Below are 144,179 nucleotides of genomic sequence, written 5' to 3' on the forward strand. Positions count from 1 at the left end.
TTGTTGACCGGCATGAAACTGACAGAGGAGCAAGGTTATATAGAGACTCCCACATCCTGATGGGAACAGGTGAACAGAGAGGATGATGCACACAAGTTCAATTCCACCAGTGGCCACCGGGGGAGCCCAGAATCCAATTTCACAACAGACCTCCCTGCATCTTTTTCTATTCATAATGTTTTTCATCGGTCATTATTGCGCAGGTATGAGGTACCGGTTGTGCCTTCCCTTGAGCCTCCTGCTCCGGTGTTGGTTGAGGGCGAGTTGGAGTACGTTGTGGAAAAAATCTTGGACTCCCGTGTTTCCAGACGGAAACTCCAGTATCTGGTCAAATGGAAGGGATACGGTCAGGAGGATAATTCTTGGGTGACTGCCTCTGATGTTCATGCCTCCGATTTGGTCCGTGCCTTTCATAGGGCTCATCCTGATCGCCCTGGTGGTTCTGGTGAGGGTTCGGTGCCCCCTCCTTGAGGGGGGGGTACTGTTGTGAAATTGGATTTTGGGCTCCCCCGGTGGTCACTGGTGGAATTGAACTGGTGTGCATCATCCTCTCTGTTCACCTGTTTCCATCAGGATGTGGGAGTCGCTATTTAGCCTTGCTCCTCTGTCACTTCCATGCCGGTCAACATTGTAATCAGAAGCCTTTCTGTGCATGTTCCTGCTGCTAGACAACTCCCAGCTAAGTTGGACTTTAGTCCTTGTTTGTTTTTGCATTTTGTTCCAGTTCACAGCTGTAGTTTCGTTTCTGTGTCTGGAAAGCTCTTGTGATCTGAAATTGCCACTCTGATGTTATGAGTTAATACTAGAGTCTTAAAGTAATTTCAGGATGGGTTTTGATAGGGTTTTCAGCTGACCATGAAAGTGCCCTTTCTGTCTTCCTGCTATCTAGTAAGCGGACCTCAATTTTGCTAAACCTATTTTCATACTACGTTTGTCATTTCATCTAAAATCACCGCCAATATTTGTGGGGGCCTCTGTCTGCCTTTCGGGGAAATTTCTCTAGAGGTGAGCCAGGACTATATTTTCCTCTGCCAGGATTAGTTAGTCCTCCGGCCGGCGCTGGGCGTCTAGGGATAAAACGCAGGCTACGCTACCCGGCTACTGTTAGTTGTGCGGCAGGTTTAGTTCATGGTCAGTTTAGTTTCCATCCTTCCAAGAGCTAGTTCTTATGTTTGCTGGGCTATGTTCTCTTGCCATTGAGAACCATAACAGCCTTGCTGCTCAGTTATTCTAGTGCCGGCCATCAATGTAACCAGAGCCTTTCTGTTGCATGTTCCTGCTTCTAGACTACTATCAGCTAAGTTGGACTCTTAGTCCTAAGTTTGTTTTGCATTTTTGTTCCAGTTCACAGTTATGTTATTTTTCTGTAGCTGGAAGCTCTTGTGGGCCGAAATTGCCACTCCGGTGTCATGAGTTGACACATGAGTCTTAAAGTAATTTCGGGATGGTATTTTAATAGGGTTTTCAGCTGACCGTGAAGTTCCCTATTGTATCTTCTTGCTATCTAGTAAGCGGACCTCGCTTTGCTGAACCTACCTTCATACTGCGTATGTCTTTTCCTCTGAACTCACCATCAATATATGTGGGGGGCTTCTGTCTCCTTTTTGGGGGGATTTCCCTAGAGGTAAGCCAGGTCTGTCTTTTCCTCTATTAGGGTTAGTTAGTCCTCCGGCTGGCGCTGGGCGTCTAGGGATAAAACGTAGGTACGTCACCCGGCCACTGTTAGTTGTGTGATAGGTTTAGCCCATGGTCAGCTCGAGATTCCATCACCCAAGAGCTGTTCTGTTGTTTATGTTCTCTGACTTTCCCTTGCCATTGGGAACCATGACAGTATGGCCGGCCAAGGGTTAAAACCGTTGGCAGAAGAAAGGAGAGAAAAAGAAGTCTGCAGATTTTTTTTTTTTTTTCCTCTGAGCTTGCTTTTTAGTTTACTCAGTTGCATTTCTGCTCTAATTGCAGCCTTTGTCTCTCTCTCTCCTTCTAATCCTTGAATGGCTCTGATCTCACCTGATTAATATGGATCCTCAGAGTTTGGTTACAGGTTTGAATAATCTTGCTACGAAGGTTCAAAATTTACAGGATTTTGTTATTCATGCTCCTATATCTGAACCTAGAATTCCTATACCAGAATTTTTCTCCGGGGATAGATCTCGTTTCCTGAATTTCAAAAATAATTGTAAATTATTTCTTTCCCTGAGATCTTGCTCCGCTGGAGATCCCGCACAGCAGGTTAAGATAGTAATTTCCTTGCTGCGGGTTGACCCTCAAAACTGGGCATTTGCATTGGCACCCGGGGATCCTGCGTTGCTCAATGTGGATGCGTTTTTTCTGGCTTTGGGGTTGCTTTATGAGGAACCTAACTTAGAGATTCAGGCTGAAAAAGCCTTGATGGCCCTATCTCAAGGGCAAGATGAAGCTGAAATATACTGCCAAAAATTTCGTAAATGGTCTGTGCTTACTCAGTGGAATGAGTGCGCCCTGGCGGCGAATTTCAGAGGGGGTCTCTCTGATGCCATTAAAGATGTTATGGTGGGGTTCCCTGCACCTACAGGTCTGAATGAGTCCATGACAATGGCTATTCAGATTGATCGGCGTTTGCGGGAGCGCAAACCTGTGCACCATTTGGCGGTGTCTTCTGAGAAGGCTCAGAAAATATGCAATGTGATAGAATTCTGTCCAGAAGCGAACGGCAGAATTTTAGGCGAAAAAATGGGTTGTGCTTCTATTGTGGTGATTCAACTCATGTTATATCAGCATGCTCTAAACGTACAAAAAAGGTTGATAAGTCTATTTCAATTGGCACTTTACAGTCTAAGTTTATTCTGTCTGTGACCTTGATTTGTTCATTATCGTCAATTACCGCGGATGCCTATGTCGACTCTGGCGCCGCTTTGAGTCTAATGGATTGGTCCTTTGCCAGGCGCTGTGGGTTTGATCTAGAGCCTCTGGAAGTTCCTATACCTCTGAAGGGTATTGACTCTACACCATTGGCTAGTAATAAACCACAATACTGGACACAAGTGACTATGCGTTTGAATCCAGACCATCAGGAGATGATTCGCTTCCTTGTGTTGTACAATCTACATGACGTTTTGGTGCTCGGATTACCATGGTTACAATCTCATAACCCAGTCCTTGACTGGAAAGCAATGTCTGTGTTAAGCTGGGGATGTCAGGGGGCTCATGGGGACGTACCTTTGGTTTCCATTTCGTCATCTATTCCCTCTGAGATTCCGGAATTTTTATCTGATTATCGTGATGTTTTTGAGGAGCCTAAGCTTGGTTCACTACCTCCTCACAGAGATTGCGATTGTGCCATAGATCTGATTCCGGGCAGTAAATTTCCAAAGGGTCGTTTATTTAATCTATCTGTACCTGAACATGCTGCTATGCGAGAATATATTAAGGAGTCCCTGGAAAAGGGACATATTCGTCCTTCTTCATCTCCCTTAGGAGCCGGTTTTTTCTTTGTATCTAAAAAAGATGGCTCTTTGAGGCCGTGTATTGATTATCAACTCTTGAATAAAATTACAGTCAAATATCAGTATCCTCTGCCACTGCTTACTGATTTGTTTGCGCGAATAAAAGGGGCTAAGTGGTTCTCTAAGATTGATCTCCGTGGGGCGTATAATTTGGTGCGAATTAAGCAGGGGGATGAGCAGAAAACCGCATTTAATACGCCCGAGGGCCATTTTGAGTATTTAGTAATGCCTTTTGGTCTTTCAAATGCCCCTTCAGTCTTTCAGTCCTTTATGCATGACATGTTCCGTGAATATTTGGATAAATTTATGATCGTGTATCTGGATGATATTTAGATTTTTTCGGATGACTGGGATTCTCATGTCCAACAGGTCAGGAGGGTTTTTCAGGTTTTGCGGGCTAATTCCTTGTGTGTGAAGGGTTCTAAGTGTATTTTTGGGGTTCAAAAGATTTCTTTTTTGGGGTACATTTTTTTCCCCCTCTTCCATTGAGATGGATCCTGTCAAGGTTCGGGCTATTTGTGATTGGACGCAACCTTCTTCTCTTAAGAGCCTTCAGAAATTTTTGGGCTTTGCTAATTTTTATCGTCGATTTATAACTGGTTTTTCTGATGTTGCTAAACCTTTGACTGATTTGACCAAAAAGGGTGCTGATGTTGCTGATTGGTCCTCTGCTGCTGTGGAGGCCTTTCGGGAGCTTAAGCGCCGCTTTTCTTCCGCCCCTGTGTTGCGTCAGCCTGATGTTACTCTTCCTTTTCAGGTTGAGGTCGATGCTTCCGAGATCGGAGCTGGGGTGGTCTAGTCGCAGAAAAGTTCCGACTGCTCCGTGATGAGACCTTGTGCGTTCTTTTCTCAAAAATTTTCGCCCGCCGAGCGAAATTATGATATTGGTAATCGGGAGCTTTTGGCTATGAAGTGGGCTTTTGAGGAGTGGCGTCATTGGCTTGAGGGGGCCAGACATCAGGTGGTGGTATTGACCGATCACAAGAATTTGATTTATCTTGAGTCTGCCAGGCGCTTGAATCCTAGACAGGCGCGCTGGTCGTTGTTTTTCTCTCGGTTTAATTTTATGGTCTCATACTTACCGGGTTCTAAAAATGTGAAGGCGGATGCCCTTTCTAGGAGTTTTGAGCCTGATTCCCCTGGTGATTCTGAACCTACAGGTATCCTTAAGGATGGGGTGATATTATCTGCTGTTTCCCCAGACCTGCGACGGGCTTTGCAGGAGTTTCAGGCGGATAGACCTGATCGTTGCCCGCCTGGTAGACTGTTTGTTCCTGATCATTGGACCAGTAGAGTCATCTCGGAGGTTCATTCTTCTGTGTTGGCAGGTCATCCCGGGATCTTTGGTACCAGGGATTTGGTGGCTAGGTCCTTCTGGTGGCCTGCCCTGTCTCGAGATGTACGAGTTTTTGTGCAGTCTTGTGATGTTTGTGCTCGGGCCAAACCTTGTTGTTCTCGGGCTAGCGGATTGTTGTTATCTTTGCCTATTCCGAAGAGGCCTTGGACTCACATCTCTATGGATTTTATTTCTGATCTCCCTGTTTCTCAGAAAATGTCTGTCATCTGGGTGGTGTGTGACCGTTTTTCAAAGATGGTTCATTTGGTGCCCTTGCCTAAGTTGCCTTCCTCATCCGAGTTGGTTCCTCTGTTTTTTCAAAATGTGGTTCGCTTGCATGGTATTCCGGAGAATATCGTTTCTGACAGGGGGACCCAGTTCGTGTCTAGATTTTGGCGGGCGTTCTGTGCTAGGATGGGCATTGATTTGTCTTTTTCGTCTGCGTTCCATCCTCAGACTAATGGCCAGACTGAGCGAACTAATCAGACCTTGGAGACTTATTTGAGGTGTTTTGTGTCTGCAGATCAGGATGACTGGGTTGCCTTTTTGCCGTTGGCGGAGTTTGCCCTCAATAATCGGGCTAGTTCTGCCACTTTGGTTTCTCCTTTTTTTTGCAATTCGGGGTTTCATCCTCGTTTTTCTTCCGGTCAGGTGGAGTCTTCGGATTGTCCTGGAGTGGATACTGTGGTGGATAGGTTGCATCGGATTTGGGGACAGGTGGTGGACAATTTGGAGTTGTCCCAGGAAAAGACTCGGCATTTTGCTAACCGCCGTCGTCGTGTTGGTCCTCGTCTTCGTGTTGGGGACTTGGTGTGGTTGTCTTCTCGTTTTGTCCCTATGAGGGTTTCTTCTCCTAAGTTTAAGCCTCGGTTCATCGGCCCGTATAAGATTTTGGAGATTCTTAGCCCCGTGTCCTTTCGATTGGACCTCCCAGCATCTTTTTCTATCCATAATGTCTTCCATCGGTCATTATTGCGCAGGTATGAGGTACCGGTTGTGCCTTCCGTTGAGCCTCCCGCTCCGGTGTTGGTTGAGGGTGAATTGGAGTACGTTGTGGAGAAGATCTTGGACTCCCGTGTTTCCAGACGGAAACTTCAGTATCTGGTCAAGTGGAAGGGCTACGGTCAGGAGGATAATTCTTGGGTGACAGCCTCTGATGTTCATGCCTCTGATTTGGTCCGTGCCTTTCATAGGGCTCATCCTGATCGCCCTGGTGGTTCTTGTGAGGGTTCGGTGCCCCCTCCTTGAGGGGGGGGTACTGTTGTGAATTTGGTTTTTCGGCTCCCCCGGTGGTCACTGGTGGTACTGGACTTGTGTGCTTCACTTTCTCTGTTCACCTGTTTCCATCAGGATATGGGAGTATCCTATTTAGCCTTGCTGCTCAGTTATTCTAGTGCCGGCCATCAATGTAACCAGAGCCTTTCTGTTGCATGTTCCTGCTTCTAGACTACTATCAGCTAAGTTGGACTCTTAGTCCTAAGTTTGTTTTGCATTTTTGTTCCAGTTCACAGTTATGTTATTTTTCTGTAGCTGGAAGCTCTTGTGGGCCGAAATTGCCACTCCGGTGTCATGAGTTGACACATGAGTCTTAAAGTAATTTTGGGATGGTATTTTAATAGGGTTTTCAGCTGACCGTGAAGTTCCCTATTGTATCTTCTTGCTATCTAGTAAGCGGACCTCGCTTTGCTGAACCTACCTTCATACTACGTATGTCTTTTCCTCTGAACTTACCGTCAATATATGTGGGGGGCTTCTGTCTCCTTTTTGGGGGGATTTCCCTAGAGGTAAGCCAGGTCTGTCTTTTCCTCTATTAGGGTTAGTTAGTCCTCCGGCTGGCGCTGGGCGTCTAGGGATAAAACGTAGGTACGTCACCCGGCCACTGTTAGTTGTGTGATAGGTTTAGCTCATGGTCAGCTCGAGATTCCATCACCCAAGAGCTGTTCTGTTGTTTATGTTCTCTGACTTTCCTTTGCCATTGGGAACCATGACAGTGTGGTTTGTGATCCCATTACTATATCTATGTAGCTCCCTCTAGTCCCTTTCCCCTTTACCACCACAATGCTTCAGTCATGTAAACTTCTGTGATATTGTAATGAGCTGGCCGGCTCTGACTGTTCTGTGATCATTGACATAGAATCTGTGACAGACACTGCCCCCGTGTGGCCAGAAGTTATACCTATGCCGAATGTGATTACAGAGAAACAAACTGTATTGGCAAAACTCCCCCCTGCTGTGTCATGTGACCAGGAAGGAGAGAGAGAAGAAGAAAAAGCCCGGGAAGTCTGTCTGTGCAGAGAGAGATCAGTGTGTGATCTGGCGTCCTCCCATATATGCGACATAGGAGATTGCCTGGATGCTTCCCCTCCCTTGAAAGCTGACTTCCAGATTGTTCCCAGCTCCCACACTGCAGAGCACTCAGCGGTGACATCTCCACAGATCCTGAACCCACGAACTGTAAGCGGGTCCTCTGTTGAGAGGCCGAACATTCCACCCCTACCTGCCGTACCCCAAGGACTACAGTTTGGACCTGAGAGACGGAATTTTGTTTAATCCCTGTTGTTTTCTCTTCGGCTGGAGCGTCCCCCTGCAGTGACAGGCCTGCGACGTGGGAAGATAACCTTCTGGAGCAAAGAGACTGGTAACGTGTGGATAGGGAAAGTGAGGGACAGTTTGTATTACACGTTATTTCTGTGGATAGGCATATTTTGTGTTTATTATTGTGTTCCGCTGTGTTAAGGAAAAATGTATAATAGTAAAGATATGTTTGTTAAAATGGAATCTGGGTGTGGAAGTTTTGCTGAGCCAGATCATGGATATACATGGGCGAACTTGCCCTCGGTCACTTCATCTGGCGTAGTCGGCAGGATCTGTGCCCAGCAGGATTCCCACCCAGGCCCAGTATACAGTCAGAAACCGCCGCCGGTGTCCATTGTAAACCAGGTCAGGAAATTTGGCGGGCAAAACTACCCCGTACCAGAGTGGGCGGAACAAGTGCGGATACTGGGAGAAATGTATAATATTGACCCTAAGACCTTGGCAGAAATGGCGGAACTGACGCTAGAGGGGGAGGCATGGACGACAGTCAGACTGGAGACGGTCAGGGGGCAGCGTGTGTTGGAGGATTTGGTGCAGGTGCTGGAAAAGACCCATGGACCTACTACGTACCAGGGAACACTGCGATACATGTTCTTTAGACGGACACAGCTTGAATGGGAGGACATTCCCCAATATGCAAATGCCCTTCAGGTACTCCTTGAACAAGTCTGTGCAAGAGGGGAACAACTGGCTACTATAGCTCCTCGTGACCTGGTACTGAGAGACCAATTCGTTATAGGGCTGAGAGACCAGTATCTTAACCGTACGCTACAGGACTTGATTCGGATGACGCCGACTCTCACCTTCGCTGAAGTTAAGCAGGAAGCCATAGAACGTTCTAGGGGACCCGTCATGGATGTGGGGACTCAAAGCGCTGCGTGCAGATCCATATTAAACAGTAAACAGCCCAACAGTGACACCGAGGAGCTGAAACAGATGGTAGCAGATTTACAGCAACAGGTGTCACAGTTAACACTAGAACGACAGAGAGACCAGCGGATATGACCTAGCCGTCCCGCGGGACCGTGTTGGTCATGTGGTGACCCTCGCCACAGGGCGAATCGTTGTCCTCAACGAACAAACAGTTACCACGACGAACAGAATATCGGCTACATCCACAAGCAGAGCCACCACGCCAGGTCTCACCACAATGGCCGCCGTTAAACTAGACACCCCTGCAGCTGAGGTTCGAGCAGCAGGGGGGGACAGAGAACGGGGTGTAGAAAAACAGAACCAGCAACGGAGTACTCTTGCCTCGAGTAGTCCTATACTTGAAGTTATTCTGGAGGGAGTTGCGGTGCAAGGATTGATGGACACTGGGTCGCAAGTGACCACGATCTCTGAACAGTTTTATGAAAAGTACCTCAAACCAAGAACTGCTTGTGATCCAGATACTACCATTAAGATAATTGCGGCTAATAACCTACCTATTCCAGTAACCGGAGTCACCTGGATGGATACGAAGGCCTGCGGACAAGACCTAGGGAAACGAGGAATCGTCATTGTCAAGGAAGGCTTCGGCTCCGAGACCCCAGTGATAATCGGAATGAATATCTTGAAAGACCTGGACCTTATGCTGTTGACAAAAAAAAGGCCCAAGTACTGGCAGAAAGTTACCAAACATAAACCGACTCGTCTGGCGTTCCAGCGCGTAATCCGGACCGTTGGACTTCAACAGATGGCAAAGGAACAACTACCCCTAGCAGCCATTAAAGTGCCCCGCTGTACCCGGATTACTTTGCCCGCTGAAAAAGAGACAGTCATTTCCCTGCCTCTTAACACCAACCGACAACTTGAAGGAGTTGAAGTGTTAATCGAACCGAGGGCTCCAAGTGGGGGTAAGCTAAACCCACTAGTCGCCCGCACCCTAGCCGTCGTGAGGAACGGAAGAGTCACTGTCAGGCTAAACAACACCGCAGACGTAGGTGTAGCTCTCGAGGCTGGCACGCAACTTGCCAGAGTATATGCTCTATCCACAGAAGTGAACCCCATGGGACCCTTACAATTCACCCCGTCTACAGAAGATGGCCGGATGGTAACTGTCTCAGCCATAAATGCTCAAGCAGATGATGAAGACATTGGGCGAAAGCTACTGGAAAAAGTGCAACTGGACCCGTCCCAGTACACCAAACAGGAAGTGTCTCAAATGGAGAAACTACTGCGAGAACACCAAGACTCCTTTGCAAAGCATGACACTGACTTCGGGTACACCACCAGTATCCAACACGAGATTCCCACGGGCGATACTGCCCCTATTCGCGAGAGGTACCGACAAATACCACCTCAACAATACCAGGAGGTGAAAAGCCTCTTAGAATCTATGCTACACGCCGGAGTGGTGCGGGAGAGCCAGAGCCCATGGGCTGCACCCGTGGTGATAGTCAAAAAGAAAGATGGATCCCTGAGATTTTGCGTAGACTACCGTCGGTTGAACGCTTGCACGATCCGGGACTCCTATCCACTCCCCCGGATCGAAGAGTCACTGACCGCCCTGAAAAAGGCCAAATATTTTTCGTCTCTAGACTTGGCCAGTGGATATTGGCAGGTCCCCATGAGTGAGAAGGACAGAGAAAAGACCGCCTTCATCCTTCCCATGGGCCTGTACGAGTTTGACCGGATGCCATTCGGCTTGAGTAACGCACCAGGGACCTTTCAGAGACTGATGGAACGCTGTCTGGGAGATTTCAACTTCGAATTCACGCTGATATACCTTGATGACATCGTGGTATACTCCGCCACCTTTGAGGATCACCTTAACAAGCTTGGCAAAGTGTTCCAGCGCTTGAGGAAACATGGCTTGAAGTTGAAGCCCAGCAAGTGCCGTCTATTCCAGCAGGAGATCGATTACCTGGGACACCGGATCTCAGCCGAAGGTGTCTAACCCTCTCCAGAGAAGATAGCAGCTGTCCGAGAGTGGCCACAACCAACTACCATCAAAGAAGTCCAGGCTTTCCTGGGGCTAGCGGGCTATTACCGCCGATTTGTCAAGGACTTTGCCCGGCTTGCGGAACCACTGCATGAGACCCTCCGAGGGACCGCGAACAGTCCCAGAGGACGACGCATCAGCTGGGGGCCCGACCAAGAAAAATCCTTCCGGGCACGTCAAGCTGCTCTGACATCACCCCCTATTCTGGCATTTGCAGACTACAACTTGCCGTTCCAGTTATACACCGACGCCAGCCTTCAAGGTCTCGGGGCGGTCCTCTCCCAAGTCCAAGATAACAAGGAACGCGTAATAGCCTATGCCAGTAGATCCCTCCGTGATACCGAAAAGAACCCCGTCAACTACAGCTCTTTCCGCCTGGAACTCCTGACCCTGACCTGGGCTATGACAGAGAAGTTTGCTGGCTACCTGACAGGGGCGGAGGTGCTGGTCGTGACAGACAACAATCCTCTTGCCCACCTAGAAAATGCCAAACTAGGGGCAATGGAACAGCGCTGGATGGCAAGGCTCTCTAGATTCCAATACAAAATTAAATACAGAGCAGGGACGGAGAATCAGAATGCTGACAGCCTTTCCAGAGTGACATCATCCCTGCCAGTGGGGGACCGGGATGAAGAGTTGGAGGGAGATGAACTGCCCGACTTTGCCCGGCTAGCTAAACAAATAGAAGATAGCCGCCAGTATGCTGTAGGCGGGATCGAAGCCGTAGTGGGGTCCCCCCTGTCCCAACAAGAATGGGCCAAGCTTCAAGATCGAGACCCTGAACATGTCTTACTGAAACAGTATGTGAAGACACAAGAGAAACCACCCTCCGAAGTAAGAGCCCGACTATCAACCAACTCTGCCCTACTTGCCCAATGGGATCGGCTGATCGTGAAGGATGGAGTCTTGCAGGGCCCTTTTATCCCATATGCTGGAAGAATGTTTGCAGATTGTCGTCCCGGTGCAGCTAGCCCATGAGATGGTGGCTGAAGCCCACAGAAGGAACGGCCACTTCGGCATAGACAAGACCCTCCGGTGGATCCAGCAATTCATTTTTTGCCCAGGACTCCGTAAGGTGGTTGAAAACGTCTGCCTAAGCTGTCGTACATGTGAACTCCACAAGTCTACTGAGCAGCGTGCACCCGTCCAGACCATTAGCACATCCAGGCCCCTCGAGTTGTTGATGGTGGACTATCTGTTGATCGGAACGGCTAATAGTGGCTACCAGTACTGTCTGGTGATGGTGGACCACTTCACGAAATTCGCCGTCACTGTTGCTACCAAAGATCAGACTGCCGAATCAGCTGCACAGGCCATCTGTCAACACTTCGTTCGGGTCTACGGGTGTCCGGAGCGGCTGCACTCGGATCAGGGGGCGTGTTTCGAAGGGCGAGTCATTGAAGAACTTCAGCAGATGTATGGAATCAAGAAGTCCAGGACCACCCCGTATCATCCACAAGGGAATGGCGCGTGTGAACGTTTCAACCGGACTCTTACAACTGATCCGAACCTTAGCAGAAGACAAAAAGCCCGACTGGCCTCGATTCCTCCCAGAACTGCTGTGGGCCTATAACAATCAAGTCCATTCTGTCACCGGATACACGCCTTACACCCTCCTTTTTGGCCGCCCAGGCAAAGGCATCCATGAGCTACACCTGTCTAACCCTGATGAAGACACCTGTGGTACCTATCCTTCCTGGCTACAGGCACACCGTCAAAGGATGGAAACTGTCTACCGGCTGGTGGAACAGCAGATCCAGGACCAGGTCCACGCTGATCCACTTCCAGTACAAGAAGACCTACTGAGTGTGGGTCAACTGGTCCTAGTTCGTATAAAGAAACCACAAGGAAAACTCCGGCCCAAGTGGGAGACCGAAGTCTATCGAATAATTGGACACCCGTACCCTGGGTACCCTGGTGGCCCCGTCTACCAAGTACAAGGCGAAGACAGTGGCAGCCTCCGCACCCTGCACCGTAACATGTTGCGCCCCTGTCGTTCTCAGCCTGACTCCCCTCCTATAATGCCTAGAGAGACGGATGTCACTAATACTGTGGGAGACACCGATACCGGGGATGTAGAAGTGGAAAACATCCCTACCCCAGCTCGCCTGACTGACACGTCTGCACCCCTTACCTCCTTGACTGACTTACCGACTGGGGCGGAGAGTGGAGTGACTGATTGGGGAGAGAGACTAGCACCCGTTAGGCGGACAGCGAGGACCACCGCAGGAGTGCCCCCGGGACAGTCCTACAGAGACCAATATGTGTGGCCCTTTTCACAGCCGGGTCCTACAACCTCCACAGCCATCGCCGCCATGGAGTCAGTTGTTGACAGGGACTGCCAACCTTCAAGTGGGGGGGCGTGTAATGAGCTGGCCGGCTCTGACTGTTCTGTGATCATTGACATAGAATCTGTGACAGACACTGCCCCCGTGTGGCCAGAAGTTATACCTATGCCGAATGTGATTACAGAGAAACAAACTGTATTGGCAAAACTCCCCCCTGCTGTGTCATGTGACCAGGAAGGAGAGAGAGAAGAAGAAAAAGCCCGGGAAGTCTGTCTGTGCAGAGAGAGATCAGTGTGTGATCTGGCGTCCTCCCATATATGCGACATAGGAGATTGCCTGGATGATTCCCCTCCCTTGAAAGCTGACTTCCAGATTGTTCCCAGCTCCCACACTGCAGAGCACTCAGCGGTGACATCTCCACAGATCCTGAACCCACGAACTGTAAGCGGGTCCTCTGTTGAGAGGCCGAACATTCCACCCCTACCTGCCGTACCCCAAGGACTACAGTTTGGACCTGAGAGACGGAATTTTGTTTAATCCCTGTTGTTTTCTCTTCGGCTGGAGCGTCCCCCTGCAGTGACAGGCCTGCGACGTGGGAAGATAACCTTCTGGAGCAAAGAGACTGGTAACGTGTGGATAGGGAAAGTGAGGGACAGTTTGTATTACACGTTATTTCTGTGGATAGGCATATTTTGTGTTTATTATTGTGTTCCGCTGTGTTAAGGAAAAATGTATAATAGTAAAGATATGTTTGTTAAAATGGAATCTGGGTGTGGAAGTTTTGCTGAGCCAGATCATGGATATACATGGGCGAACTTGCCCTCGGTCACTTCATCATCACAACTATCCTTCTGTTAGGTAAACTGCTGTGACATCACAACAATGCTTGTGTCAGGTAAGGCTACGTTCACATTTGCGTTGTGCGCCGCAGCGTCGGCGCCGCAGCGCACAACGCAAACAAAAACGCGGCAAAACGCACGCTAAAACGCTGCGTTTTGCGCCGCATGCGTCGTTTTTGGCCGCAAGTTGGACGCAAAAAAAATGCAACTTGATGCGTTTCTTGCGTCCAACGCTTGCGGCCATGCGGCGCTAAACGCAGCACAACGCATGTCCATGCGCCCCCATGTTAAATATAGGGGCGCATGACGCATGCGGCGCCGCTGCGGCGCCCGACGCTGCGGCGCTGACCGCAAATGTGAACGTAGCCTAAGTAAGCTTACCTGACATCACATCTACAGTATACAGTATCACGTATAGAGTACACACTTCTACACAATTTTTTCTTTTTTGTCTGTTTAAGCATAGTTGTGGTGTCACAGCAGCTTACCTGAGAGAAGTATAATTGTGATGTCACAGAAGTTTACATGACAGAAGCATAATTGGGGTATCACAGCAACTTATCTGACAGAAGCGTTGTTGTGATGTCACAGTATTATTCCTGAAAGAATTGTGATGTCACAGAAGCTTACGTGACAGAATTATGATATCACAGCAGCTTACTTGACAAAAGCAAAATTGTGATGTCACAGTAGTTTACCTGACAGAACTATGATGTCACAGAAGCTTTCCTGACAGAAGTATAGTTGTGATGTTATAGGGGCTTACCTGGCAGAAGTATATAGTTGGGGAGTCACAGCAACTTATCTGACAGAAGCGTTGTGATGTCACAGTATTTTTCCTGATACAATTGTGATGTCACAGAAGCTTACCTGACAGAAGCATAGTTGTGATGTTGTAGGGGCTTACCTGACAGAAGTATAGTTGTGATGTCACAGTAGTTACTTGACAGAATTATGATGTTACAAAAGAACATAATTATAGTTTGAACAAAACCTTTTGCAATGTCATAGAACTTTTACTGACGAAAACACTTTTGTGATGTCACATCTACCTACTAGATTATACTGTATCTCACAGATACTTACTTTGAGTTCTTGCTAAACAACAGTAGCCCCTTAATTATCAATTGCTAATTTGAAAATAGTTGGATTCTTTCCAGAAAATGTTGCAACTACTAACTCTACCAATCCAACTTTAAGTTGTGTAACAGTGGGTCCACTTTGTCTTAAGAGCCCCTAATGGTACGTATGGTTTGTCCGCCCTTGGCTGTTTAAATGACTTCGGATAAATATACGGGTTTATTTAAAATAAATGTTTTGTTTTTGTTATTTTTAAAACTAATAAATGATTTAGCCTTTTATTAGGCGACCACCAGCTCTGTACAACCACAGCTCTTTTGATGAAAAGTTTCTTTGTTTTGCAAAACTAGTGAATATTTTAGGCTACTGTTCAGTTCTGTAAAATTAATAGCAACGGTAGTGCATCTGGGTTGGCGCAGTGTGACAGACAGGCAGTGACCCAGGAAAAGATCAAAATCAAAGTCTCTTTTTAATGGTCAGTGTACTCACAAACAGAACAAAGTAAATAGGATCCTCCAGGGAGTAGCCGGGAAATAGGATAGTCCGTAACTGGGAACGGTTACCATGGGCGACTGCACCGCCGTGTACCCGAGGGGTTCCAGGCCTTTTGGCTTCTCTTGGCCTAGTGGCTCTGCTTGCCTGTGTTACATCACACAGGTGGAGCTCTGAAGAGCCTTCTGCTCTGCATACATGCAAAAATCAAACTGAGACACTCAACCCTCTACTGCAGGAGCTTTTACCAAAGAACCTGTGGCCATTGGCAACATGGAAAACTCAGGCTGGTGGAGGAAACGGACCACCCATCTACCTTCCTGTAGTCCATTTAAAAAATAAAAGACCATGACTAGTTTTCCTAAATCTGGCTTGGACACATAGCTTGCACAAGACCAATACTCACTTTTATTTATAATGTGTGCAAACTGTAAAGCGCTGTGGAATATGTTAGCGCTATATAAAAATAAAGATTATTATTATTGTTTTGCTTTGCAATCACAGCTATGCCTGTGACTGCAATGCACTCCTGCGGCCTCAATATGCTTCTTTGTGCATCCTGGAGGACACATAGAGACCCTCGCATATGACTCCGGTCACTGCCTCACACAACGTTATGTAGTTTTTTAATGCAATCTTCCATACATACAGTACAGAAACTGCTCCATTGTCTCTTGGATACATGCCACAATTATTTTTTTGTGGTTCTTTTATTTTAATAGAAATCCAAGTAAGGCTGGTTTCACACTTGCGTTTTGATCTGCAGTGTTTTCACCGAAAAAAACGCATGCGTTATTTTTCCCTATGTTTAACATTAAAAACGCATGTGTTTTTTTGTACGCGTTTTGCCACGTTTAACGACGCATGCGTTTTTTTGCTGCATGCGTTCTTTTGCAGAAATGCAACATGTAGTAATTTTCAGAGGCTTTTTTTGCCGCAAAAAAACGCATGCATTCATTTGCGTTTGATTTGCGTCAAAAAATACATTGATGTCTATGGAAACGCATGCGTTTTTGCGTACATGCGTTTGCTTGCGTTTTAAACGCATGCGTTTTTATAGCAAAAAAAAAATACACCCTGATAAGCCACCCCCCACCATCAGGGTAATAAAGGGATCCTAACCCTAACCCTAACCCTAGGGATCCAAACCCTAACCCTAACCTTAACCTTGCCCTAACCCTAACCCTAACAATATGACAGTGAATACTCTCCGAGTTTATATTTTTAGTACTCTATAGCAATACCGTATATCTTGGGGTGTCCACATTGAACACAGCTTTTTATTAGAAGAATGTCCTGGTCTCCAGGTCAACATAATAGCCAATCCCTATGGATCCCTAGGATCCCTAGGGTTAGGGGTAGGGTTTGGATCCCTAGGGTTAGGGTTAGGGGTAGGGTTAGGGTTTGGATCCCTAGGGTTAGGGTTAGGGGTAGGGTTAGGGTTTGGATCCCTATGGTTAGGGTTTGGATCCCTTTATCACCTTGATGGTGGGGGGTGGCTTATCAGTGACCTGGTGACCAGGACATTCTTCTAATAAAAAGCTACCCCAAACCCTAACCCTAGGGATCCAAACCCTAACCCTACCTCTAACACTAACCCTAACCCTACCCCTTAACCTAACCCTAGGGATCCTAACCCTAACCCTATCCCTAACACTAGCTAATTCTATTAATAGTGGGTTTTCTAGGTGATTTTGATGATTGGCAGCTGTCACACACTTCTCATCATGCGTTTCAAAAACGCAAACGCAGGAAAAAATGCATGTAAATGCGTCAAAACGCCGCGTTTTTTTACTGCATGCAAAAACGCATGCGTCTAAAAAACGCAGCGTTTGCACACGTTTACATGCGTTTTTTCACCACATGCGTTTTTTTTACAAACGCTGCAGATCAAAATGCAAGTGTGAAACCAGCCTAACAAATAAATCAACAAATAATATAAAGAATTTCTAGTTTTATTTGTCTTTAAAATAGATAATAGGGGGATTTATCATTCTTTATCACATTCTGGGGTCAGAAAGTTGGATAATTTGCCACTGGGGTATTTGTACCAAAACATTTATTCTTTTGCACCCAACTTGGCTCTTTCCTAAACTGCCTGCCAGGAAACTGGCATAAACTACCTGAAATCTGCCCCAGCTCATAATTTGTGTGGAATTTATTTTCTGGTACACAGAAAGCCCAAAGATGCACTAAACTGGAATACACCTCTTAATAAATTTGGTGCACCTTAGAGCAAGACTGAAGTATTTATTCTATGCCAGTCCCGAGATCTCGGGAGACGAGATCTGAATCTGAGCATGCGCCGCCCCCAGCGGCCATTTTCCCGGAGGCCACCGCATCGCAGCAATGGAGCTGCCGGGGCCTCCGGGCTTTGAGGAAATGCCGGAGGAGCCCCGACTGACTCTGCACGAAGATACGCCGCCCAACAACACAGAGCCCCGACGCTGCACGAAGAGGAGCCGCCGCCCCACAGCACAGCACCCACACGGCACAAAGAGGAGCAGCCACCGCCGCTCCCCAGCACCCCACGCTGCAGCTACAATGAGGTAATGGGGGATACTCCACTCACACTTTCCTGTGAGACGCCCCCTCTTCATCATCAGGGCCACTCCCCCCCAAAAGGCACATTAGTCACCGGCCCTATAAAACGACATACGGCGTATAAGAAGACTCCCGACTTTTAAGAAGATTTTATATTTTAACTGGAAAAGTTGGGGGGTCGTCTAATACGCCCAGTCGTCTTATACGCCAGAAAATACGGTATATTTTTTGATACTTGATGCCCATAGTGTGAATGTTGCTGACAGCCATGTATGTATCTATGGTCATTTCAACTGTCCTTTAAAGAGTGCAGAATTACCTTGAATTCTTATTTTGTTTGTGAGCACAGACGTCATCAGCCCCTGGCAGGAGTAAATATTGATTAGCACAATGTATATTTAAAGAGAAAGAAGGCAAACACATTGTTATTTTAATTAGAAACGCTTTTTCATTGTCAACATAGATAAGAGCGATGGCACGGTATTTAACAGCACTAATATAATTGGCGCATGTTTAATACTAAATGATATTATGTCTGAACACACAGCTGTAATCTATTTAAAATGAAAGTGCGAAGAACAAATAATAGTCCAAAAGTAAGATTAACAATCAGCAGTTTACATCTTTTATCTGTTTAGGAAATAATACCGCTTTGCTCTTAGGCTTGGTTCCCAAGGCTACATTATAGCTCAGTGAGACAGACAAATATTTACTACTAAAATCAGACACATACCATATATCACATATATCTTTTCCAAGAAATCGTTTTTTTCTGCCTTTGAATAGTATGGGGCAGCACAGTGGCTCAGTGGTTAGCACTGCAGCCTTGCAGCACTGGGGCCATGGGTTCATATCCAGCCAAGGTCAATATCCGCAAGTATGTTCTCCCTGTGTTTGTGTGAGGTTCCCCAGTTTCTTCCTCACAATCTAGATTGTCATTAGGGAATCTAGATTGTGAGCCACAATGGGGACAGTGTCTATAATATATATATAAAGCATTGTGGAGTTAATGGCGCTATACTAGTGAGTAAAATAAATAATGTATGTGTTGGGGACGAGTTCCCACCTCTGCACAGGGAGAATCTGGAGCCATCTCCGCTGCGGTCTCCCATTCTTCTCCTGCCGCAGTGCAGCCTGCTCAGCGGAGATGTCGGTCCTAGCGTCTTGCTCAGCCTGATTCTGTGCAAAGGGTTACTGCTGCCTTTTCATGTTCTGCCATTGTAGCCAGTACAGGTCAGCGGTGAGCAGACGTCTTTGGGACTAAGTCCTGCTTTTCCCCTTCTGAGCATGCCCATGGTAAGATCTCTCATTGGAGATCAAGGGTCACATGCTCAGGTACTGCAGCAACTCCCATTGGTCCTCTAGGAAGGTCCTGAACCTGCTCAAGTTCTGTGGCAGCCTCCCATTGGTCCTTCTGGGAAGGTCCTGAAGTTGCTGCAGCTATAAAAGGTTCGCATGACCACAAGGCCATGTGCTAGTATTAATCTTGTTATGTGCTTTGCGCCAGTGTGGTCATGTATGCATGTGTTCAGGGCCCCAGCTGAAATAAGCCCCAAGAATACCGGCACCTACGGTGAGGAGTTTGCATGAGTTCAGGGCCCTGGCTGAAATAAGCCCCTAGAATACCGGTATCTCCAGTAAGGAGTTGGTTGTGTGCTTTCCTGACTGCATGATCACAGACTGCTATCTGCTCAGCAGTTACCTGCGTACTCCTGTGAGCTGAAGAGGACACAGTGTATATATCAGCGACTCTGTGAGGTAACAGAGTTCGCTTATACCACCATATAGTGCCATTTGCTAGCAGCAGGTTCCTCCTGCACGGTGGACCCCAGGCTGCGAACGCACCAATAACTTCATCTGTTTACTCAGTGCATTCCGCTAGCCCTAACAGAATGTGATCCTGGAAATAGTACTAAATATATCTAGAAGTATAACTTGAAGCTCCTGTGCCTGTGTAGCTCAACTGCCAGCTCCTGTGCTACAAGTATGCTCCCTGCTCGGCAATAAGCACCGCTGATGGCTGTGCAAGAATTATTATAATGAGGGCAATCTGGGCATGGGTCCCCTCAGAGCCTTAGCCCAGATTGCCCTAATTAAGATTCCACCCTGAATAAAACATTCCACAATTTTTAAAATATTTATTTTGCATGAAAATTTTGTAATCTTCCATATAGCTCTATATAAGCCCCAAGGATCAAATCACAAAATTTTTGTAGAGTTCCAGTGTAATAAGGTGTCCCTTTACTACTTTTTTATGATATGATCCTGTTTTCGGTGAGAAAAGGTAACAGAAACCTGTGTAGTGAAACAGGGACGTGATGCAAACATTTCTGGCCTGACAGACTAAATTTAAATCTGTATTTTTATTTGTAGTATTTTTGATAGTTTCAGTGATTTCTATTTTATAATCACCCTATCCTTACAAAAGAAAAAAATATTACCTAAATGGTCAATTAATTTTAGCTTTTCTTTTTTTTTAATAAAAAGTCAGTCCCCATTACGCTGACACTGAAAACCTACCTAAGGACATCTGGACCCCCATCATCAGCGTATCTCTTCCGTTCTGTACACTTCCAGGTGTTGGATCTCCAGTGATCTGATGTTGATGTCTTTCCATAAGGGCGCAGTCAGGTGACCTGAGATCGGAACATAGGGCACAGACTGGCTCTCCCGACCCAAACGTGACAGCTTTAAGCTTGTCAGGAGAGCCGCCGGCCAGTCTGTGCACTGCTCTCCGATCTCCTTCTGATTTGTACGGCTGTCTGACTGCACCCAAAGGATAGGTATTCAAAAGACATGAGCAAATAAATTTGCAGCTTCAGCGTCCACATTAGTACTTTGTGGCCTCCGACAGGAGCCTTGAAAACTACCTCCTACCTTCTGGAAACCCTTCTGGTTTGTAGGCCCATGGTGTCATCATCCTTGTGCTCCAATGAATACATGACGGCACTCTGGGCCTACTAAACAGAAGAGGAGCTGGTGATGCTGGCAGCTAGGAGGCAGTTCACAAGGCTCCCATGATTACTGGCGAGGTTGTGCAAAACAATTCACTTACCGTATCTCTAATATTCAATATAAAAGTCATGGAAAAACCCTTTAACTTTTTCGCCCTTTATTGCTATGTATAATATTTTATGGAAAGAGTAATTATACAATTTTGTCCCTGTAGACCTTGAGTATTCAATGAATGCAACTATTAGATACCCATAGGTTAGTATACATTTTAGTTTACAGTAGTAGTGTTTCTGAATATTATTTAATATAATGCTATTTACTGTATTTTGCAGACTATAAGACTCACTGACCATGAGACGCACCCCAAATTTTAGGGTGGAAAATAAGAAAAACCTTTCTATAAATAAAATGGTGGTGGTCGTATAGTCCATTTTAATGGTAGCTTTCCTGGTGAAGAAGGATGGTGGCAGTGAAGCTGCTTCACAGGAGGCAGGGTCTCGGCTTTAAGAGGGCAGTGGCGGCAGGAGTGGGGCGATGCTGATTTCTGGGCTGGGAAGAGGGGGTGTGGCCATGGCCCCTGGGCTTTGGGAAAATGGCTGCCAGAGGCAGCGCATGTGCAATTTCTCGTTTCCCGAGATCTCAATCTGCGCTTGCGCTGCCTCTGGTGGACATTTTCTCAAAGCCCATGACAGGGAAATCAATGGTTAAAGGGAATTCCGCTCCTCATCGTCAACATTCATCCAGGGCCCGCAGCATCGCTCCATTCATGCCACTAGCCTCCTGAAGCAGCGAACTTGCCTCCTGTAACCCCTGCTATACCACAGCTGCCCCCCGGAAGATATCCCAATGCAGAATTCAATTCAGCCCCTAATTTTACAAATTCATTGGCTATGTTGTGCTAAATTAACTTTCTGCCCCATGATATCTTTCTTGTGTCTTAGGTTAAGAATAGGTACATCTGTTCCTTATTTATGGCATTCATTTACATTTTGGCATATTCAACTGGATGACAAAATGCACATGTCCGCGGTATATAGCGTGATACTTTACTTTTTTTTACTATTCATACAACACTTTTTGATATAGTGAACCCCAAAGCTATGAAAGAGGCCTGATTCTGATTAGACATTTATTATGAGCGACACAAGAGATGTAACCAATATCATCCCTAGTGACAGCACTATCAAATTTTGTCAAATGCGTGCATGACTTTTTTCCATATTTCTGTTTTTAATGGCACTTTCATGTTTTCCCAGCTGCTGCAAAAAAATAAAGTATGGTACTTTTGGAGGGCAGCATGGTCTCATGAAGACATAAATGAGGCAAAACAACTTTAATAGTAGCTTTGTGCTCAGTATAATGCAGAAAAAATATAAATAATTATGTGCAAATTGTCCTATTATCAGCGAGCTACAGATGCACATAGGTTGTTTCTTAAATGAGGGGTTAGGTTGGGAGAGGGGGGTGTTAAAAATGGAATAACTGTGAAGCTACTGTTCATGATGGTCATGCTTAATATAAGATGCATTCCTAAAGCCATAAATGAAAGACAGGGAAAGGATTGTACTCTATTGTGCATGAAAACAGCCCTCGTTAAATGATTTTATTCCTTGCACTCACACATACTATTATACCTTAGGGGCTTAAGATGAAAGTAAGAAAATATGTCAAGCTGAAAAGGCACTGCTTACCACATGAATGATTCCAAGTGTAGGGTACATAACCGCAAAAACAAAACATACACAAAATTTGGGAAAGGAGTAAGACAGGTGTAGTTAAATCTTGTGTTCTTAAATTGGAGCTAAAATATAGAACTGAATACAAACTACCTTGTGCTATTTAAAGGGAACCTGATACATATAACACGGTGCAAACATGCAGCATGATAGTAAGCAGCAGTTGAGTAGAATAATATATGATTTCTTGGGAAAAGGTTTATGATAAATAAATTATAATAAATTAGTTATTTAAATACATGTTTTTTGCTTTGCTAAGGAGTAGAGTAGGTGGTCCTATTCTATAATTAATAGCCTTCTGGTATGACTGGGGTTAACTAGATAGTTGTTAATCACTAAATGAGACCTCCCACTGGACTCTTAAGCATAAAAAGAATAGGGGTTTCAATGACTAAACTACAAGTTATATTGAATCCAAATTTTTTAATTCTGACCTGTGTCATTTTATATGGTAATAACTCTAAAACGCTTCAACAAATCCCAGTGATTTTGAGATTATTTTTTCGTTACGCATTATAATTTATGATAACGGTACATTTAGGTCGATATGTTTTGCGTTTATTTACAAAAAAATATCATTAATTTGAGAAAAACGTTAAAAAATTAGCCATTTTCAAATTTTGAATGATTATCTCATCCAGATAGTGATACCACAAAAAAAATTAATAGATAACCTTTCTCTCATGTCCGCTTTAAGTCAGCACTAGTGTTGAGCATTCCGATACCGCAAGTATCGGGTATCGGCCGATACTTGCGGTATCGGAATTCTGATACCGAGTTCCGATATTTTTGTGGTATCGGAAATCGGAATCGGAAGTTCCCAGTGTATGGTTCCCAGGGTCTGGAGGAGAGGAAACTCTCCTTCAGGTCCTGGGATCCATATTCATGTAAAAAATAAAGAATTAAAATAAAAAATATGGATATACTCACCCGTCCGGCGGCCCCTGGACCTTACCGATTGTAACCGGCAGCCTCCGTTCCTAAGAATGAGGAGTTTAGGACCCTCGATGACGTGGCGGCTTGTGATTGGTCGCGTGAGCGGTCACATGAGCGGCACGCGACCAATTACAAGCCGCGACGTCATCGAGGGTCCTAAACTCCTCATTCTTAGGAACGGAGGCTGCCGGTTACAATCGGTAAGGTCCAGGGGCCGCCAGACGGGTGAGTATATCCATATTTTTTATTTTAATTCTTTATTTTTTACATGAATATGGATCCCAGGGCCTGAAGGAGAGTTTCCTCTCCTTCAGACCCTGGGAACCATCCAGGATAGCTTCCGATACTTGTGTCCCATTGACTTGTATTGGTATCGGGTATCGGTATCGGCGATATCCGATATTTTTCCGGGTATCGGCCGGTACTATCCGATACCGATACTTTCAAGTATCGGAAGGTATCGCTCAACACTAGTCAGCACCATTGTAAAATGTTCTTTTATTTTGTTTGCATTTCAGGAGGTTTAAAAATGTAGCAGCAATTTTTCATTTTTTCATCGAAATTTGCCAAATTACTTTTAGGGACCTATCCATGTTTGAAGTGACTTTGGGGGTCCTATATATTGGGAAATCCCCAAAAGTGATACCATTTTAAAAACAGCACCCCGACATACTGAAAACTTCTGTCAGGTAGTTTATTAACCCTTCAGGTGCTGTTCAGGAATGAATGCAAAGTGACATCACAGGAATGAAAAATTAAATTTTTAGCACCTAAATGTCGCTAACTTCTGAACAGGTCACTATAGCTGGCAGACTTAAGGCCACTATTTGACCGTGAATTGCCATGGCAAACATCAGGACCACGCAATTCAGGATCTCAGGGTGTCGATGGGGATAAAGAGGGAGAAGCCACACTCTGTTAACCATTTATATGATGTAGTCACTATTGACAGCAGCATCTAAGGGGTTAAGCATAGATTGAACGGGTGCAGTAATGCAATTCAATTTTCATGTTTCATGTTTGCAGGTTTTGGTGCTGCAGTGTGCTGCCTTATTTATTTGACTGTATATTAGTTGGTGACTCTAGGTTCAGCACCTGTTCACACTTAGACTGTGTTTGGATGTGACGGTCAGTTTTTTGAAATTTGTATATATTAGCCTTCTGACTGAGCACTCCGCCTTTTAGCCACAGGTGTTTTTAATCCCAGCAGGACCACTACCCCTCCACAGCGAGAGAGATTTAGTCAGAGAGGACTCACATTAGGTTTCCATTCAGATGAAGACTTTATTCTCAGAGAGGAAAGGCATTGCTAGGCCCTTGTATACGAGAAATGCCATATCGTGGCTACAAGGTACACATAAATTGGCCAATTTATGCGCTAAACTTTCTAAATTTTTCATATTTCTCGTGCAGTAATGCAATGCAATTTTCATGTTTCATGTTTGCAGGTTTTGATACCTTTTCTTTCAGTCCTAGGGGTGGTGACTTTATCTTTTCAGTCACGGATCATTCAGTGTACTTTTGAAATTAGGCATGCCCACAGCATTGCATTTGATTGCCGTGACTGGCCCGAAGTCACAGCCGCCACGTATCAAATCCCGCTCGTGTGCACTGCCCATCCAGTCCCTGAGAATGCGCACTGACTCTGGGTGTACAGCCCCAACTGCATGTCAGATGACGCATGCGCCAGAGTGCAGAGTGGACTCAGAGCGGCTCCGGCGCATGGCCTTTTATTTAGGGGTATAATGCTATGGGGGGCTTGATATAAATACACGTCACAATTTTCATATTTTTAACATATTTAGAAAATCATGGATCATTTTCTTTACACTTCACAACTACTTGCTACTTTGTATCAATATATACCATATAATCCCAATAATATGTAGTACATTTAATCTTGTGGATGTAACATAAACATTTTTGAAAAAGTTCATGGGGTATGAATACTTTTAAAGGCACTGTATGTGAAATTGGTATTTTATACCCTTTACATGTGGAAAAATAGAACAATAGATCTTAAAATTGTCATAATTAATGCAAATTCCGCATGAAAAACATGGATTAGCTCTGTTGATTTTAAATGAGGATAACCTTCATGAGGTGTGGCTAGCTTATGTCTGGGCTTTGACTGGAAAGCATTAGAATGGGAAGATTGGAGATCAGTAAGGTAAGTATAGCTTTCTATTTTAACTCATTCTGAGCTGTTTTCATGAATGGTTTTCTTGGATACCATCTTGTGATCGCTGATTCATAAGGAATAATGTATATGGAGTATCCTAATTAATAGTAAGCTCAGCTGCCGAATTGTCTAGCTGACTAAATAATGAATAAGTCCATGCACCTACAGTGCAATTTCAATTACCAATTGTTTTGTTACTAAAGCACTAGCCCTTTATATTAGTAATTGGATACTATCCATTGCATTATGCCCTCACTGGTACTATGTGTTCTTACTAGTTTGTTCTCTTCCGTTGTTAAATCAGAATTAGTGATAGTGATCTCTATTTTCCTTTGGCAATTTGTGTGACCCATTTTACAAGCTACACCTCTTAATGAATTCACCTAAGGGTACAGTGATCATATTGACACAACAGGTGTGTCACAGAATTGTACATCATTGAGTGGAGAACAAAAATATAATCATATTTTTACCACAAATAGTTTGTTTTAGCCCCAGATTTTACATTTTCCCATGGGGAAATGGGTTAAAATGGCACTAAAATTTGTCACACAATTTCTGCTGAATGCAGCAATACCCCATATGTGACTGTACAGTGCCGCTTAGCCTCACGGTCAGACTTGGGAGGGACGGAGCGCTATTTGACTGTTGGAAAACAAATGATCATAGAATAGTTTGCAGACTCCATATACAGAGCCCTTAAGTGCCAGAAGAGCAGAATCCCCTCTAAAGTAACCCCACTTAGAGCTTATACCAATCTGGGAATTTATCTATAGGTGTAGTGACCATTTTGACTCTATGGGTGTTTTTTTGCAGACACAAGCAGCAGTGGATGTTGCCAAGTAAAAATTGCAAATCTGCCCTTGTAGTGCCCATACATTGTAGTGCCTATACCTTATGCCCAGCTTGTGATCCTGGAGACATGCAATTGTAAATTAAGTGGGCTCTCATAGCTACAGAAATGCCAAACATGTAGATGCTAAAGGTGGTTTAGGCATACTGTGACGCTCAGAAAAGAGGGACATTTTGACTTGAGTGTGTAGAATTCTCTGGATTTCTTTTGTGGTTTGAGGAGCCATAGCTCTTTTACAGATCCTTTGTTCTATCAGTAACATGGAAGCCCTCTATATTTCCATTGATAGATGACGGACCTGAGTGAGGCTTTTATTGGGAATATTTTACATAACATTTCGGATCACATTTATCCTGCGCTCTACGCTGAGCACTTACATCGAGGTTTCCATATAAATCTCAGAATGACATGATTCAGATGCAACCACTGATGGCCTCTGTTCAGCAGTCTTTATCTTCAGAGGTGGACAGATAGTCTCTGTTCAGCAGTCTTTCTTTTCAGAGGTGGAAAAAATTGTGGCTATCTGCGTTTTTATGCACGCTTAAAAAGAAAGACACCCTTGAATCATAGGCCAGACTGCTTTCGCAGTGCCTGCATCTGCCTCATTGTAGGGAATCTTCTATCAGGGGTTCTGTTTGAATTACATATTTTTTAAATTTATATGGAATCCCCGGTGTAAGTGTAAGGTGCAGAGGGCCATAATAATGAGCGAGTTACTGCTGTGTTCCCATGCCATGGCACCCCACAAATGAACAATGTCCTGATTGTCTTGTGCTATGCGTGTGGTGCGTAACACTCACGTTTTGGTCGCAAGCCTCTGCTATCTTCAGATCTTCAACTACATGAACTGCCACACACACATTAGGGGACATCAAATTTGTTTTATAATAAATACGTTTACTTATTTGTCCACTTTCATCATAGTGAAACATGTAGTATTGAGCAAAAACTTTTTCCATAGCACAGCATGTTCTGATGTCTGCTGTTCGCTCGCCCTGACCTATTCCTTTCCTCTCTGACATCTCTGACCCCTGGGATTCTCAGTCCAGCTCTGCAGCTTTCATGAGTCCCATCTAAGCTCCCCGTATGTGATTCCCCATCCAACTCCCTCACCTAGGAAGATAATGAGGCACAGTGCTCAGTGCCTCAGTTGGACCACAGGCCCTCAGACCTCCAACTACTGCTCTCTCTCGATCTAATCTCTTACTCTCCCTCCACTAACCAGGAAGTGTTCCTCTTGTTAACTGACCCTGCCCCTCCCACACTAGAGCTTTTCCTGAACACATGAACTGTTTATATCCTAAACCTGTCTACTTCCTGAACCTATTGTGCCCACCACTGCACTATACCCAATCATATCTCATAGCTATATCTTAATCTATGTCCTATGTACTAATCGTCTCCTTTCCCCATAACTAATACATTTATCAGAATTGAGTCATCCACATATTATAGCAATACATTAACAGTGCAACTTGGTGCTTATAAGGTTCTATGAACTATAAAGAAGTTTTTCATATACACAGGTTATAATTGTTTTTTTAATCAAGGGAGAAGCACCTGACTGTCCTGGTCACCCTCTTACATATGCACTCAGCGTAGAGCGCAGGATAAATGTGAGCCAAGCCTTACTTGCGATCTTTGAGAGGCAGAATGAACAAATCAATAGCAGGTCAAAAATTGCTTTTATTTGTTTATGCCATTCACTGTGCAGTATAAGTGATTTGGCTACTTTATTCTTCAGGTCAATGCAATTTCAGGGATACCGCATTTTTTTATGTTTGTCTATTGTCACATACTAAAAAACACTTTTTTGTAAAAGAAAGTTTTTGCTTTGGGAAATTTTGAGAGCTGTGAATTTCTATCTATATTTCTGCTGGCATAGAGGGTCGAGTTGCGTCTTTTATTGGTACCATTCTTGGATACATAACATTTTTTGATCGCTTTCTATTTCAATTTTTGGGAAGCAGAATGAACAAAAAACAGTTATTGAAGGTTTTTCTTTCTTTTCTTATGCCGTTCATCACATGGTTAAAGCGATAACTTTTTTAAAAAAACTTTTTTATTTAGTCCATCTTTAGAAATTTAACTTTTATTACTCTGAACACTGGTATAATGCATTGCAATGCAGTATACCTGTCCATGTTACGCTGACAGGATGCCTTTTAGGTCATGGCCTAAACAGGCCACCACATGATCAGGTTACCATGGCAACGATCAGCAGCCCGTGAAGATGTTGCAGCCTGCTAAATGCTGCAGTCGCTGTTGATCACAGGATGTAGGGGATGTGAGGACTTCTGGCTGTGACAGTTGGGGTTTGGCTATCAGTTAAGCTGGCACTGCTCCTGTGTCCTCATGATCACCATAACATAAATTTATAACAAATAGATCAATGGCTGCACTCAACTGTACTAAAGCAAGGAAATGTGCGATACATGAAATGTGAATAGCTTAACCCCTTTCTGACCTCGGACGGGATAGTACGTCCGAGGTCAGAAGCCCCGCTTTGATGTGGGCTCCGGCGGTGAGCCCACATCAAAGCCGGGACATGTCAGCTGTTTTGAACAGCTGACATGTGCCCGTAATAGGCGTGGGCAGAATCGCAATCTGCCCGCGCCTATTAACTAGTTAAATGCCGCTGTCAAACGCAGACAGCGGCATTTAGCTACCGCTTCCGGTCGGGCAGCCGGAAATTAGCGCATCGCCGACCCCCGTCAAATGATCGGAGGTCGGCGATGCTTCAGAATAGTAACCATAGAGGTCCTTGAGACCTCTATGGTTACTGATCCCCAGCAGCTGTTAGCGCCACCCTGTGGTCAGCGCTCACAGCACACCTGCATTTTCCCATCCCCATGACGGCACCTAACATGAGAGATGGTCCCAGCCCCCAGGAACGGGAAACCTGCATAGGAGATAAAAAATGGGGGCGGCACCTCTCTCCTCAGTTTTGGTTTCCTGTTCCTGCGGGGAACCTGCACATCATCGCAGAGGGATCTCTCTCTGAGTGCCGGTCCAGAGACCGAGGCCAGCGGCAGGAGCAGCTGGCGGCGTGTATGGCCGCATCTCTCACCTGCGGTGGGGTGAGGTGCTGCATTGGTGGTGTCCTTTCCGCTGAGGGCTCCCCGGTGTCCGCTCCTGGCCGGAGGCTGGGCCAGGGCAGAGGCGTGCACCATCACTAGGCTGGCGCCGGGGTGAATGGGAGTACTTCCAGGTTCAACCGGAAGTAGCGTCACACGCCGAGGAGAGCAGTGTGCTGACACTCCTGGAGGGAGGAAGTTCAGGGACGCTCACACTGCTCCCTCCCCTGTGCTATATTAAGTGGCAAGGCATGAGCAGCAGTGCCAATAGCCTCTCCAACATGGCGGACCCGACTGCGGAATCGCCGGTATCAGTGGACGTTCCACAGGCCCCCGTGGTACTAAAGGTTCGTTGGGGTGAGTGCCTTTGTAAGGCAAAATGACATGTCAATAACACAGTATCTCTGTATTATATTGTGCAGGGGAGAAAAGTTATGGCCAAGCAGAAAAACAAAGTCTGCGCACTCTGTGATAAAGCTCTCCCTAAAGCTTATGACAAACGGATCTGTCGCTTATGTATACAACAGACTGTGGCCGAGGAGTCTTCATCATTACTTGAAAATATAAAAGCCATCGTTAGGGATGAAGTAAAAATCAGTGAAGGAGCAAATGAAACAGCATGGGTTACATAGCTCCGAAAATACACCTCCTAAAACTGCCCAAACCTCTGATATGGAATCAGAAGGCGAACCACCTGATGATGACTCCGATTTAGACTCTTCAGATGAAGAGTATGGTCAGCCATATGTACTATCTGAGGATGTGGGGAAACTACTTAAACTAGTTAGAGCAACATTGGGGGTTGAAACACCAAAAGAACATAGAACAACCCAAGATTCTATGTTTAGCAACTTAGAAGGGAGAAAACGCAGAGTTTTTCCCTTTCACGAAAATGTATTAAACTTAATTAAAAAAGAGTGGAAAAAAACAGATAAAAAAATGTCAGTTCCTCAGGCCCTTAAGCGCAAATATCCATTTGAGGATGAAATCTATGAAAAGTGGGAAAAAGCTCCTAAATTGTACTCGGCAATTGCAAGGACTTCCAAGGGCATTGCGCTTCCCTTTGAAGACATGGGGGCTCTTAGAGACCCTCTCGATAAAAAGGCGGACGCCTTCTTAAAATCGGCATGGGAAGCATTGACGTGGGCGTTTAAGCCGGGAGTGACCGCCACTTGTACAGCTCGGGCCATGATAAAGTGGTTAGAGGAATTGAGTGAGCAAATAAGGGACAAATGTCCAAGGGAGAGACTCTTAGAGGTAATACCCTCACTTCAAAATGCGGCAGGATTCCTGGCAGATGCCGCCATTGACATTGCGATTTTCTGCCCGTGCATGTGCCCTCTCCAACTCTGTTAGAAGGGCATTATGGCTAAAAAATTGGTCGGCGGACTTTCAGTCTAAAGTCAAATTGTGTGCAGTCCCTTGTGAGGGCCAATATCTGTTTGGGAAGGCATTAGATGAGATTCTAGAGAAGGCTGCGGATAAGAAAAAACACTTCCCACCTCCCCCCTTCTCAAGACGGCGGTGGAATGATAACCGGCGTTCCTTTCGGGGTGCAGGGAAAACAGGACATGGTAGGTCAGGAGATAAGTCTACACGTGGGAAGCCCTGGGGTGAGAGGAGAGAAAGGGGATATCTCTTTAATAAGCCTCCTGAGAAAACAGACCCCAAACAGCAATGACGCCGATATCCGGGTGGGAGGGAGGCTTCGATATTTTGCCCACCAATGGGAAAAACTACAAACATCACAGTGGGTAATATCCCTTTTGACCGAAGGTCTGAGTCTAAACTTCACCTCCCTCCTTCCTCATCGGGTAAAAATTACCCATGTCGCAAAAAGAAATCAGGCAACATTGGAAAGGGAAGTCCATCTCCTCAGGAAAAAACGAGTTCTCGTAGAAGTACCAACACAAGAAATTGGGAAAGGGTTTTACAGTACCCTATTCCTCACTCCAAAGCCGGATGGTTCACTAAGAACAATTTTCAATCTAAAATCCCTAAATCAATATATCAAAGAAGAAAAATTCAAAATGGAGATGTTAAAAACTACAACAAAACTGCTATATCCAGGCTGTTACATGGCAGTAATAGACCTCACAGATGCCTATTATCATGTTCCCATTTGTGTGGAGCATCAGCAATTCTTAAGGCTAGGAATCCTACAAACTCAACGGAAGTAATGCCTTAGTAGAAAATTAAAATGTCATTTTATTACATATATACGTACAATACAAAGATAAAAAAGAGGGGAACAACACAAAATAGCCGCCAAACACAGTGTATTGCACTCCAAAGTGATATAAAGTGTCCAAGTTCAATGCTTATTTAGCCCTTTCCAACAGTATTTTGCTCCAAAGCTGGGTATATCAATAATAAATATTGCACATTAATAAAGAATAATAAATAGAGATATAATATATATATATAATGCACCCAGACCAAGGAAAACAAAGCACAAAGCGGCCCCACAATCAAATAAAACAAGAATACTGCACAAATAATCTAGTAAACATAAAATTGTGTAACCATATAATCAATAATTCTCAATGGAAATATATACCACAAAAATTTTGAACTCAATAATGTAAAGATGTTCAGCAAATAAGCAATAAAGTGCCAAGTGACAAGGAAAAAGTTTCCATATATAAGAAATTTGATTTTAAACAGGTGCCCATAATAATTAAAATATATAAAGGCAATAAGAAAGTGCCATGTGACAAAAGTATACCAAACAGCTAATGTTAATGGTTAATGCATAAGTGCATTGTGCTGTCATAAGTCTGAAGTGGAGAGAGGCTAGAAATAGAGGCAATACATAACCTGTGTTAGCGGCTCAGAACCCGACGCGTGTTTCGCGTGTAGCTTCTTCGTTGGGGAAAGTAGTACTAGATACTACTTTCCCCAACGAAGAAGCTACACGCGAAACGCGTGGCTATTGTGGCATGGCTATTGCACTTTCTTACTCATCTGCGGGGCAATGCCCTCCACTAGGGGTGACAGCACACTCCACAAGAGCTATCGCCACATCCTGGGCGGAGAGGGCAAACGCGTCGATAGAACAAATTTGTAATGCGGCAGTATGGTCTTCACCCTCTACCTTTTTTCGCCACTATAGGTTAAACTTGGGGCTTTCAAGTCTTGCCTTTGGGAGGAAAGTCTTATCGGCTGTTGTCCCACCCTAGGAGTCTTCTTCTATTTTCTCCTCTCATGTTAGGTGCTGTCATGGGGATGGGAAAAAATGATAATTACTTACCGGTAATTTGATTTTCCAGATCCATGATGGCACCGTATTAATTCCCGCCCTATCTTGGTGATGGTTGAGTGTGACACAAAAAAAAAAAAAAAAAAATTTATAAAAAAAAAAAAATGTGTATATATGTATATATAAGATAAGCATATACAGATGATAAAAGTTGATGGGGAAATATAACTACACCTTGTAGCAGTCATGGAGATATTACATTAAACATGAACTAATGAAGCGGTTACCTTACATACTCTGTCAACAAACTGAGGAGAGAGGTGCCGCCCCCATCTTTTATCTCCTGTGCAGGTTTCCTGTTCCTGAGGGCTGGGATCATCTCTCATGTTAGGTGCCGTCATGGATCTGGAAAATCAAATTACCGGTAAGTAATTATCATTTTTCTGCTACATAGCAGCAAACATCAGATTGCTGCTATGTAGCAGAGCTGATCATGTTGTGCCAGCTTCTAGCCTCCCATGGAGGCATTGAAGCATGCAAAAAGTAAAAAAAAAAGTAAAAAAAAAGTGAAAAAAATACAAAAGTTTAAATCACCCCCCTTTCGCCCCATTCAAAATAAATCAATAAAAAAAAATCATACCTACACATATTTGGCATCGCCGTGTTTAGAATCGCCCGATCTATCAATAAAAAAAGATTAACCTGATCGCTAAGTGGCGTAGAGAGAAAAAATTTCGAAACGCCAGAATTACGTTTTTTGGTCGCCGTGACATTGCATTAAAATGCAATAACGGGCGATCAAAAGAACGTATCTGCACCAAAATGGAATCATTAAAAACACCAGCTCAGCACGCAAAAAATAAGCCCTCAAATGACCCCAGATCATGAAAAATGGAGACGCTACGAGTATCGGAAAAAGGCACAATATTTTTTTTTTTTTAGCAAAGTTTGGAATTTTTTTTCACCACTTAGATAAAAAATAACCTAGTCATGTTAGGTGTTTATGAACTCGTACTGACCTGGAGAATCATAATGGCAGGTCAGTTTTAGCATGTAGTGAACCTAGCAAAAAAGCCAAACAAAAAACAAGTGTGGGACTGCACTTTTTTTGCAATTTCACTGCACTTGGAATTTTTTTTCCTGTTTTCTAGTACACGACATGGTAAAACCAATTATGTCGTTCAAAAGTACAACTCGTTCCGCAAAAAATAAGCCCTCACATGGCCAAATTGACAGAAAAATAAAAAAGTTATGGCTCTGGGAAGGAGGGGAGTGAAAAACGAACACGGAAAAACGGAAAATCCCAAGGTCATGAAGGGGTTAATGGCTTGTGAAATCTATGAAAATACACATGAGATGCTTAGCACAAGATTTGGCCAAAAATTGTGAGCCCATCCACCAAACGTCAAGGTAATCTCAGATCGGATGGGTACCTGACCTGGCTGCCTAGTGTGAACGCTTACCTATGGCTAATAAAATGATAAAGCCTGCATTTATAGGAAGGTCAGAACCAACTGTGTTTGGATGTATTTAAAATCACAGCATGGTGAATGGCGGGGCTTTAAAGTAAAAAAAAATAGTACATAGTAGATATAGGTAAACTGACTGAGCGCTGAGAGGAGGCATCGCGGGAGCTGGGTGAGTATTTCTTCTGCAAGCGGGTGGGCGCACGGGGGGTGGGAGGCTGGAGGTGACCCCAAACTTTATTTTTAACAACAAAAAAAAATAAATTGATTTTTCATCTCTTCTCTCCTGCGAGCACTGCAGGGTACAAGAGATGAATGCCTCCTTCAGCACCACACACTGGGGACAGCGCTTACTGTAGCGCTGTCTCTCCTGCACAGTCCGTGTGGTCCTCAGGCGGCACACGGGCGGCACACTAATGTGCCACATGAGCACACAGACACGGATAACTCTGGTACCGATTTCTCCGGTACCAGAATTATCTGGACGTGTGAGACTGGCCTTATCATGTGAAATTTCAGCTGCTGCCCCCCCCCCAGTTTTTAAAAGTGTAAAATATCAAACCTTTTTAAATTATTTTTCATGTTTTACTTCACTAAAAACAAATGATGATATGTATTTGTTTTATTAAAACAGTAATACTTTTCATTTTTTTCAATTGTTGATTTTTTTATGGCACCTTCCCTTTAACTTTTTATAAGTAATTCTATATGTAAAATGGTAATTGAAGGTTTATAATTTCTTTAACAATGGTTGTTGCAACTAAATGTAAACAGTCCAGGCTGAGAGTTGGCAGAAAATTGCAAATGTAATACATATAAAATATTATCCTTTTACTATAAGAATAGCAGAGGAGTAGAATGTAAAAAAATAATAACACTTTCTCAATTCAGGCATATGAATTTTCTGTTAATAAATCTTGCTGGGATCCAATTTCCTGGCATTTGCTCTCTGGACAAGAGGCTGGGGGAGTAGCTTGACATTCTCATCCAGTCTCTTGTCAAGAGAGTCCCTGGTTTATTGAAGGACTCTTGTGATGTGTTGGAGATCATTCAGACCTTGTCTTCTAGCATGTCTTGGATAGGACGTGATGTTGTATCTCTATATATGTCCATTCCACACCGCGTTGCCCTTTCAGCTCTTGAATTCCGTCTCAAAAAATATAGTAGCTTCCCTATTGATTTTCAGGGTAATGAGGTTGTTTCTTTGCTTATCAGTAAAGTGAAACATCGCACTGCACACAGATATCACCTGAGTGCAGTGCGATTCCCGCCGACATCAGCAGCAGAGGAGATGGAGAAATTACTTTCTTCGTCCCCTCTGCAGCTGTGCTCCGATCCAGTCATGCGAGATGATCATAGCACTGACACTCGGATCACGTTCCCAGCAGAGCAGGAACCAAGGGTCATTACATATCACATTCGATGCTATACGCCAGTGTGTCTCCAACCAAACTGGTGATTTTGTCCATTAACTAATCATCAATGTGTTAACCATTCGTGTGTCTGTTTAGCAGATGAAGTAGGCAGCAACTGTGAAGACCGCATCTGAACGCTATTACCAATTTTTAAGCCATAGGAGAATTCCCACCCTGTGAGCACCGTGTTTTGACCACTGACCTTTGTTATTAGGTTACTACCGATGCGTTGACCATTTGCTTCTTTGTTTAGTGAATAATTAAGCAGCAACTGTGAAGACGGGATCTGAATGCTATTTAATCATGTGAGCTACGATAAATCATGACTAAGAGTGTCTACCATTCGAAACGCGTAGATCTATGATGTCTGTGTTGATTGTTTCTTCTATGGATTTTATCCACACCTGGATGTTTGTATTTTATCTTTTTTCACTTGAATGGCAATTTGCTCTATTTAGAGGACATCTGAGTTCGTGAAGCTGGATCATTTTCATTTTGTTCACAACGCCTTGGCCAAGACGTTTCCCTGCTCCGAACCTGATGGAAATTGAATGAGGGTGAGCTGGACTTATTCTTTCATATTACTGTTCCATTTTCCAAGCCAGTAAAACAGGTACACTGACATGTCTGCACGTGATGGACAGTAGGATACAGACTCTTATGGCGACATTCCATTATTGAGTCTGAAATATATTCAGAAATATTACCTTTAACTCTACAAATACTCTCTTCAAATCAATCTACTGGTATTATGTTGTAAGCTGTATAATATATGCTATCAGTACCTTCCCGAACTAAACATCCTTATTCTTACAGCACATTGTCTTCTAATTAGGGAGGAATGAAGTGGGCTCTTTCTGTTCATGAAAGAATGTGCAATGGAGAACTGCTGCATAGAATATAAATGCTTTTCTATCATAAAAAAATAAGAAAAGATTCCCGCAGTGCTTTATCTAAGCAAGAAAGTCTTCAGGCACTGTGTTTACACACTGGCTCATTCCCTAATCTCTCTGATGTGGCTGTGATTTTCTATTGTATGGCTCTAGTTACATGATTGAGATACTCTCAATAACTGCTGTAACCGTATATATTTATTTCATTTTGTATTCATAGTTGGATTTATTAATTTGTTGTGCTGTGTAGATTGAAATCACAATAAAAAGTGACAGCTCCCCCCAAAAAACAGAAGCATAGAAAAGCATAGAATATCAATACAATCCTTTAGTCGTTACAGTAGTATTTTTACTGGCTAAAATGATGAGACAGTCCTAATGACTTAAGGGGACTCTGTCAGCACAGAATCATTATTCAGACCACGTACAGGAGCTTGGTGCATCTTGGTAGGGCCAATCATTTACATTCACCTTCCCACCTGCTTGTTTTCCCTCTATCCCCACCCTCCTCTTCTTTGATTGACAGCTTTGGCTTCATAGGACCAGAGAAGGGCAGAGATAGATGGAAACCAAGCATGTGGGAAGGTGGAGTTGAAAGTTTGGTCACGACATGGTGCACCTGTAAGCAGGTGGCGGGGACCCTCATGTGCCTTCTCGCTTCGGTACGCTGTTCACATGTGTCACGTGCGGCAACTTGTTGTTTTCCTAATGTAATGTGTGGTTTACTAAGGTTATTATACTGTAATGTGATGCACTTGTTATGTATTGTGTGCAAGCTGAGGGACAGTATAGGACTGTAGGGGAATTAGAATAGAGGGGGACATCATAGAGATTGGATAGAATAGATAAAAGTGTTAGCTAGATACAGGCAGCATCCAGGGGTTAATGTTATGACCCCAATGGCGAGGGTCTCAGAGGAACGTGGAAGTCTGCAGAATACAAAAATCCAGCTCATAGGGCAGTGGTAACTGGGTTGACCATATATCTACTCCTAACGCCAACACTAGAAGTAGCCGGGGATCATTCCTACGTTGATTCTAGATGACACGCGCCAGCCGGAGAATCTAGCTACCCCTAGTAGAGGAAAACAAAGACCTTTCTTGCCTCCAGAGAAGGGGACCCCAAAGCTGGATAGAAGCCCCCCACAAATAATGACGGTGAGGTAAGAGGAAATGACAAACACAGAAATGAACCAGGTTTAGCACAGAGAGGCCCGCTTACTGATAGCAGAATAAAGAAAGGTAACTTATATGGTCAACAAAAACCCTATCAAAATCCACACTGGAAATTCAAGAACCCCCGAACCGTCTAACGGTCCGGGGGGAGAACACCAGCCCCCCTAGAGCTTCCAGCAACGGTCAGGATATAGATTAGGAACAAGCTGGACAAAAATACAAAACCAAAACAAATAGCAAAAAGCAAAAGGCAGACTTAGCTGATATAACTGGAACCAGGATCAGTAGACAAGAGCACAGCAGACTAGCTCTGATAACTACGTTGCCAGGCATTGAACTGAAGGTCCAGGGAGCTTATATAGCAACACCCCTAACTAACGACCCAGGTGCGGATAAAAGGAATGACAGAAAAACCAGAGTCAAAAAACTAGTAACCACTAGAGGGAGCAAAAAGCAAATTCACAACAGTACCCCCCCCTTAGTGAGGGGTCACCGAACCCTCACCACGACCACCAGGGCGATCAGGATGAGCGGCATGAAAGGCACGAACTAAATCGGCCGCATGAACATCAGAGGCGACCACCCAGGAATTATCCTCCTGACCATAGCCCTTCCACTTGACCAGGTACTGAAGCCTCCGCCTGGAGAGGCGAGAATCCAAGATCTTCTCCACCACGTACTCCAACTCGCCCTCAACCAACACCGGAGCAGGAGGCTCAGCAGAAGGAACTACAGGCACAATGTACCGCCGCAACAAGGACCTATGAAATACATTGTGAATAGCAAACGACACAGGAAGATCCAGACGAAAAGATACAGGATTAAGGATTTCCAATATCTTGTAAGGCCCAATAAAACGAGGTTTAAATTTGGGAGAGGAGACCTTCATAGGAACAAAGCGGGAAGAAAGCCATACCAAATCCCCAACGCGTAGTCGGGGACCCACACCGCGACGGCGGTTGGCAAAGCACTGAGCCTTCTCCTGTGACAACTTCAAGTTGTCCACCACATGATTCCAGATCTGCTGCAACCTATCCACCACAGAATCCACCCCAGGACAGTCAGAAGGCTCCACATGACCCGAAGAAAAGCGAGGATGGAAACCAGAGTTGCAGAAAAAAGGCGAAACCAAGGTGGCGGAACTAGCCCGATTATTAAGGGCAAACTCAGCCAATGGCAAGAATGTCACCCAATCGTCCTGATCAGCAGAGACAAAACACCTCAAATAAGCCTCCAAAGTCTGATTGGTTCGCTCCGTCTGTCCATTAGTCTGAGGATGGAAAGCAGACGAAAACGACAAATCAATGCCCATCCTACTACAAAAGGATCGCCAGAACCTGGAAACGAACTGGGATCCTCTGTCTGACACAATATTCTCAGGGATGCCGTGCAAACGAACCACGTTCTGGAAAAACACAGGAACCAGATCGGAAGAGGAAGGCAGCTTAGGCAAAGGAACCAAATGGACCATCTTGGAGAAGCGATCACATATCACCCAGATAACGGACATGCCCTGAGATAGCGGAAGATCAGAAATGAAATCCATGGAGATATGTGTCCAAGGTCTCTTCGGGACAGGCAAGGGCAAGAGCAAACCGCTGGCACGAGAACAGCAAGGCTTAGCTCGAGCACAAGTCCCACAGGACTGCACAAATGACCGCACATCCCTTGACAAGGAAGGCCACCAAAAGGACCTGGCCACCAGATCTCTGGTGCCAAAAATTCCCGGGTGACCTGCCAACACCGAGGAATGAACCTCGGAAATGACTCTGCTGGTCCACTTATCCGGGACAAACAGTCTGTCTGGTGGACAAGACTCAGGCCTATCAGCCTGAAATCTCTGCAACACACGTCGCAGATCCGGAGAAATAGCTGACAAGATAACTCCATCTTTAAGAATACCAACAGGATCAGTGACTCCAGGAGCATCAGGCACAAAGCTCCTGGAAAGAGCATCGGCCTTCACATTCTTTGAACCTGGTAAATACGAGACAACAAAATCAAAGCGGGAGAAAAACAATGACCAGCGGGCCTGTCTCGGATTAAGGCGTTTAGCAGACTCGAGATACATCAGATTTTTGTGATCAGTCAAGACCACCACACGATGCTTAGCACCCTCGAGCCAATGACGCCACTCCTCAAATGCCCATTTCATGGCCAACAACTCCCGATTGCCCACATCATAATTTCGCTCGGCAGGCGAAAACTTCCTAGAGAAAAAGGCACAAGGTTTCATAACAGAGCAACCAGGGCCTCTCTGCGACAAAACGGCCCCTGCCCCAATTTCCGAAGCATCCACCTCAACCTGAAAGGGAAGTGAGACGTCAGGCTGGCACAAAACAGGCGCCGAAGTAAACCGGCGTTTCAACTCCTGGAAAGCCTCCACGGCAGCAGGAGCCCAGTTAGCTACATCGGAGCCCTTCTTGGTCATATCCGTCAAAGGTTTCACAATGCTAGAAAAATTAGCGATAAAACGACGGTAGAAGTTAGCGAAGCCCAAGAACTTCTGAAGACTCTTAACTGACGAGGGCTGAGTCCAATCAAGAATAGCTCGGACCTTGACTGGGTCCATCTCCACAGCAGAAGGGGAAAAAATGAACCCCAAAAAGGGAACCTTCTGTACACCAAAGAGACACTTTGAGCCCTTGACAAACAAAGAATTTTCACGCAAAATTTTAAAGACCAACCTGACCTGCTCCACATGCGAATCCCAATTATCAGAAAAAACCAAAATATCATCCAGATAAACAATCAAAAATTTATCCAGATACTTCCGGAAAATGTCATGCATAAAGGACTGAAAAACTGAAGGCGCATTGGAGAGCCCAAAAGGCATCACTAAGTACTCAAAATGACCTTCGGGCGTATTGAATGCGGTTTTCCATTCATCACCTTGCTTAATGCGCACAAGGTTGTACGCACCACGAAGGTCTATCTTGGTGAACCACTTGGCACCCTTAATCCGGGCAAACAAGTCAGACAACAGCGGCAAAGGATACTGAAATTTGACAGTGATCTTATTCAAAAGCCGATAATCAATACAAGGTCTCAAAGATCCGTCCTTTTTTGCCACAAAAAAGAATCCCGCACCAAGAGGGGAAGAAGACGGACGAATATGTCCCTTCTCCAGAGACTCCTTGATATATGAACGCATAGCGGTATGTTCAGGTACCGACAGATTAAACAGTCTTCCCTTAGGAAACTTACTGCCCGGGATCAAATCTATAGCACAGTCACAGTCCCTATGAGGAGGCAGTGCACTGGACTCAGACTCACTGAAGACATCCTGATAATCAGACAAATACTCCGGAACTTCCGAAGGCGTAGAAGAAGCAATAGACACAGGCAGGGAATCCCCATGAATACCACGACAGCCCCAACTTGAGACTGACATAGCCTTCCAGTCCAGGACTGGATTATGGGTCTGTAACCATGGCAGCCCTAAAACAACCAAATCATGCATTTTATGTAAAACCAGGAAACGTATCACCTCGCGGTGTTCAGGAGTCATGCACATGGTAACCTGTGTCCAATACTGCGGTTTATTTGCTGCCAATGGTGTAGCATCAATACCCCTAAGAGGAATAGGATTTTCTAATGGTTCAAGAGTAAAACCACAGCGCTTAGCAAATGAGAAATCCATGAGACTCAGGGCAGCACCTGAATCTACAAACGCCATGACAGGATAAGATGACAGTGAGCAAATCAAAGTTACAGACAGAATAAATTTAGGTTGCAAATTACCAACGGTGACAGGACTAACAACCTTAGCTATACGTTTAGAGCATGCTGAGATAACATGTGTAGAATCACCACAGTAGTAGCACAAGCCATTCTGGCGTCTATGAATTTTCCGCTCATTTCTAGTCAGGATTCTATCACATTGCATTAAATCAGGTGTCTGTTCAGACAACACCATGAGGGAATTTGCGGTTTTGCGCTCCCGCAACCGCCGGTCAATTTGAATAGCCAGTGCCATAGTATCATTCAGACCTGTGGGAATGGGAAAACCCACCATAACATTCTTAATGGCTTCAGAAAGGCCATTTCTAAAATTAGCGGCCAGTGCACACTCGTTCCAATGTGTCAGCACGGACCATTTCCGAAATTTTTGGCAATACACTTCAGCCTCGTCCTGCCCCTGAGACATAGCCAGCAAGGCCTTTTCTGCCTGAATCTCAAGATTGGGTTCCTCATAAAGTAAACTGAGCGCCAGAAAAAACGCATCAAGATCAGCCAATGCCGGATCTCCTGGCGCCAGCGAAAAAGCCCAATCCTGAGGGTCGCCCCGTAAGAACGAAATAACAATTTTTACTTGCTGAGCAGAATCTCCAGATGAACAGGGTCTCAGGGACAAAAACAATTTACAATTATTCACGAAATTCCTAAACTTAAACCTGTCTCCGGAAAACAGTTCAGGAATCGGTATTTTAGGTTCTGACCTAGGATTTCTGATAACATAGTCTTGTATGCCCTGCACACGAGTAGCCAGCTGGTCCACACTTGTAATCAAGGTCTGGACATTCATGTCTGCAGCAAGCATAGCCACTCTGAGGTAAAGGGGAAGAAGAAAAAAAAAAAAAAAAAAAAACCTCAGAATCTTCTTTCTTATAATCCCTCTTCTGCAATGCATTAAACATTTAATACTGGCCTGGCAAACTGTTATGACCCCAATGGCGAGGGTCTCAGAACGTGGAAGTCTGCAGAATACAAAAATCCAGCTCATAGGGCAGTGGTAACTGGGTTGACCATATATCTACTCCTAACGCCAACACTAGAAGTAGCCGGGGATCATTCCTACGTTGATTCTAGATGACACGCGCCAGCCGGAGAATCTAGCTACCCCTAGTAGAGGAAAACAAAGACCTTTCTTGCCTCCAGAGAAGGGGACCCCAAAGCTGGATAGAAGCCCCCCACAAATAATGACGGTGAGGTAAGAGGAAATGACAAACACAGAAATGAACCAGGTTTAGCACAGAGAGGCCCGCTTACTGATAGCAGAATAAAGAAAGGTAACTTATATGGTCAACAAAAACCCTATCAAAATCCACACTGGAAATTCAAGAACCCCCGAACCGTCTAACGGTCCGGGGGGAGAACACCAGCCCCCCTAGAGCTTCCAGCAACGGTCAGGATATAGATTAGGAACAAGCTGGACAAAAATACAAAACCAAAACAAATAGCAAAAAGCAAAAGGCAGACTTAGCTGATATAACTGGAACCAGGATCAGTAGACAAGAGCACAGCAGACTAGCTCTGATAACTACGTTGCCAGGCATTGAACTGAAGGTCCAGGGAGCTTATATAGCAACACCCCTAACTAACGACCCAGGTGCGGATAAAAGGAATGACAGAAAAACCAGAGTCAAAAAACTAGTAACCACTAGAGGGAGCAAAAAGCAAATTCACAACAGGTTAAGCAGATGGGACGAGTTGCAGAGCAGCACAGAGCAGGGAGGTATAGTACAGGCACTTCCTGATTAGAGGTAGAAGCCTGGGCAGCTCTGCCCAGGGCAAGATATGAGATGTGAGGAACAGTGTAGCAGACAGTTTACAGGCCATGGGGATAAAGCTGCTATGGCAGTAAGGGGCTCCAGGCTGGAGAATAGTGCAGTTGGGCACCAGCTCAAAAGGACCATCCCCAAGAAGGATTCTAGGACCGGGGTGGGAGCAGCTGAGATGGCATTCCCAGCACCTTTCCCTAATGGGACTGGACGAGGGGCTGACAGGGAGCTGGTGACACTGAAGATACTGATGGGACTTGGACTGTCCAGAGATATGGCAAGGATTGCCAGGAAAAGGGAGACACAGCTGATAGAGAGGATAGGAGCTGCCTGGATTGCAGGGAAAGATAATTTATTTCTGTGTTTGAACTGTGTTACCTGTGAGATGAATATGCTGTTGTTTAGTAAAGTTCAACTGTTGTAAAAGATCCCATCTATGAAGTGATTTGCGGAGCTCATGAATATGGAGTCGACATGACAGCAGTTGAGAAGTCTCTGACAATAACCGTGAGTGTGTTGCTGCATATGCAGCACAAAGGACTTTACATTTCATCTGTGAGGCGCCAGGGTGGGGGAACAGAACAGCCAGTTGCCACAACTACCACCCTGGCTGCCTTACACACTCAGCGCCTGTATTTGGTCTGAACAGTCATTTTTTTGCTGACAGTGTCCCTTTTTAAGAAACTATTAGCACAGAATGACTATTCAGACCAAATACAGGTGCTCATTACTTCACGGCAGCCAATCATTTCAATTCACTTTCTCACATGCTTGGTTTCCATACATCTCCACCCTTCTCTGGTCCAATGAAGCCAGAGCTGTCAATCAAAGAAGAGGCGGGTGTAGATCGAGGGCATACAAGCAGATGTGAAGGTGTATATAAATGAAGCACCGAGTGCCTGCACTTGGTTTGAAAAGTCATTCTGTGCTGACAGAGTCCCTTTAAGTCCAAAGTGACCTTTCACAGAAAATGGGCTGGCTTGTATAACCCAACTTGCAGTGTTAAGCAACTACTGTCAGCTACTTGTTTTCTGATTGTTGGTAGTTTAAAAGACTGTTTAGACAAACAGACCACATTTCCTATGCAAACAGAACAATAAGTAATTGTTTTGTATACATAGGCTGCCATTATTGTTTGCAACACATGACCTAGATATATATGAAGATGTGCTGCGAAGATTGATGATTTTTAAGCTTGCTTAAAAATCATTTCACCTGATGAATGAGCATTTTGCTCATTCATTGGGTGATCAGCAACCTCTTAACACCACTTAATTATTGTAAAATGTGTGTTCCTAGGACGGATTGTTCACAGTGATCAGTATGTGTAAATCCAGCTTTAGAGAATTGAATACAAACCCCGAAAAGTGTCGTATTTGCATGAATTTTTAGGAAAAGGAATTAGCTTACGTTAAAAAAATTTGAAGAGGATCATCATCTTCTATGTTAAATTTTCCTTTGGTAGCAGATAGAGATGAGCGGATCGATTCGCAGGACTCTGTTCCATCCTCAAGATCATTGTACTTAGCTACCAGAAAGAATGCCTGCGAATCTCTTACCTTCCAGCATGACTTTAGATTAGCTGGAACTGGTGCCACGTAGTCTGTGAGTCATATAGCACAAATGACATTGAGGCAGGACTGACAGATCAAATGCCATGCCAGAACATACGCTTCACCGGTCTCCTGCCTAGAGGTCAGGTACCACCGATCTGGATGCTGGACTGAAGTCCTGCGAATCGATCTTCTGTTTTCTAGTAGCAGACACACACAAAAGCAGAGAACCTCTCATCTAACTCTCTCCTTGACAACCTCCAATCTGGCTTCCACCCCCACCACTCCACCGAAACTGCCCTGACAAAAATTACTAATGACCTAGTCACAGCCAAAGCTAACAGACAGTTCTCCATCCTCCTCCTTCTTGACCTGTCCTCTGCTTTCGACACAGTCGATCACTGCCTACTGCTACAGATTCTTTCTTCCCTTGGCATCAAAGACCTCGCCCTGTCCTGGATTGCCTCATACCTATCCAACCGCACATTTAGCGTTTCCCACTCCCACACTACCTCCTCTTCCCGCCCTCTCTCTGTTGGAGTCCCTCAAGGCTCTGTCCTAGGACCCCTACTTTTTTCCATCTATACCCTTGGCCTAGGACAACTCATAAAGTCACATGGCTTCCAGTACCACCTGTATGCAGATGACACTCAGATCTACCTCTCTGGCCCAGATGTCACCTCCCTGCTGTCCAGAATCCCGAAGTGTCTGTCAGCCATATCCTCCTTCTTCACCTCTCGCTTCCTAAAACTCAATGTAGACAAAACCAAATTCATCATCTTTCCCCCACCTCACGTATCCCCCCTACCCAATCTATCTATTATGGTGAACGGCATCACGCTCTCTCCCGCTCCTGAAATCCGCTGCCTCGGAGTAACTCTTGACTCTGCCCTGTCCTTCAAACCTCACGTCCAAGCTCTTGCCACCTCCTGTCGCCTCCAACTCAAAAATATTGCCAGAATCTGTTCCTTCCTCAGTCCACAATCTACCAAAACTCTTGTGAATGCTCTCATCATCTCCCGCCTCGATTACTGCAACACCCTCCTCTGTGGCCTCCCCGCTAACTCTCTTGCACCACTCCAGTCTGTCATCAACTCTGCTGCCCGCCTAATCCACCTCTCTCCTCGCTACTCCCCTGCTTCTCCCCTCTGCAAATCACTCCACTGGCTCCCAATCCCCCAACGAATCCAGTTCAAACTACTAACACTGATCTACAAAGCCATCCACAACCTGTCCCCTCCCTATAACTCTGAACTAATCTCTCAATATCTTCCCTCACGTAATCTTCGTTCGTCCCAAGATCTCCTACTCTCCTTCAAACTTATTCGTTCCTCACACAACCGCCTCCAAGATTTCTCTCGAATATCCCCCATCCTCTGGAATTCCATGCCTCAACACGCCCGATTATCCACCACCCTCAGATCCTTCAGACGGAACCTGAAAACCCATCTCTTCAGGAAAGCCTACAGCCTACAATAACCGAGCCGCCGCCTCACCACCGCCAGAGCCGCCGCCGCCTCACCCCTACCTTCTGTCTCTTCCCCACTAGAATGTAAGTCCGCAAGGACAGGGTCCTCTCCCCTCTGTACCAGTGTGTCACTGTAAACCTGTTTACTGTAAATGATATCTATAACTCTGTGTGTAACCCCTTTCTCATGTACAGCACCATGGAATTAATGGTGCTATATAAATAAATAATAATAATAATATTAATAACCCAAATACTTGATTTTCTCTGACATATTTTTTTTCTATTCAGGTTTTTATTTTGTTTTAATCATATACTAAGCATTGGTCATATAGCTCCTACCTAAACAAATCTATTCAGACTGCTCTACACAAACTTGCAGCATTATACTTATATCGATTATCAAATACAAGTATTCAAGATGGTGCAAATGGATTTGCAGGACCTGATGCAACAGCCAAGTCAGAAACCTGCAACCATTGGAAAAGAGCACTGAGAACTGCCTCCTGGCATCTGCAGCATGTCTTGAGTTTCCCACCGTGCATGTAGTCACAAATACAACGTGCAACAACTATGATGCCAGCTACTCAAAGGAGGAACCAGGGATGCAGTCAGGTAAGAGTCAGTCCTCAGGGATCTCATCAGATATCCACAGATTAGTGACTCAGCTACTGAACTGGGTATTGCAAATTGATGCACACCATCTCTAACCAGTCCAGGACCCATTGAGCCTGTAGGCATTTTAGCAGGCTATTTTAAATTGTTTCTTTCCATTCGAAAGCACATATATGATTTAATCTAGTGCATCCTTTTAGGACAATCTTAAAAAGTTATGTGAGTGGCTATTGTCATTTTTATGAAGATGGATACTGCATATAAGTGCTACATAACTTTTTGTTTTAAACAGTAGAAGCTCCAAAGCTTAGACACCCAATATAAACTGCATCCTGACTGATGGAAAAAAATATGATTTTTTTTATATGGAATGTGTGTATATATATTTATTACAGACATACACATGACCAAATTATTGGTGGCCCATAATGGTCACTAAAATAACTTGAAGCTGCCAAAAATAATGACGAAAATCAGTCATTGCTTTGTGTTTCAATAATTTTTATTACATTTTTAAATATTAACAGAAATATAATAAGAAGGGAAAAGGGAAGCAGGAAAGTCATTGCTTTTGAACTGCGGTTCAACAGAAACATTTTAAAAAGCAAACTAATAAAAATAGCGTGGACAAAATGATGGTACCCTGAGAACATTTTTTTTAAATAATTTGGCCATAGTGACATGTTAATTTAACAAGTGTCCTGAAATTTGAATCATAGTTGTCTACAAACTTGTAATGAGTCAGTTTGCCTATTTAAACAGTGAAATGTAGTCACTGTGCTGTTTGGTATAATAATGTGTGTGCTGAACTTGGACCAAAGAAAGCTAAAGAGTTGTCTAAGGCAATTAGAGAGCAAATTATAGACACACATGTATTAGATCATCTTCAAACAGCTTGATGTTCCTGTTGCTACAGTTGCACATATTATTCAGAGTTCTTTGGGACAGTAGCCAACCTCACTGGACATGGTCGCAAGATGAAAATTGATGACAAATTGAAGAGATTGATAATGTGAATGGTAACCAAATAGCCCAGAATAATTTCCAAAGAGATTAGAGGTGACCTCCAAGGTCAAAGTACATCAGTGTAAGATCGCACCATCTGTCACTGTCTTGGATAAAGTGAACTTCATGGAAGATGACCAAAGAGGAAACCAGTGTTGAAAGCAAATCCTAGAAAAAAAACTGAAATTTGCTAAAATGCATACTGGTAAGCAACAAAACTTCTGGGAGAATGCCCTTTGGACAGATGAGACAAAACTCAAGCTTTTTGACAAGTCACATCAGTTTCATGTTCACAGACGGAAAAATTAAGTATAGAAAGAACATTGTAGCTACTGTGAAACGTGAAGGGGGCTCGGTTATGTTTTGGGTCTGCTGTACCGCATCTGGCACTGGGAGTCAGCAGTTCTATGAGCCGGCTGTCAAGCTGACAGCTGGCACAGAGAAACTGCAGCGCTCCAGCTCTCAGTATTAAATAGTACTCGCGGGGTAGTTACTATGTGTGCGAGGAGGGGGTAATTACTGTGTGTGTGGAGGTGTTCATTGCGTGTGAGGAGCTTATTTACTGTGTGTGGTAGTCACTGTGTGAGAGGGGTATTCACTGTGTGTGTGTGGGGTACTTACTGTGTGAGGAGATTTACTGTGATGGGGTTTTTAGTGTAATGAGGCTGGGGGTTGGGTGAGATTTCATGTAATGGGGTATGATTTGAAGAGACAAATTTGGGTAGCAAGGAAGTGACAGGTGCAGACACTACTGTATATGGGGAGAGCGAGCAATTTGATGACAATATGAGGAGGAAGATATGAGATGGAGCATGTATGGTGGAAGGGTGCAGACAAAGTATGGCGAGAAGTGAGAGGAAAATGTATGAGGACACAGTATGGGGGTGATGGGATAGGTGCAGACACAGTATGGGGAGTCGGAGGGATGTGTGAGGAGGCAGTATGGAAAATGGCAGGGTATTTGTATGAGGAAGGAGGGGAAAACATGCGAGGAGACAGTACGGGGGAAAAATGCTTCAGTGGGCATAGAATAGAGACTGAATAGTGTGGGGGCGTACCATGGTGCAACAGTGAAGGGGAACAGCCAGGAGGTGACAGTATAGCAAGGAGGGAGGGGTGTGATGAGGGTGCACAATTTACAGACTGAGCCCTATAGGGGGCTGAGTGTGAGAGAAAAGTGTGAAGAGGGGGCCCAGTATGGAAAGGAGGGAGCAGTGTGGAGAGCATGTACCATAAGAAAGACAGCATGGGGTCATATTTTGCGCAGGGAATGTAGTGAAGGGCAATTATTTATACCGGGGCTCAGCGTATATAAATATTTATATTTGAGAGCATTAAGGGCGTCGTGTGGGGATGTGCTGCACAAGACCGGAGAAGATGGAAGTCTGCAGAGACAACTGTGGATGAGAGAACTCATGGAGTCTGGACAAGATTTAGAAGAAAAGAAAGAGAATGACTCCAGAGACAACGTCATCTATAAGGTCCCTGGATGTACACGTTTTTTCGTGATACTAATTCTCATGTTTTTATTTATGCTAGGAGCATTAAAGGGGTTATCCAAGTTTGTGATGAGTCTGCAGTTATTCTATGTGACTGCAGACTTCTGAATTATCGCAGTGCACACTGCATGCTGTCAGGATTCTCTGGTGCGGCCGATTTTCAAACGTGGTCATGTGCTGACTAGATATGCGTGGCCTCACTCAATGAAAATGAAGTGAGCGAGGCCGGGCACGACTGGTCAGTATATGGCCAGAATTATCCAAATCACTTACTTGTGCAAGGGAGAATCCTAAAAGTGTGCAGTGCATGCACTGTGAGAATTCAGAAGCCTGCAGCCATAGTGACTGCAGATTTTCATCTCAAACCTGGATGCACCCTTTAATTATAAAATGAAGCCCTGCAGCCAATCCTAACAGCGTGTAATATCCTCACTGTCAGGATTCAGCTCTGCTTGCTGGTTCGAGCAGTCATCACATAGCCGCTTCACTCGTATGCGCTTTTCATATTTACGCTGTTACGTGACAGTGTTGGACTATTCTGAAAGTGGCTTCTTTGAGCCCTGATCTACATCCTGTTGAATATCTGTGGAAGGAGCTAAACCTGCCTTCTGGATAAGGCGCCTTCATGCCTGAGACAGCGGGATCACTTTGTATCATGATGAGTGGCCAAAATATCTGTGCACAGGTGAAGAAAAGCCTCATTAAGAGTTATAGAAATCATTAGTTTCATTAGGTATCTCAAAGGGTTGAACAAAAAAATATTAAGTTATGTACCATCATTTTTTACCCAGGCCATTTTAGGTTTTTTTGTTTGTTTTGTAATTTTTATGTTGAATAAAAATTCCAATGCAATGTCCGATTTTTATTACTTGTCGGCTTTGAAAGTTGACCATTGTGGGCTTTACTTATTTTATCAGAAGGGTAATAACAATCTTGTACACATCTTTATCAATAGTGTAGCTACCAGGGTGGAAGAGGGGGCAGTCGCATCAGGCCCCACAAACTGAGGGGGCCTACCTGTAGCTACATTACTGTAACTGTATCAGCGTGCACAGCACGCCGATAGTTACATTCTGCGGCAGAGCAGGGAGAATCAATCTCCCCTGCCACTGCCGTCATCGCAAGTGCAACTGTGTTGGCTAGATGCCAATACAGCTGACTGGATTGATGAGAGAGGGAGCATTACACTCCCTCTCCCATCATTCCTCCTCTCAATATCTGATATCACTGATGCAGACACTTACAGGGGTTGCAATGACATCACTACTAGGCACCCGCTGTCTGGAGATGTGCTGGTGTTCTGAGCAGCAGATGAACGAGGAGGAAGAGAGGTGAATATTGTATTTATTATTTCTATGGGGGTGCCTGCACTATATTATAGAGTCTGCCTATGGGGGTGCATTATACTATAGAGTCTGCCCATGAAGGGGTGCATTATACTATAGAGTATGCATATGGGGGTGCATTATACTATAGAGCCTGCCTATGGGGAGTTCAGTATACTATAGAGTCTGAGTATGGGGGGTGCAATATACACTGCTCAAAAAAATAAATGGAACACAAACAACAGAATATAACTCCAAGTAAATAAAACATCTGTGAAATCAAACTGTCCAGTTAGGAGGCAACACTGTTTGACAATCAATTTCACATGCTGTTGTGCAAATGGAATAGACAACAGATGGAAATTATTGGCAATTATCAAGACACACTCAATAAAGGAGTAGTTCTGCAGGTGGGGACCACAGACCACATCTCAGTACCAATGCTTTCTGGCTGATGTATCGGTCACTTTTGAATGTTGGTTGTGCTTTCACACTCGTGGTAGCATGAGACGGACTCTACAACCCACACAAGTGGCTCAGGTAGCGCAGCTCATCCAGGATGGCACATCAATGCAAGTTGTGGCAAGAAGGTTTGCTTTGTCTGTCAGCATAGTGTCCAGAGGCTGGAGGAGCTACCAGGAGACAAGCCAGTACCACCAGGAGACATGAAGGGGGCCGTAGGAGGGCAACAACTCAGCAGCAGGACCGCCTGCTCAGCTTTTGTGCAAGAAGGAACAGGAGGAGCACTGCCAGAACCCTGCAAAATGACCTCCAGCAGAACACAAATGTGCATGTGCCTGCACAAATGGTTAGAAACCGACTCCATGAGGATGGTCTGAGTGCCCGACGTCCACAGATGGGGGTTTGTGCTCACAGCCCAACACCTCGCAGGAAGCTTGGCATTTGCCACAGAACACCAGGATTGGCAAATTCGCCACTGGCACCCTGTGCTCTTCACAGATAAAAGCAGGTTCACACTGAGCAGATGTGACAGACATGACAGAGTCTGGAGACACCGTAGAGAGTGATCTGCTGCCTGTAACATCCTTCAGCATGACCGGTTTGGCAATTGGTCAGTAATGGTGTGGGGTGGCATTTCTTTGGAGGGCTGCACAACCCTCCATATGCTCACCAGAGGTAGCCTGACTCCCATTAGGTGCCGAGATGAGATCCTCAGACCCCTTGTGAGACCATATGCTGTTGCAGTTGGCCCTGGGTTCCTCCTAATGCAGGACAATGCCAGACCTCATGTGGCTGGAGAGTGTCAGCAGTTCTTGCAAGATGAAGGCATTGAAGCTATGGACTGGCCCGCCCGTTCCCCAGACCTGAATCTGATTGAACACATCTGGGACATCATGTCTCGCACTATCCACCATCGTCATGTTGCACCACAGACTGTCCAGGAGTTGTCGGATGCTTTAATCCAGGTCTGGGAGGAGATCTATCAGTAGACTATCCGCCGCCTCATCAGGAGCATGCCCAGGCTTTGCAGGGAGGTCATACAGGCACGTGGAGGCCACACACACCACTGAGCATCATTTCCTTGTCTTGAGGCATTTTCACTGAAGTTGGATCAGCCTGTAACTTCATTTTCCACTTTGATTTTGAGCATCATTCCAACTCCAGACCTCTGTGGGATATTAGTTGTAATTTACATTGATAATTTTTAGGTTTTATTGTTCTCAACACATTCCACTATGTAATGAATAAAGATTTACCACTGGAATATTTCATTCAGTGATATCTAGGATGTGGAATTTAAGTGTTCCCTTTATTTTTTTGAGCAGTGTACAATATAGAGTCTCCCTGATGAAGCAACGAGTGAAACGTACATTGGAGTGTGAGGTGGCAGGATCATTATACTAAACATGAGCACTGGTTAGTATGTATTGCGTTTCTTTTGAAATTTAAAGGTGGAGGAGGCTCTTAGAGTTATTATGCCATTACTTTGTAACTACTGGCAACATAGCATTATGTGGTTTCTGAAAATATAATGGTGTAGTAGTCTTGTAAAAGACATATGCTACTTATGCAAATTATTGGTAAAGGGTTATATGTTTGTCCCCTCCCCTTCCAGTTATTTATTAAATTTTCTAAGTGACCAGTGCTGTGGAATTATACAAAATATTGAGACTTGTTGTACAAAAAAATCATATATATATTGACCTGCCCCTTTTGTTTTTATATTTTTCTTTTTTTGTGTATTGTTCCTGTTTGGTGTTTAAATAAAAAGATTTATTGATTTTTAATACATAATTTGAGTGAGTAAAAAATTCTAGTAGTTTCTTTTTTCTTTTGTACAATATAGAGTCTGCCTATGGGGAATGTATAATACAATATAGAGTCTGCCTATGAGGAGTGCAGTATACTGTAGACTCTCCTTATGGAGAGTGCATTATGCAATATAGAGTCTGCCTATGGAGGACTTCATTATACTGTAGATTCTGCCTATAGGGAGTGCATTATGCAATACAGAGTCTTCCTATGGGGAATGCATTATACTGTAGAGGCCTATGAGGAGTTCATTATACTGTATGGAGGCCTATGTAGAGTGCATTATTCTATATGGAGGCTATCTAGGGGGCATCATACAGTGTAGAGATTACAGTGAGGGGGCCATCACACAGTGTTAGTAGCCCTCAAACTGTTTAATGGCTCCAAGAGGTCAGTATACTGTGTGGGTGATACTATACAGTGAGGGGGCGTTATACTGTGTATAGAGGAGCTGTATGGTGGGAGACTTAGAACATTATGAAATATAAATTGGGCATTTATTGTTATAGGGGAACTCTGGTTATGGTTACTGTAAAAGGGGCACACAGGGCATTATAACTTTCTAGGTTTCTAGGGGGCATAATGTGGGCACTATTTTCTAGGGCACTTGCTTATGACTTTAGAATATTCTAGAGGTGTGTTTTACCACCTTGATGCACAATTTTCTATAGAGCAGGTGCAGTAATAGGAACACATATGGCAGCAGTGGCTCAGTATTGTGGTATCAGCAGGATAAGGAGTTTGTGCTGTTGGGAATAGATGGTGATGGGGCTGGAAATAGGAGATGTGAAATGTGTCTTTGTTGTAATCACTGCAGCCGAGTCATAGCTGGAGAAGTTGTCATGTCGGTCTGGGCCAGACGGAAAAGACGGGAAAAGTGAACGATTCCATGAGAAAGAATGTCATCGGTAAGTCATCATCCATAACTGTGCTGTAATCTCTTATATGTTCTGCAGGACTGATATTTACCATGGACCATATGGGGGTAATATCCATGTTGGTCTTTGTACAGAGCTTATTTTCAGCAACAGTGCTGTCATTTACTGAGGTTCTCGTACATCCACTATTAGCTTCCGTCACCGAGTTGTAATCAAGGTTACCTGCTTAGGGGCCCACTCAGAAGTTTCGCCCCCCTGAAGCCAAAACCCTAGCTACGCCTCTGCGAATAATATGTATTACTATTATGGCTACTGGGTATATGTAAAGTGGTGGTGTTGCCATTTGACACCCTTTTAAACTTTTTGCAAACAAATTGAAAATGTGAAATTATTTTCAGGATCAGATCTATTTGAACAAAAAGGCACCAATGTGAGAAAACCTTTATTTATTAAAAATATGTTTACTATTTAAAGGCATTTACAAAAGGTAATATTTCAGCAACATTTACAATCCTCAAACTTAACTGTAACATTAAAAATAAAATAAACAAGATACGACAAACAATTATATTGCAGAATACATTACAATGACCACAAGTTTTAGATTATTGTCTAAGACGATAAAAGGCGCTATATGCTTTGGCATGTCAGACACCTGAATGCTTAGGTCTATGTCTAATGGAAGTTTATCTCCATCTTCTGTACTACATCACCGCTTTTTTCACATGCTGATGTGAAGACATAGATAGCACTGAAAATTGGAAGATGTTTGTGCGTCTCATTCTCCATTCAGAACGGAAAAGTATTGGAAGCAAATAAGGCAAATAACTACTTTGTTACACAACGCAATTTTATTTTTTTTTGTCAAGGGTCCATGCTCAGGTCTTTGTTTACAGGGCCATAAAATGGAAGTGTAAGAACTTGCCATACAGGGCACACTGTCCACGACCAGAAGGAGCCTTCTCATAAATTCTACAGGACTGTATGGAAAAAAAACCTTGTGAGCATGTGTATGAAATTGAAGGTACGCAAGGTAAAATAAGGGATCATAGACCACGGACGGCTTATAGACCCATACAACATATACTCCTACATTCAGATGTATAATACATGTGAGTGTATATGAGGCCTCAGTTTAAATGGATACCCCACTGTGTATAGCTATCTGGAGAATAGCGTTGATTCTTAAAACGGTTCTGTAATCACTATGGCATTAGAAAAACTGTGAAATCAATTGTAAGTCACTTAGATTTGGCTTTGAAATGATTGATTTTGTAGCTGGAAACCAAATGATGTATTTAACATTTTATACAAAAAAAAGTAAAGTGCACATTTCCACTCATTTTGTGTATAAAGGTATCACTTTGCTATAAATACATTAAATATAACAGAAATACCATATTACAAATGGCTATGCCTTTTGGTTTGGTAACTTCAAAAATGTAAAAAAATTGATGGTGTTAACCCCTTCATGACCCAGCCTATTTTGGCCTTAATGACCTTGCCGTTTTTTGCAATTCTGACCAGTGTCCCTTTATGAGGTAATAACTCAGGAACGCTTCAACGGATCCTAGCGATTCTGAGATTGTTTTTTCGTGACATATTGGGCTTCATGGTAGTGGTAAATTTAGGTCGATAATTTCTGCGTTTATTTGTGAAAAAAATGGAAATTTGGCGAAAATTTTGAAAATTTTGCAATTTTCACATTTTGAATTTTTATTCTGTTAAACCAGAGAGTTATGTGACACAAAGTAGTTAATAAATAACATTTCCCACATGTCTACTTTACATCAGCACAATTTTGGAAACAACATTTTTTTTTGCTAGGAAGTTATAAGGGTTAAAATTTGACCAGTGATTTCTCATTTTTACAACAAAATTTACAAAACCATTTTTTTTAGGGACCACCTCACATTTGAAGTCAATTTGAGGGTTCTATATGGCTGAAAATACCCAAAAGTGACACCATTCTAAAAACTGCACCCCTCAAGGTGCTCAAAACCACATTCAGGAAGTTTATTAACCCTTCAGGTGTTTCACAGCAGCAGAAGCAACATGGAAGGAAAAAATGAACATTTAACTTTTTAGTCACAAAAATGATCTTTTAGCAACAATTTTTTTGAAGGGTAAAAGGAGAAACTGGACCACAAAAGTTGTTGTCCAATTTGTCCTGAGTACGCTGATACCTCATATGTGGGGGTAAACCACTGTTTGGATGCACGGCAGAACTCGGAAGGGAAGGAGCGCCATTTGACTTTTTGAATGAAAAATTGGCTCCAATCTTTAGCGGACACCATGTCGCGTTTGGAGAGCCCCCGTGTGCCTAAACATTGGAGCTCCCCCACAAGTGACCCCATTTTGGAAACTAGACCCCCCAAGGAACTTATCTAGATGCATAGTGAGCACTTTAAACCCTCAGGTGCTTCACAAATTGATCCGTAAAAATGAAAAAGTACTTTTTTTTCACAAAAAAATTCTTTTAGCCTCAATTTTTTAATTTTCACATGGGCGACAGGATAAAATGGATCCTAAAATTTGTTGGGCAATTTCTCCTGAGTACGCCGATACCTCATATGTGGGGGTAAACCACTGTTTGGGCGCATGGCAAGGCTCGGAAGGGAAGGCGCGCCATTTGACTTTTTGAATGGAAAATTTGCTTCAATCGTTAGCGGACACCATGTCGCGTTTGGAGAGCCCCCGTGTGCCTAAACATTGGAGCTCCCCCACAAGTGACCCCATTTTGGAAACTAGACCCCCCAAGGAACTTATCTAGATGCATAGTGAGCACTTTAAACCAACAAGTGCTTCACAGAAGTTTATAACGCAGAGCCGTGAAAATAAATTATTTTTCTTTCCTCAAAAATGATTTTTAGCCCTGAATTTTTTATTTTCCCAAGGGTAACAGGGGAAATTTGACCCCAAAAGTTGTTGTCCAGTTTCTCCTGAGTATGCTGATACCCCATATGTGGGGGTAAACCACTGTTTGGGCACATGCCGGGGCTTGGAAGTGAAGTAGTGATGTTTTGAAATGCAGACTTTGATGGAATGCTCTGCGGGCGTCACGTTGCGTTTGCAGAGCCCCTGATGTGCCTAAACAGTAGAAACCCCACACAAGTGACCCCATTTTGGAAACTAAACCCCCAAGGGAACTAATCTAGATGTGTGGTGAGCACTTAGAACCCCTAAGTGCTTCACAGAAGTTTATAACGCAGAGCCGTGAAAATAAAAAATCATTTTTCTTCCCTCAAAAATGATTTTTTTAGCCCGCAATTTTTTATTTTCCCAAGGGTTACAGGAGAAATTGGACCCCAAAAGTTGTTGATCAGTTTCTCCTGAGTACGCTGGTACCCCATATGTGGGGGTAAACCACTGTTTGGGCACACGTCGGGGCTCGGAAGGGAGAGAGCACCATTTTACTTTTTCAACGCAAGATTGGCTGGAATCAATAGTGGCGCCGTGTCGCGTTTGGAGACCCCCAGATCGGGGTCTCCAGCCATGGCAGATGCTATTGCAGCATCGGCCATGGCTGGATTGTAATATTTCACCATTTTCATAGGTGAAATATTACAAATCGCTCTGATTTGATGGTCGTGCTCTGTGGACCCTAACCGGTGTACCCTGCCTGGTGTCTCTCACGGGTAAGCGCTGCCTTTTCAGCCTCTCAATTTTATGCCACATGGCATGTGTTTTACCGCTATAGCGATATAGGTGTTCGCAGCAGCTGCCTGTATGTAGCATAGTCATGCATAAATAAGCTTACTGGCATGTGCACACCGGGGGTGTATCCACTTCTCTTTTAAAAACATCCTTGTATAAATTATATACTTATGTGTGCTTTGTGTGTTTTTTTGTATTTTGCTACTAAGCGTGTTAATTACACACCTACTAATAAAGCCTTTTCTAATTAAAAATATCTGTATGCTCCTATTTTTCTCCTTTTATTATTGACTGTTATGGAGTTGGTTTCTTCTTCCGGTGGGGGGTTTTCTTGCACTATTTAGTGCCTGCAGTCTCTCCCCCCCTCCGTATGTATCTAATATGCCGCCTGATTTTGTTATTAAAATCGCTCTGATTGGCAGTTTCACTTTCAACAGCCAATCAGAGCGATCGTAGCCACGGGGGGGTGAAGCCACCCCCCCTGGGCTGAAGTACCACTCCCTCTGTCTCTGCAGATCGGGTGAAGTGGGAGTTAACCCTTTCACCCGATCTGCAGGGACGCGATCATTCTGTGACACAGCATATGCGTCACAGGTCAGATTGGCACCGACTTTCATGACGCATACGCTGTGTCACAGGTCGGGAAGGGGTTAATGTGCATTGTACGGTAACAGAGTATATTACCAAAAAGTTAAAATATTCCCCATTGGAGGACTGATACTCATCAGTATGACATACACTGTATGGCCATATAAAATAAACAGTCAATATATATCCATACACACAGTAAAGTAGTTTCTAGACCAAACTAGTCTTCATGTGATGGAAAAGTCCGGCCACACTGCCAAGAGTAGCTAATCTTCAGGCAGTAATTTCTTGCTCTGCAGCAACAGACCAGCTTTGAGCAGGGTTTCTTCATTTAACAACCAAATGTAGAAAACATTTTTTTATAAATAATTCCACTAGTTAGTGACTTGAGAATTTACTAGAGCATGATAGGCGCCTTGTTTGGCCAACAGCTGTGGATGAGTTCCTTGTTCAATCACCCGTCCGTTCTGAATTACCGCTATAATATCAGCATTTTGTACTGTGGTGAGCCTGTGAGCAATCACTACACATGTCCTTCCTTGTCTGGCATCATCCAAAGCTTTCTGGACAATCTGCAAAAATTAAAAGAAGATTAGATTTTTTTCTAACTGCTGTTTTGCCAAAATAACATAAAAATTAGCCTAGGAGATCCAACTAGACAACTGATCAAACATCTGATCTATATAGATGACGTGTCATGGCTGTAGAAGGCATAAGTCAAACCTGATGGTCTGAAATGTCCTACTGGTTGTCTGGTTGGGTTCTTATTAAGCTGAACAAAATTGTCAAATTTTATCAGATCTCCTCAGAGCTGGAATCATCCAACAATTATCTAATCAGATCATGCAGAATACTGGTAATGGCCACTTTCACTAGTCAATAATACACACACATCAGTATTTTGAAGCCAAAACCAAGAGTGTTGTCAATCTTTTTATTGTATTTTAGCTTTGTGGTTCAATTCATTATTTTGTTCATTATTTTGAAACATTTAAATATCAATTACTCAAGTGTGTAACGCAAAGGGTAGTTTATAGGCTTTAGCCAAAAATGTTACAGGACCCTGGTCGAAAGCATCAGACCAAAGCACCAAGAACCTTCTACTAAATGCAGCATGCCAAGCATTATGTTGCAAGCATGTCGCATGCATGATGTTGCAGGGTTTACTAAACAGAAGAGGCATCAGGGTTGTCAATGGTGGTAGTCACTGGCCAACGGACCTGATCACTGAAAACCTCCTACTAACATTGCCATGGACCAGTGTTCTGCAACTTTTTGCTCAACTCTAATAGCTTCATGTAATAAAGAGAAAGAAATGTATTTATCACTAGAAATTTTAAAAAGAGGGAAATGTTGACGTTTGAATAGTACAGTGTGCAGCACTAGTATGGTCATTAAAAAAAAATACAGAACCTTAGATTCCATCACAAGTGGCCTTTGGTTTCATTGTACGCCGGATCATGCAATACATAAAGCCCTCTTATGTATGGAAGTCATAGTGTTTGTAGGAAGCGTATAGCCATGCAGGTTAGCCAAAATATCAAGTGAGCTCTATTTGTTTTATCATAAATTAATCTCAGTCTTTGGAAATTTCATTTGAATGCATTATGAGTACGCCAATGAACAAATGTCATCAGCAAGTGACAAGGCACAAAATATTGATGCTGGATATAAAGTGCTGCCATCAATCCATTATACATAACCAAATTAGAACAATTTATGTTTACGTCAGTCAGGTAATTGTGACAAGTAAGCAGAGAGCAGAAATTTACCTTTTCACTTTCTGTGTCAAGCGCAGATGTTGCTTCATCCAGTAGTAAAACTTTAGGTTTTCTAATTAATGCCCGAGCAATGGCAATTCTCTGTTTTTGTCCTCCGGAAAGCTGAGCTCCTTTATCGCCCACCCGCGTCATATATTTCTAAGAGAATGTGATATTAATGACACAATTATTACGTTTACAATTTAGATTACGATCTTCGATTTATATAGTTTGCACTGTAGGCACCGTGCTGCGGCTCTACAGTAGCCTTGTATTAAAGAATGGATTTTTTTTTTTTCATTTCTGTAACTCATCAATTTAATAAACTGCCACTTTGCAATTTACGCTACAAAAAACTGAGTATTTATGTATTTTATGTAAAAGAAAAATCTTATTGTTTATGGCATGTTGCCCGTCACCAGTCACCACTGCCATCCAGCAGAGGTTTCTGAACATGCAGTGTTCTTTCCAATACACTTTGCAATCACTGCTCTGAAGCTGGCCAGGTCAATGGAGCATACTTAGTGCCTGATCCCAGCCAGCTTCAGTGCCATTGTTCTTTGTCACCGCATCATACAGTTCAGGCCAGCGATGAACAATACCGCTGGTCCAAGCTCTCATTTAAGTAGGAGCGCACTGTATCCCAGCATCCAGGAATCTGAGAGGCTGGGGAGTGGTGCATGCATAAAAAAGTCATGGGACAAATGTTTAAGAGGGAATAATTTACAGCAATGTATAGCCACGTGTCCAGATATAAATACACATGGCCAAACACAAAGGCACTAACGAATAAATCAGTGTGTGCAAGTGCCATATTAACAGCACTATTAACATCATTTTAACAGCAATAAGCAAAGGCAAATTGCATCGGGCCACATGCCTAAGAGTAAGAGTTAACAAAATGGATATTGCAAGGGGCATAAAGATTACGGTTGCAGAGGGTGCGAGCGGGTCGGTGGAGAGCCATCAATGCCACCTGGATGTGTGTCCTCGGTTGCATATTTAGATGAAATGTATTGCGGTGCAGAGACCCACAGAATCCCCTTCTACGCAATACATGCTGCTGGCCAGAGACTGGCAGAAGAGGGCTGCTTGCCAATGATGTCATGCACTGCTCATACTTGCATGCCGAAGTCAGCCACCGGCTTCTGAGCCAGCTATAGTAGAGGACTCCATGCAGCATGAGAGCAAAGGAAGGGGAGTAGAATTGCATGTTTTTTTGTTTTGTTTTTTAATGAGATGGAGAAGAAAGGTAGGGCCCAGAATTATACCAAAATGGGGGACAATATACCAGGAACTGGCAGACCATAGGAGAAAATGTTATAGCATGTGGCTCAGGATGGAGGAGATTACTACAAGAAGGAGCTGGGACGGGGACATCACCACATGGAGGGTAAGAAGTGACCAAGTATGTCTTTATAGGATCTAGAACAATACAGGGGTTCATACATCAGACCAACATGCAGGTGAGGGCCCAAGTCCAAATTTCGCACTGGGGCCTATTGGACTCCAGTTACGCCACTGAGAATTGTTCACTCCCTTGTCAAACATCTGATATTAGACCTTGCAACGTCAGATATTTTATACATTTCATGTTACTTCAAGAAATATTTACAGCTTTTGGTTTTAAGATCCCATTGGTTGACCAACAATTTTTTTGCACTTATGCACTTACATCAGGGAGGTTGTCTATGAACGTGTGAATATTTGCAGCTTTTGCAGCTTCAACAATTTCTTCATGAGTCACTTGTCTGTTAAGATCTCCATACTGAATGTTTTCTTCTATGCTGCAGTCAAACAACATGGGCTCCTGAGATACAATTCCCATTTGAGACCTCAACCATTTCAGATTCAGCTTCTTTGTGTCTTTTCCATCTGCAAACTGTAATTGGAGGATCGGAATGAGTAATAAAATAATAAGCTAGTCGTTATACATGGTTCAAATGTAAAGTTTACTATGACATAATGTACATAATATGCAGATGTTGTCATGTTACTTCACAAAGGGTTATTTGTACTGCCATATAGTACAGACCATGCAGTATGAATATTAATATCCCTGTTCAGACAAGGATAGAACTGTAACTGTATTTTGGATGGCCACTAGAGATGAGCATATTAGGAAAAATTTGAATTTGCTGGTTTACAATCACATTTCCTGAGAAAATCCATACAGAGTCTTTATGGACCAAGAGCATAAGACACATAGCATGTAAAGGATAAAAATTCTTATACCCCACTCTCCAGCCCCTCCACTCCTCAATGCATCTTCAGATTGTTGCCACTCATTCTGAAGTTTCCTGGCCCTCTCCCGCTGGGTCAAGACTTACAGCTTTGAAGAGACCTGTCAGGCTTCTGTGCACTTGCATGGATTTAAGCATTTTTTTTCCACAGCATGTGCACTGCGGATTTTGTTTTCCATACTTTTACATAGTACTGTACCACGGACGGAAAACTGCTGCGAATCCGCAGCATCAAATTCGCCTCGGATCTGCAGCCAAATCCGGAACGTGTGCACATACCCTTGCATGGTCTACAAGTCTCCTTACACTTACACGAACTAGGCACTTTCCACAAACATTATCCCTTAGACATCGTCAGAGGCTTCTCACCAAGCCAATTCAGACCTCCTCCTTTAAACTGATGAGGGGCAAATGTCCAGAAACACGTGTCAGCAAATCGAGTTTTTAATTTGGCTTCTTATCCCAAGTCATGTGATAAGGCTCCTTAAAAGGTTTATACCGACATTTCAGATTGCTACATCCATTCAACTAGAGTCAATGTCTTCTTCCTCTCTGAATAGGCCATTTCCATATTTAAATATGCAGAGCAGCACTGCATGGTCTATGAAGCTCTGTACATTGACTTGGCACTCTCCAAAAAGAAGAAATGTTACCTCTTAAACCCCTTATTAATATCCCTTCAATTCAACTTTGCTAATTCCAAATAAAATCCTGGGGATGGCAGAACCACAAATACCTCCAACACCTCTCGAAATGTAATAGAGGGCACCATATACCGTAAGTCTTAATCCATAATGGAACCGTGGCTCCCGCTTTGGTAAACTGAGCTTGCTCATGCATTACATAGCTGGCCATTCATTTATAATACTACATTCCCCTGCAGCTAGCAACAAAAACGGAGTTATAGGATATTGTTTTACTACATCACATCTTCTCTGGCAGAAATTACCTGCATAGCACCTAAATGATGTATGCTAGTATCCAGGAGCAGGGCTCGTTCTTACCAACTGCATTAGATTGATGCCAACGTAATAAAAGCATAAACCATTGTAAATACGCTAAGTAGATTAACAAAGCAATAAATACAGAAAGGGGACTATATAAACTGAATGAGCCAATAAGAATTTTATAGAGCATATTACAATTTACTGATAAATACAAATGTCTGATTAATGCGCAAATCCACACAACTAGCAAAGGGAGATTAGACTAATTTTGTAAATTTTCAGAGCCCATTTTAAAGTGTGATGAGACTGTTCAAGCAGTAATAAAAAAAAAAACATGTCGAAATTGCATTTTTCCTATCACTGTAATTAGGGATTTGCACATTAACCACCTATCAGTAAATTAGGCATCAGCATGTTAAATAGTGTCGTTTATGGGACAAGCTTATGGTACCTTGTAATCAGAATGTAAAGGTTTGCAGATTTAGCATCTATGCAGCGTGGCTGCCATTTACACCTGAGCTCTCGACTCATTCAGGTATGCAGAGATTATGACTAGAAGATCCACAATTTAGATTTTAGGACACAAATTGAATCCTATTAGAAAGGAGCCTGCTAAATACAATACTGAATACAAACTATATATAGTAGGATTTGCATATGAAAATGAATCAATTGTGGATTTAGTCCTTGATTTTTTGCAATGGTGGAGGGGACTAGTGTGTGTGTAGGGGGCGTGGGACTCGGTATCTTGCTCAATGTAATTACAGGGTAATTATAAAGTGGGTTTGCTTGGCCAAAATATAGCTACATACTTATTAAAAGCATATTTCAGACTTTTTCTGACTTCAGAACATTGTGTGGGCGAGAAACACATCAGACACTGAAAATAACATGCAGTTAAAATAAAAATGCCTGCAGGGCGCTCCTAAAGCAATACTAAAATGGCAGCTGTCCCAGAGGAAGCAATATCTGAGCACTAGATATGTTGGCGGTAATAAAAAGTAACGATAACGAGACACTTAAGAGACTTTTACATATCTTACCACTGTGCCTGTCACTGGATCATAAAACCTCTCCAATAACTGAACAGAGGTACTTTTTCCACACCCACTGCTGCCAACAAGGGCGAGCGTTTGCCCTTTGGAAACTTTTATATTAAGTCCCTGAAGAACTTGCACTTTTGGTCTTGTTGGATATACAAATTTGATATCTTGGAATTCAAGGTTTCCTTCAAATCCATTCTGCAACAAAAGAGAATAAATATTGTTAACAACATGGAAACAATTTGTATAAATGAAAGAATAGATATATTTAAAGGGAACTCATCAGATTCATGCTGCCTGAACAACCAGTCGGGCAGGTCCATTGTCGGATTCTGCCTGCCCTGATCCAGTTGACCGATGGGTCTCTCCCTCTGTGTGCACAGAAGAAATCTGTCAAAGGGATTGGGGCCAAAAGAAGCCACCAGGACATGCCTCAGACCAGTCAGGCTAGACTGAAAAGCCAGCCAGTGATAAAAACTGTGCTGCGTTTCAGTAAGCATGATTTAGAGTAAAACATACCTGGCTACAATCATGCAGTCAATGTCCGATTCATGTTGCCAGGATGATGTCTGAGACAGATATTGATTCCCCATCCTCAGGATAGTCATCAATATCAAATCTGTGAACATCAGACACCCAACACCCTCATTATTAGGGCTCATTCACATGTTAGAATTTTCCATGTATGATAAAAATAGACTGATTATGATCAGAGATTCATCCATTTTTCCTCTCCACCTTCTTCACTCTGACAGTCTGTGAAAATCAGACAACACTCAGACATTGACTCGCATAGCCAATTTTGATCTGACCTGTGAATCAAAATTAGACCTGTCTCCACATAGCCTATGGGGCCTTTCGCATGGCCATCAGTGGTACAAGTGCTATTCATGAAAAAGATAGCACTCGGACTTGAAAATTAGATGTCTGAATTGGTATACCACAGCTCTGGCCACTGTATAAAGGCCAAACTCAGGAACTGCAACTTAACCCTCATTGAGGTGAGAAATATAACCAATAATGTAACATAGGCATAAATTGTCCATATTTACAATGAAAAAAAATCCTAAAACTAACCCTCAACTGGTAGAAAAATTAGTCATTACCAAAAATATAATAGGACTAAAGGCCCCGTCTCACACAGCGACGCTGCAGCGATACAGACAACGATGCTGATCGCTGCAGCGTCGCTGTGTGGTCGCTGTGTGGTCGCTGGGGAGCTGTCACACAGACAGCTCTCTCCAGCGACCAACGATCAGGGGAACGACTTCGACATCGTTGAAACTGTCTTCAACGATGCCGAAGTCCCCCTGCAGCACCCGGGTAACCAGGGTAAACATCGGGTTACTAAGCGCAGGGCCGCGCTTAGTAACCCGATGTTTACCCTGGTTACCAAAAAAAACAAACAGTACATACTCACCATCTGTTGCCCGTCAGGTCCCTTGCCGTCCGCTTCCCACTCTGACTGTGTGCCGCCGTACAGTGAGAGCAGAGCGCAGCGGTGACGTCACTGCTGTGATCTGCTCTCACTTTACGGCGGCTCAGTCAGAGCAGGAAGCAGACGCCAAGGGACCTGACGGGCAACAGATGGTGAGTATGTACTGTTTTTTTTTTTTTACATTTACGCTGGTAACCAGGGTAAACATCGGGTTACTAAGCGCGGCCCTGCGCTTAGTAACCCGATGTTTACCCTGGTTACCAGTGAAGACATCGCTGGATCGGTGTCACACACACCGATTCAGCGATGTCAGCGGGACCTCAACGACCAAAAAAAGGTCCAGGCCATTCCGACACGACCAGCGATCTCGCAGCAGGGGCCTGATCGCTGGTACGTGTCACACATAGCGAGATCGCTACTGAGGTCTCTGTTGCGTCACAAAACTTGTGACTCAGCAGTGATCTCGCTAGCGACCTCGCTATGTGTGACGGGGCCTTTAGGGTATGTGTCCACGGGCCATATTACATCCGGAAGAGCTGCAGATTGAACACTGCGTAGAGCCGCAGCGTTCAATCCGCAGAGTCCAGATGTTACAGTATAGTGGAGATTCCGGACATGCGGCGCGTCTTTTTAGAACGCAGCATGTCCGTTTACCTTGCGGTGACATTGCGCCGCCGCAAGGAAAAACACAGGGCCCTATGTGTGGGGTGCGATGATTCCGGATGTGTGCAATGAACACATCCGGAATCATCGTGTCTACAGAAGGGGGTGGCGCTTCGGGCAGAGCGAGTTTTCCGCTCCATCCAAAGCGCCGGCCATCCTGAACGTGGACACATACCCTTAATGTACTCCATTGGCCACAGCAAACATAGTAAATTGGTGTCATCACACCGTAGTAAATTTTTACCATTTACTGTAGCTGTGGACACTCAAAATCAATAACTAGGTCCACTGATGAGTAGATTGCAGATCTGTAGATTACGGCAGTGGCCACTAAGCGGTGTGAGGGAGCAGCGGCGTTCTGCTCCGTTCATCACTTTTATCCAGCTTTTGCCAGCACTGCAGACAGCTGTTTGGAGGGGTGCCAGGTATCATTTAAAAGAACATGTATTATTAGCTAAAATTATTTTTGTAGTTGAGTTTTATTACAAAGTTTTCAGCATTTGGCTTTTACAGGCTATGTGTTTCCCTGCACAATGCTGGCTGCAGAATGAGTTAACTAGTTAAGAGTTAGTTCTGATGGAGAGTTTTAGCTCTTTCATCTGTCTTTTTGTGCGCTCCTTTCAGCAAATTTATGTCAACGTCAATAGTTAATCTCAACTATTACATTTTAAAAAAATCCACACGATTGTATCCTCTTTACTAATAATCTTACCGGTTTTTCACCATCTTCACAATAACTATCAATTGCTGGTTTCCTTTCCAGGAGTTGCATGATGCGCTGGCCTGATACCCTTGCTTTTCCAAAGTCAGGAGCAAGAGATGTGGACTGTCCAACATTCATAGCGGCAAAAATAATTGCAGAGAATACACTGAAAAAAAATACAATATAAAAATAAGCTCTCTAATGCAAAAATGATGGTTACCAAGTAATTATCCTGTAAGAGAAAGGCAGTGAGTTCTTCACTAGTACAGCAAGATAAAGCATGCGAGTCTAGACTGTAAACACCCCGTCAGTGGTTGTGTATTCAGATAGTAAGTGACTTCTGAGCTAATACTGCATTGTGCTCAATTCACTGCGAAGACTGCAACAAAATAAACCAATTAAGCTGAATTAGGCAGAAGTACCCTGCAGAATATGAAGATGAATAGCATTAATGGAGCGTCCTTCTATTAGATCAAATGAGATTAAATGTTCAAACAGATGCAAACCGTATCGTAAATTCTGTGGGGTCCTGCCTCTATATGTCTATGTATTGGTGTAAGTATGTATCTAATGTATATATACTACACTTAAGAGTCACATCTATAGCAACACTGTCAGGAGAATATATTGCTCATTTTAAAAAGGTTTTATAAAATAGATGACAAAATAAAATACTTTTCCCCCAGAAAAGTGCCACTTAATTCCATGGACCGTGTCTACTAAAGCTCAGCACCTTATGAAAATTAGTATCTGCTGGAATACCAGACACAACCTATAGTCCGTGACACTGTTTCTTCGGGGAGTGATAAAAGAAAATGGATCCTTATTGTTAATCTGTATAATGCGGTTTTAAAAATACAAATTTGCCTGCTCTCTGCTAATCGAACTTCTCTGAAAAATCAAAATACAGGGAGAAGTTATTCTCCCTGTATTTAATGTCCTTCATTGTACTCTAGGGTTTCCCCAAACCTCAGTGCATAGTAAATGTAAGGTATAAAAATACTTATAATCACATCCTCACTGCTCACCTTTCCAGCTATTCTCTGCACAGTGTCCAGTTGTCTGCACCTCTATCATTTCTCCAGTCTTGTACTCACTCTAGGCAAGGACTTGTATTTGCAAGTAGGCCCCGGAGCAGGCACAATGCTTTCTGGGGCCTGCTCTCAGGCAAAAACCAAGGCCTAGAGTGAACACCTTGCTCGAAATGTGGCACATTGGAGGACCAGACGGCGGGCAGGTGTAGCCGGAAAGAAGAGTATTGTTTTTGTCCCCCCTCTCTTTCTTATTTTTATCCTTTTTCTGGCCCACTACTATTCAGTAAGATGGTAGCCACTAGCCACACCTGGCTGCCATTTTGCTGAACCTGCTCGAAGAGAAGTAGAAAAAAGAACAATAATACTGGTAATAATAAATATCTGTACTCTCCAAAATGCAGACCTGAGTAGAATTAAATTCCACTTCAATAAAAGTGTGCATCTATACCACACACCTGCTGAGATGCATGCACAGAATATGGTACAATATGGTACATAGCATTGGTGCTTGCATTTCAGCAGGTGTGTGAGGTTGTAATGACATCGACACGAATTTGGAAGTAAGTGACGCCGCACAACGTCTTGAGCAGTTTCAAGTAGTTTTTTTTTTACTTTTTTTTTCTCTCTGCATCACAGAGAAATATTAGAAAAGAGTTCTTTTATCCACTGAAGAGCTGTACTTACATGAACACATTTTCAAATTGTGTGTAGCAGTGTGCAATCAGCCAGGCTCCAAAACGAAACACAGCGGCATTCACAAAGTAGTTTATTGACTGGGAAACTGCATAAGTGACGCCATAAAGAGGAGCTTTAGCCAATGAGTCCCTAATGAAAAATGCCAAGGGGAAAACTTGTTAGTGGTCAGATCTGCAGATCTGATGTTATCTGATTATTATATGTTGTATCCCATATAATCAGGTTCCATTCATAGGCACATACACATTCAACAGTGCATAGACGCTGGAGGATGAAATCCAGCCACTTCAGTCATTCTTAACATAATGCGCATTGGAAATAAGTGCTACAGCAAAGTATTGAAAATACTGGAACTTGCATATATACAGTATTTTGCCAAATTAGATGTAAAAAATACATAATAAAGGGAAGGATTCAAGGAGTTACATACACTCACCGGCCACTTTATTAGGTACACCTGTCCAACTTCTTGTTAACACTTAATTTCTAATCAGCCAATCACATGGCGGCAACTCAGTGCATTTAGGCATGTAGACATGGTCAAGACAATCTCCTGCAGTTCAAACCGAGCATCAGTATGGGGAAGAAAGGTGATTTGAGTGCCTTTGAACGTGGCATGGTTGTTGGTGCCAGAAGGGCTGGTCTGAGTATTTCAGAAACTGCTGATCTACTGGGATTTTCACGCACAACCATCTCTAGGGTTTACAGAGAATGGTCCGAAAAAGAAAAAAAATCCAGTGAGCGGCAGTTCTGTGGGCGGAAATGCCTTGTTGATGCCAGAGGTCAGAGGAGAATGGGCAGACTGGTTCGAGCTGATAGAAAGGCAACAGTGACTCAAATCGCCACCCGTTACAACCAAGGTAGGCCTAAGAGCATCTCTGAACGCACAGTGCGTCGAACTTTGAGGCAGATGGGCTACAGCAGCAGAAGACCACACCGGGTACCACTCCTTTCAGCTAAGAACAGGAAACTGAGGCTACAATTTGTACAAGCTCATCGAAATTGGACAGTAGAAGATTGGAAAAACGTTGCTTGGTCTGATGAGTCTCGATTTCTGCTGCGACATTCGGATGGTAGGGTCAGAATTTGGCGTAAACAACATGAAAGCATGGATCCATCCTGCCTTGTATGGAGCATCTTTGGGATGTGCAGCCGACAAATCTGCGGCAACTGTGTGATGCCATCATGTCAATATGGACCAAAATCTCTGAGGAATGCTTCCAGCACCTTGTTGAATCTATGCCACGAAGAATTGAGGCAGTTCTGAAGGCAAAAGGGGGTCCAACCCGTTACTAGCATGGTGTACCTAATAAAGTGGCCGGTGAGTGTATATCACAAGCATATCCTTGGTGCATGGATTAACAAATATTATGATCTTGGTAACCAACAGATCTAGAAAAGATGGAGTAGAATCCTCTAGGAGGAGGAGTCCTTCCAAAGAGGAGTCTAATATATGGAGAAGGGTTAATTCGCCTGAGAAAAAGAGAAGTCTTCTAAAGTAGTCTTGGAAGTTTTAGTGTATTTGAAGCAATGATCGGTACATCATGGCAGATTAATTCTGTAACGTACCTGTAAGGACCGCTTAAACTTTCATTATAGAGATCATAAAATGCCTGTTCTCTTGTCAGGGAAACAACAGTTCTTATATTTTCAACTGCCTCAGTGGAAATCTGTAAGAAACATGGAATCATGTTTACATATGAATGTTGTTATCATAAAGAAAGTATGATTTTTCCTTTATCATTGCCATGTAGCTCCAATTCTGTCCAGACAGACATGCAACTGCTGCAACCAATCGTATGTCTGAATGGCTAGAACTTGGTGTTCATTAACTGATGGGAGACCTGGGCAGAATTGGAAGAGGAGCGATGGGAAAATGGTAAGGTCAGTACTTGTGATGAGCGAACAGCTTCAGATAACTCCTTATCTGAATAGCTATAGCTCTTATCGAATAGCTGCATTGGGAACCCGGATACCTGGATCGCTTTTGATAATCAGCTTTTCGGCGCTTCATGTGTCGCGGCTGTGTGACCGTCACAATACATGCATGGAGAGCCGGTGTTGTGACCGTCACACAGCCGCGACACATGCAGCTGATGCCATGTATGGTGCCAGGAAAAATAAAGCCTGCTTAAGACCACTGGTACCTGCTTAGGAGGGCACCAGTGGACTTGATGGGTAAGCAGGCTTTATTTTTCATGGCTACACACATTACTCATGTACAGGTTATACTGTATACTCCATTTACTTGCATTGTCCACTAGCTTGATGCTGCCTATATTCACTCTGTAGTGATCTTTTCTGTCCTGCCCCCTCAAGTCATACTTTGACCTCTATTCCCTTCTTTGCCTACATTCATGTCTCCTCCACAGTTCTCTAGTTGTCATTATGTACTTTTTGCTTGACATGGTGTTAATGTGATGAGTCACTTAATAAAGTTTACCTGATCTGTATTACCCTTTGGTGGATCCATGATTACTCCGTTTTGCTTCTAGCTTACCATATTATTGGGAGTATTCCACTATAGTAATTATATCTTTGTTATATTTTTGGGAGAGCTGTACTTTAATATGCTCTCGGCCTCAATAAATATATTGTGTTTTTTATTATTGTTTCATTCATGTGGGTGTAGAGGTCCATTTCTGATGTGAAACCAATACACTAAATGATGTGTGATAGTTGGGACCCTTTTACAGATTCTGCATTGGCGCCCAGGGAATTTGAGAAAATCCTCTACCAATTTGTATTTCCATGCGCAATAATAACGTAGAGTGAATACAAGTAGAGTATTTAAGGAGTTTATGCACAACTATGCCTCCATTACATCCGGGCTTAGTAAGCACTTTTTACAGCTGGGGCTTCTACCTAATTACTATCGACAGTTCATATATAATGCATTTTAGAAGAAATGGTATAAGTTTGCTTCAGACAGATCTTCTATTGTATAAACATTTATTTCTGAAGAAAAGTCTGTAAGAATGAAACAGAATGTTTTACCCAGAGGACATAGTGAGTGACCACACTGTTTAATGAATGCTTGTACCTTTTTGGAGAACGGCAATTACTTATTGTTATGATTATGGATTATCCAATCCATCATTTCTGACAACAGAATTGCTGCAAATTGGATCAGCAGGTTTAGATCTTATGGGAGTGAAAATATCTGGTGTGCGGAGAATATTTAGTAAGTATCAGATGTAATTGGACTGTTGTATAAAAGGTACACTGAGAATGATCTTAAAGGGAATCTATCAGCAGGAATTCACACTCCAAGTTATTTATATGCGCGTGTAGCTTTTTTAATGACAAGTCCAGCAGTACCTTTACATGACCAGTCCATTCCCCCGTCACTGAGAAATTAGCATTTGAATTGATAGGCAAATAGCTATGGTAAATCCGAAGCCTCCATCACTCCAGCACTATTACCCGCCCAGCATAGCCTCCTCCAGCTTGACTTCAATGAAAGAGTGGTCAGTCAAGCAGGAAGGAGGCAGCAGAGCTGGACCTGGAAAAGAGCTGGAGTGGCAGAGGCTTCAGAAATATCTATTCAGCCTCATTTGCATATCAATTGAAACGCTGATTTCAGTCATGGAAGAACAGACTGGCATTGTAAAGGTATTGCTGGACTTGTATTTGAGAAAATTACATGAGCACATAAATCATTTGAGGTTGAAATCCAGCTGACAGATTCCCTTATAAAAAAAAAAAGCTTGCAAGCTGTTTTTGCCCATCTTCAGTTCCAAGTACCATTTCCTTAACATCCTTTTTTGTTACTTTTTCCCTCCATTCACAAAATCCTATCAGCATGACATTAAGGGTATGTTAAACAGAAAAATAGGTGTTCTTAATTATGCTATTTTAATAATCGCATACAGGCTGCCGATTATACTCAATAATAATATAAATATGTAGCAAGCAAAACCTGAGGGCAAGTAGTGAGGTCCACTTGACAATTCATCAATTTCTGGCCTCAGCGGTCTTGTGCAGACTACCTTGGTGTGACCACTGAAGCCAGTGTATTTTGTTAGTGGACATGAGTTGGAGACAGAACATCACCACTACAGCCCTACAAATAGATGGTGGAGGGTCCAGATCAGCCCATCAGTCTCCCGCAGTAGTAACTCTTCTCAGCTATTGAAGGAGGCTGTTGGAAAGGTCTGGTCACTGCTCCTCCACCAGAAGCCATTGTATGGACCGAAATGATGGTCAGTGTGTGAGGAAAGCTGCACTAACAAGAGAAAATGGCTGACCCGTTTAAGCTGTAAAGAGCATACATATCTTAGAAGAAATGTTTAAAAATAATTTTTCAGAAGATGTCTATTACACAACACTCTCCCTATTTAAGGCATTTCTCATAAGCTAATTCTTTACTATATTGACCAGTCTGCGCAGGTGGAACCTGAATTCAATTATAACTTTTGTTTGATATGTGAGCTGACATTTTTACTAGCCATTTACTGGGACTGTGCAGTATTTAGATGCAGAACTTCTCTTCCACATCAACCAATAAGCAGTAAAATTTTATGTTGGCTTAGAAATGTGAGCACATGTGCAATTATGGTATTGATTTCTCAGGTTGAGCTCATGTTGATAGCAGACTTCACTCTATCATTGCCAAACATCCTGTTCCTTTAAATAATTAATTAGACTGTCTTTTGGAGATTCATATTGAGATACTGATCTATTTAATTTCAACCCTTTCCTTTATATTTAACAGATATAATAAAGAGAAAATGTGTTCCAAAATGAAGCAATTTCCCATGCGTCACATGCTGCCGGTTTACAAATTCGTCAAATGTTTCCCAATTTCCCTAATGAAATGTAGCCTTTTGTCCTGAAAGCATATTTTATGACCCTCATAAATTGCCATCTTAAACTCTCCAGGTGTTTGATTATTTAATTAATCTCAAAATCTTTTGCACACAAGATAGAAAATGAGTTGAAGTGGCCAAATCTATCACATTTTGACAATTAAACAGACTTACTCTTCCAGCTTCTTCTAAAGCCTTTTGATCCTTTGATGCATGGCCAGCCATTGATTTCATTCTAATAAAATTTGCACCAATCAAAAAGGGAATACAAGCCAAAATAAGCAGCGTTAGCTGCCAGCCGTGAACAAATGCAATTATGATTGCTGCCAGTAAAGTGCACACCGTCATGGTGATCAGTCCAATTCGACTACCAGTGGCCTAGGTAAAGAAAGAGAATAGAGTAAAAATGTTATGTTCAAGAAACTAAATGTGAAAAAGTAAAAGTAATTTTCATTACTAAAATTGAGCAGATGGGAATTTCATTTCATTTGTTGAAACTGCAAAAACTTGGGAAAAAATATTAAATGCAAAAGTCCAACATTTTATTAAATTATGTTTTAAGGTTTTTTTTTGTTTTTTTATATTTTGTTGCATGACTTTTTTTTCTAGTGAAACCAAGTCCCATCATAAATTAATGAGAAAACTGCCTGAGGTTCATGCCACCATTTACAACAGATAATAGGAACAGATAATAGGAAAGGTGTGGTGTCCAAGTACTTGTCAAGATGTAATGGTGGTGGCAGTATGAACCAGCTCAAGAGCAAGGATTTATTTTGATTTAGAGCAAACTTTTTTCCCTGTATAATTTATCCTCCAACTGTTGTGGAAACCAAGGGCCCAATTCAAAGCTTTTGCGCCAGAATTCTAGACTAAGAGGTTTCAAAAGTCGCATACTTTAGTCGCAACTTGGAATTGCGCCTAAATGTTGAGATTTTTGGCATCTTAATGCCAGTTTCTCACAACACCTCCAAAATAGATAGAACTAATGTTGCCTGTTAGACCAGCTGTGGTGTCATGCTAATTCATGACAAGCTGTGGCATTCCGTATACCAGATATCTCACTCAAGTACCCGACTGGAATGCAATTTGTGGCGCATGGCACTCATTAGGCACTCCACATTCATAAAGAGGCATGCACCTCTTCATGAATCAGGAGCGTCTGACTCCAGACTCCCCTCATCAAGAGTGTGAAAAACGCCAGTCTTATTGAATCGGACCCCCATTATTTGATGAGCAATACTTAAAAGAAAGACAATATGTCTATGTTCATGATACAATGTAACTGAAGTCTGTATGTGGGGAACACTCAACTAACAGTTGTATCAAAGAGAAAGTAAAATAAAGGCAAGTTGGCCCATCACATCCAGATGTAAGGAAAACACTAAGAAAGTCTGCCTTGCAGCCATAAGATGAAGGCATTTTATCTAAAGTGCTGACTGATCTTACTACACAAGTATTATAAAATGAAGTGTATAATTTATACATACGCCTTTCACTTGAGATGCGTCTGTTGCAAGTCGGGTAAGCAAAACTCCAACGGCATTTGCATGATCATCAAAGAATCCAATTTCCTATTGAGAAATGCAAGTAATAACAAGATGAATATTAGAAAGGTTTTTGCATCTTTATGTCTAAATAAATTGTTTTCATGCCTTAGATTTTTAATATAACTTGGCTCACACATTCTTAACTGAACAGATCGGTGTTATTGGAGTTAATCAAATTGGAGGTGATCGAATTTGCTAAGATATAACATTTCGATGTAATCACCTCACCCCCCACCTGTCTTACTGTCCCCACAGTCCACCATCTGGTCCTTCACGCCTGTTCTTTTCCTTTCCTTTCCCCTGTCACAAGCACCCTGTTCACTCCAGGAATCTGACATCACTGCACATGGAGTGAAGAGGCTGAAGAGGATGCGTACAATGGGGAAAGGGGAGAAGTGGAGGACTGTACGATGGGCGGCGGGAACACCGATATAGATCTGCAGAGACGTATTTAATCATTTGCCTGCTTTTCTAGGGTTCAGCATTTGCAATTTTGACAATCTCAAAAAAAAAAAAAATTTATTCTGGAGAGTACGATTTTTTGTAAAATTCTATCAGTATTCCACTAGAATAAATCTACTCATCTCTATTAAGTAAATAATAAAAGGTACAAAGAATCGGGCAATTACTTTATATTCTATCTTCTAAGACAAACCAGAACTATGAGGATTTAGGGAATAAATGAGTAACAATGAATAGTAAAGGTTAGAAGAAAATGCTGGAACTCTAAGCTAAATACATAAAATGTGAGTAAACTGAACAATCATGAATGGGAAAATATTCTTATCAGATAGTCATAGGTAAACGCTGGTTTTTCTATGAACAGATCAAAGCATTTTTTTCACAATCTGAGGTGGTTTACTTAAAATGATGTTAAAGTGGCCAATTAATATGGTGGCCACAATTAGCAAGATGTACAATGTACACACATTTCATGGAATATTGGGCATGTGCATGCTGGACGTAACATCATTTTGGTGATATATTAAAAAAGTGTGTATATATATATATATATATATATATATATATATATATATATATATATATATTTATATTTATTATTTATGAACTATCCAACCCTATGGAAGAATGACTGAGCAGCCTGACTATCAGTTGGGATATGAGCAGCAGCCTCTTGACTATTTACGGTTAAAAAACATATATATAGTTTTAGGTAGTTATTTTGGCTAATGTTGCTGCAAAGATTTTTTTCACATGTGACATAATACTTCCAAATATTTAATATAGTTTTTTTTTATGCAGTATGCAACTTTACCATTTTCCATCTGTGATATATGCAGAACAGTGTGAAAAATAAAAGGTTCATTTAATACAAATCCATATGAGCATCATAGAAACCGGAGGATCAAAGAACTGAAATGAAGTGACATTTTTCTCCCTTTGTTAATTTGTGTAACACCTACCTGTCGGAGCAATGCCTTAAAGGATAATGATCTTAATCTCATTGTTAAATTTTCTCCAGATATACCAAAAGCAAAACCCTAGAATCAGTAAAAAAAAGTGAATTAGAAATTAGATCTTATTATCTTATTCTAAAGGTTTTACATAAATTACATTTAAAATAGCAAGAAAGTACACAGAGAAGTAGCTGAACATACAGCACCTGGGAAGACCAAATGAAATAGTAATCCTTATTCAAATTGAATAAAAAGTGACTCCAGTTCCTTGAGCCAGCATAGTTTACTAATGAATGTTATGTGTATGCACACTGATCAGAACAGATACAGAGAGTAAGTAGCTTAGTGAATGGAAATGAATATACACACCATGATAATGTACACGATCAGACTGATCACTCCAAGCACAAGAAACATTAGAGAAAGTAGAATTGTCCGCTGCCTTTTTTCTTCCTCATCACTGATACTGAATGCCTATAGAAATAGTATATATGTGATGGCATACATTATAATTGTAATACAGGTGTACTAGACTGCATATAGATCCTTTCTTACCCCAATAACTTTTCCAAAAATTACAGCAAATGTTGGGTAAATGCCTCCACAAATGGCTGCAGCAATAACACCCATGACTATGTAGAACCATTCTGGTTTGTTGAGTGCCAGTATTTTGTTAAAGGAGAATTCGGGAAGCTCTTCTTGAACCTGTAATGAAAAGATTGTAAATGTATTCGATCTAGATCACATTTGTATATAAAAATAGTCTACTCCGATGACATGTCTACTCTTTACCTCCTTTGTTTCCTTTGTTTGTTTTCTGGCAGATTTCTTTGATTTTCTTCTTGTAGATCTTCTACTCTGTCTCCTGCTGGAATGCCTATGCAGCTCCTTTCGGTTTATGGTGTCCAAGGCATCAGGATTTTGCAAGTCTACATCAATCGCTACATATTCATGTTTATCATCATAATCAAACATTTCTCCTTCATCCTCCTCTTCGTCTACTCCCTCAGAATCACTCTCTTCACTTTCTTCGACGTCATCATAATTCTATTTAAAAAAAGGCAATGTTCACAGAAGACACAAACCTACTTTTATCATACATGTTGATCATTTTGGAGTAATCCTTTTGAGTGGGTATGTTATAATTGAGCACTATGACAGACTAACAAAACCAATTGCCGGATGGACAGAATAATATATTCAATTTAGTAGGATGAAGTACCTGCAACATTACAAGAGTATAGTACACCCCCTTCTTATCCATGAGCTCATCATGTGAGCCCTGTTCCACCACAACACCATTGTGAAATCCAGCGATGACATCTGCTGTACGAATAGTAGACAGTCGGTGAGCAATCACAATTGTGGTTCGGCCAGCTCTTGCCTTGTGAAACATAAATAGGACTTTATTATAATTCATTTCAGATGAGGTATAAAGCATTATTTTTGCCACAATTGGATGAAAAATTACCTTATCCAAAGCGTTCTGCACAATAGCTTCGCTTTGAGTGTCCAAAGCTGATGTTGCTTCATCAAGCAGCAGAATTTTAGGGTTACGGACTAGGGCCCGAGAAATTGCTATTCTCTGCTTTTGTCCTCCACTAAGTTGAGCTCCTCTTTCACCTACCATGGTGTCTAAACCCTAAAAACAAACAAAAAATTTAATAAAAACCCTAAGCACAAAGGCCGATCTAAGAAGGTTGTTATAAATATTTTTCAATTATATGGGAATTCAGTGATCTTTTCTACCCAGCCTATCACACTGGTGTTGATCTGCAGGCTTGAATACTATGAATTCCAACACATGATTCACCTTTAATATAGAGGGCCAAATAGATTGGCTGACGGTAGTGCAATGTTCCGTTGAGTAAACTGAGAAGGCACAGATTTTGTGCTGTCCATTTAATGCTAAACAATGTCCCACAGCAAGTGTAGCAATACCAAACCTCTCAAGTTCTTTTAGAAAATGGACATTTTCCACATATGTTTGAGCTGGATAGCATCTTTCCAAAGAATGCACCTATTATTTAAGGCTGAATGGCCGTTCATAGCAGAAATTGCACATAACCTCAAGCTTTTCATGGAGTGTAGATAATCAATAATTTCTTACATCTGGGAGCTTAGATATGAAATCAAAGGCATTGGCTTCTTTGGTTGCTTGAATGATCTCGTCTTCAGTAACATTCTCTCTTCCATAACGAATATTTTCCCTGATTGTTGTTCCAAACAAAACTGGCTCTTGGCTGACAACTCCAATATTTTCTCTTAGCCACTTGACATTGAGTGACCGCACATCATGTCCATCAACTGTAACCTACGACAATAGCCAGTCACAATGATTAGTGTATTGCACTCAAGTTAACAGTTGAAATGTTAGAATAGTTTGATTTTTTTCCTACGTACCTGCCCTGCAAGAGGATCATAAAATCTTTGCAGCAGTTGAATTGTGGTACTTTTTCCACAACCACTGGACCCCACAAGGGCAATAGTCTTTCCAGCTTCAACTTTAAGAGTGAGACCCTTTAAAATCTGAAGGAAAAATAATTACATTATTTTATTTTTAAAGATCTAGGATTTGATAATGTTCAGATCTCATTTACTTAATATATCATTATCCAATTTTCATCTGATAGTATATGCAGTACACCTTTTCTTTTATAAAATTGTACGTATTTTACAAAGACTTTGTGCACATTCGGAACCTGAAGAAGTCAGTCTACAATCTTGAAGGTTGGACTAAAGTCTCACGATGGTTCACAAAAAAGCACCAGTGAAATTATTCAAGGTCCATCATATATTGTATATAATGATATATTTATAACAGGGATAATTAGGCACTCACATATTCTTAGCCAAAGCTTGCTATAATTGCTGAATATATGGAAACAGCAGGAATCCATACATTTATTTGTAGACTTTTTTCCAGGAACAGTTTAGATGTACACTTACTTGTATATCAGGTCTACTAGGATAACAGAAATGGATATTTCTGAACTCAATATGTCCTATAAGTTTATCTGGTTTGTGTCCTTCATGAGAGCTACTGTCAATTGGCCGTTCCTGAAAACCAAAACCAAATTGCAATTAATTTCTACTCAATATACGCATTATATTAAGGTTAGGAAATGTAAACCTACAAATCGAAATATGAAAACCCAAGCTGAAAATTAGAGTCCTGATGGGCATAGTGAAAAACAGCCATTTTTGCACAGTTGATGTGTCAAGTAGAACTTTCCAAGCCATCTTGTATTCAAGATAGATATATATATCTCACTGCACTGTTATTTTAGAAGTTCAACTTTTTAATATTCAGCTGAAATTTCATTAAACATCATTGTGAAGTCTACTGAAGCCGAGCTGCCTCAAAAGCCTAACGGTTTATTTAAGGACATAAACTAATTTGTAACCAGAAGGGAAGTGAACATATGTTTGTATATTTTAGCATCCACTTATCTTGCCTTTCAAGATATGATGCTTAGATATCTATAAATGCTACTTGAGATGAGCTTCTAGCCTTATACTGGATTTCTTCCCTTTGGGTTTTCTGACATTTCACTTCCTTCAGGGAAGAGTCCTTGTAACAGTCACAATTTAGAAGGTCGACTTTGCATTTAAGACATTTCTTATAGAGCACTGAGCAGAGTCCCTCAAAAATAGATTTTGGATTTGCTCATTTATGATCCTTGACAGATCTAAAATTACTATTTTTGATGATGGGTAATTATACACCAAGTAAATGACTAGGTGATATAATTTATATAATTTACTGTTTTAATATCAACTGACAAAGCCACCTTACATATGCAATTGTGTTAAAGTCCATTTGTAAGCATTTTTTTTTTTTAAATCTTTCACAGTTTTTATCATTCATGGAAAGACCGTTTTATCCAGAATTTTATACAACCATCTTTTTATGTGAATTGTTGACTGCCCAGGCAATATGTCGTGGGATGGTCTCTGACCTTACCTTATTGATGACCCTGTATACTTCATAGGCAGCTCCACGGGCATTCGAAACGCTCTCCAGGTTAGGAGCTGCTTGACCAAGGGAAAATGTTCCAATGAGTACTGAGAAAAACACCTGAAGAAAGGAAGAAAGTAACATTAAGTGACAGGGGATATTCCAGTTTATGCTACACTGTGGCAACGCTGGATCAGTAAATTAAAATACATACGTAGCACATGGCTGCTCCCCTATTGCTATTGAAATTAAAAGAAGAACCAGATACTTAAGACTTTTCTTCAGAAGCGCACTGCTCCTCTGGCTCCCAGCTTCCTGCATGCCAGGGGCTGGTGCACTCTTCAACTACATCATTATCCAAATGCTGGCACCAATGCCTCTGCAGCATTGAAGAAGCACTGATGCATTAAAGTTAGGCCGATCCAGTGATCCGGCAACTCACACAAGCTCTATAGAAAGAGCTTCTAAGTGTGCGCTTTTCACCGAGGAAACCTGCCACCTCTGACAGACTGCCTAGATTACTGACCACCCGTACAATGAGCAGTAAGCAAACAAAAAAAATCCTTCCATTCTTGAAAAATGCAGATTGATGTAGTAGAGAAAATCTTTCTGAGAATTTTGACAGTGAAAGGTCTACAGTAACATGCAAAGACTAGGATGTCGAACAACATCTTTATATAAGTGTACTTTTCTATATATATTTAGGAGATTTCTTCAGCAATGCTGGGCACTATTCATTAAAATGATGGAAAAGGGGAAAAAATTACTTACAATTAAAACTTTGCCAATGGAATATGTATGAGGTTCATCAACTGTGAGTTTGGTGCCGTACCAGAAAGCTAAAGCATAAGCTCCAAAGATGAGAAACTGAGAGATTCCCATGGACACATTAGTTGTAATTGTCTTTTTCATACCAACTTTTTTAGCATCTAATAAGTTTACATTATACCTGCCAAAGAAAAGGGAAGCATTAATCTCAAATGCATATTAATATATTACTTAATGAACACATCCTTCTATCACAAATAACCATTGATAATACAAGTCCTTGTGTTGTACTCATACATTAAGTTGCTATTATCCCAAATTGTAGATCTATAGCAGCTGGCATTATTAAGGGGGTAGTCCAGCTAGAAAAGAAGATCATTCAGGTAAAGCAGAGTGGAGTAAAAAGGAAAGGGCGGAGAAAAGAGGAAGGGCGGAGAAAAGAGGAAGGGCGGAGAAAAGAGGAAGGGTGGAGAAAAGACGAAGATGCTCACTAAAATATTTTAATTAAGCTGCCCCTATCAAAAATTTAGCAACAGCCCTGGCTTTGATTCAACAAAGCCTTTTCCTTGTGTAAATACTATGTGGTATGAATGAGACTGGATGGCTGGTTCATTTTAGTAGCCAAGCTTATCCATATCTACCTCATACGTGACATAGAAGGAGCAGCTTTAGCTACTAAAATGAGCCAGATGGCCATCCTTCTTCATACAAGTCACCGACACAGGAACCAGGAGGGAGTTCCCTCCTGTGTCAGAAGCCAGAAGTGGAGGTCCTGGGATTGGTTCTGATATTATATGCAGTGTTAAATGCATATAAGGCCAAATTACGTCCCATTCCCCCAACTAACTTTTTGCACTAGTTCCAATGAGTTTATAGCTACTTCTGTAACATCACTTACTGTTTAAGGGCCTTTTCTTGGCCATTAAATGCAACAACTGTCCGTATTGCTGTAAGGATTTCCTCTGCTACGGCTCCTGCTTTAGCATAAGCAGATAATTCTTTTGTGGTGAAGGAAGCGAGTAACTGGAAAGAGAACACAGAAAATGTAACTATTTGGTGCAGTCATTATAATTCTAATACACAGGGAAAATGAGAAGACTGGACATTGCAGGTCAATATAAATGAGAATTATCATCTTGTGATAAATTTAAAAAGCTTCCCGCAGTGTCACCTGTTGACCTGTTGACAACAAACCTCATTTCAGCCTACCAAAAGAATTTTTTTTTATTATATATATATATATATATATATATATATATATATATACACACACACACAGCGTAACCTTTCATTTATATTTCATGTGTGTAAGGCCGGGGTCACACTACCAGTATTTGGTCAGTATTTTAGATCAGTATTTGTAGCCAAAACCAGGAGTGGAACAATCAGAGGAAAAGTATAATAGAAACATGTGCACCACTTCTGGATTTATCACCCACTCCTGGTTTTGGCTACAAATACTGATGTAAAATTCTGACCAAAAACTGCTAGTGTGACCCCTGCTTTATACAGATGATCTGCAGTCAATAGTGCTATTCATATGCAAACATTGTGTGTCAGTTTTTCAAAAATGTAGTATGCGCTTGTTGCAAATAGACTTTAGTGAACATATTTTTTAGGGAGAGCTTTAAATATGGATACAGCAATATTGCACCAGTTGTTTAATCCATATTTATGTTACTTGCCATTGGGCAAAGTCAAACGTTTCGGCAAAAATAAAAATATAGCAATGAATGAACTGATCAAAAACTGATGCATCATGTTTCATTATACATTGCATTTAAGATAAACCAGATATACAGTGAAGAATGAAAGATATATAAAGGAAATGCTCATGAATTGTGGCTCAATTTGTACCCAAGAATCCCTAGCATATGTATTCAGGGGTTTTTTTGTGCCTCACTAAACAGTCTTTAAAAAAGGGTTTAGCTTAAAGCACCACCATGTTGTCATAAAATGTTGGTCTTAATAACCCATTACCTACCAATGTCCTTTTTTTGGGACGCCTAATCTTTAGCTTCTAGCAGCTATGATTTTATAATTTTTATAATTAGGTCCAATTTTTTGTGTTGTGTTTGTAAAATGAATGTTTTCAAAATGGGAAATCATGTCATTGTCATTTTTAATTGAATATAGGGAAGCCCTTTTTTGAAAAATCCGTACTTGTAAAAATTTTGCAAATTATGTTTCTGATTCATTAGGACCCAAATCATTAAAAATCTGTCATTAAAAAAAAATATATATGAATATGATGGCGCTATATAAGTAAAGCCTAATAAATAATTTACTCAACTTACTTTAGACCAGACTGCAGCCGAAATACCAAGAAGTGGACTCACAGACAGGATAACTAAGGTTAGTTTCCAGCCATTCACAAATCCAATGATTATGCCAGCTATAAAGGTAGAAAAGTACTGGGCAAATATAGAAACTTTGTCCCCATATCCTTCATGAATGGTATTAATATCCCTAGAAGGAAAAAAAAGGTGTATTAAAGGTGTTTTTTGTGCATAAATGTGCAATTATGACAATTTGTAGAAAAAGGCTGAAGCATATTGTGTGCCTTGGAGGCTCCTTGATTGTAGGTGTGTCAGAGCATTTTCGTTAAAGGGAATCTGTCACCAGGTTTTTGCTGCCCAATTTGAGAGCAGCATTATGTAGGGGCAGAGACCCTGATTCTTACTGTGCTGCTTCTTGAAGTTTTTATAAAATCACTGTTTTATCAGCAGGAGAATATAACTAGAGGACTAGTAAACCTGCTGCCAGGTAGTCCAATCACTCCACCACCACTGATTGGCAGCTTTCTGCCTATGCAAAGTGTACACAGAAAGCTGCCAATCAGTGGTGTGGACAGGTTATACAGGGCTCAGCATTCAGAGAACTGTTAGATTGGCGGTAGATAAAGCAGTTTTTAACACCTTAATGACCACCAATACGTCTTTTTACTGACCTGAGAAATAAGAGAATAACGTCTCCTGAAAAGTGACAGGCCTGCAGCTGTTGGCTGAGAATTTTCTGCATTCGCCACGATCAGTGTTGGCCCCGACCATGGCGGTTTCACGCCATATATGCTGCTGTCAATAATGACTACAGCATCTAAAGGTTAATAGAGCGTGGGGGGGTTTCCTCTTAAACCTCATTTGCACCCAGAGATCTTGATCATGTGGTCGTGATGTTTGCCATAGCACAACCAAATAATGGCCTTAGAGTCTGCCGACTATAGCAGCCTGTACAGAAGTTATCAAAATTTAGGTGGTAAAAATAAATGTTTTCATTCCGGTCATGTCACTTTGCATTAATTCCTGAAAAGCACCTGATGGGTAAATGAACTACCTGAAAGCAATTTTTAATACAGTGAGAGGTGCTGCTTTTAAAATGGTATCACTTTTGGGGTGTTTCCAATATATAGGACCCCCAAAGTCACTTCAAAACTGAACAGGTTCCTATAAAAAGACATTTTGCAAATTTCCTTAAAAAAAAAAAAATGAAAAAATTACCGCCACATTTTTAAACCTTTTGCAATGCTAACAAAATGAAACAATTTTACAAACTGCAGCAAGAAGTCCATTAAGTGACACATCACTGGAGTCAGGCTTACTGCCCCTACATTATGCAGCTCTCTCATGGAGTAGCAAAAACCTTGTGACAGATTCTTTTTAAAACTAAAAAAAAAAAAAAATCTTCTAAACATTTATTGGAAGAGCCAAAGAATGTGCTAGCATCCTAATCACTACACAGCAGAATTCTGTGACACCATCTATGATGCATTTGCTTTGACCATCAATGGATTTTCTTACTCTGTCAGTCTGGTGTTCAATGTCCCAATTTGGTTTGAGTCAAACCAAGACATATCCTGATGGAGCACAGCTTTGAAAAACCTTTGCCGGATCCTATGAGTCTGCCTTGCAGCCGATAACAAAAAGGTCCAGACTTCAAAAAAACTTAATACAAAGACAGCACAACCGATCCCGACATAATAGTAAGAATATCTGCGGAAGAAGGAGACACAATGGTACATTATAATTCAGTCATGGTTCTCTCTTCACATCATATCATCCTTGAACATATAATAAAAAAAATCTTTAGGATCTATGGAAAAAGCATTTTTTCCCAAACAGGTAAAGAACCAACAGGAGTATTGGATATTAGAGAAAATATAAAACAGATTCCATAATCCAAAAGTACATCGGAAAAGAAAGAAGTTGTTGGCTAGAGAAGAATATTCACTTTACGCAACATTATGTGTAGTAACGTACTCAATTTATGTAAAAATTATGCATAAGTGATATTCTGATTGACGGCTCCTCAGTGTACCTCCTCCTCCCGAGATCTCACACTGCTCAGTACAAGCTGAAGAGGTCAGTCAGGTAGAGATGGAATACACTGGCTCGTGAGGCCTCGCTCTTTAGCTAGGCTAATTTAAATACGGGAATTACATAGCCATTTTACCAGAGATTTTCAATGAACTTACATCACCCTCATTAAATCTAGGATGTATTTGCTTAACATATGCAGTTTGTATTGTGATAGCTAGTGAAAGATCGGTATTAATTATTACATAACTATGAGAGGTTCTATTAAAAGAGAAGTCACTTCTCCTTACTTTGTCATTTCTGCTTCTATGTCAATCGTTCCCATATACTTCTGATTACATTCTCCTGCTGTAGTGTTTTGCTGCGTAACTTTAAAAAGAAAAGAAAAACGGTTTCATAGCCGTGAACATTAAAATGATAAAACTAATAATAACATTCATTAAGGTCAGTATGTAGTATATACATATTTATGAACCAAATATAATTTATTCCTCAACTATTATGTACATTTCTCTCAGTTTACTGTAAAGAAATGTCTTCCCTTGAGTACAAATCCAAGTAAACATATAAGGCCAAGGACAGGATGGGAAGACAAAAGAAAGTCTACAGAACTGTTTGCCGACTAAAGCTGAATTGTTTCATCTAAAGGTACGAAAGTAAAAGTGCACAATAGAACCAAAATGCTTACCATTTGTCTGAACACCGCTCTGGACAAAAGCATCAGTCATCTGTCCAAAGACTATGATCATGATTGGGAGTCCAGTTCCAGCAGCCAGAGCACATACTAGGCCAAGAACCATCAGTAATTTATCCCAAATATCTGCATAGCAAAACTGGAAGAAAAATAATAAAGTTGGAGATTATAAGAATGATATTTGTGAGCAGGAAACTTGTTTTTTTTCTTCCACTGACTGGTTACAAAACACACACACACCATTTTTCTGCATACAATAGATCCATAGAGTCAGATGACCCACAAATAGCTAGAATAGACATTGACCAGAAAACTTTTTTAGTACACACACGAAAATAAAGTGTAATTGCTGTACAGTATAGCCACAGTTTATACTTACCAGCTCAAAAAAGCCCACCATCGCTTTAGAATCCTTGGTTTTCCCCTTTTTCTTTCTAGTAAGGAAACATGACAGTGTTAATAAAGTGACTTAATTTATAGGTTTGATTTATTTTATAATTTTGTCACGGACAAATGTACTTTTTTCCTTCAAATATTAGTGTATTGTACACACAGACATGAGAAGAAGACACAATGCGTCTTTTCTGAATACCTCCAAGCCCCCACTACTCAGATTTCACTTGATATGAATGAAATCTATCATCTTTTGGGATCAAATACTATAATATTGGATATGAAATCCAAAACAAATATGGAGTCCCTAATTTTTAAGGATCTCACTCCAATAATATGGTGCCCCTCTTTACTTTATTTCCTACATGATTGTGCCCAGGTACGGACTGGGGATGAAATTCAGCTCTGGCATTTGAAATCACACAGGCCCATGTTGTCCCTGTCCCCATGAACCAGATGCAATATATTACTAATATTACCCTGGATGGAGGAAAGGAAGATTTACTACAAGACCAATATTTCTAATGATACCCGTGGCCTGCTGGGGTAAGTGACGGAGTCAGCGACTTGTGCTCCATCACAATTCTTAGCAGTATGGGTGTCTTCACAAGACAGATTATGCTAACAACGTAGCAGACAAGGCAGCCCATGACCAGACAGGCCCTTCTGGCATTTGCCAGAATTGCCAGATGGCCAGTCCGGCCCTGATTGTGCCCCTTTAGATAGCCGCTCAACAGTCTCTTAAACAAATATATAACCTGCTTGTTAAGGGTATTTTGCTCTTACTTGTTGATATTTACAACAGTCAAATTTTTCTCCTCAATTTTTCTCCTCCAGCGCAGACATAATGGTTGGAGAAAGAGGGTAATTATAGGGGCGTTACATAGATATAGAAAATAAGTTCATGGCTGTGATTGTGATATACACAATTGCCTTTCCTGACTTGATTGCGTTCCTGATTTATATAGGATTTACTAATGGGCACATTCTAGATAAACACATGAGAAAACGTACGCGTCCCAGCATTGTGTGGTCCTTTGTAGATGTGTGAGGTCGCATATCATTTACAGTATATATTACATCGAGAATAGAACTGCAGTTTGCTGGTTAATTTCTGCCTAGAAAAGTCAGCGGTTTTCTGAAGCACAAACATAATTTTACACTGGATTATAAAGCCTAGCCCAAAGAACAGAATGGAAATGTTGTTAAAAACGTAATTGCACATTACCCTCATATACTTTATTGCCGGTGTATAATGCCTTTATATGTGCTTTTCTACCAAGTAGAGCATTAAGCGTGGCTGAACCCCAGCCAGTAGGTACAATTACATTTGCTGCTTTAGCAATTAACTTTGAAAAAAGAAAAAAGAAAAAAAGGTAGCAGTAGCTAAAGACTAATGTGCAGAAACTCAGCATCACACAATAAGGTGTGCGATGATTATCTTACTATACGTACAGAGGTGGCCCTATTAAGAGGCAACAGGATTTATAAAAAAAAAATAAGAAGACTTGGCAGGAGGAATCTTCACAATTAATTATGTGTGTTGTGGAGTGTTTGTTTAAATTGGTGATTTCTATTATGGTTGTAGATCTAAAGTTATCCTTAGATGACAGTCTCAAAATGCATAATATATCGCAGGGAACAAATAGCATGGTGGGTTTTAAATTCTTCATTGTAATTTGTCTTCATTATAAATTGATTATTAGTCAGGCCACATCTGGAATACTGTGTCCAGTTCCGGGCACTGCATTTTAAAAAAAAGACATTGAAAAACTGGAGCAAGTCAAGAGAAGAGCTACCAGGATGGTGAGCAAACTGCAAAGTATGTCCTACAAGGAACGGTTAAAAGATCTGGGAAAGCTTAGCTTGTAAAACAGAAGGCTAAGAGGAGACGTAATAGCTGTCTACAAATATCTGAAGAGCTGTCGCAGTGTAGAAGGATCATCTTTATTCTCATTTGCACATGGAAACACAAGAAACAATGGAATTAAACTGAAAGGGAGAAGATACAGATTAGATATTAGAAAAAAAACTTTTTAACAGTGAAGGTGATCAATGAGTGGAACAGGCTGCCACGACTGGTGGTGAGTTCTCCTTCAATGGAAGTCTTCAAACAGAGCCTGAACAGACATCTGTCTGAGATGGTTTGGTGAATCCTGTGCTGCATTGAGCCAGGGGGTTGGACACGATGACACATGAGGTCCCTTCCAACTCTAACATTCTATGATCTTCAGAGATCCCACTATTCAAAGCATTACTCTTAAAAGGGTATTCTTAAGTGGTCTCTTGAGCAATTAAGAGTAATGCATTCTTCTTATTTTCCTTACTACCTCCTTGAGTGATAGATCTGGTGAATAATTTTGTAAAACTATACAGCCCAGCAAAAGTTCTGCAGTAATACATGCAGCTGCCAGACTGGTGACTCATAACTGCATCTCTTCAGAGGAGGACAGGGAAATGAGCAACAAACTGCTGTACAGAAATCAATAGGCTGGAGAAAGCTGACTGGGATGTTAAGAGTTAACCTCCTGGAAAGTACTCTGCACTCTTGGCCAGGCACTAGAGGCTGAGCTCCATGGAAACCAGCTATACACTTTAAATCATAAAATCTCTCATTGCAGGAGAATGATAGTATATAGAAAAAGCAAGTCAATTGCAAACTCACTTAATTTCATGCAGTCTAATTTAAATATATTTAAGAACACCCATCTAAGATAGATTTTCAATGTAGAACTTGCAAGAGTTCCCCAAAATCATCCAATATCTGAGACAGCACATCTCTTAGAGCTTTTGAGCATACCACTTTTTACGTTGTACACATTTTCATCTTTTAAAACACATTGACAAATATGCTGTCATTATGAAAGCAGTTCGGCTTCCACATCATCTCATGTCAGCATAGGACGTGTATGAAGGGGGCTGCCTGCTTATTTCAGAGGCTCCAACCCACTTGACAGTCTCTTTCAACCATTTCTAACTCAAACGCACAAGTGGAGCTGCCAGGTCAAGCCCGACAGCGGGAAATCAGAGGAGCTCTGATGATTAAAGTGAAGGTCTCATTCTAATGTCTGTGCTTCACGCACATGTTCTATCAGCCTTATTCACAAATGGAGCACATACCCATTATAAACTATGATTATGCACATTTCCCTTCTACATTTCAATACTTGACTTTTATATCAGCACGTACAAAGACAAGTGGCTGACAGTCACTTTTCAAGCTGGGCAGCTCTTACTCAGCCAACTGCACTCAGACTCTTGGTTATGAGGAAAAGCTGACTAGCTTGAAATGCGGCCGTGTCAGCCAGTTGTTTTTATAAAGTTAAGAAGTTAGGGCCGGTATCCCACTTGGAACTGCAATGCGAGATTCTCTCGCCTAAATAACCGGCATTGACGCCGGCACTCGGGACTGGAATGTGCAGCTGCATGTATTTCTATGTCTGAACCGCCGGCGGCAGTGCCGCGTATTGAGGCGAGAGACTAGTGTGAGTTTGTTGCATTGCTGTTGCAAGTAGGACACCGGCCTAATAGTGGCTTTCTGCAGTGCTGGATTATTTTTTGTTTTTGATAATTTTTTTTTCTTAATTAAATTAGCCACTTTAATTTTGCTCCAAAGCAGGTGAATACCAGGGGTTTAACAAAAAAGAGGTGCAGCAGGGACTGCAGTTTCACCAGGGCCTTTGTGTATAGGAGGCCCCAAAGCAATCCTTTGGCTCCTATGAGAATGCCAATACTAATAAAGACTGGTGCTAGTGGGCGCCCGGTTGGGAAGTTTTAAACTTCAAGCTACGCCACCGGTTACTACAGTCCAGTAATATCACTTCATTAATGAGCACCATTTCTATGATATCGGCAGGTATTCAATACATCTTTTCCAACATACAAGCGATCTCTGACATTAAATGTCTTCAAGTCAAATGGCTTGTTTAAAAGCAAACAAAAATATATTTTTTTTTGCATAAGATTTAATACAAGTATAAGCTTGAAACAATGACAAATATTCTCAATTATTGCAAACCATAACAATACTAGTATATAGTAACAATAACTGGCTAACTAATATGCCATGATAAATCCTTTCCTACAGCACTTCCTATGTCCACCCATAAGAACAGAAAATTGCTATTCTAAGGGAACACAGGGCTAACATTAATCCTTGAATAGTACTGATTGCTCAGTTGGCCTGCGGCGAGGGGTTTCAAAGTGTTTTTTTTCTATGTAATTATTCTTTATCTATAGAAAAAACATTGGTAAGGAAATATATCATTTCTTTTGCACCTGGTTGTTGGAGCATTTTGTGTTATTTGTACCTTTTAGGCACATTTATAAAAGTTGTGCGCCATTTTTAATGCATTTTACATCACGTTTATTTTGAGCTCGTCTAAAGCAGCAATTCCCTGTTTTAGCCTTATTTAAGACACGCAACTTTTTTTTTTATTTTTTTTATTCCATACACAAAAAAAGTCAGAAACCCATTTCAGGGTCAAGATGGCGTGGCGTAAAAAGTGAAGTAAGATTTCTAGATGAAAGAGTAATCTCAAATGTGTAACACTGTGGGCCAGATTCATGAAGAATATTGCTGTAAAAACACCTACAAAAATCATGCAAAAAAATTTACAATTTTGGAGTTTTCACACCAGTTCTGTTCGCTTTGCCAAAATAGATAAATTGATCAAAAGTTGTAGAGTAACCTATGCCAGAAATGTTGCTCCAGTGCCTGACTTGAGTAGGATTTCAGGCAATGTGTACACCAGTGATAGGATGTGCACTTCTCATCTTACTCCTGCCCACCTATCATTAAGATTGACGTACAAAACGCCATTCTTAAAGGAGATATCAGGGACTTTACAAAAAAAAAAAAAAAAATAGGCATGTCATTGCTAACAGAGGTAATTACCTGTCTGTTGTGCCCTGTAACCGGTCCTGCCAGAGATTCAGTTGCTCCCTGTCAACAAAGCAGCAGTTTCTTTCGCTGTTGACAGGGCGGGACTACTGGCATGATGCTGATTGACAGCCAGCTTCCCCCAATTAGGCAGCGGAGAGCCAGCTGACAAATAACAAGACACCAGTAGTCCCGCCCTGTCAACAGGAGACAAACTGCTGCTCTATTGATGCGACGTCAGCGGAAGTCTGTGACCGCTCTTTGCCAGTGCCGGGCACAACAGGCAGAGATGTAGCACTAGCAACTACTTGCCTGGTAGTGCTTAGGCACATTTTTTTCTTTTAATAAAGTCCCCGATATCCCCTTTAATAAATCGGACTCTTTGAGCATTGCCAAGTTTATCACGCTGGAGAAACCAACTTCAAACATTTTGCTCATGATAAATTCCCCCATAGTGTTTTTAAGATTCATCTAGTATAGGTTTTCGGATTTAGTGGGCGTTTGTAGCGTACCTTTGGATTCACAACAAACATCTCTTATAATTCAGAATACACAAGATCGGCTACGAAAAACAGACCGTCCCTCCTTATGTGGTTTGCTTTTTGGGCATCATTCATAAAAATTGTATTTGTTGCCCATGGCAACCAATCAGTGAATCTTAAGAAATAGAGGAGGCCTATGGTTTACTTCCTTGCCGGTCGAGCGGTGGTATCTTTGTGGATAGATCCTGGTTTTAGCTTATAAATAGTGACCAAACACTGAATGTGAGGAAGTGGCCTTATAGCGGAGGCCAAAATACACACAGGATCCTGCACAGAAACACATGACTATTTTGATGGCCAGTCTTTAGTCCTTCCCAGTTTAAGCTAAAAACAAGTATATATGATTTTATGCGGAAGTGGTGTAATGTAGGATCTGCACCTTTCGCAAAAAAATCCCCAAAAACTGTACATTCAGTCAGCTTCACCAGTGGTGAAAAAAAAATCTTCTATTGTGCTGCAGAAAGCACATAGGGATAGAAGAGTCCTGCTCTTTTTTAAGGCCCTTTGTGATTACATATATGGCTTATTCCATAAATACTGTAAAGGAGCTACAGCACTTAAGGAGCTCAGTGGTCCTCAAGATGAAAAAAGGGACCTTATGGTCCCAGCAGTAAGATTCCCACCATTGATATGCCAGAATATACAATGATGAAAGCCGATTAACAGTAAAAAAAAATATATACTGTATATATATGTGCTGTTAAGTAATGATCAGGAAAGAATCTTCATCATGGGAATCAAAGGGGATTTCCTGTAATCGGCATATAATCATTCATAGCTTTAAGGATGATCCTGGTGAATTTAGCAAGCTGTGAGTTGAGGGTTTTTGGGTTTTTTTTACTTTTCCTAGAAAAAGATTAAGCTGTGAAAAAATGTCTTACAGCGCTAAAATGTAAAAATGGAATTAGCCATATGAAGTATATCAACTGCCTAAAGGCCACTAAATGCCCAATGGTGGGATCATGATCAGCCATGTGAATGCAAGGCAAGACGATGCATGTAGAGAGGACCGGTCACCACTCTTGTATGCAGATTTTTGTAAATTAATTTCCCATTGAGTAATAATACTTATAACGGTCTGTCCTTCTGTTATTCTGCTTGGATATCGATATTTAACAGTAAAGCGACAAGTGGGCTTTACCGTTCAAGAAGGCGTGTCTCTGATAGGAGAATGTCACCCGCTTAACAAATAGTGACAACTCATTGTACGCTAATTGATACATTTCTTGTAGGCATAACAAAGAAATGTCACAAAGCTCCAGAAATGTTATTTGATGAAAAATATAAATATCTGCAGGTATAGAAATAGCAGGGAGGAGGGGAGAGTGCCAAGTCCTCTTCAAAATGGACACTAGTACACCCAAGCCATAGCGTAAAGTTAATCTTTCAGGTTCTGCAGGGCTTCAACCTAATGGAGAATCTGTTCTGCAATATATTCTATAATCTGCATTATATTCTGTAATCCTGACCATAATGCTGTAATAATCCCGAACTAGAAATGTGGCCATGACACAGCATCCACTTGGTGATGCCGACCAGCAGCAATAATGTAAGCATCACAAACCACCGGGCTGCGGCTGCAGACATCCGCAGGCGAGGCTTCAAGCAACTTTAACTTGACGTTTTTGCACATTAAGGATGGATGACGGATTTTCCCACCTCATAAATGACTCCCACTGACACTAAGTAGACATTTGAAGTACGGTGTAATAAAATATAGACCTTCTTTGTTTTAATACCAGCATCACAAAGATTTATTGAGCAGGTCTCTGGAAATCGTGGAACCACAATGCACAGCTTTCCAAATATTACAATATAAATGCTCTTTTGTGAACTGTTGTCAGAATAGACTAATCCCATCTAAATCAATGCTGGGGATGTAATTATATATATATATATATATATATATATATATATATATATATATATATCTCAAAGAGATGTTACTTACTTGTCTCTCTTCTTTATTATCCCATTGCTTTCTGGCTTTTCATCTTCTTGAAAGGCAGGGTTGTCATAACTCCTATCAGGAAAGCCATCTGATCGGAGACAAAGTCACAAAAGTAAGAATCAGAAAGTAATATCTGATTATAGTGTGTATCGTAATACTCTGTTAGGGGTTTATACATCTATATAGTATGGCCATTATATTATAAATGTTTTAGTGGTTGGTACATAAGAAATGATGCATTGCCGCACTTTGTAGATCACATAGGCTCTAGCCACACAGGAATTGCATTGCTATTCTTGCATCAAAATGATAGAAGCGTTGATGAAATCCAGACAGATCCCATTATAAGACAGAGGTCTATTAGTCTCCATTAGGATCTGTCATACAACAGGTCCAAAAATCTTGGTCTCTGTTATAATCAGAAATCATGACTTCACGAGAGCACTTGTCCAGGCTGTGGATCAGGTAAATAAAGTGGGTTGAGATATAGTATATGGTTTATTAAATTTATAAATTTTAGAACTCAGTTGAAGTCACAGTTTTAGGCTGGGGTGACACGAGTGTTGATTCTTTCAAGGAAGAGAATGTGATCTATTATTTAAATGACAAATTCTGATCAGAGTGTTAGCTTAGTGTGATCCAATTCTCTAGGATGAGAGAATCCTAGCACAGGTGAGAAGATGGAGAACAACAGCTCTCCATCTTCTCCATTGTGTGATTCTGTGGAAATCAAACTGCACTCAGATGACATCAAAGTGCAGTTCAATGTTTTTCACACACCCATATAATTCATTGGGTGAGTGCAATCAGATTTCCGGAGCCACTCAGAGCATGCTGTGATTTCTTTCTCATGCTGAATCTGAAGAGAAAAAAAAAACGCTGATCGTCCATGCCCCATAGAATAACATTGGTCCAAGTGTTATTCGATAAAACATCAGATAGCACTTGCCCGATGTATACTCATGTGAGCGGGCCCTTAGAGGATAAGTCTTTCAGATACCATGCATTCCTCTTTATTGGCATGATATCGCAATGGAGACCAATAAGCAGAAAGACAACTGAAAATAACTTGACATATCACATTGTCAGTGCTTGAGTATATCAGTGTCTTCTATAAAAGAAGTATAAGATCATGCCACCAGCATGCCAACTAAGGTGATGGGGGCCGTGACTGGCTTTATTTATTCAAGGTATAAATTTTGTGAGTGTACATATAGACAAGCAAAAAGAGACAAAAGAGGTGAAAAGTATGATTGGTTAGTAGAAAAACCTGTAGGATATATTTTGGGGTTATGTATTTAAATTGACTCTTCAATAAGCTGAAGAGGACTAGAACTTGAGCGCGACCTATTGGAAGAAGCAATCCTAGAAGTCAATGTTGACCCTTTAACGAATCTTGCCACATGACTTGGGATAAAAGCCAAACCAGAATCTCAATTTGCAGACACCATGAAACATGGTGTCTGCAAATTGAGATTCTGCTTTGGTTTTTATCCTGTCATATTGCAAGGCTTGCTAAAGGGTCGATATCCATTTTTAGGTGCACTTCTTCCAGTAGGTGGAGCTAGAGTTCTAGTCCTCTTCTTCTCTGAAGAGACAATTTGCATATTTAACTTCCCAGAAGAGCATGTATGGCGTATAAGTCTCCTCACTCTGACATGCAAGGCTTGGCTGGTCACTCTCCACATGGAGAGACGTTACCACTTAGGGGTTATATATTAAATCACAACTTTGATTTGTATTCAGGAACAAGGTATTAATAAATGACATACAAATCCTACATTACTACAGTTTTGTGTAAGAAAACCAGTCTGGCCTACAATTAGTTATGAACAGTAAATCACCCTTGTCAATTGGAGATGTGCTGCAGATAGCAAATACTCTACGTGCTATTACTTTATTTACTGGCCGGTTTAGACAAGGTCAACTTTTTTTTTTTATACTTAAAGGGGTTATCTAGGACTATTTTATTGTTTTACTATGGAAGTAAGAGCTATCAGGCAACTACCTGCCTGCTCTTCCCGCTGCTGGTCTCTGCCAGCTAAGAGTGGACATAGACCATTCCCGCAACTTCCGCTGACGTCACATCGACAGAGCAGCTTCTTCTCTTCAACTGTACCCTATTGGGACATGACTGCCAATGTCATGCTGATTGCCAGCCGGTTCCCCGCTGCCTGACTGCGGGAAGCCTATTGACAATAAGCATGACCCCCGCATTCACATCACATCAACACAGCAGCCCGGAAGAGAAAGAGGTGACTTTTTACATGAAGTAGCACAATCACTGGCAGGGGCGGTCCGTGACCGCACTGAGCCTGCACCGGGTAGAACAGGCAGATAGTTAACAACTGATTCCACTGTTGTGTCACTTACTGCGCTGATTGCTGTAGTTTTTATCAAATCAATTTTTTTTTTTTTAATCAGCAGGAGATTATCACTGGAGGACTAGTAAATTATACTCATGAGCTCTGTATACCTCCCTCCCTCCCCCCCACACACACCACCAATTGGCAGTTTTGTGTGTACACTGTGCAGAACTGACACATCTACAGCAGAGAAAACAGTGATTTTATAAAGACTCCAGCAAACAGCCCAATAAGTGACAAACTTTTTAATTATTTTAAAGGAAAGATATTGCAATATTTGTTATTTTATTTATTTACATATTGCAATATTTTTTAATTTTAAGAAGTGTACTGTTACTGAAAGACTTTTCTAGGATGTAGTGCATACACTGAATAACAAAACTGCTTTTATTAGTTACATAAAGGATTTTTATCACTTTGATTCCTCTAAACCTCAATTCTTAACCATCAATTCCTATTAATAAGACATTTATTATATATTTATCAGCTTTTCCCCTTTATTTTGGGACATTATTTTCTCTTCGGGCAGAACAGTTATTTTTTTAGAACCATGAGCAGCACATAGTTTTCCTGCCTTGTTTGCCATTTCTAACAATACTACTCAGTGATCAGGGGCTTTTTAAAACTTACCCATGATGTACTTGTCTTTTTTGGGTATACTCATGTCTTCTTTCATTGTGACTCAGTTTAAGGACTTTATACCTGTAGGACAAAAGATATTGTTGGTAAATACAAGGTAGAACAAAAAAAATAAAGTCATCCTATGCATGTAAAGAAGCTGTAACACAGGTCAGGTTGCCATGAGCAAATAGATACTGTCAAAAGCATGGCCCATCCTTAATATGCATTATTTATTCCCTCGTAGCACCGACATGTCATCCCATCTGCTATTTAGGAACATGATGAAGGTAACATTGTCATTAAATAACTTGTGGAGGACCAAAGTTTATAAAAAGCATCAGATCTGACTCGACATACGTATTCACAGTACTTGGGCGACATATCCTAAGGCTGAGCATGTCGGTAGATTTCCACAACAGATGATGACGGGGAAAAAGAAGGGTTGGGCATGTTGAGTTTCAATTAATGATGTTCTTTGTTCCGAGTTTTAGTAAGCTGCTGCCAAGTGTTTGTCAGCAAATTGTTGTCTTCTACCTATTGAGAATCCACGCACACTATTTTTCGGTACCATATGACAGCATATCCGTACACATTAGTGTAGGTTTAGAGCCAGAGGGACTGTGTCTCTCTCCAGACGTGATGTCTTACATGGATCTAGTTGTAGGACTATCAAAATAAGCCGGATAGTAATTTAAAATATTCTTGCACATTTATTTTGGTTGTGTGTTGTTGCATAATTCATCAAGGGTCGTAAAGGCAACCATACCGATTGGCATCCGAAGCCCTAAAAAAGGCTTACAAATAATAAGAGAGAGCATAAGGTACAAGTCTGGAAATAATCAGACTTGCTCCAAACATTTCACTTCCAAGGTTTTGTGATTACAGCTACATCTCAGAAGCAGAGGGTAATAAAATTCATTAAAAAGAAAAAAAAAGATGAAAATGAAATTAGCTGTAGCGTCAATTAATTGGAGGAGCTAGGGTTAACACAGGCAAGACAGAAAATCAGCGCTACATATAAGGCTGCTTTCACACTAGCGTCGGCCCGATGAGCCGACGCGCGTTGTGAAGGTGATGCCCGACGTGGGCAGCGGAAGCAGTCTTACGACGCCCCATTGTAAGGTCCAGGGAGGAGGGGGCTGAGTTTCGGCTGCGCATGCGCGGTCGAAAATGGCAGACACGACGCGCAAAAAACCGTTACATGTAACGTTTTTTTGGGCCGATGGTCCGTCAAAACACGACGCAACCGTTGCACGACGGATGCAACGTGTGGCCATACGTTGCAATGCGTCGCTAATGTAATAATAATAATAATCTTTATTTATATAGCGCCAACATATTCCGCAGTGCTTTACAGTTTAACAGTTTCAAAGACAACAGTCATAGGTAACAATGTTAACAATACAGTAATAAAGCAGAATAAAACAAAATAAGACGACCCTGCTCGTGAGAGCTTACAATCTACAGTAAAGGTGGGGAGATACAAAGTACAGGTGTGTATTTACAATGATGTATTTACAATGATGGTCCAGCCATCTTCAGAGAGTGGGGGGTAGATGGAGATAGCGAATGGGCTACACACACACAAACATAAAATGAGTTTGATTAGTGAACATGATAGGCCGCTCTGAACAAATGTGTTTTGAGCGAGCGCCTAAAACTATGCAAATTGTGGATGGTTCTAATATCTTGGGGTAGAGCATTCCAGAGGATTGGCACAGCGCGGGAGAAGTCTTGGAGTCGGGAGTGTGAGGTACGGATTAGTGCAGAGGTTAGTCGAAAGTCGTTTGCAGAGCGCAGCGGTCGGCTAGGCCGATAGAGAGAAGTGAGGGAGGAGATGTAAGGCGGTGCCGCACTGTGGAGAGCTTTGTGGGTGAGAACAAGTACTTTGAATTGTATCCTGTAAAGAATGGGCAGCCAGTGTAATGACTGGCGAAGAGCTGACACGTCCGAGTAACGATTAGCCAGATGGACGACCCTGGCTGCTGCATTAAGGATAGACTGGAGAGGGGAAAGTTGCGTGAGGGGGAGGCCAATTAATAGAGAGTTGCAGTAGTCCAGACGGGAGTAGATTAGGGCGACAGTGAGAGTTGTCTCCATGGTGAGAAAAGGGCGGATCCTAGAGATGTTCTTTAGGTGTAAGCGGCACGAGCGGGCAACAGATTGTATGTGGGATGTGAAGGAGAGATCGGAGTCACCTGCTGTCACCTGCTGCCGGGGTGTTATTATGGTGCCACCCACGGAGAGGGAAATGCCAGATTTAGGGAGGTTAGTAGAAGGCAGGAGCAGAAGAAGCTCAGTTTTGGAGAGGTTGAGTTTCAGGTAGAGAGCGGACATTATGTCAGAGACTGCGGACAGACAGTCAGTGGCGTTCTGTAGTACAGCGGGGGTAAGGTCAGGGGATGACGTGTATAGTTGTGTGTCATCAGCATAAAGATGGTACTGAAAGCCAAATCTGCTGATGGTCTGTCCAATTGGGGTCGTGTAGAGGGAGAAGGTACCCCGGCAGTGAGAGGATGAGATGAAGTGGAGCCAGAGAACAGAACACTGAAGGAGCGGTCAGAAAGATAGGAAGAGAACCAGGAGAGAGCAGTGTCCTTGATGCCTAGTGACTGGAGCCTAGAGAGTAGGAGAGGGTGGTCAACAGTGTCGAAAGCTGCAGAAAGATCGAGGAGAATGAGCAGAGAGTGGTCACCATTACGTTTTGCTGTCAGAAGGTCATTGGTCACCTTGATGAGTGCAGTTTCTGTCGAATGTAGGTGGCGGAACCCGGACTGTGAAGAGTCTAGGAGGGAATGAGTGGAGAGGTAACGGGTAAGACGGGAGTAGACTAGGCGCTCCAGGAGTTTTGAGATGAAGGGGAGATTGGAGACCGGTCTGTAGTTGTTTGTGCATGATGGGTCAAGGGTTTGTTTTTTTAGTAATGGAGTAATGATAGAGTGTTTGAAGGAGGAGGGAAAAATGCCAGAGGAAAGGGAGAGATTAAAAATTGTAGTTAGGTGAGTTGTGACGACTGGAGAGAGAGACTGGAGGAGGTGTGAGGGAATGGGGTCGGTGGTGCATGTAGTCGGACGAGAAGAGGAGAGGAGCTTGGAGACTTCTTCTTCTGTGATGGGATCGAAAGTGGAGAGTGAGCCAGGGGAGATGCAGGGAGGGATGGGAGTCTTTGCACTTGGTGTCTTGGTGTCTGTAAATTTATGGGGAAAAAACGCATCCTGTGGACAACTTTGCAGGATGCGTTTTTTCTCCTAAACGACGCATAGCGACGTACAGCAAACAACGCTAGTGTGAAAGTAGCCGAAGAGAACCTGGATGAATTGGTTAGGGTCACAGCATCATAACAGCTTCAGACATTTTCCACTACGCTAATTTAACTAATTATATGTGGACTGAATTTTTAACCGTTTGCATATATTTTAATGGAGATCTTAAGCAATGAGTTTCAAAAACAATGAGATACCCAAGGCCAAAGCACTCTCCTCCTTCAGGGGAATTTTGCAATATTGTAAACAGTAAAATGCTGTTGGCATAACATGACAGTAGAGCAAATTACCCTAGAGATCAAGAGTGACCTTCTTGCTAAAATCTGATGACTTAAAACACAAAAAACAGGGTCCAATTAGATCAATAAAACACTTAATTGATTTGCGATGTAAAATTTTTATGTATCCATTTACCTGTGTATTTAAAAGGCGCTAAATTTCAATTAAAACTTATTAAAAAAAAGAAACCCATTATATTGGCTAATCTAATCAACATATCAAAATTATTGATCATTGAGGACATTGGTTTCTGCTTTGAACTCTGTATCATTGGTACAACCTGTGTTGCCAAAGAAGAGCCCCAGAGGTAAGGGGGCCCATTTCCACCTCCAAAGCAGGTAGATTTGTGCATTATCATGAGCTATTGGACTGCAAAGGGCCCATATATTGTTCTTGCACAGTGGCCCTCTCCTGTCTGTCCATCAGTGGCACTAAGCCAATAGTTTTTATTAAGAACCTTTCCCAGCGTATGCTTAAGGTTACAATAGGCCCTCAATTTACCAGACTCAAGACAAGAGAGGGTTCTTTTAGGGTACCGTTACACTAAACGATTTACCAACGATCACGATTCACGACCAGCGATACGACCTGGCCGTAATCGTTGGTAAGTCGTTGTGTGGTCGCTGGAGAGCTGTCACACAGACAGCTCTCCAGCGACCAACGATGACGAAGTCCCCGGGTAACCAGGGTAAACATCGGGTTACTAAGCGCAGGGCCGTGCTTAGTAACCCGATGTTTACCCTGGTTACCATTGTAAATGTAAAAAAAAAAGAAACACTACATACTCACCTTCTGATGTCTGTCATGTCCGCCGCCGCCGCCGGCTTCCCACACTGACACTGTCAGTGCCGGCAGTAAAGCACAGCACAGCGGTGACGTCACCGCTGTGCTCTGCTTTTACTTTACGGCCGGCGCTCACAGTCAGTGCGGGAAGCAGATGGCGGAGGACGTGACAGGCACCGGAATGTGAGTATGGAGTTTTTTGGTTTTTTTACATTTACAATGGTAACCAGGGTAAACATCGGGTTACTAAGCGTGGCCCTGCGCTTAGTAACCTGATGTTTACCCTGGTTACAAGCGAACACATCGCTGGATCGGTGTCACACATGCCGATCCAGCGATGAAAGTGGGTGATCCAGCGACGAAAGAAAGTTTCAAACGATCTGCTATGACGTACGATTCTCAGCAGGGTCCCTGATCGCTGCTGCGTATCAGACACAGCGAGATCGTATGTATATCGCTGGAACGTCACGGATCGTGCCGTCGTAGCGACCAAAGTGCCACTGTGAGACGGTACAAATCCAGCATAGTCAACTAATTATTAAAACATAACTTTTACTAGCTTATAGTTAAAATTTGGTACCAGACAACAAACATATATATATAAAGTGCTCAATATTACCAGTGCACATATAAAAAAGGTTTGGTCTCACCCGATTTCTGAGTCTTTTATTCTGGGGTCAAGCTTGTGCTTTTAAGACCTAATTGAGAGCATTCCGGGGGGAGAATACTGGGATCTGACTTCCCTGTCGTGCCCACTGTAAGAGACTCCCGCCCTAACAAGGGCAGTACCCAAGTGTGAAACTGCCTTCAAATGCCCATGGAACATATGGCCTCCCTGGGTGTTATGTATATCGCTTCCCAACGCGTTCCCCCCCCCCCCCCGTTCAGGGGGTTCGTCAGGGGAAGTAATTTAGATTAGTCTCCTGCAGTGGCTAGTGAGACCCTTCTCTTACCTGGCACTTTAACCACGGCAACATCTTGTCCATGGCGCGTGCGCAGATACTAACGCTAAAATCATGTGACCCACATGATTTTAGCGTTAGTATCTGCGCACGCGCCATGGACAAGATGTTGCCGTGGTTAAAGTGCCAGGTAAGAGTTATAGCGCCGCAATACATATAATGACACGAGTATAATGGCGCCAATACTAAAAGGAAATGAGGAAACACGCCAGCAATCTGATAATCCCACCCACTACCCTATTTAATGACAACAGATGTATGGGTAACTTGGAGATTGCATACCCCTATGGAGAGAGACACACAATATAGAGAAGGGTCTCACTAGCCACTGCAGGAGACTAATCTAAATTACTTCCCCTGACGAACCCCCTGAACGGGGGGGGGGGGGGGAAACGCGTTGGGAAGCGATATACATAACACCCAGGGAGGCCATATGTTCCATGGGCATTTGAAGGCAGTTTCACACTTGGGTACTGCCCTTGTTAGGGCGGGAGTCTCTTACAGTGGGCACGACAGGGAAGTCAGATCCCAGTATTCTCCCCCCGGAATGCTCTCAATTAGGTCTTAAAAGCACAAGCTTGACCCCAGAAAAAAAGACTCAGAAATCGGGTGAGACCAAACCTTTTTTATATGTGCACTGGTAATATTGAGCACATATATATATATATATATATATATATATATATATATATATATATATATATATATATATATATTTGTTGTCTGGTACCAAATTTTAACTATAAGCTAGTAAAAGTTATGTTTTAATAATTAGTTGACTATGCTGGATTTGTGTCTTAAGTAGTAGTCAGTAAGGTCTGGAGCAGATTGCTCAGTCAGAATTATTGCTGAATAACTGTGAGACGGTACCCTTAGTCTCCATTTGGTCAGTAAGTATCTGCATACCATTTATTCAATTGTCTAAAAAGTGCAGCAGACTGTGATTTTATCTATTTTTAGCCAATGGTTTCTAAAAGTGGATGGATGCCTAGCATCCATCTAGGTTGTGGCTGCCAAATTCAGACATCCATGTTTTAGAGGACCAAGAAAAGACTGGTTGAATTTCTCTTAATGCAAAGTTGACAGCCTCATGGGTAGTATAGATGATCCTGTCAAGTTCAGGTCATTAGACCTGCAGCCAGCCCTAACATCAGGGTCCAAACACAGACATCTAAATGACGCTTTATAATCTTACATAAGGATATTTTCACATCAGAAATTTGCATTAGTATTTTTATGCCAGAACCTGAGATAGAACAGAAACAGAGAAAAATGAAAAAAAAAATACACTAAAAATATGTATCTCATCTGTATTTTAGACCAACTTCAATTTTTGGCTTACAAATAGTGATGCAAATTGCTGATGTGTGAAATAACTTAAATCAACTCCTAACATCATCAAGCATGAGTCACCAAGAGAAACGGGAATTACACATCCTGAGGAGTTTTGGGATCTATGATTATTTATTATATGAGAACTCAATGTTCTGTCCTTGACTCCGATGTGTCAACAATGAATGTAAATGAGATTGCCCTAAATTCTCAACACCTAGAAGTGAGCTTGACATGTTACAACAGTAAATGCATTCTTGTCTCAGCCAGGTCAGACATAAAACTCGGGATCACTCGAGATCAGCCACCATTTGTCAGAGTAGGATATACTCCATGTAACAACAGACACAATCTAATTGTTAGCTTCAGTAATGAAAACACATGGACTGTTTTCGCTCACCCTCCATCGTACTGATTGTCCTAAACTCAAATGATGAGAATGAAAATTTGGTGCATGTATTGCCCATTTATCTTTTGGATCTCTTCACATTGTTATTTTAGATTTAAAAAAAAAACAACTAACAAAACTTAAAATATGTAGAGAAAAGCGTTCCTGATACAGAAAACCACAGTAGTCAATATAACGTAACATAAACCAGCCATCCGTCCATACAAACACTATGTAACAGTGTCAATACAGGAGATACTTTGGGGGCACGTTCACAGTTCAATATCTGTAAGCCAAAACCAGGAGTGGGTGATCAATACAGAAGTGGTGACGTGTTTCTATTAGACTTTTACTCTGATCTTACTCTGATATTTGTGATCAGAAGAGGCCTCATTGGATTGGATAAGTCATGACTATTGACTCACCTTTCTTTGTGCTTAACCAGGTCTTAAATGGCCTAGAAACCAGATAGGATCCAGCTTAACCTTCTCTACATTGTGCATTAGGAGGAGTGCCGCCCCTGGCCGTGCAATCTTTATCCACCCATCTATCCATTCCAGTCAGGATCCAGCTTAGCTCTAATTAAAACCTCTCTGAGAAGGATGGGATAACGGTACACAGTCCTGGGGCAGCCACAACCCCCTTGTGCACAAAAACCTAAGCTGGATCCCAGCACTTCCCCAATTCATTAGAATCCTGGTCAGGTAAGTCAGTAGAGTTAGGGTACTTGTCCACGTTCAGGAAACGCTGCGTGTTTGACGCTGCGTGGGGCCGCAGCGTCAAACACGCAGCGTCCAGATGTTCCAGCATAGTGGAGGGGATTTTATGAAATCCCGTCTCCACTATGCGTGGTAACACGCACCCGTCGGCCCTGCGACTCCGGACATGCTGTGCGTCTTTTAAGATCGCAGCATGTCCGTGTTCCTTGCGGCGCCGCTGCACCGCCGCAAGGTATGCGTGGGGTGCGATGATGCCAGATGTGTGCAATTGTCAGCTAGACTCAAAACACAGGAGGAACCAAAGGATAATTGAATTGGTATAAGCGGATTCCCAATTAATATAAAATATAACTTTTATTTATTTCTAGTTAAAAAAAAAGTGCAGACATAGTGCTACCACAAAGTGCAAGGTGCATACGTACATAAAAAATACACATATAAAAAACGCATAAGCGTATAGCCACCATACAGAAAATATCTTGTCCTAAGATTAGACAAATTGATATCACATACAGATCTGTCAAGCGCCAGGGTCTATATAAACATTACCCTAATAGTATAGATGCTCCAGATCTGCACAACCATAGGTAGCATGCCGATATTCTTTGAGATATGCCTCTAGATACACATTGTACCATTTATGTGCACATTACCACAAAAACCGGTGCAAACCTATCTTTATGCTCATAAGCAGGCAGTAACAATATAGCCGTGTAAATTCCCTTGATATACAAACATTACACGCCTGGATTCATATTTGTCACATGCGTATCTTAGCGTATTATACTCATCTGTCTTCTGTCGATCATTATCTGAACCCGTGACAGTTCTGAGTTACAGTGGCCCGTCCAAGCGGCTTCTTATTCTCAACCGCATCATACTCTCTGGGTCCACATCACTGAAAAGTGCCTCCCAACGCGTTTCATAGAATACTAATCATCAGGGGACTGTGTCACCTTTCCACATTCTACATGAGCATATCGCTAAGGCGGTCCATCTACCGCCGCTTTTTATATGTTACTCACCGGCGTTTGCAAACTCGTGTTTCCGGACGCCGAGAGCCTCACTTCCGGTGTACCCATATTAATGCATCTTGGAGAAATTTGAAGCGCACCTTTGTTCCGGACATTTAGACGTTGGCCAAAAATGCCGTAACGTCATATCCAGTGGGCGGATATTACCCTTGTATGCCGCCCATTTCATAGTGCGTCACGGCGCTTTGTGCTCTCTTCGGCACAAGGAAGGGGACAGCTGTCACTAAAACCTATCCTGTACCGCTATGAAAAAGTGGAGAAACTCGTCGTCTCCTAAGTCCTCATGAAGGCAAATGCAGAGAAAACTGCCACATTATAATCACAATACCGCCATGTTATAAGGCTGAAAGAGAAAATCAGATACAAGCTGGAAATCAGCCCTAGAAAAAGTTTTTACACACCTAAAGAATGAAAAATATTTGAATAAATACACTTGAAAAAAATGGTGAGAATATATGTAGGTGTCACAGCGTACCCTTGACATTAGGAATGATAGAAAAAGGTGAAACTATCGGAGTCCCTACGGGACCCTCTCTGCATTATTCCCTACCTACCGCGGAGGTTGGCACCCTATTCCTACGCAGTGGCGCCCCCACTCAACGGCGGCTGTCCCTAATTCTGGGATACCCTATTGCTCCCTATCTCTAAAGGAAGGAAGAAAAGCTAAGGTGGTCGTTAAGACCATGTGGTGTTGTTTGGAGGCGAAAAATCCACCTGCTTTCTCTCTGTAGAATATTTCTGTCCCAGTCTCCACCTCTCTGGGACTGGTGCACTTTGTCAATGCCCATAAAATTAACCATCTTTAAATCGCCTTGATGGACCCTATTAATATGATTTGCAACCGGGGTATCTCTTTTCTTAATAGTATCGCAGTGGTGCTCTCCAACTCTTCTCCTAAGCTCCCTACTAGTTTTTCCAATATATTCGAGCCCGCAGTTACATGTCATTTTGTAGATCACCCCCTTGGTTTTGCAATTTATAAAGTGGTTAATATAAAAGGTCTTTCCTGTTACATTACTCGAAAACACTCTACCTTGCTGTATGGACTGGCAGTATTTGCAATTCCCACATCTATAACATCCCCTAGTTTGATTACCTAACCAAGTAGGTTGTGTCTGGGGAGGGGCAAAGTGGCTGTGGACTACCCTGTCCTTTATTGAACGACCCTTTCTGAACGTAATCTGTGGAGCCGGGGTCAGTATATCCTTGAGATCATGGTCCATTTGCAGAATAGGCCAATGTTTCTTTATGATCTCGCGTAGGTCACCTGCCCCATTCGTATATTTTGTAATCAGTCTTAAATTGTTGTCATTTTCTTTTTTAGGGGTAGGGGATTTATTGACCCCTACCCCTAAAAAAGAAAATGACAACAATTTAAGACTGATTACAAAATATACGAATGGGGCAGGTGACCTACGCGAGATCATAAAGAAACATTGGCCTATTCTGCAAATGGACCATGATCGCAAGGATATACTGACCCCGGCTCCACAGATTACATTCAGAAAGGGTCGTTCAATAAAGGACAGGGTAGTCCACAGCCACTTTGCCCCTCCCTAGACACAACCTACTTGGTTAGGTAATCAAACTAGGGGATGTTATAGATGTGGGAATTGCAAATACTGCCAGTCCATACAGCAAGGTAGAGTGTTTTCGAGTACTGTAACAGGAAAGACCTTTTATATTAACCACTTTATAAATTGCAAAACCAAGGTGGTGATCTACAAAATGACATGTAACTGCGGGCTCGAATATATTAGGTTTTAGTGACAGCTGTCCCCTTCCTTGTGCCGAATAGAGCGCAAAGCGCCGTTACGCACTATGAAATGGGCGGCATACAAGGGTAATATCCGCCCACCGGATATGACGTTACGGCATTTTTGGCCGACGTCTAAATGTCCGGAACAAAGGTGCGCTCCAAATTTCTCCAAGATGCATTAATATGGGTACACCGGAAGTGAGGCTCTCAGCGTCCGGAAACACGAGTTTGCAAACGCCGGTGAGTAACATATAAAAAGCGGCGGTAGATGGACCGCCTTAGCGATATGCTCATGTAGAATGTGGAAAGGTGACACAGTCCCCTGATGATTAGTATTCTATGAAACGCGTTGGGAGGCACTTTTCAGTGATGTGGACCCAGAGAGTATGATGCGGTTGAGAATAAGAAGCCGCTTGGACGGGCCACTGTAACTCAGAACTGTCACGGGTTCAGATAATGATCGACAGAAGACAGATGAGTATAATACGCTAAGATACGCATGTGACAAATATGAATCCAGGCGTGTAATGTTTGTATATCAAGGGAATTTACACGGCTATATTGTTACTGCCTGCTTATGAGCATAAAGATAGGTTTGCACCGGTTTTTGTGGTAATGTGCACATAAATGGTACAATGTGTATCTAGAGGCATATCTCAAAGAATATCGGCATGCTACCCCACCTTACTATGGTTGTGCAGATCTGGAGCGTCTATACTATTAGGGTAATGTTTATATAGACCCTGGCGCTTGACAGATCTGTATGTGATATCAATTTGTCTAATCTTAGGACAAGATATTTTCTGTATGGTGGCTATACGTTTATGCGTTTTTTATATGTGTATTTTTTATGTACGTATGCACCTTGCACTTTGTGGTAGCACTATGTCTGCACTTTTTTTTAACTAGAAATAAATAAAAGTGATATTTTATATTTAGATGTGTGCAATGAACACATCCGGCATCATCGCGTCCTAGAAGGGGGCGGGGCTTAGCGCCGCTCCGACGAAACCGCCGGCCATCCTGATCGTGGACACGTACCCTTAGGGCCCGGGCAATGAGGTCACTGGTTTACACACTTTCAATAAAAACGTTAGCCAGTCCGCTCTTATTTTCTACCTGTATAAGGCTAAGTGGATACAACTATATTTGCAGACTGAGTGCGGTCTGCGAAAAAATCCTGACATTACATGGACAGCACCAATGTTATTCAGTTAGGCCTTTTTTTTGCTTGCTTATTTTTTTTTCTTCCTTTACCAAAGTGGTGCATGTGAAGATTAAAAAAAAAAAATAAATCACAGCCCATATGGAGCATCTGTATTGCATCCGATTTTTATTTATATATTGCCACTATTAACCTAGGAAACTAATTGATCATGTACTTTTTAAAATATTGATGTATAAAAACAGATGAGACACAGATGTAAATGACACACGGGAGGCACGTTGATTGTAGATGAGAAGCGTCCAAGTTTTCTAGACAGATTTTTTTTTTTTCTTTTTTAATACGCTTGTGTTAACCTAGCTAATGTTCTAATTAATGTAGAATGCTGTTATATAGTGTGTGTGTATGTGTATATATATATATATATATATATATATATATATATATATATATATATATATATATATATATATATATATATGCCATGGCCTATCTGCCGATTAACTTAATACTATAGGAGTGTTGGCCTTGTCCTATGGTTTAGCATGAACCATCATGATGCCCTTTCCTTTTTTTTGGGTTGTGGATAGAATGTTATGCTTATGTTTACATCATGAAAATATGCGATGTATAATATTTATAACAGTCAGAGACCATGACTTGTAGCAAGCATTTCTGGACACGGGTGTGTGTTTTTTTTGTTTTGTTTTTGTTTTGTTTTTTTTTCAGTAAAGTTTGCTTTTTGGTTATTTATTTATTTTTTTTCTTCTTGGCAAAAGTACCATATTTGTGCATTTTCTCTCCCCTTCCCCCCACGGACACTTTGCCATTGAACCATAGCATGTGAGTGGTGTACAACTCCACGCTCCTGTTTTGCACCGATATCCGTGTAGAGCCGTCCATAACATCCTTCATTACACAACAGGTACTAGTTACTCCATAAACCTTTGCTGATCATAAGTAAGGGATTTTTACTAATTATAGTCTCATGTCAACCAGACATGTTGTAATTTTAAACAAATCATTAACATGGGGTGTAATTATTCTCAGCTGCCTTTTTTTTTTGCATGATATGTACTTCACGTCGTTTCTTGTTAATATAATGTAATTATATATTAGTTATGCAACTTATCAAAAATAACAACAGGTAGCGCAACTGTGATATAATACAACATGAGGGGCTAGGTGCCCTAGTTACACCTTCCCAAAGAAGCATGTAAGATCGCTAATATAGTAAACCTACTCTGAAAGCACACTACTAACACAGATCATAATACAATGGATAAATACACCATCACATAACTAAAGATCTTAAGTACAGAAGACTAAAAAAAATTGGGTCACAAAATCCTTCACAAATAAATGCACTTAAACTATATGAACGATCCCTAGAGACTCATTGAAAACCAATCAGTTCACCTCTGATTACATCCGAATAGTCCATCTGATTAATCCTATCATTTAGACATCTACATGTTCATTCACTGTTGGGGCTCAATTTTTCTTGTGATATTTTTCACAAACAGCACTCATACCTATGATCGTCTATGGAACTAGTAGGCTGCAAAACACGGATCAAACATGACGATGCAAGTCTATGGGTCGGGAGGGGATTAGTCTGACAGCTCTCTGATGACTACACTGTTTTTCATGAACTGCTTGATAGGAGAAACCTCTGAAAATGTCCAAACTCTGATGGTGAAAACTGACGCAGATTAAAAAAAAAAAAAAAAACCTCGCACAGTTTTATGCATACAAGATATCAATTATGTCTGAATGAGCTCTTAAAAAATTACAAACAACTGTAACATACATTTACCCACCTTCTCTCCCAGACGTTCTGCCCCCCAAGAAGTGAAAAAAAAGGTTTGCCTCACTCTTTCTTCCTGATCAACTCTGTAAGACCTACTCCCCACCTCTCACCAGCCATCTTTTACTTTTTACACCATCTTTTTCCATATTCCCTAACTTTGTACAGAGCCTATGAACTCTTGATTAATCACAGTACAATCTGATCAGGTTATTGTCCTCTCTCTATATAGTGGCACAGATGTTCTCCGTACTATATGGTGTGACTCACATCCTCATTTCCACATACAATGTGAAATTCTTATGTGTGAGATTAGTTAATGACTGGATACGTTTCTATCAGCCTTCATTTATAGACAATTGTGCAATACATACACCAGTGACTTAGCATACATGATATATACCATTAATATATTTACTTTCTAACAAATTTTCCTTTCTTCTAGAGTGACGTAACAGCGAGTCACATTATAAAGGGACGCTCACACCAGCAGATACGAGTGCTATCCGATTGTATCTGATGGTGCTCGGACCGATGTTATTCTATGGGGCAGTGGTGATACATATTTTTTGCACTGACTGAATCTGTCATAAAAAAAAATAAAAAATTGCAGCATACTGCGATGTCACTTTGAAATCGGATACCACTCACCCACTCAAGTCAATAAGTGCATGGGAAAACATCAGACTGAACCTGAATAACATCCGGGAGCAGTCCGATTTCTGCAGACTCACAGAATGGAGAAGATCGAGACCTTTTTTGCTCTTCATCTTCTCACACTGTGCTCCAATTCTCTCATCCGAGACAATCTAATGACACTATGCTGAAACTTGGATCAGAGTGTCATTTGCATAATTGGCTAGATTCTCTTGGATGAGAGACTCTTCGACCGTCTGACCATCGCCTAAGAAGTAGATCACAATGACACGTTGCCACACCATATGTACTGATTTGTTGGCGTGATCTCATAGTGATCTTATAGATCTCAACCCATAGTGGTTGTTAAAAAAACCAAACACTTATTGCAATGTTGATCGCAAATCAGAAGCGACGTTGCCGTTATAGCAAGGATTCTGAAGCCACTACATCTGCGCAAAGTTACATACAGCACCGTGCTGCACCCAACAAACATTGCTTTTTCATCTATTAACTTTATAAACTAAACACTAGGAAAGTTTAACAGTCGTGGAGCAATTAATATCCATTAACCACGTTGTACACTACCCAGCTTTTAATAAGAGATGTAATAACAATAATAGTGGAATATACATTGGCATATTACAATCCATTCAATTAGTTTTACCTCCTGTCTGCTCAGCTTAGCACATGCTTACGATTAACGACTAGTAAGAAAATCCTGTACTATAAAGTTCAGTTCACACTCCGCTTTTTTTTTTCCTTTAAAAGGCAATGATTGGATAGTAAATGGAATGGAACGATATGGAAGAAATTCATATGTAATGACTACTGTATATCAGATGCCTCTTACCAGATGAGAAGGAACAGCTTGTTATCTGGATGATGGAAACTGTCTCCAAATAATGCAATCCCTCCTTATATATAGCAGAGTATACCTGTCTGACCTGTTTGCTGAGAAACAATTCAAAGCAGGTGAAAAGCCATCACCTTGCATCCTAAGCCTCACCTCTTCCTTACCAGACTGGTTTGAAGTCACCATTAACAGCGAGGGATCATCGCAGTTTACATTCTTCAGAATTGCTATGTCACTGCTGTGAGAAGAGCATACGGGAGACCTATTTTATTACTAAAGTTATCTGAGTTCATTTACGCATTAGTACAGAGTATATAATTAGACAAAATGAATAAATATATTAAAGTTTTTGGATAGAGGCCAGGGAGCATCTGTTTCCCAACAAATAGTGACCCAATTATTAGTGATGACGGTAGGGACTGATCTCGGGCCCATTTCATCAAGCCTAGGCGTCTGTCTATAAACCATTCTTGATGAAGAGACATGTGCCAAATTTATTAAGAGGCATGAATCTCTTAAAACCTTCCTCTAGTGTTAGGGTCGTGACCGACCCGTTTTAGGTTTTAAATGCATACAAATTCTACATACATTTGTTTATTGCATCAAGACTTTTTGACTTTTTCAGGAACTTATTTTTAAACAAAATACAATAAATAAAACTATTTTACTAAATTGTAAAATGCTCATATCTCCATAAGGAGAAATGTTACCCCTTAGACCCCAGTCCAGAGCCTCTCACCTAGCCAAATCAGTTCTCATGCTTCGCACTGACGAGGGCCAACAGCCCGAAACACCGTGTCTGCGAATTGAGATACTGATTTGCCTTTTATCCTAAGTCATATTACACGACTCGTTAAAGGGTTGATTGTGACTTGTAGGATCGCTACTTCCAAAAGGTGGCGCTATAGAGTTAAGTCCTCTTTTTCTCAGAAGAGGCAATTTGCATATTTAAATTCCCAGAGGAGCATTGTATGGCAAATAAGCCTCCTTACCTTGACAAGCCAGAGCTGGTATGTCACTCTCCATAAGGAGAAACGTTACCCCTTAGACCCCAGTCCAGAGCCTCTCACCTAGCCAAATCAGTTCTCATGCTTCGCACTGACGAGGGCCAACAGCCCAAAACACCGTGTCTGCGAATTGAGGTACTGATTTGGCTTTTATCCTAAGTCATATTACACGACTCGTTAAAGGGTTTATTGTGACTTGTAGGATCGCTACTTCCAACAGGTGGCGCTATAGAGTTAAGTCCTCTTTTTCTCAGAAGAGGCAATTTGCTTATTAAAATTATAACATTTGTGTTGGTGGGGTCAATTTCGACCCAGGTCTAATATAAGAGTAAAAAAACAATAATAAGTCCCAAAACTGAACTCCTAAACACAATGTAAACCAACAGCCCACAGCCAGCTCTACCTCCAACAACTTGAGTTAGGGACATGTCCAGGCATGTATGGCCAAATCAGCTTAGAGTTGGTACTTTGTAGAGTATACATCTCCAGTTTACACATGCAACAATGAGGAGAAGATTTGATGTAAGCCAAATTCTGGTTTATATCTTAGATGATAATGAATCATAGGACACACAGCAGCAAACTGATACAGATGAACAGGTTTCTGAGGTGGAAGATGATGTGGAGTATCAACCAGAAGACACAGACAGTTCTGATCAGTCTGATGAGGAGGTCACTGGTGCTGAAGCTGCTCCCGCTGAAAGATTCAAATCCAAAAGTGGCAAGATCAGTTGGAGCTCAGTACCTCCAGATGTACATGGCAGGGCAGATGCTGCAAATGTCATAAAAATGACTCCTGGGATCACAAGGTTTGCTGTGACAAGAGTAAGTGACATCAAGACATGTTTTGATCTGTTTATGCCATTGTCAATAAAAAAAGTCATTATTGCTATGACAAACCTTGAAGGAAAAAAGTCCACGGCAACATGTGGAATGACCTTCATGATAATGTCCTGGATGCCTACATTGGTGTTCTTCTCCTTGCTGGAGTGTACAAATCCTGCAATGAGGCCACTGATAGTCTCTGGGACGCATCGACAGGCAGGAATATTTTCTGGGCAACAATGTCACTTCAAAATTTTCAAATGATATCAAGAGTCCTCAGATTTGACAACAGAGACACCAGAACAAAATCTGACAAACTTGCCCCCATCAGGGATGTTTGGGAGAAATGTGTGCAGCTCCTTCCTCTGATGTTCAACCCAGGGCCAGAGGTGACAGTAGACGAACGTTTTCTCCCTTTCTGCAGAAAATGCCCCTTCCGGCAATACATACCAAGTAAGCCAGGCAAATACGGCATAAAAATTAGGGGGCAGCCTGTGATGCAAAAACTAGCTATGCATGGAATCTACAGATTTACACAGGCAAGTCTGCAAGCGGCATCCCTGAAAAAAACCAAGGAAAACGTGTAGTCCTCGATATGACTACTGGACTGCAGGGTCACAAGATTACTTGTGACAATTTTTTTACCAGCTATGACCTTGGACAAGAACTTCTCAGGAGGAAAATCACCATGGTGGGCACAGTGAAAAAAAACAAACCTGAGCTGCCCGCTGAATTGTTGCAGATGAAGGACAGAGCTCCACTTTCCTCAAAGTTTGTTTTTACAGACACCACCACTGCTGTTTCATACTGCCCTAAAAAACGACGGAATGTGGTACTGATGTCCACACTTCACAAAGATGCAGCTGTGTCATCAGGAAGTGACAAAAAGCCCAGAATCATCCTGGACTATAACAAAAACAAAGGAGGAGTGGACAACCTGGACAAGCTGACTGCCACCTACACTTGCCAGCGAATGACTAGGAGATGGCCAATGGTTGTATTTTACAACATCCTTGATGTGTCAGCATGCAATTCATTTGTGTTGTGGATTCACATTCACCAAGGATGGAATTCAAAGAAAAAAAACAAGCGGAGGACGTTTCTTGAGGTACTAGGAAGATCCCTTGTCAATGCGCACATTGACCAAAGGGAACGAGTGCCCCGAGACCCAGCCGCTGCAGCCTTGGTTCGACAACTCCAGAGCTCAACAAGTGCTTCGACCACACCCACAGCAACACAAAGAGCTTCATCACCAGCATCCGCCTCAACCAGGCCTGCCTCAACATCAACCACAACAGCCACAACCCCAGTGAGACCACCTGATTCTAAAAGAAAGAGGTGTCAGGTCTGCCCTAGCAATAAGGACAGAAAGACAAACACATCGTGCTTCGCCTGCAAAAAATACCTCTGCAAAGAACACACAAAGTGTCACTTTTTGCCACACATGCATCTAAATACTAATGCATCTAAAAACTACTACTTGATTTCTGTTGATTTGATTTGCTTGATTGATTGTTGTTTGTTTGACCTAGAAAAGCTACTTTTTATTATTATTGCGATTAATGTTAATATAATTTTCATCTTTTATTTGTATTAAAGTTCTATAAAAAAAAAAATCTGTTTTTTGCCTTTTTCATAAAGTAGATATGGGTCAAAATTGACCCGTAACACCATAGATGTTACTAGAGTTAATAATATAAAATATATATATGTATATTTTTTTACATTTAAGAAATGTGTTCTAAAACCCTTTAGTAATAGTCAGGTAATATAACAAACTTTTTAAAGTTTATATTATTCTCTTGAGGTTCATTTGACAATATTTGTATATTGAAAATGAAGGGTATGCTCTCAAATGAAAGGCCCAGGGGGCCACAACAAAAATATTAAAATCAATCCTTCCATGGATGAGAAACCCTAACAAGGTAACTAAGAGGTAATCAACAAATTGGATCATAAATACCGTATATACTCGAGTATAAGCCGACCCGAGTATAAGCCGACCCCCCTAATTTTGCCACAAAAAACTGGGAAAACTTATTGACTCGAGTATAAGCCTAGGTTGGAAAATGCAGCAGCTACCGGTGAATTTCAAAAATAAAAATAGATGCTCCATACCGTTCATTATGGCCCCATAGCTGTGCCATATAGTGCTCTGCACCGTTCATTATGGCCCCATAGCTGTGCCATATAGTGCTCTGCACCATTCATTATTGCCCCATAGCTGTACCATAGAAAGCTGTGCCATATAGTGCTCTGCACCGTTCATTATTGCCCCATAGCTGTGCCATATAGTGCTCTGCACCGTTCATTATTGCCCCATAGCTGTGCCATATAGTGGTCTGCACCGTTCATTATTGCCCCATAGCTGTGCCATATAGTGCTCTGCACCTTTCATAATTGCCCCATAGCTGTGCCATATAGTGCTCTGCACCGTTCATTATTGCCCCATAGCTGTGCCATATAGTGCTCTGCACCGTTCATTATTGCCCCATAGCTGTGCCATATAGTGCTCTGCACCGTTCATTATTGCCCCATAGCTGTACCATAGAAAGCTGTGCCATATAGTGCTCTGCACCGTTCATTATTGCCCCATAGCTGTGCCATATAGTGCTCTGCACCGTTCATTATTGCCCCATAGCTGTGCCATATAGTGCTCTGCACCGTTCATTATTGCCCCATAGCTGTGCCATATAGTGCTCTGCACCGTTCATTATTTCCCCATAGCTGTGCCATATAGTGGTCTGCACCGTTCATTATTGCCCCATAGCTGTGCCATATAGTGCTCTGCACTGTTCATAATTGCCCCATAGCTGTGCCATATAGTGCTCTGCACCGTTCATTATTGCCCCATAGCTGTGCCATATAGTGCTCTGCACCGTTCATTATTGCCCCATAGCTGTGCCATATAGTGCTCTGCACCATTCATTATTGCCCCATAGCTGTGCCATATAGTGCTCTGCACCGTTCATAATTGCCCCATAGCTGTGCCATATAGTGCTCTGCACCGTTCATTATTGCCCCATAGCTGTGCCATATAGTGCTCTGCACCGTTCATTATTGCCCCATAGATGTGCCATAGAAAGCTGTGCTGCTGCTGCAATAAAAATAATAAAACACATACTCACCTCTCTTGCTTGCAGCTCCCCAGCGTCCCGTCCCGGCGTCTCTCCGCACTGACTGATCAGGCAGAGGGCGGCGCGCACACTATATGCGTCATCGTGCCCTCTGACCTGCACAGTCAGTGCGGAGAGAGAGACGCCGGGAAGACAGAGCGGCGCCCGGCGTGTGGAACGCGGACAGGTGAATATGTAATACTTACCTGCTCCCGGCATCCCGCTCCTTCCCCCGGACAGCTGGTCTTCGGTGCCGCAGCCTCTTCCTCTATCAGCGGTCACCGGCACCGCTGATTAGAGAAATGAATAGGCGGCTCCGTCCCTATGGGAGTGGAGTCCATATTCATTTCTCTAATGAGCGGTCCCACGTGACCGCTGAACAGGGGAAGAGCTGCGGCACCCGAAGACAGTGTGACAGGCAGGGGGAGCGTCAGGAGCCCCGGAAGCTGGTAAGTATGCCTCAGCGCCCTCTCCCCCTCACCCGCCGACCCTGCCGCCGACCGTGACTCGAGTATAAGCCGAGAGGGGCACTTTCAGCCCAAAAATTCGGGCTGAAAATCTCGGCTTATACTTGAGTATATACGGTAACTGTTTTTAGGGTATCCTAGGGGTGATTTAAGACACGGGTCAAAACCGACCCGTCAACATAAGAAAGAGTAACAGAAAGCTAACACTAGAGGAAGGTTAATGAATTTATTACATCTCTTAGCTGTTGCGCAGGGACTGTAGAACATTTCTGTTGTCATTTTACGCTACTTTCATGGTGTAGACTATGATGATTTTTGTGTGTGTGTGTGGTGCGCTCAGACATGCCCCCTCCACTATTGGCTCTGCACAATTTTTTTAAAAGCTGGGGGAAATGGCCAAAGATGGTGTCACGCCAAACATTGCAAAATTTTTCAGGGACTATGAGATGTGTAATCATGTTGCAAAATTTAGAACAATTTTTTGCCAGACTTCTAGTGAAGAGGCTTTGCTGAATCAGTATGTACTAGCTTATGACTAGAATCCATCCAGCGGTCCCCAACCTTTCTTACTTTGAGAGCCACATTCATATTTGAGAGATGGTCATGAGTAGAGATGAGCAAATATCGGCGGCTCCCTCCTTATTCGGCCAGCTATAGTGCTTACCGAAGAAGCTGCATTGGGAAATCGGGAACCCGAATAACTGGAGCGCTCCCGATAATCAGGTGTCTGGCGCCGCAGCTGCATGTGTTCATCTCTAGTCAAGAGCCACATCCAGTCCTCCCCAGTAGTGACACTCAGAGCCCACTATTACCGGTATGAAGGCAGCGAAAGAGAGCACGAGACCCTGTGCCCCTCTCCCATATAGGCAGTATAATGACATCCAAGGGTTTCCAGTTTGCCCTCACTTGGTATTCTCGTATCAAGCACTCCCACCACACTGTCACATCAAGCTTCAAGCCCCCTCTAACTAACCGTATCATTCTATCTCCAGCTTACTGTATTTATTTCTCTTACTCTCCCCGCTACAAGTATGTGCACATCCAGATCTTCTCTTCTGTTTTGAGCTACTCATGAAAGTCATTATCTTGAGATCTTCTTTTCATAACTACATCCCAGACCTGGTGCTAATGAACCAAGCTGACAGCCGCAAGCCACGCATCTAGGGTCAGCTAGCCAAATGTGGCTACCACGGGACTCATGCATTAAACAATATTTATACCTTTCATTGGGACTAACAATGTTTACGTTTTTACAATGCGAAAAAAGTTTGCGGATTTCATTGCTATGAATTTCGCTCACATCGCGGACTTGTCACGCATTTCATCTTTTACATTACAAAAGGTGAAGTTTGTGGTGCAATCTGACATGCTGTGGATTTCAAGTCAATGGTTAATTTCCGAATGTAAATATCCCTGGAGAATTTGATGAGGTTTTGTAAAATATCTTGCACAATGTTGTAGCTATAGTAGGCAGTGAATTTTCCCACATTTTCTATATGCCCTGAGTGTAAAGACCCCTTGGGTAAATTCACATGTTGCAGATTTTCTGCAGTAATTATTGCATAACAAAGCAAAAAAATCCTCAGGGAAGTCGGCAGCGCACTAATTTGGTCGGATATTGCTACCAATTTTCCCCGGAGCCTTCAGCCAGGTCTTGAAATAATAAATAAATAAATAGATCCTCGTCTCTGCTGGCAATTTCTCCATTCCCGGCAGTGTTTCTTTGCCTATATTAATACATCTCAGCCCTTTGACTTGGGATGTTACATCCCATGTGGTGTCTGCAGCCAAGTGGCACGGAAACATTGCCAGAAGCTGAGAATTCTCCAAAAGAGGTGAGTAGGCTGTATTGCTTTTTTTTTATTTTTATTTTTATTTTTTTAAATAAATGTTGACATTTGGTTTTTGCTACGAAAGTCCAAATAATCCACATAACTGTCTTTGTTGCAAATTATTTGCATACACAATAAAAGTCCAACTGTCATCAGCACTTGGTCTGTCAGTTTTTACCATCAGTTTTTCATCAGTGATTTTCACATTTGAAAAAAATAAAGAAAATTGCACATCTTTTCCTATCCAATAGAATGTTAATCACCAACAGCACGTTGGTGCTACTTCTGATTTTCACATACCCATGAATTTGTGTGGGTAATTTGGTCCATGATTAAAATAAACATGTAAGTTCTGTGTTTTGGGGTGTTTTTTTGCAAACACACAATATTCAAAATATGGACATGTGAACACCTCCATAGGCTGCAATGGATAGAGGTTCTATCCATGAAAACCTTAGATAGAAAATATATACAAAAAACAAGTGTCTGAATAAAGCCTAAGCTAGTATTTTATGCACAACTTAAATTGATATGGTGCGGATAAAACATAAGTATATTTATTCACACATCAGTAAGATGCCCAATATAAATGATCTGGAGGTTTGCAATGAACCCATGACAAAATGAATTTACACATGATATTGCAGCCTAGATGGATGAATCTCTGTATTTTCTATCTAGAGAATAGCTGTAATTTTAATTTTTCTGCTGCGGAGAAAAATCATAATTATCAGTTGCTGCCATGAAACTGGGGAATCACATTTTCATGTTTCAATTTAATGTGATCCCAGAGTAATTAAAAAGTACCAGAAAAGTTGTTTGCAGAACAAAAAACGTGTGCAGTTCTTTGTCGGCGTTCACATGTTGCATAGAAGGTCATTGGCATAACAAGAAACCGTTCAAGAGAGGTAAAGGTCTTTGGCACTGTCCATTGTGTATTTGACATGTTAATTTAAGCTGTGGATTTTGCCGTGGATTGACTATTTTGCGTTGCAATGGGTGAAAAAAATCTGCGGAAAGTCCACAGCACTTCCACTGAAATCTATCATTGGCTTATGAGCCAGTGTTTACTCCAGGATTCTGGCATAAAGCACTTTCAAGAGTTGCAGCTTTAGGCCGGCGTCACACTAGCGAGTTTTACGGACGTATGAGCGCAGAAAATACGTCCAGAAAATACGCATTGTACACGGCACAATGATTCTCTATGGGGCAGCTCCTATCTGCCGTATACTACGCATCCGTAATATACGGTATGTTACGGGTGTAGAAAATCGCAGCATGCTGCGTTTGTCAGAGTATTGCGCAAAAGATACGCCAATGAAAGTCTATGGGGGCGAGAAAATTACGGATTACACACGGACCATGCTCCGGTAATTCAGTGCGGTGTACAGTAAAATCACACTGACAGAATAGAATAGAATAGGTAGAATAAATGTGTACACATAGAATGTGTGTGTGTGTATATATATATATATATATATATATATATATATATATATATATATATATATATATACTGTATATATGTGTATATATATATATATATATATATATATATATATATATATGTATATGTATATATATATATTATAACCCGACAGGATATGAGACATGGTTTACATACAGTAAACCATCTCATATCTCTTCTTTTATTACATATTCCTCTTTACTAATGTAAGAAGTGTCTGTGTGTCAAATTTGGGGTCTCTAGCTATTAAATTAAAGGGTTAAATTCCGGAAAAAATTGGCGTGGGCTCCCGCGCAATTTTCTCCTCCAGAGTGGGAAAGCCAGTGACTGAGGGCAGATATTAATAGCCTAGAGAGGGACCATGGTTATAGGACCCCCCCTGGCTAAAAACATCTGCCCCCAGCCACCCCAGAAAAGGCGCCTATTCTGGCACTTAGCCTCTCTCTTCCCACTCCCCTGTAGCAGTGGGATATGGGGTAATGAAGGGTTAATGTCACCTTGCTATTGTAAGGTGACATTAAGCCAGGTTAATAATGGAGAGGCATCAATTATGACACCTATCCATTATTAATCCAATAGTACGAAATGGTTAATAAAACACACATTATTAAAAAGTATTTTAATGAAATAAAGACACATGGTGTTTTAATATTTTATTATACTCTCAATCCACCTGAAGACCCTTGTCACCTGAAATAAAGTTAAAAAAACAACAATATTCCATAACTTCCCTCGTTTAGTCTTGTCCCACGCTGTAAATCCATCTGAAGGGGTTAAATCATTTTACACCCAGGAGCTCTGCTAATGCAGCTGTGCTTCTGCCTGTAAAACTTGGTGATTGAATGGAATGCAGGGGAATGTATTGTAGTTACCTCGAGTTGCGGTAATGTGACCCCTTTTCAGAATATTTTCCCACGCTCGAGTTCATATGAGTTCATCCAGCAGGGGGCGCATCACTGCGACTCGAGGTAACTACAGTACATTCCCCTGCATTCCATTCAATCACCAAGTTTTAAAGGCAGGAGCACAGCTGCTTTAGCAGAGCTCCTGGGTGTAAAATGATTTAACCCCTTCAGATGGATTTACAGCATGGGACAAGACTGAACGACGGAAGGTATGGAATATTGTTGTATGTGTGTGTGTATATCTATCTATCTATCTATCTATATATATATATATATATATATATATATATATATATATATATATATATCTCAGGGCTCGCATGACATTGTCACACTATCCCTGCAGCCAATCGGTGCTGCCTTCACTCTCCGCTGAAATAGCACCAGCATAGAGGTGAGGATAGTTTCTATTATTGAGAAGGGATGTCCAAATAGTGGATATCCACTTTTCAAAAAGAATTAAAGAATCTTTCAAGCATGTTTTCAGCAATTTTTCAGGTATTTTTGTGATGCAGACCTGCTCCAAAAATCCCTGTTGTGCACATACTTTTACACTGCTTCTTAAAACTGTTGCAGGTGAATATACCTTCATTCAATTGTGTGACAAGTTAAGCTGCGCAGACTATGCCTAAATAATTGACCAGGTGACTTCAGTTCATTTACTTCCTTTTATGGCACTTTAGCAAGTATTTGGCTCATGCCTGCACTACCAGCTAATAAGGTGAAGACAGGTGACAACCTTTTGCTTATTGCCTGAGTCTCAATGAGTTACTTAAGGACTTGGCTTACAAATGTACTAATGTATACAAAAGAAATTATCATCTCTATGCTGATGGCTCCCATTTAAATTCAGAATATTTTTTATTCTGTTTCCAAACTCTAAGCAGAAACTCATTTGAAAGGCCAGGTCTAAATGCAAATTAACCCCTTCATGACCCAGCCTATTTTGGCCTTAATGACCTTGCCGTTTTTTGAAATTCTGACCAGTGTCCCTTTATGAGGTAATAACTCAGGAACGCTTCAACGGATCCTAGCGATTCTGAGATTGTTTTTTCGTGACATATTGGGCTTCATGTTAGTGGTAAATTTAGGTCGATAATTTCTGAGTTTATTTGTGAAAAAAACGGAAATTTGGCAAAAAATTTGAAAATTTCTCAATTTTCACATTTTGAATTTTTATTCTGTTAAACCAGAGAGTTATGTGACACAAAATAGTTAATAAATAACGTTTCCCACATGTCTACTTTACATCAGCACAATTTTGGAAACAATTTTTTTTTTTGCTAGGAAGTTATAAGGGTTAAAATTTGACCAGTGATTTCTCATTTTTACAACAAAATTTACAAAACCATTTTTTTTAGGGACCACCTCACATTTGAAGTCATTTTGAGGGTTCTATATGGCTGAAAATACCCAAAAGTGACACCATTCTAAAAACTGCACCCCTCAAGGTGCTCAAAACCACATTCAAGAAGTTTATTAACCCTTCAGGTGTTTCACAGCAGCAGAAGCAACATGGAAGTAAAAAATGAACATTTAACTTTTTAGTCACAAAAATGATCTTTTAGCAACAATTTTTTTATTTTCCCAGCGGTAAAAGGAGAAACTGGACCACGGACGTTGTTGTCCAATTTGTCCTTAGTACGCTGATACCTCATATGTGGGGGTAAACCACTGTTTGGGCGCACGGCAGGGCTCGGAAGGGAAGGAGCGCCATTTGACTTTTTGAATGAAAAATTGGCTCCAATCTTTAGCGGACACCATGTCACGTTTGGAGAGCCCCCGTGTGCCTAAACATTGGAGCTCCCCCACAAGTGACCCCATTTTGGAAACTAGACCCCCAAAGGAACTTATCTAGAAGCATAGTGAGCACTTTAAACCCCCAGGTGCTTCACAAATTGATCCGTAAAAATGAAAAAGTACTTTTTTTTCACAAAAAAATTATTTTAGCCTCAATTTTTTCATTTTCACATGGGCAACAGGATAAAATGGATCCTAAATTTTGTTGGGCAATTTCTCCTGAGTACACCAATACCTCACATGTGGGGGTAAACCACTGTTTGGGCACATGGTAAGGCTCGGAAGGGAAGGAGCGCCATTTGACTTTTTGAATGAAAAATTATCTCCATCGTTAGCGGACACCATGTCGCGTTTGGAAAGCCCCTGTGTGCCTAAACATTGGAGCTCCTCCACAAGTGACCCCATTTTGGAAACTAGACCCCCCAAGGAACTCATCTAGAGGCATAGTGAGCACTTTAAACCCCCAGGTGCTTCACAAATTGATCCGCAAAAATGAAAAAGTACTTTTTTTTTCACACAAAATTTCTTTTAGCCTCAATTCTTTCATTTTCACATGGGCAACAGGATAAAATGGATCCTAAAATTTGTTGGGCAATTTCTCCTGAGTATGCCGATACCTCATATGTGGGAGTAAACCACTGTTTGGGTGCACGGCAAGGCTCAGAAGGGGAGGCGTGCCATTTGACTTTTTGAATGGAAAATTAGCTCCAATCGTTAGCGGACACCATGTCGCGTTTGGAGAGCCCCTGTGTGCCTAAACATTGGAGCTCCCCTACAAGTGACCCCATTTTGGAAACTAGACCCCCCAAGGAACTTATCTAGATGCATAGTGAGCACTTAAAACCCCCAGGTGCTTCACAGAAGTTTACAACGCAGAGCCGTGAAAATAAAAAATAATTTTTCTTTCCTCAAAAATGATTTTTGGCCCGGAATTTTTTATTTTCCCAAGGGTAATAGGAGAAATTGGACCCCAAATTTTGTTGGCCAGTTTGTCCTGAGTACGGTGATACCCCATATGTGGGGGTAAACCACTGTTTGGGCGCACGGCAGGGCTCAGAAGGGAAGGCACGCCATTTGGCTTTTTGAATGGAAAATTAGCTCCAATCATTAGCGGACACCATGTCGCGTTTGGAGAGCCCCTGTGTGCCTAAACATTGGAGCTCCCGCACAAGTGACCCCATTTTGGAAACTAGACCTCCCAAGGAACTAATCTAGATGTGTGGTGAGCACTTTGAACCCCCAAGTGCTTCACAGAAGTTTATAACGCAGAGCCGTGAAAATAAAAAATGTTTCCTTTCCTCAAAAATATTTTTTAGCCCAGAATTTTTTTATTTTTGCAAGAGTAACAGGAGAAATTGGACCCCAAAAGTTGTTGTCCAGTTTCTCCTGAGTACGCTGATACCCCATATGTGGGGGTAAACCACTGTTTTGGCACACGTCGGGGTTCGGAAGGGAAGTAGTGACGTTTTGAAATGCAGACTTTGATGGAATGCTCTGCGGGCATCAGGTTGCGTTTGCAGAGCCCCTGATGTGCCTAAACAGTAGGAACTCCCCACAAGTGACTCCATTTTGGAAACTAGACCCCCAAGGGAACTTATCTAGATGTGTGGTGAGCACTTTGAACCCCCAAATGCTTCACAGAAGTTTATAACGCAGAGCCGTGAAAATAATAAATGTGTTTCCTTTCCTCAAAAATATTTTTTTAGCCCAGAATTTTTTATTTTTGCAAGAGTAACAGGAGAAATTGGACCCCAAAAGTTGTTGTCCAGTTTCTCTTGAGTACGCTGATACCCCATATGTGGGGGTAAACCACTGTTTGGGCACATGCCGGGGCTCGGAAGGGAAGTAGTGACGTTTTGGAATGCAGACTTTGATGGAATGGTCTGCGGGCATCATGTTACGTTTGCAGAGCCCCTGATATGCCTAAACAGTAGAAACCCCCCACAAGTGACCCCATTTTGGAAACTAGACCCCCCAAGGAACTTATCTAGATGTGTGGTGAGCACGTTCAACCCCCAAGTGCTTCACAGAAGTTTACAACGCAGAGCCGTGAAAATAAAAAATCATTTTTCTTTCCTCAAAAAAGATGTTTTAGCAAGCAATTTTTTATTTTCACAAGGGTAACAGGAGAATTTGGACCCCAATATTTGTTGCCCAGTTTGTTGTGAGTATGCTGATACCCCATATGTGGGGGTAAACCACTGTTTGGGCGCACGTCAGGGCTCGGAAGGGAAGTAGTGACATTTGAAATGCAGACTTTGATGGAATGGTCTGCGGGCGTCACATTGCATTTGCAGAGCCCCTGATGTGCCTAAACAGTAGAAACACCCCACAAGTGACCCCATTTTGGAAACTAGACCCCCGAAGGAACTTATCTAGATGTGTGGTGAGCACTTTCAACCCCCAAGTGCTTCACAGAAGTTTATAACGCAGAGCCGTGAAAATAAAAAATAATTGTTCTTTCCTCAAAAATTATGTTTTAGCAAGTAATTTTTTATTTTTGCAAGGGTAACAGGAGAAATTGGACCCCCAACAGTTGTTGCCCAGTTTGTCCTGAGTACGCTGGTACCCCAAATGTGGGGGTAAACCACTGTTTGGGCGCACGTCGGGGCTTGGAAGGGAGGGAGCACCATTTGACTTTTTGAATGCAAGATTGGCTGGAATCAATGGTGGCGCCATGTTGCGTTTGGAGACCCCTGATGTGCCTAAACAGTGGAAACCCCTCAATTCTAACTTCAACACTAACCCCAACACACCCCTAATCCTAATCCCAACTGTAGCCATAACCCTAATCACAACCCTAACCCCAACACACCCCTAACCACAACCCTAACCGCAACACACCCGTAACCTAAATTCCAACCCTAATCCTAACCCTAATCCCAACCGTAGCCCTAATCCCAACCCTAACCACAACTGTAACCCCAACACACCCCTAACCCTATCCGTAACCCTAACCATAAGCCTAATCGTAACCCTATTTCAAACCCTAGCCCTAATTCCAACCCTAACTCTAATTCCAACCCTAACCCTAAGGCTATGTGCCCACGTTGCGGATTCGTGTGAGATTTTTCCGCACGATTTTTGAAAAATCTGCAGGTAAAAGGCACTGCGTTTTACCTGCGGATTTACAGCAGATTTCCAGTGTTTTTTTGTGCGGATTTCACCTGCGGATTCCTATTGAGGAACAGGTGTAAAACGCTGCGGAATCCGCACAAAGAATTGACATGCTGCGGAAAATACAACACAGCGTTTCTGCACGGAATTTTCCGCACCATGGGCACAGCGGATTTGGTTTTCCTTAGGTGTACATGGTACTGTAAACCTGATGGAAAACTGCTTTGAATTCGCAGCGGCCAAACCGCTGCGGATCCGCGGCCAATCCGCTGCCAATCCGCTGCGGATCCGCGGCCAATCCGCTGCGGATCCGCTGTCAATCCGCTGCGGATCCGCTGCCAATCCGCTGCCAATCCGCTGCGGATCCGCGGCCAATCCGCTGCGGATCCGCTGTCAATCCGCTGCGGATCCGCGGCCAATCCGCTGCCAATCCGCTGCGGATCCGCGGCCAATCCGCTGCGGATCCGCTGCGGATCCGCGGCCAATCCGCTGCGGATCCGCTGCCAATCCGCTGCGGATCCGCGGCCGATCCGCTGCCTATCCGCGGCGGATCCGCTGCCAATCCGCGGCCGATCCGCTGCGGATCCGCTGCCGATCCGCTGCGGATCCGCTGCCGATCCGCTGCGGATCCGCGGCCGATCCGCTGCGGATCCGCGGCCGATCCGCTGCGGATCCGCGGCCGATCCGCTGCGGATCCGCTGCCGATCCGCTGCGGATCCGCGGCCGATCCGCTGCGGATCCGCGGCCGATCCGCTCTGTGTGCACATGCCATAACCCTACCCCTAGTTCTAACCCTAGTTCTAACCCTAACCCTAGTGGAAAAAAAAAAAAAAAAATTCTTTATTTTATTATTGTCCCTATGGGGGTGATAAAAGGGGGGGGGGTTATTTATTATTTTTTTTTATTTTGATCGCTGTGATAGAACCTACCACAGCGATCAAAATGTACCTGTAAGGAATCTGCCGGCGGGCATACTGAGCATGCGCCCGCCATTTTCCAAGATGGCGGTGCCCAGCGAGGAGACGGCCGGACACCGGGAGGATCGGTAAGTATGAAGGGGTGGTGGGGGGGTGGATCGGAGCACGGGGGGGGGAACGGAGCACAGGGGGGGTGGGTCTGAGCAAGGAGGGAGCGGACAGGAGGACGGGGGAGCCGGCAGGCGGACGGAGGGGACCGGACCCCATAACGGAGGACGGGGGGGGCGATCGGTGGGCGTGGGGGGGGGCACTTCAGTATTTCCAGCCATGGCCGATGATATTGCAGCATCGGCCATGGCTGGATTGTAATATTTCACCAGTTTTTTAGGTGAAATATTACAAATCGCTCTGATTGGCAGTTTCACTTTCAACAGCCAATCAGAGCGATCGTAGCCACGGGGGGGTGAAGCCACCCCCCCTGGGCTGAAGTACCACTCCCCCTCTCCCTGCAGATCGGGTAAAATAGGAGTTAACCCCTTCACCCGATCTGCAGGGACGCGATCATTCCATGACGCCACATAGGCGTCATGGGTCGGATTGGCACGGGTTTTCATGACGCCTACGTGGCGTCAAAGGTCGGGAAGGGGTTAAATAAAATCTCTATTCCCTTAGAGTTCCTGTCTATTTTCAACAAAATATTTGTTTTTATCCTTACATTTCACAAGTCATAACATTTTTCAGTTGATGTATCTTGTTTTGTTTTATTCATTTTTGTGCTTAGTTACTCACCATAGGAAAGATATATATCTTGGTACCGTGTTAGCCAGTAGATAGAAAAATATTTAGAATTGAGAGTCCTCAGTGGTTGATACCTTTTTAATGGCTAACTGAAAAGATGGTAACAAATTGCAAGCTTTCGAGACTACTCGGGTCTAGTGATAAGCGATTTTTTTTCCCAAGCACGTCAGGTGGTCTCCGAGTAATTGTTAGTGTTCGGAGATTTAGTTTTCATCGCCTCAACTGAATGATTTACAGCTACTAGCCAGCTTGATTAAATGTGGGGATTCCCTAGCAACCAGGCAACGCCCACATGTTCTCAGGCTGGGTAGTAGCTGTAAATCATTCAGCTGCGGTGATAAAAACTAAATCTCCGAACACTAACAAATACTCGGAGACGACCTGAGCATGCTCGGGAAAATCCGAGCAACAAGTATACTCGCTCATCACTACTCAGGTCCCTTCATCAGGCTTAGACTAATACAAATTCTGAAGAATCATATATTTATGCACAATACAGCCCAGAAATAATGCCATAGAAAGACCGGTGACTTGAAGCTAAACTACCATTATGTGAGAGTGATAAACAGTTGTGTCCATGAATATTGGAACAATTCATAGATGAGGAGTGTGAATGTTTTATTGTCCTCTGATTGGGGTCTGGTTCTGCATTGTGATGCCCCCACACAGTCTGAGGTGCGAATTCCTTAATTGATGTAAAAAGACATGAATCCATGCGATACATTCATTTCTGTATGAGTATGTCAAAGGCCTTCAGACATTTGCTAAAATCAACCATCATAGATACACAGGTGACAAGCATCCTACATCAGTGCCCAGGAGAGAAAGGCCATACAGTCTTTGAAAACCAACAAAGAAATCATAATTAAACCTGCTGACAAGCGTGGCACAGTAGTCATGATGAACACATCAGACTATAAGAAGGAAGCAAACAGACAACTTATGGACACACGCTACTACAAAAAATTGGAGTCGGATCATGCACAGGACTATTACAAGAAACTAAACAAGTTGGTATCATGTCTGCCTGATGAATCCACAAGAGCCGGAAAGTCCAAGAATAGGGACATTCTACATGCTTCCCAAAACCCACAAATCTGGAAATCCAGGAAGACCAATTATTTCATGTGTGGGCACCCTTACTGAGCAGGTATCTGGATGGGTAGAGGGTATTCTTAAACCACTGGTAAAGGATACACCCAGCTTCATTCAGAACACAACTGACCTATTGAATAAACTAGCAGCAATAGGTCCTCTACCAGAAGGAACGATCCTGGCCACCATGGATGTGGAATCTTTGTACTCTAATATCCCACACCAAGATGGACTACATGCCTGCTAATTCTTCCTGGAAAACACAGGGACTGATTCTGATTCTGTGGTGAGACTTACAAAATTCATCCTCACCCACAATTACTTTGAATTTGACAACAAGATCTATCTACAGGAGACTGGCACAGCAATGGGAAGTAAAATGGCCCCACAGTATGCAAATCTTTTCATGGCCAAGCTTGAAAGTGACTTGTTGTCCTCATGTCCCATCAGGCCTCTGGCCTGCTACCGCTACATTAATGATATTTTAATCATCTGGACGGAGTCTGAGCCACAGCTAAAGATGTTCCATGAACAGTTTAATCAATTTCATCCCACCATCAACTTAATACTCAACTACTCCAGCACTGAAATTAACTTTTTGGACACCATCATTACGCTGCAGAACAATGAAATAGAAACATCCCTGTATCAGAAGCCAGTCAACTGCCCAACATACCTTAAATGGGACAGTTTCCATCCAAAACACATAAAAAACTCTATTGTGTACAGCCAAGCCATCCGATACAATCGTATATGTTCCAACCTCATAGATAGAGATGAACACCTTGGTCGCCTCAGAAAGACCTTTTTGAATCAGGACTACCATCCAAGAACAATTCAAAACCAAATTACAAGAGCAACTAGAATATCAAGCAATCACCTGCTACATTACAAAGCTAAAGAACAAAATAACCGGGTGCCTCTAGTGGTCACCTACAATCCAAATCAGGAGGTGCTAAGGGGAGCTGCACGGAAATTACAACCTTTGCTACAAAAAAATGCCTGCTTACAATCCATTTTTCCTGACCCCCCCCACTAATGTGTTTTAGACAGCCCCCAAATCTAAGAAGTATCATTGTCAGGAGCTCCCTGTCCTCTCCAACAGCTGCAGGAACCTTTCCTTGCAACCAGAAGAAAAATGTAAAACCTGTCCATTTATAATGACCACGGACAATATAAAGATCCCCAATTCACATCGGGACTACAAGATCCCAGGTATTTTCAGCTGCATCACATCTAATGTGGTGTACCTAATTATTTGTACTAAATGTCCAACTGGGGGTCTGTATGTAGGGGAGACAGGGCAAAAACTGAGAACAAGGATGAACTCTTATCACCACACAATAAGAGAAGAAAGAATAGATGTGCCTGTGGCAAAACATTTTTTTCTCCCTGATCATAGCACCATGGTGCTGAGATTACTTGTATTAAAGGGTAATTTAAAATCTCAGAGAGACAGAAGAGTTTGGGAATATAAACTGATGATGACCTTTGACATACTCCGTGCAGGAATGAATGTGTCACATGGATTTAGGTCTTTTTAAATCAATTAAGGAATTTGCTCCTCATACCATGTGGGGGCATCACAACACGGAACCAGACCCTAATCAGAGGACAATAAAACATTCACACTCCTTATCTATGAACTGTTCCAATATTTATGGACAAAACTGTTTATCACTCTCTCATCATGGTAGTTCTGCTTCACGTCACCTGTCTTATCTATGGCATTATTTCTGGGCTGTATTGCGCATAAATATGTGATTATTCATATTTATATATTCATATTTATATATTCATATTTATTATATAGGGCAGTGAGAATCTGGAATTGCTTGCCTGAGGAGGTGGTGATGGCGAACTCAGTCGAGGGGTTCAAGAGAGGCCTGGATGTCTTCCTGGAGCAGAACAATATTGTATCATACAATTATTAGGTTCTGTAGAAGGACGTAGATCTGGGGATTTATTATGATGGAATATAGGCTGAACTGGATGGACAAATGTCTTTTTTCGGCCTTACTAACTATGTTACTATGTTACTATGTTATTATTCAGAATTTGTATTAGTCTATGCCTGATGAAGGGACCTGCATAGTCTTGAAAGCTTGCAATCTGTTACCATCTTTTTTGTTAGCCATTAAAAGGTATCAACCACTGAGGACTCTCAATTCTACATATTTTTCTGGTTACTTACCAGTAACAAGATTTTTCAGAACCCATGACAGCACCACGAGAGACGGGATTGGCCGTTAAGGAAATGAAACCTATGGGCTTAAAAGGCAATACCTCTCCCTTGCTTCAGTAGGACTACAAAGCACAACAGGATATCCAATGGTTAACAATACAAAAATACCAACACCACATGTCGCAAACTTAAAAGGTGAAATTATAACATTAATGAAAGAAGTACTCACCCACACGTAACAAGAGGGAATATAAGGCTGCTGTCATGGGTTCCAAAAAAAGTAACTGAGTCTTTATCAATCATCCATGAAACCACCACGAGAGAGGTACAGATAAATAAGAAATTCACGGAGAGATTACAGCCTGTAGCACCCTTCTCCCAAAGGTGAGGTCAGAAGAGGAAATTATCCAGTCTATAATGTTTATAGAAAGTGGAATGAGAAAACCATGTGGCTACCTTACAAATCTTCTCCATTGAGACATCTGATCTGTCTGCCCAGGAGGTTGTCCTGACCTTTGTGGAGTAAGCCTCCAAACCTTCTGGAACTGCTTTGCCACTAAAGAGATGGCGTCCCTAATCCACTTAGCTGTTTTGCACTTTAAGTTCTCAAGCCCCTTCCTAGGTCCTGGAAGGACACAAACAAAGAAGTAGCTTTCCTCCAGTCTTCTGTAACAGACAGGTATCTGTCTCGACATCTTTTAACGCCTAGAGTATGAAGTTATTCTTCTTCAGCTGTTTTGGACAAGAGCAAAAGGAAAGAAGGACCACATCTTGTAATCTATGAAATCGGGATGTTACTGTAGGTAGGTGGCTTGAATGAGGCTTCAAAATTACACTATCTTCTAGGATCTGAGCAAATAGTGGAGCTATAGAAATGGCCTGAATGTCACTGACTCTTCGGGCAGAAGGGCTGTAGTAAGTGAAAGAATATTAAGGGATGCTGACTAGTGATGAGCAAACATGCTCATGTGCGAACAGTCTTCGGCATGCTCGAAAAATATATTCGAGACTCTGCGCCTGCATATCTCGTGGCCATTCGACAGCCGCAACACATGCAGGAATTGCCTGTTTGTTCAACACCGCAACACATGCAGAGACTGCCTAACAGCCACGAGACATGCAGCCGAGGGGACTCAAACATATTATTCGAGCGCTCAGAACACACTCAGCACCCGAGCATGCACAGATAACTTCTTATCTGAGCATGTTCGCTCATCACTAATGCTGATTCTATGGGCTCAAATGGTACCTCCATCATGACTGTATAGGATCAGATTTAAGTCCTATTTCACTAATTTTTCTCTTAAAATGGGCCTAGATCTAGATGAAGCTTGTGATGAAACCTCACATCGCCACCTCGCCTGATGTCACTATTATGTCAGACAAATGATGTAATGCAGTCTTCTGTTATGATCCTAGTGGCAAGGATCACAAGTAGGACTAGCTAAGTAACTAAACCGACTACAAACTCTGGGGAAGTGGTAACTGAATTGACCGCAACCTGATCTTATCCGCAAACAACTATAGGCAGCCGTGGAACGTTACCTGAAAATCCTAGACGTCTCTTCACGGCCTGAGAAACTGACTATTCCTAGAGGGAACGAAAGTCCTTACTTGCCTCAGTGAAATGACCCCAAAGATATAGAATAGCCCCCCACAAATATTAACGGTGAGTTAAGGGGAAAGCACAAACGCAGAGATGAAATTAGATTTAGCAAATGAGGCCCGCTAACACTAGAAAGCAGAAAATAGAAAGGGAACTGTGCGGTCAATTAAAAACCCTATTCAAAATATCCACGCAGAGATCGCTCGAGCCCCCGCACAAACTAACGGTGCGGGGGAAGCAACTCTGTACCCCAGAGCAAACCAGCAGAAGAAATCACATATTAGCAAGCTGGACTAAACTCATCATACACAGAAATCATATTGCAGACTGATGAGCAAAAAATAATTAAACATAACTTAGCTTCTCCTGAAGAGACTGAAACCGAAGATAATCAGGAGTAATCAGAATAGCACTGAGTAGGGTTGAGCGAAACGGATCGTTCATTTTCATAAGTTGCTGACTTTTGGCAAAGTTGGCGTCTCATGAAACCCGACCCGATCCCTGTGTGGGGTCGGCCATGCGGTACGCGATCTTGGCACCAAAGTCGCGTTTCGTATGACGCGTTTAGCGCCATTTTTTCAGCCAATGTAGGAGTGTGGGCAGAGTGATGACATAGGGGTTAGGGGCGTGCACGCCTATGATCATTTTAGCGCTTGTGCGCAGCAGGGATTTGCAATGTGTAAAACGAAATTTTCGGGGGAGAGAGAGAGAGAGAGAGAGAAAAAAAAAAAATCCCCATTGACGTGCATAGGGTTTCGTGTTCCGGCTGATCCTCGACTTTTCGCAGTAATCGGCCGATTTCGCCCGACTCGACTTTTCAAAAAGTCGGGTTTCGCAAAACATGACTCGACCCTAAAAAGGTCAAGGTCGCTCAACCCTAGCACTGAGTACATTGACAGCCGGCAACAAGTGGAAGTGAAACAGAGCCAAAATAGGAAACTCCCAAGCGAATGACGAGGCAGCTGATCAGCCACAGACCCGCAGGAAAACAAACAAAGCCACCAGGGGGAGCCAAAAACAAAAGTCACACAATACCACCTGTGACCACAAGAGGGAGCCCGAAAACAGAGTTCACACCAGTACCCCCCCCTTGAGGAGGGGTCACCGAACCCTAATCAAAACCCCCAGGGCAATCAGGGTGAGCCACATGGAAGGCACGAACCAAATCGGCCGCATGAACATCAGAGGCGACAACCCAGGAATTATCCTCCTGACCATAGCCCTTCCATTTAACGAAATACTGAAGCCTCCGTCTAGAAATACGAGAATCCAAGATCTTCTCCACCACGTATTCCAATTCTCCCTCAACCAGCACAGGGGCAGGAGGCTCAACCGGAGGACCCACAGGCACCACATACCTCCGCAACAATGACCGATGAAACACATTATGAATAGCAAACGATGCTGGGAGGTCCAAACGAAATGACACAGGGTTAAGGACTTCCAAAATCTTATAAGGACCGATAAACCGAGGCTTGAACTTAGGAGAGGAGACCTTCATAGGAACAAAGCGAGAAGACAACCACACCAAGTCCCCAACGCGAAGTCGGGGACCCACACAGCGACGGCGGTTGACAAAGCGCTGAGCCTTCTCTTGTGACAGCTTCAAATTGTCCACAACATGATTCCAAATCTGATGCAACCTATCCACCACAACATCCACTCCAGGACAGTCAGAAGGCTCCACCTGACCCGAGGAAAAACGAGGATGAAACCCCGAATTACAAAAAAAAGGAGAAACCAAAGTAGCAGAACTAGCCCGATTATTAAGGGCAAACTCGGCCAACGGCAAAAAAGTCACCCAGTCGTCCTGATCAGCAGAAACAAAACATCTCAAATAGGTTTCCAAGGTCTGATTAGTTCGTTCGGTTTGGCCATTCGTCTGAGGATGGAAGGCCGACGAAAAAGACAAATCAATGCCCATCTTAGCGCAAAAGGTCCGCCAAAATCTAGACACAAACTGGGATCCTCTGTCGGAAACAATATTTTCAGGGATCCCATGCAAACGAACCACATTTTGAAAAAACAGCGGAACCAACTCGGAGGAGGAAGGCAACTTAGGCAAGGGCACCAAATGGACCATCTTAGAAAAACGATCACACACCACCCAGATGACAGACATTCTCTGAGAGACAGGGAGATCTGAAATAAAATCCATGGAAATGTGCGTCCAAGGCCTCTTCAGGACAGGCAAAGGTAATAGCAAACCACTGGCACGAGAACAGCAAGGCTTAGCCCGAGCACAAATTCCACAAGACTGCACAAAGGAACGCACATCCCGCGACAAGGAAGGCCACCAGAAGGACCTGGCCACCAAATCTCTGGTACCAAATATTCCAGGATGGCCCGCCAACACCGAAGAATGAACCTCGGAAATAACTCTGCTGGTCCATCTATCCGGGACAAACAGTCTCTCCGGTGGACAACGGTCAGGTCTATCCACCTGAAACTCCTGCAGCACTCGTCGCAAATCTGGGGAGATGGCAGACAAAATCACCCCTTCTCTGAGAATACCAGCCGGCTCTGAATCTCCAGGAGAGTCAGGCACAAAACTCCTAGAAAGAGCATCAGCCTTTACATTCTTCGAACCAGGCAGGTACGAGACCACGAAATCAAAACGAGAGAAAAACAACGACCAACGAGCCTGTCTAGGATTCAGCCGCTTGGCCGACTCGAGATAAATCAGATTCTTGTGATCAGTCAAGACCACCACACGATGCTTAGCTCCCTCGAGCCAATGTCGCCACTCCTCAAATGCCCACTTCATAGCCAACAACTCCCGATTACCGACATCATAATTCCGCTCGGCAGGCGAAAACTTTCTTGAAAAGAAAGCACATGGCTTCATCACAGAGCCATCGGCGCTTCTCTGCGACAAAACAGCCCCCGCTCCAATCTCGGAAGCATCAACCTCGACCTGGAAAGGAAGAGAGACATCTGGCTGACTTAAGACCGGAGCCGAAGAAAACCGGCGCTTCAGCTCCCGAAAGGCCTCCACAGCCGCAGGAGACCAGTTAGTAACATCAGAACCTTTCTTGGTCAAATCCGTCAAAGGCTTAACAACACCAGAAAAATTGGCGATGAAGCGACGGTAAGAATTAGCAAAACCCAAGAACTTCTGAAGACTCTTAACAGATGTAGGCTGCGTCCAGTCATGAATAGCCTGAACCTTGACTGGGTCCATCTCAATAGTAGAAGGAGAAAAAATGAAACCCAAAAAAGAAACCTTCTGGACTCCAAAAAGACATTTTGAGCCCTTCACAAATAAAGCATTGGCATGCAGGACCTGAAACACCATCCTGACCTGCTTAACATGGGACTCCCAATCATCAGAAAAAAACAGAATATCATCCAGATACACAATCATAAATTTATCCAGATATTCGCGGAAGATGTCGTGCATAAAAGACTGAAAGACAGAAGGAGCGTTAGAAAGTCCAAAAGGCATCACCAAGTACTCAAAATCGCCTTCGGGCGTATTAAATGCAGTTTTCCATTCATCACCCTGCTTAATACGCACAAGGTTATACGCACCACGAAGATCTATCTTGGTGAACCAACTAGACCCCTTAATGCGAGCAAACAGATCAGATAACAATGGCAAAGGATACTGAAATTTGACCGTGATTTTATTTAGAAGGCGATAATCAATACAAGGTCTCAGAGAACCATCCTTCTTAGCCACAAAAAAGAACCCCGCACCAAGAGGGGAGGAGGAGGGGCGAATAAGTCTTTTCTCCAAAGACTCCTTTATATAACTCCGCATGGCAGCATGCTCCGGCACTGACAAATTGAAAAGTCGTCCCTTAGGAAACTTACTACCAGGAATCAAATTTATAGCACAATCACAATCCCTATGAGGAGGTAGAGAACTGAGTTTGGGCTCATCAAATACATCCTGGTAGTCTGACAAAAACGCAGGGACTTCAGAAGGAGTGGATGAAGCAATTGACACCACAGGAGCGTCGCCATGAATTCCCTGACAACCCCAACTTGACACAGACATTGCTTTCCAATCCAGGACTGGATTATGAGTCTGCAACCATGGCAGACCCAACACGACAACATCATGCAAATTATGCAGCACAAGAAAGCGAATCACCTCCTGATGAACAGGAGTCATGCACATGGTCACTTGTGTCCAGTACTGAGGTTTATTCGTAGCCAATGGCGTAGCATCAATTCCCCTTAGTGGAATAGGGAATTTTAAAGGCTCCAAAACAAAACCACAGCGCCTGGCAAATGACAAGTCCATCAGACTCAGGGCAGCAACTGAATCTACAAAAGCCATAACCAGGTAAGATGACAAGGAACAAATCAGGGTAACAGACAAAATGAACTTAGGCTGTAAAGTACCAATGGTGACAGATTTATCAACCTTTTTTTTGCGCTTAGAGCATGCTGAGATAACATGAGCTGAGTCACCACAGTAAAAGCACAACCCATTTTGCCGTCTATAATTTTGCCGTTCACTTCTGGTCAGAATTCTATCACATTGCATTGACTCAGGTGTCTGTTCAGAAGACACCGCCAAATAGTGCGCAGGTTTGCGCTCCCGCAAACGCCGATCAATCTGAATGGCCAGAGTCATTGACTCATTCAGACCTGCAGGCGTAGGGAACCCCACCATGACATTCTTAATGGCCTCAGAAAGACCTTTTCTGAAATTTGCAGCCAGGGCACACTCATTCCACTGAGTAAGCACCGACCATTTCCGAAATTTCTGGCAGTACACCTCTGCTTCATCTTGCCCCTGAGAGAGGGCCAACAACGCTTTTTCAGCCTGGTTCTCAAGATTAGGTTCCTCATAGAGCAATCCAAGGGCCAGAAAAAACGCATCAACACTGAGCAATGCCGGATCCCCTGGCGCCAATGCGAAGGCCCAATCTTGAGGGTCACCACGCAAGAAAGAAATTATAATTTTAACTTGCTGAACGGAATCACCAGAGGAACGAGGTTTCAAAGAAAGAAACAATTTACAATTGTTCTTAAAATTCAGGAACCTAGATCTATCTTCAGAAAACAACTCCGGAATAGGTATTCTAGGCTCTGACATAGGACTGTGAACAACAAAATCCTGAATACTTTGTACCCTTGCAGCAAGATGATCTACACTGGAGGCCAAACTCTGAATATCCATATCAGCAGCTGAGTTCAGAGCCACACCAAGATTAAGAGGAGGAGAGAAGCTAGACACACAGCAGCTAGACACACGGCAAAAAAAAAAAAAAATTCTCAAGGCTTCTTTTCTCCTGCTTCTGCCATGCAATTAACACTTTACCGGTCCGGCTGTACTGTTATGATCCTAGTGGCAAGGATCACAAGTAGGACTAGCTAAGTAACTAAACTGACTACAAACTCTGGGGAAGTGGTAACTGAATTGACCGCAACCTGATCCTATCCGCAAACAACTATAGGCAGCCGTGGAACGTTACCTGAAAATCCTAGATGTCTCTTCACGGCCTGAGAAACTGACTATTCCTAGAGGGAACGAAAGTCCTTACTTGCCTCAGTGAAATGACCCCAAAGATATAGAATAGCCCCCCACAAATATTAACGGTGAGTTAAGGGGAAAGCACAAACGCAGAGATGAAATTTGATTTAGCAAATGAGGCCCGCTAACACTAGAAAGCAGAAAATAGAAAGGGAACTGTGCGGTCAATTAAAAACCCTATTCAAAATATCCACGCAGAGATCGCTCGAGCCCCCGCACAAACTAACGGTGCGGGGGAAGCAACTCTGTACCCCAGAGCAAACCAGCAGAAGAAATCACATATTAGCAAGCTGGACTAAACTCATCATACACAGAAATCATATTGCAGACTGATGAGCAAAAAATAATTAAACAGAACTTAGCTTCTCCTGAAGAGACTGAAACCGAAGATAATCAGGAGTAATCAGAATAGCACTGAGTACATTGACAGCCGGCAACAAGTGGAAGTGAAACAGAGCCAAAATAGGAAACTCCCAAGCGAATGACGAGGCAGCTGATCAGCCACAGACCCGCAGGAAAACAAACAAAGCCACCAGGGGGAGCCCAAAACAAAAGTCACACAATACCACCTGTGACCACAAGAGGGAGCCCGAAAACAGAGTTCACAACAGTCTTCCCACTTTCACCAACATGATGTTCCCCAACCCCTGGGGACACCTACAGTCAGCTTGATACAATTTTACACAGAAGCCCCCTGTACACACAGGCCCAGGGAGGCAGGGAAGTGAGAGGATGTGGCCCAGGCAGTCAATGACGTGGCACCTCACTCACTCGCAACCCTGACAGACTGAGAAGCCTCTTTCATTAGCACTAGTGAAAGAGGGCTTCCACCAGTTCCTCATTGGATGTAAGCTCGGTCCGTTGACGGATTATACCAGGCCAGAAACCAGCCTCAGTAGCATGGACCATTAAACCGAGAATCGGATTTATGAATCAAGGAAAAAGAACATCCTAAAGTTAATGTATACGTTTAATAGCCTTTAGGGGCACACTAGAAAATACACTATATACACAATGGTTATACATATACAATGGTCAGATATGCAAATACAATAGAGGTAAAACAAAAATTATAAGCAGATGGATCATGTCAAATATCGGGTTAATGGTCAAGCATCTGTGCGCTGGGCCACAAGTGGCATGGGCTGGCTCCTAGATCCTTAACAAAACGTTACTCAACGTGACCCCCCCGTGGTATTTCCATAACTCCTTGTGGAACTATGTTTCTAGAATGTTTGTTTTTTTGGCAGCTTCATCATGATTATATAGCAAGCAAGCCTTTGTCTTGCTCTGAGCTTGCTGGCTCGAAGTGTGTGATCTGTCACTCACAGCCTTTGGAGGCTTGACCATTCCCTGCTGAGTTAGGTGCTAGCTTTCTCCTTGAGGATGTTAGAATACTGGACTTGCTGCTGGGCAAATGAGTTTTATAATCCCAAGCCAAATAGGATGCAAATAATTGGCATGAAATTTTATCTCCAATATTCTTCACAAAGCTTTATTAAACATTTTAACACCCAATAATTTCCTGCTAAATCAGTTATACAGAGTCCTTAGCACCAACACCTGAACTTTGAGGACACTGGTGGATAGACCTAAAACAAGACCTTTTTGCAGAAACTCCAAAATACAACCAACTAGCACTCCATCCTCTATCTTTGTCCCTGAAGAGGTTAGAAACTTTCTCCAAGTTGTAGCATATAGTCTAGCCATGACTGCCTTCCTACTCTGAAGTAGGGTGGAAATAGGAGAAAACCTTTCTCTTAACAGCGCCCCACAAATTCCACACTATTAAATGCAGGTTGGCTACTTGTGGATGATGCACTGGCCCCTCTGAAAGGAGATTCAGAATCTCCGGAAGTACCCATGAATTGGGAGCAGAACCATGGTCTTCTGGGCCAAAAGGGAGCAATTGCAACAATCCTTGCCCTGTCTTCCATATAACTAGTAGGATTAGCGTGACTGGTGGAAAGGCGCATGCTACCATATTTTTCGGACTATAAGACGCACCGGACGATAAGACGCACCTAGGTTTTAAATTAGGAAATTAGGAAAAAAAATTGAAGCAAAAAAAGGTAAATTATGTACTTAATATCCCCTATCCTGGTATATATGGTCCCCTCATCCCCATTCTGATACACATGGCACCTCATCCCTACCCTGATATGCATGGCCCCCTCATCCCTATTCTGGTATGCATGGCCCCATCCTTATCCTGGTATGATTGACACCATTCCAGTCCTGATATGCATGGCCCCATCCCAGTCCTGTATGATTGACCCCATCCTTATTCTGGTATAATTGGCCCCATCTTATTCCTGGTATGATTGGTCCCATCCTTTTTCTGGTATAATTGGCCCCATCCCGTTCCTGGTTTGCATGGCCCCATCAGGAAAGATTTAAAAAAAACAACTTTACACTCACCTTCCTCTGCTCCCTCACATTCGCAGCGTCTTGCTCCGGTGTCAGCAGCTGCTTAATGCTTGTAAGCACTGCATGGCAGGGACATTATGTGCTGCTCACAAACAGAGCAGAGCTGCCAGAATACTCGCCAGGACCGTTCATCGCAGAGAGTGGTGAGTATCCATTCCTCTTCAGTAGCGCACAGTGTCAACCAGCGGCTTCTTGCTGCTGCGGCAGTCACGTGTTGCGATATTTAAGAGAAATGAATATTCTGAATATTCATTTCTCTTAAAGCGAACCTGTCACCCCCAAAATCGATGGTGAGGTAAGCTCACCATCATCAGGGGCTTATCTACAGCATTCTGTAATGCTGTAGATAAGCCGCTGATGTTACCTGAAAGACGAGAAAAAGACATTAGATTATACTCACCCAGGGGCGGTCCCGCTGCGATGGGCGTCTCAGGTCCAGTACAGCGCCTTCCATCTTCATTCCATGACATCCTCTTCTGGTCTTCGCGCCGCTACTCTGGCGCAGGCGTACTTTGTCTGCCCTGTTGAGGGCAGAGCAAAGTACTTCAGTGCGCAGGCGCCGGTAAGGTCAGAGAGGCTGGGCGCCTGCGCACTGCAGTACTTTGCTCTGCCCTCAACAGGGCAGACAAAGTACGCCTGCGCCGAAGCTGTGGCACGGAAACCAGAAGAGGACATCATGGAATGAAGATAGGAGGCGCTGGAGCGGACCTGAGACGCCCATTTGACCGTGGACCAGCAGCGGGACCGCCCAGGTGAGTATATTATAACCTCTTCTCCTCTTTCAGGTAACATCGGGGGCTTATCTACAGCATTACAGAATGCTGTAGATAAGCCCCTGGTGCCGGTGGACTTACCTCACCATCGATTTTGGGGGTGACAGGTTCCCTTTAAGTATCTGCACACGTGACCGCCGGCAGCAGCAGGAAGGCTCCGGCTGAGACTGTGCGCTACTGAAGAACAGCACCTAAATTCTGGACCTGTGCTTCTGCCTGCCCCTCTAGATCTCTTCTAGTACTCCCCAGAAGTTCCGGGTCATGTGGCTCCTGCACGCTTTATTGGCATGCCCATTATACAGACACTCCTCCAAGTGCACATCACTCTGGCATGCCTCCAAGCATGCATCACCCGAACACGCCATCAGCCTCCTTGGCTGCATAAAGAGCCACAGTAGAGCAGGCCATCACTTTCTCTTGATGCCCCTTCACCTGCACCCCCAAACATGTGAAAATCCCCTTGAACTCACTATGGCGCTTCCAGGGACCTTGAACTGGCCAAAGCAGGAAAGAGATTGATGTCTCACCTCTTCTGTCTTCAAGTACTCCTGTCAAGAGACTCCCATATCCAGGACAGGAAACATGTCTTTGAAGGGCAGAGATCGATAAAACCAGAGATTCTTCCTTTTTTTTTTTTTCTTCACTGTTTAGCTTGCAATAAAAGATGTTTACTTCCCTCTCCAGTGATTGCAGATGAAATGAATATAATATATTATTATATCACAAGCTAAACAGTGAAAATTATTGTATTGTTAATGTTGTTACTTATGACTGTTGTGTTTGAAACTGTTAAACTGTAAAGTGCTGCGGAATTTGTTGGGGCTATATAAATAAAGATTATTATTATTATAGTGAAAATATATATTATTATATATTTCTATCCACTAACTTATGTTTGTCTATCTAGCCATCTGTCTGTCTTTCTAATTTGTGTCTATTTACCATTAAGTTAGTTTTACACATACATAATACAACCATCTTTTTGTACCCATATATTGGCTGCAAATAATAGCTTGGCCACAACTTTTGTGGCTCAAGCTAATCAGCTAATAACTTTACCTGATGAAGACAGACTGCTAATTGGGAAATGAGTTATTAGTTCAGGTGCAGATGACTGTAGTTTTGGTCCCTCAAAACATTGAACCATACTCGGACCAATGTTATGCCATGAGCTTGTGCAAATGTCCCTTTTTTTTTTTTCTCGGACCAAATGGTCCAAGGAAAAAAATCACAGTATGAACGATTTGCCTTTTGATAATCGGATGTCACTCTCCTATTCATATGTATGGGTCTGGAAAACATTGGACCGCACTCTGATGGCAGACTGAATGGAAGAGATAGAGAAACTTTAATAATAATAATAATAATAATAATAATATTCATATCTGAAAAAAAAGCAAAAAACAGATCCCACGACATCTGCACTTGCCTTTTGGAAGACTTGTTTATGATTATCAGCCAGCGTAAGGGCTCACACAGCTGTCCATAAAAATCTGTCCAAACGCATACCGCTTAAAGGGGGTCTCCCAGCCACTGCATGACAGACTCATGTATTTTGTAAGAGGCTGTCACGCTCAAGTTGGGAGACCTGCAGCCAGTCCATGCATGGTAGTATGAAATCTGAGACTGATGGACATTTGCATGACTCCTACAGGTATGTTGAACTAAATGTACAAAATAGTGAACATATGCATTTCTATGGAAAAAGCTACTTGCTGTACATATGTTCAGTCTTTTGATACATATTTTAGCGGCTTCAGGTTTCCTGGTACTGGAGATATCCATGCCCATATGTTTCATGCATGTGGCAACCATGTGCCATATCAGTATCACACATACCGGCACCTGAGAAAAGCCAACACAGTTCGCGCTGTTATCAGGCGTCGGGTGCTGAAGGCAGCTCACATCTTTTTCCCCCTGATCTCCCTTCGATCAGCATGAGCAGCGGACAATGTTAAGAGTTGTAGTCAGCCCCCACTACTACTTTGAGTGTAGAATAAGGAATCTCACGGTGAACTGCGATGATCTCACTGAGGTCAGCGCAGTTCATGTGCCCACACTCCAGTCCTTCTCCCCTGCAGCAGGGGTGCTTCTACCTGCAGCTCCAGGGGACCGCCATGGGGGCGGCCTTTGCGCCGTCCTATGCCGGTCTCTTCCTGGGGTTGTGGGAGAGGGATCTCTTCCTGTCTGACAGATTGGGGTCGATTGAGCGTGTCCTGCTATGGACACGCTACATCGACGATATCTTCTTTGTCTGGCAGGGCACTCCGTTCGACCTTGCGCAGTTTATTGATGCACTAAATAGCAACGACCGTAATATCCATCTGACCTTCTGTTCGAGTGAAACTACACTCGACTTTCTAGATGTGACTATAAGTAGGGATTCTTGTGACATGTTACAGTCAGATGTATTTAGAAAAGAAACTGCCACTAATACCCTGCTTCACGCCACATCTGGTCACCCTAGGCACATGATTAGGTCAGTCCCCATCAGCCAGTTCCTCCGCATTCGGAGGATTTGCTCCACAGATGCTGATTTTGAACATAGGGCAGAGGAACTTAAACAACGTTTTCTCGCCAGGGGATATAGCCGGCGTGTGCTTAAAAGGGCATATCATAGGGCCAAACACTCCTCTAGGCATGATCTCCTTTATGACAACTCACGTGTTCAATCCTCTTCCAATAAACAAGTGACACGTTTTGTCACTACTTTCAACTCCCAGTCC

The 144,179-nt window shown here is 42.6% G+C and overlaps 1 protein-coding gene across 1 annotated transcript; it reads right to left on the bottom strand.

The window, feature by feature from the left end:
• Nucleotides 1-54,022: 54,022 nt before the first annotated feature.
• Nucleotides 54,023-111,650, bottom strand: LOC143769922 (ATP-dependent translocase ABCB1-like). The gene is made up of 29 exons (XM_077258979.1): nucleotides 111,616-111,650; nucleotides 96,642-96,713; nucleotides 93,646-93,733; nucleotides 86,257-86,311; nucleotides 85,872-86,016; nucleotides 85,474-85,552; nucleotides 84,668-84,859; nucleotides 83,168-83,339; nucleotides 81,769-81,893; nucleotides 80,874-81,051; nucleotides 80,109-80,222; nucleotides 79,091-79,201; nucleotides 78,545-78,670; nucleotides 78,252-78,455; nucleotides 77,613-77,783; nucleotides 77,364-77,525; nucleotides 76,934-77,188; nucleotides 76,697-76,846; nucleotides 76,511-76,615; nucleotides 76,148-76,225; nucleotides 74,664-74,747; nucleotides 73,351-73,554; nucleotides 69,935-70,035; nucleotides 68,354-68,494; nucleotides 66,645-66,801; nucleotides 63,832-64,029; nucleotides 61,274-61,480; nucleotides 59,611-59,757; nucleotides 54,023-58,410 (listed from the first exon to the last, which is right to left on the bottom strand). The coding sequence occupies exons 2-29, from the start codon at nucleotides 96,685-96,687 to the stop codon at nucleotides 58,213-58,215; spliced, it is 3,993 nt and encodes a 1,330-aa protein (XP_077115094.1). The 5' UTR covers nucleotides 96,688-96,713; nucleotides 111,616-111,650; the 3' UTR covers nucleotides 54,023-58,212.
• Nucleotides 111,651-144,179: the final 32,529 nt, after the last annotated feature.

This window comes from Ranitomeya variabilis, chromosome 4, assembly GCF_051348905.1.
Source record: "Ranitomeya variabilis isolate aRanVar5 chromosome 4, aRanVar5.hap1, whole genome shotgun sequence".
NCBI lineage: Eukaryota > Metazoa > Chordata > Amphibia > Anura > Dendrobatidae > Ranitomeya > Ranitomeya variabilis.

What these genes read in the sequence shown, in the direction of transcription:
- LOC143769922 (XM_077258979.1), bottom strand. Translation starts at nt 96,687, where the DNA reads ATGAAAGAAGACATGAGTATACCCAAAAAAGACAAGTACATCATGG. An exon ending in TGGTGGGCTTTTTTGAGCTG is followed by an intron (nt 86,017 to 86,256) that starts GTAAGTATAAAC and finishes TTTTTCTTCCAG; the next exon opens with TTTTGCTATGCAGATATTTG. An exon ending in AAACAAAGGAAACAAAGGAG is followed by an intron (nt 76,847 to 76,933) that starts GTAAAGAGTAGA and finishes TTTTCATTACAG; the next exon opens with GTTCAAGAAGAGCTTCCCGA.